Source organism: Podarcis filfolensis (assembly GCF_964270895.1).
Source record: "Podarcis filfolensis genome assembly, chromosome: 16".
Lineage (NCBI taxonomy): Eukaryota > Metazoa > Chordata > Lepidosauria > Squamata > Lacertidae > Podarcis > Podarcis filfolensis.
This window is the reverse complement of record NC_139620.1, coordinates 16,156,023-16,260,382: the sequence shown is the minus strand read 5'-3', so window position 1 is coordinate 16,260,382 and position 104,360 is coordinate 16,156,023. Positions and strand designations below refer to the sequence as shown.

General features: G+C 46.0%; 4 protein-coding genes and 2 long non-coding RNA genes across 7 annotated transcripts in view; 4 read left to right on the top strand and 2 right to left on the bottom strand.

Annotated features, from left to right (window-relative positions):
* Window positions 1–1,505: 1,505 nt before the first annotated feature.
* F11R (F11 receptor) lies at window positions 1,506–31,555 on the top strand. Of its 2 annotated transcripts, none has more exons than XR_014542358.1 (9): window positions 1,506–1,908; window positions 16,193–16,252; window positions 18,204–18,311; window positions 19,875–20,018; window positions 21,388–21,590; window positions 23,246–23,348; window positions 25,545–25,652; window positions 27,343–28,737; window positions 30,434–31,555. XR_014542358.1 is itself a non-coding variant. In XM_083589396.1 (9 exons), exons 1-9 carry the CDS (start codon window positions 1,521–1,523, stop codon window positions 30,467–30,469), a joined length of 1,206 nt encoding a protein of 401 aa, XP_083445522.1. In that variant the 5' UTR covers window positions 1,506–1,520; the 3' UTR covers window positions 30,470–31,555. The 2 variants fall into 2 exon arrangements, 1 of the variants encoding a protein (XP_083445522.1); XM_083589396.1 differs by having other exon boundaries at window positions 25,545–25,656; window positions 28,686–28,737.
* Window positions 31,556–34,265: 2,710 nt separating this feature from the next.
* LOC310751560 (interferon-inducible GTPase 5-like) lies at window positions 34,266–37,086 on the top strand. Its single transcript, XM_083590826.1, has 2 exons — window positions 34,266–34,443; window positions 35,720–37,086. The coding sequence occupies exons 1-2, from the start codon at window positions 34,437–34,439 to the stop codon at window positions 37,042–37,044; spliced, it is 1,332 nt and encodes a 443-aa protein (XP_083446952.1). The 5' UTR covers window positions 34,266–34,436; the 3' UTR covers window positions 37,045–37,086.
* Window positions 37,087–41,097: 4,011 nt separating this feature from the next.
* LOC310751595 (intelectin-like protein) lies at window positions 41,098–51,908 on the top strand. The gene is made up of 8 exons (XM_083590902.1): window positions 41,098–41,253; window positions 41,785–41,849; window positions 43,200–43,364; window positions 44,383–44,630; window positions 49,084–49,242; window positions 49,709–49,829; window positions 51,183–51,286; window positions 51,519–51,908. Exons 2-8 carry the CDS (start codon window positions 41,789–41,791, stop codon window positions 51,669–51,671), a joined length of 1,011 nt encoding a protein of 336 aa, XP_083447028.1. The 5' UTR covers window positions 41,098–41,253; window positions 41,785–41,788; the 3' UTR covers window positions 51,672–51,908.
* Window positions 51,909–55,688: 3,780 nt separating this feature from the next.
* Window positions 55,689–62,668, bottom strand: LOC310751596. The gene is made up of 3 exons (XR_014542625.1): window positions 62,646–62,668; window positions 60,354–60,394; window positions 55,689–60,175 (listed from the first exon to the last, which is right to left on the bottom strand). It is a non-coding gene; the product is annotated as an uncharacterized lncRNA (long non-coding RNA).
* A 271-nt stretch (window positions 62,669–62,939) lies between these two features.
* On the top strand, window positions 62,940–69,666 carry TXNIP (thioredoxin interacting protein). The gene is made up of 8 exons (XM_083590901.1): window positions 62,940–63,538; window positions 64,977–65,049; window positions 65,157–65,304; window positions 65,735–65,837; window positions 66,145–66,401; window positions 66,954–67,113; window positions 67,382–67,533; window positions 67,932–69,666. The coding sequence occupies exons 1-8, from the start codon at window positions 63,049–63,051 to the stop codon at window positions 67,965–67,967; spliced, it is 1,419 nt and encodes a 472-aa protein (XP_083447027.1). The 5' UTR covers window positions 62,940–63,048; the 3' UTR covers window positions 67,968–69,666.
* A 33,584-nt stretch (window positions 69,667–103,250) lies between these two features.
* Window positions 103,251–104,360, bottom strand: part of LOC310750987 — a 5,073-nt gene continuing 3,963 nt past the window's right edge. The window contains exon 2 of the long non-coding RNA XR_014542364.1: window positions 103,251–104,360. This exon is cut by the window's right edge and continues 837 nt beyond it. This is a non-coding gene — a long non-coding RNA (uncharacterized lncRNA).

The window sequence follows — 104,360 nt, the reverse complement described above, 5'->3', positions numbered from 1 at the left end:
TCAGTGGCCTGTGACTGACAGTAGCCACCAGAGGGCAGCAAATCCCGATTGATAGATTCCAAGAGCAAATTCAGAATTCTTCACCAAATTGGATTTTAAGCAAAACATGAATACAGTGGTACCTCAGGTTAAGTACTTAATTCGTTCCGGAGGTCCATACTTAACCTGAAACTGTTCTTAACCTGAAGCACCACTTTAGCTAATGGGGCCTCCTGCTGCTGCCGCGCCGCCGGAGCACGATTTCTGTTCTCATCCTGAAGCAAAGTTCTTAACCTGAAGCACTATTTCTGCATTAGCGGAGTATGTAACCTGAAGCATATGTAACCTGAGGTACCACTGTACCATGGTGGAGGAATTGTGTCCCTTTGGAGTGATCTTTCTGATGCAGGCACCTCACGCCCAATCCAGAGTCGGGCAGCAGTAGGGGTGAAGATTCCCACACCTGTGAGGCTCCAAACCTGAATACAGTGGTACCTCAGGTTACATACGCTTCAGGTTACATACACTTCAGGTTACAGACTCCGCTAACCCAGAAATAGTGCTTTAGGTTAAGAACTTTGCTTCAGGATGAGAACAGAAATCGGGCTCCGGCGGCGCGGCAGCAGCAGGAGGCCCCATTAGCTAAAGTGGTGCTTAAGGTTAAGAACAGTTTCAGGTTAAGTACGGACCTCCAGAACGAATTAAGTACTTAACCCGAGGTACCACTGTAGTCCTCCTGGCTGAATTTGCTATTACCGGTAACCTAAAATACTTACAATCTCAAAGATTTGGGAAAGAGACCTTTTAGAAAAGTCAGCATATAAATCATGGATTTCTGTAAACCAGTATTTTAAAAAAACAACACCTCCCTTTGGTTTGGTGGTTACTCATTTTATTTCATAAAACTTGATTGAAATACACTGCTTGATTGTAACAAACAAAACATCAAGCTGCTTTACAAAAAGAATAAAGCAATAAAAATTATTGGTAGAAACAGCTATAAACAACCATTTCAAACTTTCGAAAAATTAAATTCACCACTAAATTGAAAACTGATTAAAATACAAATCTACATTGTTGTTGACATACGTCGTTCGAAATCTGCTAGACAGAGCCAGACGTGGTGACAGGTGGGTTTCCAGCTCCCCCCAAATCCTGGCTACACCTATGAAAGCAAGCTTTTGGAATATACTGTACTTGAATATGAGTGCACACGCACACTTGGAGCAATATCCTAAACTCTGGGGCTAGGTGAAAAGATTTTCATAATTTATTTTTTGCTCCTGGTTGGGGAAGAATCGGGGCGCCTGGATTTTTTAAAACCCTCCTCCACATCAGTTTAAGAAGGAAACAGAAAAAGAGTTGTCTCACCTTTGCACATCTAATCCCCCCCCCCAGGTTTCCCAAATAATCCTGGGAACTGTAGCTTCCCCTTCGCTAAACTACAATTCCCAGCACCCAGGACAAATTACAGCTCGCAGGATTGCTTGAAGGAAGTCATGCGCTCCAAATGAGCGTTGGATGCCCTTTGCAGGCGTGGTATGGACCTGCCCCCAAGCTGGTGGGGTTGGGCGGGGGTTGAATCCTGCATTTCCTTTGCTACCTTGCAGGGCGGGAAAGCCCAAGTTGACGATGCTGGGGGTGGGCGTGGAAAGGATGTCTCTCTCTCCCCCTCCTCCAAACTCCAAGGAGGAGGCCAGGAGGGCGGGGCGAGTCTTTTCCACGCCCCCCTCCGCGCGCCTTTCCTTGCGGAGCGCTTCACCTGTGCGGGCGGGGCGGGGCGTCCCGCTCAGCCAATCCGGGAGGGGCTCCTGCTCACCTGGGCGCCGCTGCGCTCCGGCCTTGCTCAGTCGGTTTGTGCGGCGGAGGAGGCAATGGCGGTGGCGGCGACGGGCTGGCTTTGGTGGGGCTGCTTCTGCGCCGGGCTGTGTGAGTAGGCAAAGGAAGTGGGTGCAGGAGGGAGTGGGGGGCTGGAAGGAACTTCCCAGGTGAGTGGGGCTGCAAGGAGATTTGGGGCAGCCTCCCAGGTGGGGCTCCGGACCAGAGGAAGCGGCCTTATACTTGCAGCCAGACCAGCCAGACACTGACTGGCAGCGGCTCTCGGGAGTGTCAGGCAGACGCTGCGGAGATCGGACCCGGGAAACTGGCAAAACTCCTTATTTAAAAAAAATAGTTTTTCTAGTCCTTACACTGACCATTTTCCTCTTTCTCCACTCCTAGCCATTTCCTGCTGGTGACCTCTTTGGTTGTATGGATGAAATTTCTTAAATATTAATTCTCCCTCTCCCCTTCCTCCCCTGGCAAAAGAAACCTTGCCTGTGGGTTGTGTAACAGATCGAGTAGACCTTGGAAAGGGAAAGCAAGCAGAGTTCCTGCCAGGCTCTCTCTGGCTCAAGCCAACACCCCACATTTCCCAGAAGTGCTTATTTCCCCCACCATGGTTCATTGCAGGTTGTACCAGCCAGCCATCTTCTCTGATTGTTTACTCAGGAGTAAGAGCCATAGAGTTAAAACGAGTGGGGGAAGGATGCTCTCTCAACAAAGTATGCACACCTCAGTTTTCAGCCAGCGACAGGGAAATTGTATTTAAAGCATCTGTGTGAATCCCCTTTTGTAAGTTGGAAAGAAGCCTGTGTAGTTTTGTTAAATACACAGTGTGACGTTTCTTTCCGTTATCTTCTCCAGAGGGATAGGTGTGTGCGTTTGTAGCAGTGCAAGCAAAGGATCCTGGGAACTGCAGTTCGTTCAGGGTGCTGGAGACTGTGGTTCCAGGAGATGGAAACTACAGATCCCAGAATTGTTTGGGGGATACCACGTGCTTTAAATATATGATGTCGTGGGTCTGCCCCAAGAGATTTGTGGTACCTTAAAGAGTCACACCTTTTGTTATGGTGCTTAGATTTGGGGACCACAGTTCACCTCAGTGCATGGTGTGTGATCCTCAGATGTACGGATGTAAAGAGGAGAAAAATAAATGTTGGATTTAAATAGCTGTGGAATATAAAAATACAATTTTTGACAATTCAGTGAGCGCTTAAATGCAGGCAGAAGGACCCTTTAGGGCAGCTGATCATCCCAACATCATATTAGCAATCCTGAGTAAACATAAGGTGAACCTTTGACTGCTTTTTCCCTTCAACCTATGTCCTAATAACAGAGGGTCACGCTCTAGGTATCTGATAAAGTGCTCCCAAGTACACAAAAACTTCTACACTGTAATAAAACGGCCAAATTTTTTAAAATCACTAGACTCTTTGTTGTATATCTCCCTGGCCTTTCTGTGGTCCTTTATCTTTTGTTCTGAAAGTTATTTGCTTTTTTAGTCTATAGAAACTGTACCTTTTTGATATCAATTCAGCTAAATTTAATCACACAATCGCCCATTTCTTTTTTGGCTTCAGATAAATGGATGGATAGTTTACACAGAGCTGAGTTCATATTTAGATAGTGATGCCATGTGAGTTCGTAGAACTTCAATTGTAAACTTCCAAAGGTGTTTCGGTTTTTCTCTCTTGGTCGCTGAAGCCTTAAAATGGTGGTTGCCCTGCGTGCTTCCAATTGGAGAGAATTTATTTCCTTGTTGAATCATTGTTTGAAAGTTAGACTTGCTGTTCCTTTCGTTCTTCCCTGTGCTGGTATGTGTACAAATATATTTGATTTTCGAAGGGTTGGCCTTGGGAGAGGTTTGGAGGAGTAGATTGCTTTGCTATTCCTACTTCTTTAGGCCTAGGTCTCCTGGTGTGTGGTGTTGGGACCAAAATGTACTGTTTTCTTCCCAAGCTGTCTATTGCTAATTTCCTTCGCAAGCTGGAATTGCAGACGCAACAGGTCTGTCTTGGCTGTTGCTTAGTATGTACAGCCCTGAATTTTATACTCTGTTCCTTCTTGACAAAATGATTGTCAGGAGGAGGTGTAAAGGCAAGCAGAATCATGTTTCTGTGTTCTTTTAAACCACACCCCGGGATTTAATGAGTGGTGAGCTGGCAGGGTGCCCCATGCCCTGATCTATCCATTTCAAGCTACCCAAACAGGTCCATCTTGCACTGGGCTTTAAAAGCTTTTAATAAAGGCGTGATCTGTTCTGAGGACCTGATGCCTGTTATCTGTTGGCTCAGAGACTCCTGCTGAGTGCTTTTGCAGCGGGTGTGTGTATGTGTGGCATAGTTATTGACCAAAGAGAGAGAGCAAAAGCAAAGATCAGTTTTAGAAGCAACCAAGGTGGTGCTTGTAAAGTTTCTGTATATTCTGGTTGGGGAGATGCTGGAAAGGCGACTGCAGAGGGCTCTCTTAAATTTGGAAGAGATGAGATGTGGAAATTGAGAATTATTTCTTGAATGCTGCTTTTTGGATCTGGTTGCAAGGTGTTGCTATTGGTAGACAAAGTCCTTAACAGCTTGGGACTGATTTAGCTGTGAGATCCCCTTGCCCCATATATGTTCATGCAATTCCTACAGTCTGCAGGACTGGCGCTGTTACACGTGCTACATAATACCGCATTTGTAAGAAATCGATCTTTTACTGCCACCCACACTTTGGAATTCCCTGCCTATTAACATAGGCAGGGGCCTTTTTGCGCCTACTGCAAACATCTTTGTTTACACATGAATACCCAGATACATAGAATGCTAATGTGTTTTTAGTTCATCGCTGATTTTAACCTTTTGAGTGTTTTATTTGATTTTACAAATAGTTTTATTGATTGATTCTTTTTGTAACCTGCTTTGGGACTTATTTATTTTTTAAAAAAAACAATCAGGCAGTATACAAATTCTGTGAAGTAAAAATAAATAAGTAAAATAAACATATAATCCTCAATCTGGGTTTGCAGGCAGGGAATCAGTTAAAAACTTTTGGGGTAGTTTAAGATAAACAGAAATCCTACGATGATCTTTTATTAAAAAGGAACACACAAGCGGCATCATAGGGAAGGTAAAAATATAACAGCAATAAAATGGTTCTGCAACCATCAGTTGCTTGTGATAAAGTTTAAGGTATTGGGAAACTATAAAAGGATGGGGCAACTGAAGGAGTCTTTTGCTGGCCTCCAGAGTAGGCCACAAGCTGGGGAATATCGTTCCCTCAACAGGGTGATTGCCAGAAGAGAAAAGGTCTGTTCTCGGATGGCCAACCTCTTGAGCGCTGAAGGCCAGGAAAATGTGGAGCGAGGACTCCAGGAAACAACTTCAACACTTGCCCAGATCTAGAAGCCAGCGGAGTTGTTTTAGACTGGCAGAATGTGTCTTTTCCACCAGTCTGTGTCAACAGCTGCATTCTGGGCTCACTGGTGATTCTGAGTAGACCTTCAAGGCAGCCCCTCATGAAGTGCCTTCCAGAGAAAGAAACAAGTACCGTATTTTTTGCTCTATAAGACTCACTTTTTCCCTCCTAAAAAGTAAGGGGAAATGTGTGTGCGTCTTATGGAGCGAATGCAGGCTGCGCAGCTATCCCAGAAGCCAGAACAGCAAGAGGGATTGCTGCTTTCACTGCGCAGCGATCCCTCTTGCTGTTCTGGCTTCTGAGATTCATAATATTTTTTTATTGTTTTCCTCCTCCAAAAATAGGTGTGTCTTGTGGTCTGGTGCGTCTTATAGAGCGAAAAATACAGTAATTGATATTATTTTTACAGGAAGTTTTCTAAAGACTTTGGGGTACCATACTCTGCCTGGCAGTGGGGATGGGTCACTGGAGCCTGATGCCATTCTCAGCCTCCTCCCACAGCCTGACCCCAAACTCCAGAGCAGGCTTTGGCACCCCTTACTTCCAGGAAGCTCAAACAATGGCAAGGAAGCTCGTCCATCTCTTGTTTTGCTCCAAGCACCTGACTATTAGGTGTAATGTTAATCTGCGAGAGCCAGTGTGGTGTAGTGTTTAGTGTTTGGACCGGGATTTGGGAGACCAGGGTTCTAATCCCCACTCGACTATGAAGCTCACAGGGTGACTTGGGCCCATTCCCTGCTGCTCAGCCAAACCCTACCTCACAGGGTTGTTGTGACAGTAAAATGGGGAGGAGGAAAAAAGCTGTGTATGCCACCACCTTGAGCTCCTTTGGGATATAATTAAACAAGGAAATAATCACAGGATTGTAGAGTTTGAGAGTCACCTAGTCCAGCCCCCCTCAATGAATGTTAAAATATAAAACAAAGCAGTCTGATGATTCGTGCATTGAAAGAGAAACGCAATGTGCCTGTGGTAGGTAAAAATGGCCAGGTATACATGATCTCAGCAAGCCTTACAGCAACCTTATGAGGTCAGCCAGTTCACAAAGGCCGTCCCACCCCACTTTTCAGTCACAATTCCTCCTGCTGCTGCCTTCTCAATATCCCTTCCGGTCCTTGGAGGTGTGGCCCTCTCCGCTGGTGATGGGCAAAGGATTTTTCAGAAGGAGTGAAAACCTGTTTGGGAGACTAGGCTATTATTTCCAGAGGCTCATGTTGGGATAGATTCCTTCTGTCCTTTACAGAGGAAGTGAGTCTTCTTCTGTGTTTTAGGTGTTTCCGCAGTATGGCTCACTCATTCTTTAGTCAGGCAGCATGGCAGTTTTCTGGGGTTATGTAGGATGAATGCAAAACTACAGGGCCTCAACCTGCACTGGTGCCCCCTGATGTTTTGGGATACAGCCTCCAGGCAGCTTGGCCCTTTTGGACTACAATTCCCATCAGCCTCCCCCTCCCCTTAGGAGGTAGTCCAAAGCAGTTGTTGCTGGCTGGGTTTGGTGGGTGATGTAGTCTAATAAAGCATCTGGAGGGCCCCATTTGCTCTGTTTATAGTTGAATATCTGCCATATCTAGTGGTTTTCTGCATCTTGGAGAGTGGAGAAGAATTGGTGCCCAAGATTATGTTTGGGGACAGTGTGGAGTTGCATTTAGAACAGAATATAAGAGGCTGCTGGATGAGGCCAGTGGCCCATCTAGCCAGCGTCCTGTTCTCACAGCGGTCAACCAGACGTCTCAGTGGGACCTGTTTGTCCCACAAACAGGGCCCAAGCACAAGAGCAAATACCCTGTCATGCCGTTTCCAGCAACTGGGACTCAGAAGTATTGCTTGGCTCCAACCATGGAGGCAGAGCCTGGCCATTGTGTCTAGTAGCCATTGATAGCCCTTTCCTCTCCTCTCCATGAATTTGTGCAATCCTCTTCTAGATCCATCCAGGTTGGCGGCCATCACTGCCTCCTGCGGAAGTGAGTTTCATAGAATTACGTTATTCCGTCCTGAATCTTCCAACATTCAGCTTCGTTGGATGTTCACCGAGAGAAAAACACTTTCCTTCAATTTCTCAATGCTGTGATAATTTTATAAACTTCACTTCTAACTCGCCTTTTCTCTGAACTAAAAAGTCCCAAATACAGCAGCGTTTTCTCATAAAGGAGTTGCATTTCCCGGGTCGTGACTCTCCTCAGCCTTACTCCTCTTCTTCCTTGCTGGTCCAAGAGGTTGGATATATTTTAAATAAATAAATAGCCTGGGTTGGACTATTTACCGCTGTGGATTAATTATCTACCAAGCTCCGCTGTTGCAATTGAGTCTGGGGAGGGTTGTTTGGTTATTTTTTACACAGAGAAGGATCTCTTTCCCTCTCTCTCTCTCTATCATTGTGGGCTGTATCACTGATCAAATATTTGAGCTGGTCTTGCCAGTGTTGGACCATCATCCTAGACAGCCCGTCCGACCTATCCAATAAGGCAGGCACGTCCAACTCCCAAGAGACTGCGATCTACTCCCAGTATAAAATAACAGGCAGTGATCTACCCATTATCATTGGAGGGAGGAGGAGCGTGTGTTTCTTAGGGAGGATCGCCCAGAGTTGTTGAGCTGGGGGGTGGGGAGGAATGAGAAAATATGCTCACCACAAACAGCATCGATCCCTATTGCACACAGCACTACAGCAAGCATTACTTCTGCATTCCTACTACTTCGCAGGAGGCGGGGACATGTCCATGATCAACCACGAATAACGCGCCATCTACTAGGGACATACAGGAGATCTACCTGTCGATCGCGGTTGACTGTGGACATCGCTGCAATACAGCATCCTGCATTATAAATTTCTAGAACAGTATCAATGTCACTTTAAACACAAAGAACCCTAAGAAATGTAGTTTGTTAAGGGTGTTCCCCTCCCAGCGCTACAGTTCCCAGTGTTTCCTTGAAGGAGGGATTGATTGTTTACCCACTCTGTGAATTGTGCGGGCAAATCCACACCATATGTTTAAAGCACATGGCTTCTTAAGAATCCTAAGAGCTATAGCTTACCTCTCACAGAGCTGCGATTTGAAGCGTCTTTTAAAAACTACAGTTCCCAGGAATTCTTGCTGGGGGGGGCAGGGGCTATGTGCTTTAAATGTATGGTGTGGATGTCACTTAAGGAATAAAAATATCTCTCTACAAAAGGTCTTCTATTGTCTCCATTTCCCCCCTAACTAAATAGCCTCAGGTGTATCCCCACCCCCACCCCCCTCCGCTTCAAATTTGTTTAAGGGCTAGCTAGCTGACTGATCTTCCATTAGATCTGTCCTTAGTAGCCAAGGGACCTTCCAGCTGAGTTAACATTGTTTATGTTCCTCCCCTCCCTTTAGGGATCCTTCCTTCCCATTTGGATTCAGAGTTGTTTGTGCAGTTTCCTGGTGCTTTTTATGGGTGTTGAGTACCGTATGATCGCATCTGGGGGGGCGAGATTACATTCTGGGGGTGCCGCATATGCACATAAATGTGTATAATGATAATTGAACCCAGAACCATCTGCATCCAAAGCAGATCTGCCCTACCCCAGAGCTGTATACATTCCCCTTGCCTTTTATTGCCCAGGGCATCGAGCAAAGCAGTGAAGCTTACTGTGACTCAGCTTTAAAACCCAGGCTGGGAGTTTCATGCTATGACCCAAAATCAAAAGTACTTTAATTGACTATGAAAGGCAGAATAAACCCTTTTCCAAACCTCGGTGACTCTCAGTGCTTCTAATGCCATGAAAGCATGAGGGTGCGACTCTATAAAGTCGCTGTCGGAACGAGTTTTAAACTCTGGGGAAACTGGTTTTGAAGACTTAAATGAGTACTCCAAGAAGTCCTGTCAGGGCACCAGGATTGCCTCGTTTTTTCACTGTTTTGGTCGTGGCTAATTTAAAAATATTCAGCTCTGTAAAGGAAGGCTTTGTAGGGCAGCAAAGATGGTTAATGGGGAACTTACGGGGGTCTTGCTGGGGGTCTTCCAGCTCCTATCATTCCTGACCATGCTGGTCCTCATCCCTGAGGTAAATCCCTACCATAGGGATTACCATCCAGTTTCCAGGGGACCACCTGCTGACAGCTACAAATGTACGCTAAATGAAGTGATCTATATTTCCTATTAGCCAAGTACAAAGAGATCACCTTTTTTGTTTCAACGACATTTTTTTTCCATTCTAAAATAGTTATACTTTGCCTCTTTGGGGGAAATGCTGCTTCAAGATGGCTGACAAGGCCTTAGGTCAGCCTTTATCCACCTGACACCCTTCAGCAATGTTAGAAACTCAGATATACTGTATAAGCTAGGTGCCAAATGGCTCCTTAAACCAGGGTTATAGTCTCCAAAGCGGAATGTCTAGTTGCGATTTTGGGACCAAACGGCTCGAAAGTCGTATTTTTCAATAGGGCTTTCTGGTTCCTGAAATTCGTTATGATTGTGCAGATAAAATATCATGGATGGAATTCTACAGGATGTGTTGTGTTAGTATGTGAAAACAGACAAGATCCAAGGATCCACCTCCAGATGGTGGAGAGGTTAGGTACCATCTTGTAGTTGCCTGGGCATCTTCCCTACATCACAAGTGGCCGTTAACCAGGTGCAAAATGCGCCTGGCGAATTTCGAATGCTGCCCTTCATATGCTTTAAACCACAGCTCCCATCAGCCCCAGCCATCAAAGGAGCTGTAGGCCAAAAATGTACTCCCATCCCATGAGTTGATGTAATCCCCTTAAAGCCAGTTACTGACATAGTTTTCTATGTCTCATCCCTCTTTGGAAATATCTCAGTTCTTTCGCCACAGCTATTTCTTTGTGACAGGGAGTTCCGTAGTTCATTTTTTCCCTTCAGGATGAGTACAGGCATTGGCTCTGGAGGTACGGTGACTCGGCTGCCCCATTTTAAGCAGATCCAAAGGCTCTAAAATAGAGTAGCCTCAAATGTTGTCAACCCATGGGCTACTCTCCTACTCTGAGCTGAGGAGCAAAGCAGCTGCAAACCTTTTTCTGGGATCCCCCACGCTTACGTGTTCATGTTAAGCCATAATTTGGCTTGGCATTACCTGTGAACCAGGTCACTGTCTCTAATAACATGGCAGCTCTTCCAAGGTTGCTTTGCCGGACTTTTTACCAGAGACCTTTTTAGCTGGAGATGCTGATGACAGTATCTGGAACAAAGCAAGTTATCTTATACTACTGAACTTGTGCCTCGCCCCAAATTCCTCCCTTCCCCTTAACCCTAGATAGATGAAAGGAGCAAGCTGCAAACCATATTCAAATATTTGACTGTAGGATTTCAATTTAGGTGGTATAATCCTTGTGGTTGTCTCTCAATTTAATCCCTGCGCTAATATCTGATGTTGGTTCTCCAAGCTGGGCTTTTTACACCTGCCCCAGTGAATTTGCAAGTTTGCAACAGGCCTCTGTGGGTGCCTTCCCCTTGCAGAAAAGCAGCAGCAAACTGTAGATGTGGATTGTGATTTACTGAGTGACAGCCCTGGCTTCCAGAGGCTCCTGTTTCACAATCTTGTGAGTTAATAGGTAGCTCTTTTCTGCCTCTTCCTCCACAGTGGCCAGGTCCAAAGTTAACCAGCTGCGGGGAAATGGCTTCTGTATCATAAACAGTGGCGTAGCGTGGGGGGTGCAGGGGGGGCCGGCCGCACCGGGCGCAACATCTGGGGGTTAGGGTTAGGGGGCGCAAATCCACGGGTTAGGGGGCGCAAATTACTTGCCTTGCCCCGGGTGCTGACAACCCACGCTACGCCACTGATCATAAAATCCCCTTCTAGGGCTTAAGGTCCAGAACTAGTGCCACAGATCACTTGCAAAAGTTGTCTGAGTTTTGCAGCTCAGATGGACGCAGAGTTGTTTATGTGCTGCAACTGACTTGCCATGCATCCGCATGATTTTAAACTTACTTCCTATCACATCGGCATTCCACCTTTCCTCCAAGGACCAAAAGGGTCCTCCCACAAGCCATTTTTTCCTGGCAGGTTTGGCTGAGAGATAGCGACTGCTGAAAGGTCACCCAGTGAGCTTCATGGCTGAGTAGGGATTGAACCCTGGCCTCCCAGATCCCGGGCCAACTGCAACGCTGCAGTGACTTTTGAAGCAAGGGAAACCATTTCTGATAGGGATGGGTGGATTTAGAGCAACATGGCCCAGCTTCTTGTTTCTGGAATCGTGGTGGGACCACCAGTTTCAAAACTGAAATTGGCACCCTCTGAATCCCTGGGCAGTTCAGGTGTGGCTGTTTGTGGGGTGCTGAGTCACGAGAAAGTGCCGCACATCATTTTTTGCTGGAATCCCCAGTGACCAGCCTGTGGTTTCCTTAAAATGATGCAGTCTAGCTTCTCTCCACTTTGTTTGGGACCCTTCAATGGGCGAAGGGGTTACAGGCTCCTGCCTGCAGATTCTCCCCTCGAAATGCGTGTTTGCATTTGTGGCATTACAGAGATAATTTTATCTATGAAATAGATTGCTCTTTTTGGACCTTGTTTTGCCAGAAGCCCGCCCTCCCCCCCACCCTCTATCCCCCTCCCGCTTTTAGAACTAAAGCACCAGGCAGAGTTACAAGGCTGTGAACGTGTGTGCCCTTCAAATGGCAACAGAGATTCACTGGTTGTCCACTGACTTCTTTATTCTGTTAAGAATGTTTGCTTTTGGAGAACAGGGTCTCCATTGTGTGCCATTTGCTTGCCTTAGAACCAAAGGACCTTTTGCTCATGTTTCCTGAATGAGCAATGCATCCATTTCTAAAAGATGTGCAGCCCACCCCTATAAAACAAATGCAAGGCAGTTCTGCCAGCCAATTCCTGTTACATTTTTAAATTTACACACACCCACCTGCCAAAAAACCAAAACAAAAAAACCAACAGAAATCCTGAGCAGGATACTTGGGTACAACAGAGCAAAATATTTTAAAAACCAAGGGTGTTGTGTGTTTCTTAGGGTAAGGAAGACAAATAAAGTTTCTAATGCCGTTTACTGGGATTTAATTTATTAGGTGCATAAGAAACCCTGCAACATTCCTCTGATGAAAATAAGGATGTCCTATCCCATAATAATAGTAATAATTTAATTATTTATACACCACTGACTGGGTTGCCCCAGCCACTCTGGGCAGCTTTCTCTCTCTCTCTCTCTCTCTCTCTCTCTCTGACATATTAAAACATTAAACGTTGAAAAACTTCCCTATACAGGGCTGCCTTCAGATGTCTTCTAAAGATATAGTTACTGATATAGTTACTTCTCTCCCTTGGCTCAGGGGGTCGCATAACTCCATTTTGTTGTTGTTTAGTCATTTAGTCGTGTCCGACTCTTCGTGACCCCATGGACCAGAGCACGCCAGGCCCTCTTGTCTTTCACTGCCTCCCGCAGTTTGGTCAAACTCATGCTGGTAGCTTCGAGAACACTGTCCAACCATCTCGTCCTCTGTCGTCCCCTTCTCCTTGTGCCCTCCATCTTTCCCAACATCAGGGTCTTTTCCAGGGAGTCTTCTCTTCTCATGAGGTGGCCAAAGTACTGGAACCTCAGTTTCATAATCTGTCCTTCCAGTGAGCACTCAGGGCTGATTTCCTTAAGAATGGATAGTCTGATATTCTTGCAGTCCATGGGACTCTCAGGAGTCTCCTCCAGCACCATAATTCAAAAGCATCAATTCTTCGGCGATCAGCCTTCTTTATGGTCCAGCTCTCACTTCCATACATCACTACGGGGAAAACCATGGCTTTAACTATACGGACCTTTGTTGGCAAGGTGATGTCTCTGCTTTTTAAGATGCTGTCTAGGTTTGTCATCGCCTTTCTCCCAAGAAGCAGGCGTCTTTTAATTTCGTGACTGCTGTCACCATCTGCAGTGATCATGGAGCCCAAGAAAGTAACATTTTTCTGGTGAAGATAGGGATGTCCTAAGGAAAAGGAGGATTTCGGGATCAAATCAGAAACCAAGACTGCTTCTGTAAATCCTGTAAAACACTCGTTTCATTATGTGTTTTGCTGCTTTTATTTCCCCCCCTGTGCTATCTAATCTCTTATTTATTTGAAAAATGCAAACTCTGTTGCATTCCTCCCCCTACCCGGAAAACTGTTAAAACAACAATGTTTACCTAGAACTGAGCACTTTCATGGGCCAGGGGTGGGGCATGGGTGCATTTGGCTTGGGAATTACTGCCTGCCAGCTAAATTACCTGATAAAAGCAGCTGGGGATAGAAATGAGGTCATTCTGCAGAGCCAGTGGTTTGAGTCAGTTTCTTCTGACACGGAAGTGAAGTGAGTAATGAGTGCGTGGGTGCCCAGGGGCAGGAGGGGGGGGGTGAAGCTGAAACTAGCAAAGCCAGAAATTCCACCAGGTGGGTTGAAGACCAGTTAACCTCCTCCTGACTCCTCTTTCTGCTCCATCCATGGCCCTTTGTGTGGGAGCCTCTCCTTCCCATTGGCAAGTTATTGCTGTTTTTAAAGTCCCGTCCCACCCACTTTCTGGAAGTGAGCAGTGGCTGGCATATTCATGCTTGAGAGAAGGTCTAAACCACTGAGCCTCTTGGGCTTGCTGATTCAAAGGTCGGCGGTTCGAATCCTTGCAACGGGGTGAGCTCCCGTTGCTCCGTCCCAGCTCCTGCCAACCTAGCAGTTCGAAAGCACGCCAGGGCAAGTAGATAAATAGGTATCGCTGTAGCGGGAAGGTAAACGACGTTTCCGTGTGCTCTGGTTTCCGTCACAGTGTCCCGTTGCGCCAGAAGCAGTTTAGTCATGCTGGCCACGTGACCCGGAAAGCTGTCTGTGGACAAACACCGGCTCCCTCTGCATGAAAGCGAGATGAGTGCCGCAACCCCATAGTCGCCTTTGGCTGGACTTAACCGTCCAGGGGTCCTTTACCTTTTTACCTTACATGAACCAGTGCGAAGGCTCTGCAATGCTTTTGAACAGAGAGTGCAGAGGAGAGAACTGGTTTGTTGGAGCACCGTGTCAATTAGAGAGTGTTTGGAGGTTGAATCTAGATGACAATTGGCCTTTGACATCTACAATATATGGCTTTTAGGGACTACATAAGAACCCAAGCAGGGACGCAGGTGGCGCTGTGGGTTAAACCACAGAGCCTAGAACTTGCCGATCAGAAGGTCGGCGGTTTGAATCCCCGTGACGGGGTGAGCTCTCATTGCCAGGTCCCTGCTCCTGCCAACCTAGCAGTTCGAAAGCACGTCAAAGTGCAAGTAGATAAATAGGTACCGCTCCAGCAGGAAGGTAAACGGCGTTTCCGTGCGCTGCTCTGGTTTGCCAGAAGCGGCTTAGTCATGCTGGCCACATGACCCGGAAGCCGTACGCTGGCTCCCTCGGCCAATAAAGTGAGATGAGCGCTGCAACCCCAGAGTCGGTCACGACTGGACCTAATGGTCAGGGGTCCCTTTACCTTTAAGGACCCAAGCAGAGGCCAGTGGTCCATCTCCTCCAGCATCCTGTTCTCACAGTGGCCAACTAGATGCCCATTGTGTGAAAACCCCCGAGCAGGATCCAAGCACAAGAGCCCTCTCCCGCCCTGTGGATTCCAGTGACAGGCATTCAGAAACGTTTAATGCTCCCAACTGTGAAGGCAAAGCGTAGCCATCATAGCTAGTAGCCTTCTCCTCTGTGAATTTGCCCAGTCCTCTTTTAAACCCACCCAGGTTGGTGGCCATCACTGCCTCCTGTGGCAGGGAGTTCCATAGTTTAATGATGCACTGTGTGAAGGGGGGTTGTGGTCCAGAATGTCCCAAGAGCGCCAGCTTGGTGAAAGCTGCCCTAATAGAAGTAAATGTACCTGTAGCAGGGCAGGGGAAGGGGTGTCCCATTTCCCAGCAATCTTCCCAGCATCACACAGGATCGAGAGACCTGGTCATACGGGGGCTGTTTCTGTTTTCATTGAACACTCCTTCATCAAACATGCGTTTGCATCAGGTTTCGCCTTTTCTCTCTCCTTTCCTTCCCACTTCAGATTCCGCCCACCTGTGCCAAGCTCATGTTGCGGTACTAAACCCTGAGTCATAGTATTTACTGCTCTATTCTTCCTGTAGGCAAAAGTAATTTTTCTCTGCCCAAGTAAGCCTGGCGACTGTCTTGTGTGTATGCAAGGAAGTTGTAAAATCATAGTATCGGAAGGGACCTCTCCCCACCCCCCAGGGTCATCTAGTCCTGCTCCTTGCAATGCAGGAATCTCAGCTAAAGCATCCAAGACAGATGGCCATCCAACCTCTGCTTGGAAACCTCCAGCGAAGGAGAGTCCACCACCTTAGAAGCTTGTCTGTTCCACTAACAGACAGCTCTTACCCTCCGAAAGTTCTTCCTAAGCCTTCCCTCTTCCCTCCTCCCAACCTATTTTGTTTAGGAAATGTCTGCATGCTTTGGGGGGCAGTGGAAGGAAGTTTGTGCCATTTAGGTACGCCAGCTGACCACAAGGATCTGGGTAGATCAGACCGGGGAGGTTCAATCCAGCGTTCCCCATCAAAGGGCTTTCCACATCATGATGATGAACTCCAGCTCCCATCAGCCCCTGCCAGCATGACCACTGGTCATTGATGGTGGGAGTTGTAGTTCGAAAGCATATGGGAGGTGCCAAGTTGGGGGAAGGCTGACTTAGTCTTTAAGCTACTTGCTGTCTTCAAATACTGAAGGGAAATCCTCTCTTAGTACATTGAGAGCAATATCATGCCACTTTGATCAGCCATGGCTTCCCACCAAACAGTCCTGGGAACTGTAGTTTGTCCAGGGTGCTGAGAGTTGTTAGTTGCCCTCACAGAGCTACAATTACAGAGCGATTTAATAGTCAGTCCCTCTTTGCAGGCAACTCTGGGAGCCGTAGCTCTGAGAAGGGAAGAAGGGTATCTGAACACCTCCCAGCGCCCTTAACAAACTACAGCTCTGGGGAATAATTGGTGGAAGCCATGAAGGTTTAAAGTGGCACGATACTGCTTTAAATGGATAGTGCATAATAGGGCCTTGATAACTTTGAAATTTCCTCTTTGCTACAGGGTCCTTGATATCAGGCCAGTCGAGCCAGGAGACGCTCGTTCAAGTTCCCGAGAACAGCGGTAAGTCCCAAAAATGATGGCTTTTTGGTCAGACCCCGCAGCAGCTTTCCCCCTCCAGACGTGTTGAACTACAACGCCCATCAGCCCCGGCACCTTGCCGGTTGGGCTTATGGCTGCCAGCTAGGGCTGATGGGAGTTTGGTACAAAATGGCCGTGTAGACCGAGGGGTTGGAATCCGAAACATCTGGTAGTTGCTAGGCTTGGGAAGGCTGTCCTGTGTCGGGTGCCAGCCCAAGACATTTTGCTGCCCGAAGCGGAGACCAGATGCCGCCCTGGGCCTGTCTCACTTGCAAAAGTTCTGGTAGAAGGAGGTGGCTTCAGTCAGCTGTGTTGCAAGGCCAGGGTGGGGCAAGGTGCCCCCCTCTCCTCCACCTGTGTCCCCCAACATTCAAATATGGCAAGGAGCATCTTCACAGATGCTCAGCTCACCGCTTCCACAACAACACACCTGTTTGCTTCCATTCCTCTGGAACGACCCCACAGCAGGATTTCCTTGCCCACAATCCTTTTACCGCTCCCCACAGGAAACTACTTTATACTGAGTCAGGCAGGGGAAGCCCCCAGCCCATCCTTCCTTGTAGTGAGTCAGACCCTTGGTCCATCTAGCTCATGGGCAGCAGTGGCTCTCCACTGGTTTGGGGCAATGGGACATTCACAGCCTTGCATGGGGATTGAACCCCAGGACCTTCTGCATGCAAGGCAGATGTTCTGCCTCTGAGCTCCGGCCCCTTCTTCCCAATTGCTAATGCTTAAAAATGTTGTATTCCTCTTTTCCATCTCTCTCTCCCACACCTTCTCCAATTCATTTTGTCAGCTGGATAATTTTAGAGCCTGGACTTAATAGCACCCCCCACCCCTTTGCAAAACCATGTGTGCTCATTTATTCTCAAAGTGTTTAATTAACACTTATCTTCATTCATTGTCCCCTCCCCCTCACCATTCCATGCTTTACAAACTACTTCTAAAATCCTGAAGTGTTGCAGCAAAAAACAGGCAAAAGCAGTTTGACTTCCCCCTGATATGTGGGTTGTTTATTTTTATTTTTATTATTATTATTATTATTATTATTATTATTATTATTATTATTATTAAAGAAAGAGATACTGATATTTTGACAGGATGGTATATATGTGTTGGGGGGTGTGGTGTAGAAAAGGATAACATACCCTTAAGGTAAAGATAATAAAATGACTGATGCTCATTAGGTATGTGCCTAATTAGGGGAGCCAATCAACATTAGCGCTGCCTACCAGGCCAATTCCATGCCAACCGCTATCTTTCCACAATGGCTAATTGATGTCTATTTTTAGCCATGTTTTTACTGTATGATTTTACGTATGCAGATTTCACTTGGGGATCTATCTCCCTTGTGTTTCAAAAAGTACGGATAAAAAAAGGAAAAGTGTAAAACTAATTCAGATGAGTCTTCCAGTAAGTATTAATGCATGTGGTGATACAAAACACAGCCCATTCTGTTTTCTTTTACATGCTGGATTCAGATTTAACAAAATTTTCATCCCTCAAATGACAGCTTGTCCCCAACAGTTATCCTCATCTGCTTATCTGGAGCCACAGATATAAAGCCATTGATTTAGTGAATCTTCATCTCAAAAGTGCCCTGTAAATAGAATACTCCAAAGAATGAGGGACAGAGAGTGCATTTTTTGGAAAAAGCATTTTTCTAACCTTTGCAGTACATGAGAAAACCCTCTTTTGCCAAAATTATAGCCAGTTGTTTCCTGGGGCTTTGGTGCGGTGGCCCTGGGCCTGTTTAAAGGGCATTCTGTTTCGGCGCCCACAACCCAGGTCCCAGGCAACTTCCTGGAGCTTGGATGATGCTTCTTCTCTAGGAACTTGTGCCAGACTCTCCTGGTAATCCATGTGTCCCAATGTGACGCTTTTCTGCCTTCCCGCTTACCCGTATTCTTCTTCCCCTTTAACATTTCTTTAGAAGCACAACTGCCTTGCAAGGCATACCAGGGCTCCCCAAGGCGTGTGGAGTGGAAATTCCAGGGGGATGGCTCCACAACACTCTTCTATTTGGACGGTCACTTCACAGGTGGGTAGTTTAACTGTGTGTGCGTTCGTGTTTTGGAGGATGAGTTAATTCTAAAAGGGGGCTTTTGAGGTCCTAGAAGATAACTTCTGCTGAAGCTGGAACCCTTTATTCTTATTCTCTGCCATATGGGTCCTACCTGGATGAGTCTTAGGCCATAGGGAGAAACCAATTGGGTCAGGAGAAGTGTACATCCAGGTTCCTTGATTCAAGGCAGGGAGGAGGTTGCCCCTCTTCCCTGTTGAACATCCATCTGCCTTGCTAGGTTGTTTGTCCTGCTGTCTCCTCGTTTCCAGTGTTTGTAGCACCTGAAACTGAGCCTCTAAGGCAGAGTAGGGATGCTGTTGGAGTACCAGCTGCCTAACAGTCTCCCTTCTGGAGCTGGATTTGGCCTTCTTGGCTAGCTTTCCTAGGACCTTTCAAGATCTTCCTACACTGCTCAGATTTCAGCAGGGCTTGTATTTGATGCCAGATATTATTATTATTATTATTATTATTATTATTATTATTATTATTATTATTATTTAGCTAGCTAGCTAGCTAGCTTTACTCATGGAAATGACTCACAGTGACTTAGGCACAATAAAAATACTAGCCAGTTACAGTAAAGGCAATCAGTAAAATCAAAACTCATCCATGCACAAATAAAAGGCAGGCGAGCCATTCCACAAGCAGGGAGCCACCACGGAAAAGGCACATTCTTGTGCTGCCACCCTCCCTGTGCTGGTAGCACATGGAAAGGGGTCTTAATGACTTAAATGTCATCAGATAGACACCCCTCTTGCCAAGGAACAATCAGAAGCCAATTTTAAGCCTCCCAGTGGATCCTTCGCAGCAGTCTTTATCTGCCACACACCTAGCAGTGGGGGGCCTACATTTTGTGGCCCTGAAGCTTGATCTGTTATGGGGGGCCCTTTGTAACCAGCAATAAGGTCTGGGTAACAGCTGCTACCTACTTCAGTGGGGTTGTTCCACAACAGATCACCTACAATTTTTTCTTTAAAAAGTTAACTACCACATGTCAGATTTTGATTAAAATTGCTGTACTGGATTATCTCACATGTCAAAATCAATAAAGTGAATAAAAAATTCCTCTTCCTTCCTGTGGAATGCCTTCCCATCAGACGTCAAGGAGAGAAAGAACTAATCCAGTTTATATGTACTGTAAGCCACCTCAAGTGGCTAGGGAAACCCAGCCAGATGGGCGGGATATTGTTATTAATATTATTATTGAGTTATGGGGGATAAAAATTAGGGAAATGTTATATACACGCGTGACGCATCATAGAATGATGAGATTGGGTCTCCTAGACCCATTTTTAAAAATCAATATGGACTAAGTTCACTTCTGGGAGTCCTCCCGTGTTGTTAGGTGAATGGGGCCTGGTTTGGAGAAAACAGCCTTGTTCAGGGCTCCTACTAGGCAGAATTAGGCCCTGCAGTTTGATGATTCCACCAGTACTGAGGTAAAATTATCACCACTTGTGCTCAAGTATTCCCTGAAAGAGCTTATTTCTTGGTGTTTTTTCATGCTCTGAGGGCCTTCTCCCCCCCCCCCCCCCACAGACCCCTACAAGAATCGCGTCGTGTTCCATCCCAATGAACTCTTTTTCAATTCGGTGACTCGGAAAGACACGGGCCTGTACACCTGCGAGGTGGTTGTCACTCCAGAGGACTATCGGCATTCCTTTGTGCGGCTCATTGTTCAAGGTACGAAATGTCATTTTATGTCCAGAATCCTTCATGACCCTGACCACTGGCCTCCAGAAGCCCAACAGCCCAACAAGCTTGGTCCAAAGGTCTCTCAGCGCTCTTGTGTCAAGCAGCCCGTTAATGAGGAATTAATTATTTTTAATACCTCGACCACAGCAATTGGTAGCCTCACAGCTGGATTACTGCAATACTTTCAGTGCGGAGCTGCCCTTGGGGTTGATTCAGAGGCTGCAGCGGACACAGAATGTGGCAGCTTAGTTGCTTGTTGGGAGAGAAACAACCATCAGCATAGAACGCCTTGCTTGCAGGATTTGCACAGGCTGCCCATTTGCTACCAGGCCAAGCTATATGTACTAACATACAGTAAAAGGCCACATGCAGCTCACGACCAGCTTACCTGAGAAACCAGATCGCTGTGGTCTGAAGGAGAGTCTCTCTTGCAAGTTCCTAAGATCTCAGAATCCCCCTCCACGGAGCAGGGCTGCCCCTGTTCTGTGGAAGAACATTCCTGCCAAGATACGCCAATCAATTCCTCTTCCCTGGGAAGTCTGGGAAATTGGAGCTCTGTAAGCTTCCTAACAACTCTTGGCACCCTTAAGAAACTACACCTCCCAGAATTTTTTGGGGGAAGCCATGACTGTCCAAAGTGATATAACTGTGCTTTTAATTTATGGTGCGAAACGGACCTTAGTTAGAAGATGGCAACAATGATGACAATATTATTAGTGCAATATTGAGGAGGTTTCTCTGTGTGTATTCCTCACCCAGATCTAACTAGAGAACACGGAGAATAATAAGAAGGCTAGCTTTTGCCCTAACAAGATTTTGATGGGATGTTTCCTCAAAGGCAAAAGAAGAGTGGGGTGTTTTCCCCTTCAGAGTCAGGCTTCCCATACAGTGATTTCTGATTTTTCTGGTCATTTTTGCCATTTCGGCATAGTCCAGCAACTTGATCTGCCATTCTTCTCTGGTAGGGACTTGTGTCTTCTTTCTATCTCTGGGCTAGCAGCATCTGCGCAGCTGTCGTTGCATACATAAGCAGTCTTTTCTGTTCCTTTGGAATTTCGGCGCCCAGAATTCCTAATAGAAAAGCTTCTTGTTTTCTTTTTGTGTTATTTTAAACATTTTATTCAATTAATTATAAATCATTTCCCATTAAAAATCGTTTAAGTGATCCACTTAGATCCACCAGCAATTTTCAAGTAGTCTGGGAACCTCTGGTTTAGAGCAAATGAATTTAGAACCGGTGGAGTGCATGTTTTTCAAGTTGTCCTGCACAGCTGCTCGCCTTTCACAAACTAACTGAGCGTTCCTGCAACAACACCACCACCTTTGTTTCTCTAACGGACGTCTCTTGGCCTTGCAGTCCCGCCCTCGAAGCCCAAGGCCCAAGTGCCCTCTGTGGTCACCATTGGCACCAAAGCGGTTCTCACCTGCGTGGAGACAGACGGCTCCCCGCCTCCCACCTTCACCTGGTTCAAAGACAACATCCTGATGCCCCAAGACCCCAAAACCAACTCCCTGTTCAGGAATTCATCCTACACGATGGACCCCAAGACGGGGCTTCTGGTAGGGTCTTAAAAACAGGCTCTGAGCTTTGTGAATTCTGCCATATTTTTGTGGGTGGTGGTGGTGGTGCTACTCTGACTTTGGAATTGGGGGTAGGGAGAGAAGAAGAAGGGGGGAGGAACCGTTGCGTTCTGCAACTCATTTTTTATTTTTATTTATTCCGTAACATACACTGCTTGACTGTAGAAAATACCTCAAAGCGCTCACTGCATTATTGGCACTGAGATGGTTACACAGTGTAATTCTGCTCTGGCAAGCTTTTGAAGGCCTTTGGTTGAGAGTCGACAAGTGAGGACTATTGGAGAGTTTGGCAGCCTTGTGTGTTGAAAAATAAGGCGTCCTTGGGCATGAGGTTTGTTGAGAGGGGAGGCCCGTAGTGAGGAATAGTAAGTCTTCTGCTCTCACCACACACACACACTAGTCTTTATTTTATTTTGCCTTTATGTCCCACCTTTTTCTCCCAAGGTGGCTTTTGTGGTTCTCCCCCCCCCCACCTCATTTAACTCCCCACAACAACCCTTTGAGGTAGGTTAGGCCGAGAGGCACTGACTGGCCCTCAAGATCACCCAGGGAGCTTCATGGCCAAGTGAGGATTTGAACCCTGGTCTCCCAGGTCCTAGTCCGAAACTCTTAACCACTGCGCCTCACTGCCTTGCTTAAGGCACCATGATACCACTGTAGATAGTTATGGCTTCCCCCAAAGAACGTTATTTTCAAGGGTGCCGAGAGTTTTTGGGAGGTCCTCTTACTCCCATCACTGAACTACCGAGTTTCCAGAGTTGCCTAGGAAGAGCGGTCGGCTGTTGAGGCACGCTGGGAATTGTAGCTTGGCGAGGGGAATAGGGGATCTCCTAACAAGTCTCAGCATCCTTAACAAACTACAGTTCCTTTTTGGGAGGGGGAAGCCAAGGCGTTTTAAAGGGGCCTAGGTTTCTTTGGGAGAACATGAAAGTGGGGTTGAAGATAGTGCCCCATACTAAGTACAAAAAAGGCAAGAAGTACCGTATTTTTCGCTCTATAACACGCACCTGACCATAACACGCACATAGTTTTTAGAGGAGGAAAACAAGAAAAAAAAAAATCTGAATGAAACAGTGGATGTATCATTTTTGTGCTTCTTGCTGTGGCCACAGACATGTGATTTGACAGTGAGTTTGTGGTAGCCCAATACAAAAATCCTGAGAATCCATGTGGATCTGTGCTTTATAACCACGTTTTTGCACCATTGTGGCCCCAGGCAACTGTGGGTGCGCAATTTTTTTGGTGCAGGCTGTAGCCATGGACATGCTATGTGATCTGTTGGTGAATTTGGGGTGACCCAATGCAAAGATCCTGAGGATCCATGTGGATCGTTGCCAGTCTGGTTGCCAGTTGGCTCCAGGGACCACACATTCACTCAATAACACGCACAGACATTTCCCCTTACTTTTTAGGAGAAAAAATGTGAGTGTTATAGAGAGAAAAATACAGTAACTGTATTGTTCTGCTTGCGTGCTGTTTTAAATCAAACTATGGTTTGACTGGCATGGGCTGAAATTGTAGGTTCTTTGCACCTCCTTCCCCATTACTGCTGGCTTTCTAGTGGACAAGAGAGATCTCCTGACCCCTGGGAATTGCGTGCTGCTGAGACCCCTCTTTTTCTCCCTCTCTTTCAGTCTTTTGAGCCCGCGATGGCCTATGATGCTGGAGACTACTACTGCCAGGCGGACAACAAAGTCGGGGCCCCCCAGAAGTCCGACACGGTGCGCATGGAGACCAGTAAGTAGGCCCGACTGGTGGTGGGTTGCCTTGACGGCCGGCTCTACTGTTTGGCTATGGAGGGAATGAACACCTGAGAGCAGATTTTTGCAACCTGAACCCAAATGCCTTTACAGATATTTATGAAAAATGCATAAATACATAAATGCATAAATACATAATATTCCAGAGCTTCCCTTATGTATTACTTAGGTTTTAGGGGTTTTGGAGGATGAAGGCACTGGAAACAGTTTACTTAATAATGTTAGCTCTCTCTTTTGTGCCTAAATATATGTGTATCCCAGGAATGATGTGAAAGAGTTAATTGCAATTTTAGATTTGACTGGTGTGTTATCCGTTGCAGTTGCCCACTTTTCACTTACATTGTATTCATTCATTGTGTGTGTGTGTGTGTGTGTGTGTGTGTGTGTGTGTGTGTACACACACACAAACAACAACAACATGGCACTAGTAACAGCTGACAATTAAAATAAAAATAGAAGGTGAGATCTAGAAATAAACATAATGGGAGCACATTTCCAAAATCAAACAAAATAAATTAATATCACAAGGTTGCAAATTTGTACATTATCCTGTACCATATTCCTCCAGTACATTATAAAAAAAGTCTCATTTCTCAATACTGTAAAGGCATCTTCTTGTCTCCCCTCTGTGTTTCTTACCATCTCTGTAAGCTTAACCATGCATATATTGTGTCCCAGATTTTAGTTATGCATTCTCTTGAGGATGGTATTCTCATTTCTGCCCCGCCCCCAATTTTGACAAATGCTGTAACCATTCTGGCAGCAAGTTAAGAGATGTTTGCATTAATTCCCTGTCCCCTTAGTGCAGTTTCTTCAACATATTCAGTAAAATTAGAGGGTCCATGGGTTAGGTATAGCCAGTTATTACTTCATTATGTTCTAGTATTCTTTTTATGAATAATGAATTTCTGAATATGAAATTTTGATGCTCTTGGAGGGAGCTTAACATCCCTCCCTCATTGTATACAGCCTTGATCGATACTAGGATACGGTGATTTAGAAGGTGCTTTCCACTATTGGGAAAAAAAGGTCAGGAATTTCCCAAGATGAGTTGGCTGAAGTATGGGATTGGAAAAGTGGAAGTAAGATCACGAACAAAAGGATCTTGGTGACAGGGCAGGAATGACAAAAAGATACCTGAAGCTAATCCATTAATTGGCGTTCCAAGTACATTCTAGTATTTGTCTTTGGAAAAAACAGGATAAGGCTGCAGAAGCCCAGTAGGAATGGGGACTTACCAGATAAAGAGGAAAGTTATTACAAGTGTGGGGTGGCACCCCCAAGGCAGTTGGCCAAAGGTGACAACAGGCCTCAGGCGGGAAAAAACCATCATTAGACACCCCTGCTGTAAAGAAAGAAATGAGTAAGAAACAAAATCTCCCTGCGTGTTAGGTTTGCTGCCCCGCTTCAGCCAAAGCTGAAGGAGAAAACCTCCAATGAATTAGAGTCGGTCCAGGGTATACAGGTGTACAGGTGTCCCCAGACGGACTCGCCTTCATTGGAGGTTTTGAAGCAGAAGTTTGGATGGAGATCTGCATTGGCTCCCAGTACGTTTCCGAGCACAATTCAAAGTGTTGGTGCTGACCTTTAAAGCCCTAAACGGCCTCGGTCCTGTATACCTGAAGGAGCATCTCCACCTCCATCGTTCAGCCCGGACACTGAGATCCAGCGCCGAGGGCCTTCTGGCGGTTCCCTCATTGCGAGAAGTAAGGTTACAGGGAACCATGCAGAGGGCCTTCTCGGTAGTGGCGCCTGCCCTGTGGAACGCCCTCCCAGCAGATGTCAAAGCAATAAACAACTATTTTACTTTTAAAAGACAACTGAAGGCAGCCGTCTTTAGGGAAGTTTTTAATGTCTGATGCTGTACTGTTTTTAATATTCAGTTGGAAGCCGCCCAGAGTGGCTGGGGAAACCCAGCCAGATGGGCGGGGTATAAATAATAAATTATTATTATTATTATTATTATTATTATTATTATTATTATTATTATTGCCGCCTGCCAGGGATTCTTTACCAGCGATTCCTGCATCGCACTAGACTGACCTCGGGGTCCCTTCCAACTCGACAGTTCTGTGATTCCATGCTGTTTTGCCAGACTGTGTAGGGTCTTGCAGTGACAGGCTCCTTTTCAGAATTACTGAAGAGCTGAATACCATCTTCCTTTTGTGTGCAGGTGAAGTCAACGTGGGCGGCATCGTTGCTGCTGTGGTGGTGCTTCTCATCGTCCTAGGCCTGGTGATCTTTGGGGTCTGGTTCGCCTACAGCCGGGGCTTCTTCAGCAGTAAGTAGCAGGCTATGTGCTTGAACCGATCATGTCATGCAATGTTTAGTTTGAATATATATGCAGCTTCCTCCACTGAGGCGGCCTGGCAAGGTTTTCTGGGCTTGGCGTTTGGTTTAATATCCCATGCACTTCCCCAAGTAGGCGGGAGCCTGCAGTATGGGGGTGACATTGGACTACCTTACATGGTTGTCGAATTGTGGCCATAAATGACATGGGTGAGGTGCTTGTAAGGCTCTTAAACAATCGTGTGAGGCAGCTGTGCCAGCTGGTGGCTCAGGGGAGCTGTAGCCAATAACCTCTGGAAAGAACCAAGCTGGCAAAAGGCTGACCTAGGCTACAGACTAAACATTTAACGCACTGTGATGAACTTGAAACTGTCATGGCTTCCCTCAAAAAATTTTGGGAGCTATAGTTTATTAAGAGTGCTAAGAGTTGTTAGGAGGCCTCTGTCCCTCTCCCAGTGCTACAGTTCCCATTAAAATTGTTATTCCATTTTGGCAGTTGTAGCTCTTTGAGGGGAATTGTGGGTCTCCTAGCAACCCTGCACCCTTAACAAAAATAGCCAGGCCACATTCACACCATACATTTATAGCAGTATCCTATCACTTTACACTGTCATGGCTTCCCCCAAAGGATCCTGGGAAAGGAAGTTTCTTAAGGGTGCCCTGTTCCCCTCAGAGGGCTATGATTTCCAGAGCGGATTAATAGTTATTTCATCTTCCCAAATGTGGAGTCTAAGAAATAGTCTCCAGACAGAAGTTTTAGGATTAAAAACTGTTGAGAATCTTCTTTATTAAAAAGTGGTAGCTTTGAGAGCTGCACAGAGGACAAGGTCTCGGCCTAGCCCCACACAGGAAACGCTGCATACAAGCAGAGAGGATAGCTTTTTAGAGACATGTTACAAAGCATCAAAGCAAGTGTCACAAATACGACCGCAAGCAGTCAGTTTAGACTTTGAACAATACGAAAGGGAAGTCGATCAGCAAATCAGCTGAATGTGACTTTTTGCAGTCTAGACAGTAGAGCATCTGAGGTACTTTCAGAAGATACCACTGCATTCCTTCCTTCTCCTTTTCTGAAAAGCTCGAAACATCACATCTTCTCTCTCTCTCTCTCTCCTGTGTCTGACCCATTTCAAGAAATAGGATAGGAACAGAGTTTCCTGGGATTAGTCAAGTGCCCCCAAAAGAAGTCCAAGTAGATCCTAACCCAATTTTGTCTCCACACCGGGAGCTCTGCAAATTGTACGATTCCCAGGATTCTCTGAGGGAAGCCATGACTGTTCAAACGATACAATCCTGCTTTAAATGTAGAGTGTGAATGCGGCCTGGCTGTAGTTTGCTAAGGGTGTTGAGAGTTGCAAAGAGACGACCCCCCCCCCCATTCTCTTCCCAGAGCTACAATTCCCAGACTTCCCTGAGAAGAGGGGTTGACTGTAAAACCACTCTGGAAATTGTAGCTCGGAGTGGGAAATACGGGTGTTTCTTCAGAACTCTTCAGCATGTTAGTAAACTACAGCTCCCAGAACTCTTTTGGGGAAGGAGCCGTGACTGTTTAATGGGGTGTTACTGTGCTTTGAATGTATGGTGTAAATGTAATTGTCAGAAGAAGAAGATTTGCTCAAATGATTTGAGGAAACTGAAGTTTGCCTTGTTGGCTAAAGTTTTGTTTTCCCCCTCTTTTTCAGAAAGAAGAGAGTGAGTAGAAGCTTGGCCAGTTGGGTTGGCGGCGTCGGTGTCTCCTCCACCAGAACCCTTCTTCCCAGCCCACATTGCCCTGCCTCTCTCATCCCCTCCCCACATATTCCTCCTGCCCCCAAAACTCTTATATGTTGGCTGAGGCTTGGGGGGCCACTGGGCTCCCCTTGGCCTCATTCCTAGCCACCGAGAGGGTGGTGGGAGTGGGTGGCACTTGCGGAAGGAGCCACGGTGCGCCAGCCTCCCGATGGGAGCCTCTGGGTATCAGGTGCCCAGAGTTATTTATTAACAAACTTGTATACATTGCTTATATGCCAAAGGGGTTGCATCTGGTGTTAGCCCTACTCAGAGTAGACCTGCTGAAATTAACCAGCATGGCTAAGGTGGGTCTGCTCTAAATAAGGCCACATTCATGCCATGCATTTAAAGTGCTGTGGTGCCACTTTAAACAGTTATGGCTTCTTCACCCAAAGAATCCTGGGAACTGTAGTTTGTTAAGAATGCTGAGAGTTGATAGGACACCCATATTCCCCTCACAGAGCTACAGTTATCAGAGTGGTTTAGCACTCAATCTCACTTCACAGGGAACTCTTAAGAGCCAACAGTGTGATGCAGCAGCAAAAAAAAGCAAATGCGATTCCAGGCTGCATCAATAGAAGTAGAGTGTCCACCTCAAGGAAAGCCAAAGTGCCACTCTGTTCTGCCTTGGTTAGGCCCCCACCTGGATTCTTGTGTCCAGTTTTGGGCAGCACATTTTATGAAAGGTGTTGACAAGCTGGAAGGTGGGCGAGGAGGGCGACCAGGATGGTCAGAGGCCTGGAGACCAAGCCTTATGAGGAATGGTTGAGGGAGTTTGGGATGTTTAGAGAGAAGACTTAAGAGGTGATAGGATAGCCATCTTCAAATATTTTAAGGGCTGTCACACGGAAGATGGAGCAAGCTTGTTTCCTGTTGATTCAGAGGGTGGGACCCAAATTGATGGATTAAAATGACAAGGAAATTCCAACCAAACATTAGGAAGAACTTTCCGAAGGTACGGCCTTTTGACAATGGAACAGACTACCTGAGAAGGTGGACTCTCCTTCACTGGAGGTTTTTAAGCAGAGGTTGCCAGGGATTATTGAGCTGTGGTAGCTGCATTGCAGAGGGTGGGACTAGATGACCCTTGGTGGCCCCTTCCAACTCTGCAACCTGCGAATTGTATGGTGTGAATATGGCCTGGGATTTAGCCGAATGGCACCCTCAGCATTCCGCCTTCTGCCTACGCTTCTGGGATTTCTTCCTCTATTGCCAGGTCCCTGTCTCTAATTTCTCATTTCTCCACCTGTTTTAGCACCACCAGCAATAAGAAGGTCATTTACAGCCAACCTTCTACCCGAAGTGATGTAAGTAGAACAGGAACTTGCTCTGTTCTTTCCCCAGAAAAGCTGGTTTTGTTAGGCGTGGCAATGATGTGATGAGTGGTGTTTTGGGCAGCCTCCGACTGGGAGGAACGATGGGGCCACTCAATTCTCTGGTGGGTTTGCAAACATGCTCATGAATTTATTTCTTTATTTGGAAGAGCAAAAGGTGGGACATGATTTTGTTTAAAGCAGGGGTAGTCAACCTTTTTATACCTACCGCCCACTAATGCATCTTTCTTGGTGGTAAAATTTCCTTACTGCCCACCAGTGCTTGATGGAAGAAGGATTCAGCTTGTGCCATAGAACCCCCTGCCGCCCACCTAGAATCCTGGTTGACAACCCCTGGTATAAAGGGTACCTACGTAGGTTCTCTCGGACAGCACAGTGGTTCCTAGACCAGTGGTTTCCAAACTTTTGGGGAGCCACTGCCTCCTTGGTGCCATAAACCCATCCCCAGTGCCCCCTACCCAACCCGGTAAAATGAATTCTTCAGAACAGAAGTTCAAAATGGTAACAAACTGATTGCGTGCGTACATGAAAAAGAAATACATGCCAAAATAAATATATGATCTGATCTAAGCTTGTGGGTAGATAGATAGATCGGTTGCAGCAAAGAATATTGCATGAAAAATCTTTTGACACATTCTTACTAACAAAAACATAAGGGGTGAATGAAGTTTATAGCATAGAATATTTATTTATAACTACCAGACATGCACAAACCCTCACCTACCACAGATGCACAATAACTAATTTATAAGAAAATAAATAGCTATTATTGTGACAACTCAGCATCAAAGCTACAAACAAACGTGACCAAAGTAAATAGCTTTGAAAGTGATAAGAGCGGTAAAACTTTAAATATGAAGCAAGGGAGGTGGTTTGCTCTAGGCTCTAGCCTGGTCCTTTGTTAAATAAGTGATCTGTGTGCTTGGAGGGGCCCACCTGCAACGCCCCCTTGCCGGTTAGACACCCCCATGTAATCCCCTCTCAAGGAGTGGTCCTGCCCTCTTTGGGAAACACTGGTCTGGAGAGAAAGTATTGGCTGTGTCCAAGCTACAAGTTTGGATGTTGGGTGGCTGTTCTTGGCCTGTTACAAAAAAAATCCAAAGGTTAATAATAATAATAATAATAATAATAATAATAATAATAATAATTTATTTATACCCTGCCCATCTGGCAGGGTTTCCTCAGCCACTCTGGGTGGCTTGCAGCATATCTAAAAACATAATAGTAGTTCAGTGCCCCAGCTTCAACACACAGTCGCACACACCTGCGACAGCAAGCCCACCTTAACAGGATTAGAAGAAGCCAATGTGTGTGACAAGTTTTGAACGCATGGAAAGTGCAATATCAGGGCGAAGTGTTTATTATTAAACACTCTGCCATCCTTTTGTGGCCACGTGGCCATTGTTAGCAGTCGTGGCATGCTGGTGGTGCAAGATCGCTCTCGAAGACGGGAGGAGACGCAGGCGTACAGCTAAGAGCTCTGAGGATTATGCACCTTGAAACTTTGGGGTTCTGAATTTATGCGGTCTGGCTCTCTACAGCAGCCTCCCCCAAGCTGGCCGAGGACTGATCAGACTTGTAGTCCAAAGCCCCAGCTGGAGGGGAGGCTGCCCTGCTGGCTTTCTAATGCTGTGTAACTTAGAGGTTTCTTCTCTCTCTCTTTTTCCAGGGTGAATTTAAACAAACGTCTTCCTTCTTGGTCTGATCTCCACTCTCATGTTGCCTTCCACCATGTATTAAAGTCTAACCTCTGCCTCCTCTTGAGGCTGTTGTAAATGTTCCTTATGAATCTTTGTAATTAAGCGTGATTTTTTTAAAAAAACTGTTTTTAAGAAAAGATGAAGTGTGCCGTTATGGATTTTGTTTTTAATGCTTTAAACCCTTGGTCACTACTCAGCTGAAGAGCATCAATTTAAGGCGGTCTCATTAGGGCCATCGAAGTTTTTGGCCAGAGTTTTTACACAGAGGAGACCCACTGAAATTAAGAGACCAAATTTCAGTAGCTGCAGTCATAGCAAATGCAAACAGCCACCGCAGTGCCTCTCGTTTGGGTGGAATTAACTGTGAAGGGACTATTGCTGTCTTGTAAAACTTCATTGAATATCACTCACCAAATCCTATTGAATTCAGTGAGGTTAGGACTGCAGCCTGAAAAACTTAGTTTGGGGCTCCTAGGCTTACCTTTTGACCCTTGCAAGCTGCCCAGGTTTGACCTGTAGGACGTTGCCTTTTGGGATGTCAGTGGCATCCCACAATCTGAGATGGCTTAAGTCAGAATTGTACCTATGAAATCTCTTCCTGGCCTTGAACCCCTTCTACCTCAGATTGGCCTCCAAAAAGAAGAGAATTGGTTTTGAGAGCAGAATTAATAATTGTGCTTGGATGCTTCCTGAAAGAGTCAACGAGGGGCCAGAGGATATTGATAAATCTACCGCCACACAGTGCAAAATTGTATTGTCCTGTAGCTGCGATCCAGCACAGAATTAGAATAGGGTCTTACAGCCCAGTCCTAACCACATCTGCTTGGAAGTCAGTCTTGTTGCATTAAGTCACGGTTACTCCCAGGTACAGGATTGCAGCTGTGGCCCATTAATCTGAGAGTTCCTGCATGCGTAGCTGTGGGGTGGATTGGGCCCGGTGTTAGTGGTGGCTTTTATGCTGTGTTAGAGAGTTGGCCTTCAAACTTGAGAGTGCTATCGTATGTGCCTTTTATAAATACTGCTACAACGTTCTTGTATCATTTTGTATGCTGGAAACAGAATTGAAAATAAACATTGCCCTTCCGTTTGAACCCTGTCTTCTGTGTTTAAATATGTTTTGTGCTTCGAGTAATAGTCACATGCGGGCAGCGGATGTCTCAGGGACACGAGATTATGCAGATGTAACTCCAAACCAGTGCTGTTGCCACTGTGATCGGGTCTAAACCTTGGGCTGAGGCTGAAAAGTGGTGGTTTGATTTTGTGTCTTGCAGGGGGCTTCAAGGCAGCCTGGTTTGCACAACCCATTGTTTGGCCAAACGAATGCGTTCCCACAAGGCCATGATTGGAAACCTGTAACCCTTGTGCAAGGAGGAAGGGGAGAGGGATGGCAAGGTGTGGTTTGGTGCTACCTCTGAATAGCCTCAAAATTTACCCAATGAAGGAAAGTGGAGGGGGGAAAACACTGCCACAAACATACATCTCAACCAGTCCAATTAATGGGTTCCTGTTTGCTTATATCCCAAACAGGCCTGTGCAAGGTGGGAGTAATGGCAGTTATTGGGGCGCCAGGTTGAGAATGTCTGGTTCAGCGTAATGTAAAACTTTGGGCTTCTTGGCTCCTCTCTTGATGTGGCAGAGGTTGGAAAGCTTTGCTTTCAACTAACTCCACAGATTCCCTTTCCTTGAACCTGGCTAATAGTGACATGTTCTCTATCCCTGAATGAAAGCTTGCAGTTTAGGTTGTTCTAGATTTATGCATTTTGTTCACAGAAGGCAACCCCATAACTGAAGGCATCTGGGCAGCTCATAAGGATAAAAAGGAACAAGCTGCAATGAAACGGCAACACATGAGACACGATGCCACAATGAAGCCCACAAGTCACTTCAAGCTTGCAGTCCTCTGCTGATTTACCAGATCCCTTTTGAAGCTGATGGTGCTGGTTTCTGAATAAACATGTATAGACTTAACATTACCAAGCAGGGAAACAGGAACTCTGCAGCAACCACAGACAGGCCTGCTTTGTCTGTGGAACTAATATAGCAGTGGATATCATGCTGGATTCCTCTGGGTCAAAGTTTAAACTGTAATTGCCTTGGGGCAGAGAGCTACCCTTTCTGTTTGTTTGTTGCACTTAAATTGCAATATATCTGGTTGATATGCAAATAATAGCACCCACACCTTCCCATTAAGAGATTTGTGAACTTCCCTCCTTTTCGCAATTTCTCTATTGTTCCTCAAATGTTCCTTTAATTAAACAAGTACGCTGGGAATTGTAATAGGGAATTGTGTGTGCGTGTGTCTGTCACTGGCTCACAAATGAGCACTGAAAAGAGACACACTGCCCTCTGCTGGCCTAGCTATAAAACTAAAGACTCCCATCACTTTCCTGGGTGACTGCAGTCTTATTATTATTAATAATAATTTATTACTAGTATATATTATTATTGCAATATATGAAACACCTTCTAAACCACCATCTTAAGCAATTTACACATAAGACAATTACAAAGTTAAAAACACAAAAATAGCAAATACATTTAAAATGAGATTAAGGCCCTAACAAATGGACACTTGTGACAAAGACCCATTTATCTATCTAGGAAAGTCTGTTGGAATAAATATATCTTCAATTATTTCTGGAAAGTGCAGAGCATGGGCGTCTTGTTGTATTTTGATAGGGATGCTATTCTACAGGACAGGAGTAGCCACACTAAAAACCCTGATCCGAGTTACTGCGGAGTGGGCTTCGGAGATCTTTGGACTTCCAGGAGAGACTCTCCCGTAGACCACAGCAATCTGCTGGATGTATAAGGGATAAAGCAGTCTCTCAGGTAAGCTGGTCCTGAGATGGTGTCATGTGCAGGCCTTCTAGCAACTTAAGTCTCTATGGCACCAAGCCTCCACCACCTGCAGCCTCCAGAGCGACCCCTAGGGTAGCCCCACGTAGAGTGCATTGCAGTAGTCCAGCCATGAGGTTACAAACGCATGATTAAGCTATTCTGCTCCAGGTGGCCGAAGCTGTCTTACCAACCCAAGCTGGTAAAAGACCCTCCTGAATGTCAGAGGATTCTGGGCAGATAAAAGGCAGTCCTCCTCCATGCAGAGCATAGTTAAAAGAAGGAACTGGCTCCTACAGGAGGCAGTGAAGGCCACTAAGTAGACTGGCTTTAAAAGAGGATTGGACAAATTCATAAAAGGAGAAGGCTTTGGGCTATGGCTATGCTGTGCCCCAGGAGGCAGCAATGGGCTCTTGTGCTCAGGTCCTGCTTGAGGATTTCCCTGTGGACAGGGGTCGGCAAACTTTTTCAGCAGGGGGCCTGTCCGCTGTCCCTCAGACCTTGTGGGGGGCCGGACTATATTTTGAAGAAACAAAATGAATGAATTCCTATGCCCCACAAACACCCCAGAGATGCATTTTAAATAAAAGCACACATTCTACTCATGTAAAAACACACTGATTCCCAGACAATCTGTGGGCCAGATTTAGAAGGCGATTGGGCTGAATCTGCCCCCCCCCCCCGGGCCTTAGTTTGCCTACCCATGCCTTTGGAGCATCTGTTTTGCCACTGTGAGAACAGGATGCTGGACTAGGTGAGCCACTGACCTGCATTTTATATTCTTAGGTTTTAGTGCCTCCCAGTATGCAAACATCTCCATCCCTTCACAGGACTCTTTCCTTTCAGCACATCAAACTAGATAATCCCAGACCTGCCTCTGACATCACATTGGGGAAGCCAACTTGGCCAATTGGGAGGAGGCTCTGGGCCAAGGCTGGTTTCTATAGCACCATCCAGGCCAGGCCAGACTGCTTGAAAAACAAATGTGAGCTCCCCAAGCCCTTCGGGAGAATGCTTGCCATCTGCAGCGGCTGCTGCCCCAAACAGTGGCCCTAGAGTACAGGGAACTAGGACACCATCAAAACGTGGAACCATGGAAGGGCATCGTGGCAAGGCCTCCACATTTCTGAGGTGATGGGAGGTGAGAGACAGCAGCCCTAGTGGGGAGGTTCTGGGAAGGGAGCTTCCATGATTATGGATGGGGACAGGCTGGAGTGATTAAGGCCTGGCGTAGACTTGAAACTTTACAGTTGGAGTCATCTAGTCCAACCCCTACAAGGCAGGACTCGCTGCTAAAGAACATAGGACATTTTCACAAAGTTGACTCCCTCACAGTTGTCTTTCGGGTTAGAGGGTTAGAGTTAGAGAGTTGGGGTTAAGGGTCAACAAATTAGTGTTTGGGGCTTATGATTAGGTGCTAGATTTGGGCTTTCAGTTATTTCTAGGCTATTATTTCTAGGAAGCCGCCCAGACTGGCTGGGGCAACCCAGTCAGATGCATGGGGAATGAATAAATGAAGTTATTTATTTATACATACATACATACATACTTATGGTGGCATAGCTTTCCATCCACTGCTGCCATCTGGTGGCGCAATTGTGTGCCTGCAGCCTCTTTCTCCCCATTGCTGCCATCTGGTGGCATAAATGTATAGCTGCAGCCCCTCTCTACCCAACTGCTGCCCTCTGGTGGCATAGTAGTGTGCCTGCAAGCCTATTGCTAGTGTGGCTCCACCTGTCATTGGCTCTGGCTCCACCTATCATTGGCCTCTCTGTCTTTGCCTTATCAGTCTCAATGGGCACCAGCTGCTATTGAGCCCTGCTGAATCCACGGTTGCTAAGTTAGTCTCTTAGCCACTAAGCTGCACACAAACACTTTGATCCTGTGTGTGAAATACTCAGATTGACCTGATCAAACAAAATGAGCTGAAAGAACTATATAGAGCTCGCATTCTATTGCAATACAGATATGAAATTCCTTAAGTGAATTTCATTCCTCCAGTTGACTGTGATGAGGAAGGAATTGGGGTGTGTGGGTGAACTATATTTTGTTGTGTGTCCACAGAGGAGACGGAGAGTGTCCCTGTGTGGTCCAACTGAATAGTTCAAGTCATGTGAAGTTGTGTGCTTCATGCGAGCATCCCTCTATAACGTTGCTGCTCTCTGTAGTTGTGGCAAAATGGGCATGAATTGCACATAGGTCTCTGTAGGTGACTGATGCATGGAATCGGTGGTACTCTTTGTGTGGGCAACTTCCACCATAGTTCTCTCAGTGGCAAAGCTGACAGACCTGCTCTGCTGAACAAACAGTCTTTAGTAACTTTGCCATAATAAAGTTGAGTCCGTGCTATACCGATCAGTGTTTTATTACAAGGCTCCCATTAATTCAGTGTTGCTCGCCTTGTCTTTTCCCTCTAGGCCGACCACGGTCTTCTTGGCCAACAGTTGCCTCAAGGGCAGAGGAGGAGGACGACGACAACGACGACAACGACAACGACAACAACAAAACCATACTGTCCAAGGAGCAGATTGAGGACCTCAAAAGGGCCTTTGAGAAAGGGAGTTTTTCTGACCTATCCGAGAGGCTCCAAGATGCCCTTCACTTCCTGGAGAACATCTGCCTGGATGTGGGTGTTGCTGGTGAACCTGGAGCAGGCAAGTCCACCTTCATCAACACCTTCCGGGATCTGCATGAGGAGGATGAGGGTGCTGCTCCTACCGGTGGGGCGGGCGCCAGTAAGGACCCTGTGGCCTATTCACACCCCAAGTACGCCAACGTGGTTCTGTGGGACCTCCCAAGCATCAGTGCTCCTGGTTTCAGCGTGAGAACTTACCTGGAGGAGATCAAAGTCTCCCGCTATGACTGCTTCATCATCCTTGCCTCTCAGCGCTTCACCTCTGCCCACGCCAAACTGTCTCGTCACATCAAAAAAGCTGGCAAGGACGTTTACTTTGTCCTCTCCAAGGTGGATGCGGAGCTGGAAGCTGCCCGCCAGAGCCAACCGTCTGGCTTCAGCGAAGCGGTGGCCCTGCAGAAGATCCGAGAGGCCTGTGTGCAAGACCTCCAGGCCGAGCGAGTGAAAGCCCCCAAGGTATTCCTGATCTCCAGTGTTGTGGCCAGCAAGTACGACTTCCCCCTCCTTGGGGAGAGCCTCAGCGAGACCCAGGGTGTACAGAAGAGCCACTCCTTCATCTTAGCCACTCCCAACATCTCCCACCGCATCCTGGAGAAGAAGAAGGCCGCCATGGTTGAGCACATGTGGCTGGTCTCGGCAGTAGCCTGCGGCCAACAGGCTGTGCCCATCCCGGCACTTTCGATTGCATGCAACGTGGACCTCCTAGCCAAGACCCTGCAGGGCTACTGCGTCAGCTTCGGCTTGGATGATTCCTCCTTAAGGAAAGCAGCTGAGCACACGGGGCAGCCTTTGGAGCAGCTCAAAGCCCTGGTCAAGTCACCGCTGGCTGTGGCCATCACCGAGGAGCAAGTGGTGGAGCTGCTGATGGAGGCAGCCAGCAAAGCGCTGAAGTTGCCCAGAGACCTGGTGCCAGTGGCTGAGGTGGGCCCGTCGTTCACCGTGGTGTACAATATGCTGAAGTTTTTTGTGGACGAGGCGGCAGCAGATGCCCACCGGGTGCTGCTCAAAGTGTTTATGAGCCACAGGCCTAGAAGCGAGTCAGACCAACATGTTGTGAGCCCTGGAGGCAGCAGAGGGATCTTCTCACCCAGTGACACAGAAACATAATGTCTAGTGCAGAGAAAGAAAGCTCATGGCCCAAACATTCAAGTATTCCCTGTTTCTATGGCTTCTTCTTGCAGAAGGTTCCTCTCCCAGAAGGTTCCTGCTCTTGCTTGAGACAGTTAAAGCAGGAGTGACTCCCTCCCTCTCAGAAACAGACAGCAATATGTTATTACGTCTCAACCCGAAATGAATAAGGCAACCAGGGCCACATTCATGCCAGACATTTAGAGTACTCTGATACCACTTTAAACCATCATGGCTTCCCCAAAAGAATTCTGGGAGCTGTAGCTTGGTCAGGGTTCTGAGCTTTTTAGGAGGCCCCTAGTTCCACAGACTGGTGTTTGTTTTGATTCAGAGGTAAACAGTGGGTTTTCCTGTGGAAAGTGGTGGGACAAAAGAAATACCCCACTTCTGGCTTGAACCCGTGCCCACACATCACAAACCTGTGCCTAGAAATGGAGGCACAAAATGGAAGTGTGAATTAGCAGCCATGTTCCTCCAGCACCTTTAAAAAAGGTGCCACCCAGGAAATTGCAGTGCTTGTTTTCAGAAATTGGGTTTTCTGTTCAAATTACCTATACTGATCCCTTTTTACTCATCTGCCTCTGTTTTGGTGTCTATTTTCCTCTTAAGATGATGAAGTACACAGCCTTCACCATTATTAATTTTCCAATTTCAGAGCAAAGGGGTTGCTAGAAACCAGAGAAGTGTTGGAAGTGGTAAACATTGGAAATTGGCAGATAGCAAGGAAGAAATAGAATGAAGAACCCCAAAAATTAGAAAGCAGAGGAGAAAAGATATAAATGTAATTAAATTTACAAGGAGTAGAATACATCTCAGGAATTTTAAAAACCTTTTAGAGGACAGCATTGAGCAAATGATCAGCCCTCCTCCTTGACTGACTTCAAGAAAGAGGTTGACAGTATTTGTATAACCTCGGTATTTGAAGTTAACTCTCAGTGATGGTTAACTTTCCCACCGCTTCTTAAACATACAGTGAATGTCAGGTCTCAAACTGTGTACCTCATACTTTAGATACCCCAGAGTCCTTATTCCTCACTCTCTTGGGGCCCCCCAAAAAGGTTAAAGAAAAAACACACCTGGATGTACATTTCCAAAATATAAGATAAAAAACAAATAAAATAAAACCTACATACAGCAACAGTGTTTTGTGTTGTGTAGGCTCCTATGATGTAAGTAATGGGCCCCGCCTGCTAGTCTGCTCCCTAAAATATCACTGGTTTGCTCATTTCTGTACACAGATTGCTTACATTCTGCATGGACTGGTTACATGGCAACATGTGCAAATAGCTTTAGATACCTATTAAGTCCATAAATTACCATACAGCATGTATTCAACACAAAAAACAGTGACAATTGGTTGTTGACAAAGGACAGCTGGACATATAAAGGGCCCCATTACCTTCAGTAGCTTAGGGCTTAATCAAACCTAAATCCAGCCCTGAGGTGGACTGCACTGAAACTGGTACCCCTGATGCCACGGCTCTTAAAAATTCATATAGAATAATTCATAGCCCACACTTTTCTTGGTTATCTATAGAATCTGAAGGCGAGACGGGGTGTGTGTGTGTTAACCACTCCAGATGTTTCAACTGCTAAAATTACTAGCCTCCTTTTTAGCTAATGATCTCCAGGTATGGGAAAAACTGGTCAGAACAATAAGCACCCCCTGATCTCTCCTATGACCCTGATCTGCAGTCGTCCTCAATTACACAAGGTGGATAGATTTCTGTTATGTACTGAAGTTCTCACCCTGGGCCAGCAGGGGGATACTGTAGATAGTTATGCAAATGAAGGATCAAAAGTGACGTTCAGTGATTGGATAGTTTTATAAAGCTGCTACAGTAACGTTGTACTGGAGCTCTATATAAGCAGGCTGACTGAGCCCTTCAGCTCAGTTCTGTTCTGGCCTCTGAATAAACAAGAGCTGTTTGAAGAATCGCTGTGTCGTCTGATATGTTCACCCACAACTTAACAATTTCAACACTTCATAAATGGGGGACAAGCTAGTTCAGTGGTTCCCAAAGTGGGTAGGACTACTCCCAGGGAAGCTGTGAGATTACCAGGTGGGTGGGGGTGGTGCTAAGAGGCAAGAGGCTGGGTGGCCAGGGGGCACTGGAGGAGCAATTGACTCTCAGACTTTGAAAAGTTGGCATCACTGCTTCAAGTCCATCCATTTTGTTGAATTAAATAGCTTTTTGAATAAATGTGCAATAAATTGTTAGTTTTGAACTCTATTGTGTTGTTATCTTGTTGAGTGGGTACTACAAACCACTATTTTGAATGATGGTTTTTTATTCTGTAGGGTGGTTTGGGGGTGCCAGGAGTGAGTTTGTGGAACCAACAGGGCGGCGGTCCAAAAATGGTTTGGGAGCCATTTTGAGCTAATCTCTAGTAAATTAATAGAGAGGAAATTCAGTTGAAATTGAATCACACCTCTCAAATCCTTCATTTAATTACTGAACCCAGTGTTGAGTAGCTCTGGCGGCTCAAGCCTTGGGGGTGTCGTTGAGCTGAAAATAATCTAACCAATGTTTAGCTAGCCACTGTTCAATATCAGGGCCAAGTAGGTGTGGATTAAGTTGCCACATCCTAGAAGGATTAAACCAAGGACTCTCACTGTGGTTGTGGCAGGAGCCTAGTAAGAGACCGTAATGTTACGCATAGCAGAATCACTGTTATTTGGTCATGAGAACAAAGTAGACAGAGAAATAGGATTTGACTCAACTAGAGGAAATAGAGAAATCCTGTATTAGAGGGTGCTGATGAGGTCAGATGTCAGCGCAGCCTCCGTTCAAAGTCTCAGAACATTTATAGTTTGGGGTTGGTGCCCTTGCCATCTCCTGTCCCAGTGAGGAGAGAGCAGCTCCTTGCTTCATTCCCTGAGATGCTCTACTTACCGTATTTTTCCGTCTGTAAGACGCCTCCATGTATAAGATGCCCCCTATTTTGGGGGACTCCAATTTGGGGACTCCTCACTCTGCACTATCTGTGTATAAGAAGAGCCCAGATTTCGAACATTATTTTAGAGTAAAAAAACATACACGGGAAAGTACGGTAGTTTCACGTTTCTGTTTCTTTAGATATCAATTCTACAGCTTTCATAGGCCTACTGGTCAGAGAGCTAAAGTTCTACATGTCCATCTTGGCAGGCTGTCAAGCCTCCCATTATTTTTTTTAATTTCCCATAAATCCACTAGTTATAACTGAAGTTAGAGGGGATAACCCTGGAGCTAGTTTAGGGGAGCAATTACTCCAAACTTTTAAGTGCAGCCTTTGTTGATGCAAGGTGGAATCATATACATACATTTTTCTTTCATTTAAACCAAAACAATTCCCATAGTATTATGGCTACCATGGAGACAAGTGGACATGTGGGCGTAAGAAACTTACGAGGACAGAAAATGAATATGCCATTCTAAACCCTGATTTGCCTGTTGAGCATTCAGCAACTCACCCGATGGTTTGTGATTTTAAATGATGGTTAGTGCAATGGTGGCTTGGTGCGATGGCTAAACTGAACTCTGTGCTTAGCCGGTACAGTGGTACCTCAGGTTACATACGCTTCAGGTTACAGACTCCACTAACCCAGAAATAGTACCTCGGGTTAAGAACTTTGCTTCAGGATGAGAACAGAAATTGCGCTCCGGTGGTGCGGCGGGAGGCCCCATTAGCTAAAGTGGTGCTTCAGGTTAAGAACAGTTTCAGGTTAAGAACGCACCTCCGGAACGAATTAAGTACTTAACCAGAGGTACCACTGTACTTGTGAACTGAACACATGTAGCCCTCCCAGTACAAACTATTGTGTAAATTGAGACTTTTTATCTAGATTGGAAGTGTGTGTGTGTATCCCTTGAAGAATAAAGGTGCGATCCTATACTTCCTTGCCTGGGAATAAATTCCATTGAGCTCAGTGGACATAGCCTTGCCCTGTAAGTGAATTAATCTCTCTGCAATCTTTTCAGTGCCCTCCTGGTCACTGTGTGTCCTTATGTCAACAAACCTCTGGCCACTGGCCACTGTGAGCTGTTTGCCCTGGCTTGCTCACTAAGGTCCATTTCATTGTTAATGAAGACGAGAAGAGGACTGAACCCATCTGGTCAGAGGGCTGGGCCTTTCTTCCTGTCTGAGTTGCTGCCTCTGCAGTGTCCTGTGGTAAACAACCAGAGGAAGCTGTGATCTTGAAGTCAGGTGAGCTGAAAAGTCCCCCTTCCCCTACCATTTATGCCGCGTAAAATAAGGCAGAAGTTTTTTTGGCTTCAGGTCCCAAAATGGATGCCCACCTTTCAAGCAGAGAATGAGGAGCCTAGAGTGTGAGGGGTCGCTCAATTCTTTATGGAGGGTCAGACGAAACAACCACAGCCTACTACCCACAATGAATATGTGTGTGTGTGGGTGGCTGGGTGAGCGAGAGCGAGCGAGCAAGATAGCGCATCTTTATTTAGTCTTGCAGCCCCCTGCCAATCCATGTGGGGAACTCCAGGTACTTGTGGGTCTGGTTTAGTGCAAACAGCCTGAGGGTGGCTTCCTTGACCCTCCTCAATGGTCTGAATTTCCACCAGTTGGTTTCCCTCCGATTTGCCAAAGATCCAGCCGTCACTCAATTGCATTTTAGCTCTGCTTCCTTCCAAATTTTTCTCTCTCTCGCTTTCTGTTTGAGTGCATGATGAGTTCTGGAGCGGAGTGATTCTGAAATAATGAACCTTTGGTCTTTCACTTTAGGAAGATGAAGCAACTTGTGATTATTCTGCTGTGTGCGTTTGTGTTTCCAGAAGGCCAACGGTGCGGTAAGCGTGTGGGTCCCTTGGTGAAATAATAGCCAGTAATAGGCGAATGAACTTCAAAAAATCAGGCCAAGTTCAAATTGTTACTATTAGTATTAGTGTGGCAGCCCCTACACGTCGGAACTTCCTGCCTATTGAAATCAGGAAAGTGCCTTCACTATATTCCTTTTGGTACCTGCTAAAAACATTTTTGTTTAGAGAAGGCTACCCAGATGTTTAGAAAGTTGATGGGAGTTTTAATCTGTTTTGGGCCTATTGTTATTTTAACTTTTTGAAAGTCTTGAATTGTTAATTTTTCTTATTGATAATTTTATTGGGTTGGATTTTTTTGTAAACCACCCAGGTTTTGTTTTTTTTTTACAATCAAGCAATGTATAAATTTGTATAAATGCAGTGCTTTTTTCCCCTTTTCAATTAATGTCTGTGTTTGTGTTGTTGTTTTAAAAAAACCACTTTGGTGTTTGCCACCCTTTGGGAGCAAAAGCAGAATAGGCATTTAGGAGTTACCATATTTTTCGCTCTATAAGATGCACCAGACCATAAGACGCACCTAGTTTTTGGAGGAGGAAAACTAGAAAAAAAATATTCTGAATCCCAGAAGCCAGAACAGCAAGAGGGATCGCTACGCAGCGAAAGCAGCAATCCCTCTTGCTGTTCTGGCTTCTGGGATAGCTGCGCAGCCGGCATTTGCTCCATAAGATGCACACACATTTCCCCTTACTTTTTAGGAGGGAAAAAGTGAGCCTTATAGAGCAAAAAATACGGTAAATAAAATCATGTGTTCTGATCACCTGGCTCCAACCAGCAGCTGGGAAATCACATTTTTGCCCCAGTTCAAGTTTCTGAACCATCTTCAAAGGCAGCCCCATGCTAAGTGCATTACAGCAGTCTATCCTGGATATCCTAGTGCATGGAGAACTGTGTCAAGATCCTTCTTCTCCAGAAAGGAGAACTGTGTAGAATCTGCATAAAAGCGTAGATGTAACCATACTCTCCCTCTCTCTTTCTCCTCCCACCCTTTCTGCTTTGTTTAAAAAGCAAGTGTTCTGGTTGCACTTTGTGTGACCCTTCTTATTTTATTGCATCTGCACCCCACCTTCTTGTCCAATGAGTTTTAAGGAGGCAAGCATGGTTCTCCCCTCCCTCATTTAATCCCCACAACCACCCTGCAAGGCAGAGAGACAGTCACGCCCAGCAAGCATTATGATGGCCGAGTGGGGATTTGAACCCTGGTCTCTCCCAGGTCCTAGCAGTCCAAAGCTCTAACCGCTAAACCACCACTGGCCTCCCTCGCTTGCGGGTTTCTGACCCACTAGTTGAAGACCAGGGCCCTGACGAATCTATTCTGTACAGAGAGCAATGGCTGTGTCACTTCCTTGAAGCGAGACATCCTCAAGCTGATGGTCAAGTGGGAAGATGCGACCTGTCTCCAGAACCATCAAGGTCTGCCCCCGAACCTCCTTCAGTCTCTGCCCCGAAGCTGCATGGAAATCAAAACAGCACTGGAAGGAGCCACAGGTGGGTGAGTCAGGAAAGGGGCATGTTCGGTCCAGAACTTTCAGGGGGCGCGATGGGCTGAATGCAACGGCCACAAGGTCAGTTCTGCATGTCTCTTGCCCATGTGACCATTATGGCGGGGCCTTGAGCTGGCTGTTGTGGACAGGAATCAAAATGATTCCAAACTATGCGGGGATGGTTCTTGCCGGTGAAATTCTACTCAGTATTGATCCAGAGTAGATTCCAATGCATAGTTAGCAGAGCAAACACGTTGCAGGATTCCCCAAAAATAGACCAGAGGCAATTAATATTTTATCCATCAGAGCTTTACTGAAGACAAATGAAATCTAGTTGCAGCAGACTTAAACTTAAGAAGTCTAAACCTTAACACTAAGCACACTATGTGCAGAACACCAAACCAGAAGGAAGAGAGATAGAAAGAGAAACCCAGGCTCCTTTTGTCCTTACTATTATAGTCAGCAGGACCTTGACAGAAGAGATAAGAGAACTAGTTTAAACCAGCTGTACTCAGCTTCTCTGAAGGAATCACCCAAACAACATGAACCTTCTACTTGTTTCTTTCACACAAAGAAGCTTCCAGAACCCTCTTCAATTAATTAGATACACATCAGATCAATACTTTCTGCACTAAGAAATGCAAACTAACAGGTTTGTGCCCCACATATGGTGAAACTGAGAACAGCAAATACAGGCACCCCTCCTCTTTAGCGGCTGAAATTGTGTGCAGTCAAATGTGTGCAGAATGGGGGGTTATTGTGTAAGAAATATCCATCTCTAACCACTGCTGCCGCTGCCTATGATATTATTATAATATTGTATATTTTATTTGTGAATGAGAGGGCTATTGATGGCTCTGCTCATGTCTCCACAGTTGGAGACTACAGGAGAGGGCTCTTGCACTCGGATCCTGCTTGCTGGCTTCCCACAGGCATCTGTTTGTCCGCTGTGAGAACAGGATGCTGGACTGGATGAGCCTGATCAGGCAGGGCTCTCCTGATATCCTGGTTTCCTCTTGCAGATGGGTTGTATGACTTGGCCACAGAAGATGGCGAGGTTTACCAAACCTTCTGCGACATGACCACAAATGGAGGCGGTTGGACACTAGTGGCCAGTATCCACGAGAACAACATTTATGGGAAATGCACCCAGGGAGACCGCTGGTCTAGCCAGCAGGGCAATGACGTCAAATGGCCTAATGGAGAAGGCAACTGGTCCAACAACGCCACCTTCGGGTCAGCAAAGGGCTGCACAAGCGATGATTACAAGGTCAGCTTTGCTTTCCGTACTGCACATGGTGGGTTTTCTTGATTAGGAAGCGTAGGCAACATAGGTTGTGTTTGAATATAAATCCTAAACCAGGGTTTAGCACCAAACGAGTGTAAGTCTTGGGCTTTTGCACTCTTCCTTGATTTCACCTTTCCCACAATGCGGTTGGAACCATTTGCTTCCGTTTTCCAGCTAACCAGTTTGTCATTTCGCCCCCCAAGGTGGGACAAACTGCGGTTAGTTTAAACTGGGAACGGAGTAGAAATATGGGTCTGCATTTTGAAGTGAACTGACCTCATCAGCTGGGCTTGGACTTACATGTGGATTAGAAGACAGCTAACAAAAATGCAGACACAATGTGTATTTTGCGTGGCCAGGTGGAGACCTCCCCCTCGACCCCCGGCAGGAATAATGACTCATGACAACGTGTTATGGGATTAAAATTGGCCACAACTTTATTAAATTTTCAGATGTAGGGAGACCTTGGCTTAGGCATTGGGCGTTTATCCCTCCCCATCCAGGGATCTGGGGAACACCAGGGTTATCCAAACTGTGTGGGGATTGTTCAAGCAGAGAGGCCGCCCCCCCAATTTGCTGCAACGCAGGGGAGAGCACTGACAACAAAATGGTGTATGGCCAGCGACTCCCTTCCACACGACCCCTTTAACAGGGAACCCTGGGATCGCTGCCGCGGGGGTTGGGGGGATTGGGTCACTGCTTCACGCCCCCTGCCCATTTAGTGAAGAGAGACTAAAGGATTCCGCCCAAGGCCTGAAACTGCCAAAGTTGTGACGTTTTTGCTACGGGGAAGGCAAAACCTGCCAATGCAGGGAAATTCCTTCCCGGTCCTTCAACAGCAACCATCAATGACCGCAGCAGCGCCCGCATACCTGTAAAGAAGAGGTTAGCCTGCAAAAGGAAGGCGTAAACTGAGGGAGGGCAGGGTGGGAGAAGCTCTGGAGCAGATGGAGGACTTCCAGGTAAGTTCCACCCTCTATTGTGTGTGCAGGGTGGTCCTAACCCTACCTGGTCAACTCCCCCGGCAACACCTCCCCAGCTGGGATTGGCTAACCGCCCGAGGTTAGGTGGGAACCTCCAGGTATCCAGCTTGGGGAGGCGAAGTCAGGCTGAACTGCTGGGGATCATGTAGGATGAAGTGGCTGATCATATAGAACTCACCCGGCACCTTTTTTGGGACGATACCTAGGGGTGATACTATGAGATTAGGAAAAGGAGGCTCTGGGAAGAAACAGCAGCATGGCTGAAAGAGAGATGGGTGAGGGGGCTAGGGAAAGAAGAGGGCCACCTGCGGGCATTGCTTCTATTTGGCTATGATCCAGAATTGCCTGAGGGTGCTCCGGCCTCTCTTTTTTCCTGGTGCATACCTGTACCTGAGCCACGAGAGCCTCGAAAAGGCTTCTTCCCTCGAAAACATTGGGTGGTGGGGTGCGATCCGCTGCAGCGTTCACACTCATGAGCAAATCGACATTTCTCTCTATAACAGGCACCGTCATTATACTCCCAGCACAATTTTCTGGGGACCTTGGGCTGGGGTTTCGACTGCTTTGTGTTGTCAGGCCTTTTCTCAATATATGGGGCGACCAATTCTGACCACAAATCATTATCCTGTACGTCCCACCTGGCTGTGTGGTACACGGTTGCCTTCTCTCTAAAGGCCTCGTCATACTCAAGTGCCGCTGCCTCCCCAGCTATAGCCTTGGCTTTTAGTATAATAAGCTGGTATTTGGCAAGGTGCCAACCTCTGTCTGGGTAGGCGGCACTTACTATCCCCATGTAGGTGGAAAACGCAGTAAGCCAGTTGTGGAAGTTGCGCTCAACCAACACTTCCTTGTCTTTTTTCTGCTGCTTAGCAGGTTTGGCCTTTAGGCTAATTGATGAGGCAGGGGATAACAAGGAGAATAGGTCCACAAACTTACCATTAAGGATGCGTTCCCTTATCTTTTTACACAGGCGAATGCCTGGGGGCTGGTCGGCCAATTTAAAGTTTGATTTCCTTATGTGGCCTCTGGAGTCAATGCCCTCCTCTCCACATGGCGCAGTAGCGCCATTGGCGCGCCTATGCTTCCTATTGCGGCGACGCCATACCCAATGTGGCAGCCCTGGGGCATGTGGGCCCGTGACCCAATACCCCTTGATGTTTCCTTCCCGCTCACTGTCAGATGAACTAGACCTACCTGTCGAGCTTGAAGATGTGGAAGACTCCCTTCTGTACTTGTGCCCCCTTTTCCTGGATCTGCGATGCTTCCTTCCACGATGACGCGAGCTGCGGGGCTCAGGGCTCTTGTACCTATCGGAGGAGCTGGAGTGGGGGGACCTACCTCTGCGCCCCGAGGATGCGGTTGATGAGCGGGACCTGTGTTCTCGGGTACAGTGGTCTGGAGAACTGTCACTGTGCCTTCTATTGCGGCGGTGAGGTGACCCAGGGCTCCTTCCACGCAATTCCAGCCTCTCCAGGCGTCGCTTCAGCCGGGCAGTGGTCCTGTCCCTCCTGTCCCCATGCTCCGAGCTTGAAGAACTATCACTATCGAATGAGCGGGCTGGGGAAGAGCTCACCTGACGTTTGCATTTTGCAGCTGACCTCCTGTCTGCATGGCTTGTGGAGGCTAGCGGGCTTTCGGACCTTGATGACCCCCTCACTGCAGCTGCCCTCTTCCTGGGTGCGGCTCGCCCAGGTGTGGGATGCTTGTCCCCAGATGGGTGTGCCCTCCTCCGGCCCACTACCTGCACCTGTGCTGACTTACTGGGCGCATCCCTTATAGTGCCCCTTCTTGTGCAGGGAGGAGAAACTACTTGACACTTAGGTGGCATGGTGGAAAGCTAACAGGGTAGTATCTAAAGGTAGAAATCTATAGACTGAATGAGGACTGAAGGTGTTAGTGATTCAGAACTAATATACTGAAATGCTGACGCTTGATATTGTGGGAAAGCTAAGGGTGAAAGGGTGAGTCAAGAGCTGAGCCACAGCAGGTGTCGCTAGAGTAAGCTGTAAGATAAACCCAGCAAAAACAGTTAAGGTTCGCTGTATAATATCGCCCGAAGTCAACGGGTTATATCCTCTAGCTGGTGGATAACCAGGCCCAACACTGGCTGCAAATCTCAGCAGCGATAACGATAATAGTAATAATAATAATAATTAAGGGCATGCACCATTCATTCATTCATTTACTATTTTACTTTATTTTAATATTTATTTATTTAATTTATTAATTTATTTTTATCAGCCTCCTAAAAACGGCTGCCGCCACTCTCAAGATGGCCGCCGCCATGTGACCACCCCTAGCATGGCCGCCGCCATGTGACCACCCCTAACATGGCCGCTGCCATGTGTACCGCGGACACCTGCCGCGGGGGCCGCCGAGTAAGCGCGGGGAACGGGCAGGGCTGCGCTAATGCGGGAATCGGCAAAAAGCCCTCCCCCCCCCCGGGAGAAAGGGGAAGGCAGCAGGAAGCGGCATAGTCCCCCCCCCACGAGAAGAGGCGCAAGACCACCCCATCGCCCCCCTGCAGTGGCCGCGAGCCGGCAGGGGAAAGGGAAGGCCACAGGAAGCAGCCCCTCAAAGATGGCCTAAAGGCGAGCACGGGGGGAAGAGAGTCGAGCGGAGCGCCAGTGAAAGCGGGAATGGCCTCTGAGCCCGCTACACCTCCAGGGGAGCAGGCAGCGGCCGCAGGGCCTCCCGCCGCCGCAGCTACCCCGCCCCCCGGGGCTGCAAAGCTGCCCTGTCAGAAAGGGGGAGACCAGAAGAGTCTCTCTCCGCAGCCGCCACCCTCCCCATGCCGAAAAAACGCGCACAGGAAAAGGAGGAGGGCCCGAGATCATGCAACCTGCCTGCGGGAAAATAGCGCCCACTGTAACTTCAGCAAAGAAGCCAAGGCTCCAAAACGCTGCTGGAGAAGTGAGGCCATGAGTGGAGAATAAGGATGGGGTGGTGGAAGGTATAGGGTCCCTGGTCTTACCTCCGGCAAGGATGCGGTCCAGCGATGTCCGCTATCCAGAAGCTCTGCAGCCGACTGAGGAATCCCAGGTAAGTTCCACCCTCTATTGTGTGTGCAGGGTGGTCCTAACCCTACCTGGTCAACTCCCCTGGCAACACCTCCCCAGCCGGGATTGGCTAACTGTCCGAGGTTAGGCGGGAATCTCCAGGTATCCAGCTTGGGGAGGTGAAGCCAGGCTGAACTGCCAGGTCGTGTAGGATCAGGTGGCTGCGTGCAACTTGCAAAAGGCGCCCCCCATCTGAGGTGGGCAGCGGTCATTATGGGGAAAGTAATACAAAAATGAAAGCAAAAGTTGTCAAGGATGCTGCAAAGCAAGTCCCATGAAGAGTGGGACTGAGGACCAGATAAAGCTATCTGGAGGGCCACATTTGGCCGCGGGGCCCAAAGGTTCTTACCCCCAGCATAAAAGATTTTCCTCTCAGACTTTTTTGTTTTTCAGAACCCTGGCTACTATGATCTTGAAGCTCGGGATTTGGCAATCTGGCATGTCCCAAACAACACCCCCATGAAGGAATGGATGGATGCCGCCATCTTGAGGTACCACACTGAAAATGGATTCTTGGCTGAAGAAGGAGGCAACCTTCTCAGGCTCTACCAGGTAAGCATGGCTGCCTAGTGACTCAATATTTGGGCGTTGATAGCTGTGACTAGTTTGGAGTACCTGGTGCCCTCTCGTTGTTTTGGGCTCCCACCACCTATCAGCTCAACCCAGGCATCACGGCCATTTTGGTGACCCCCTGCAATTGCATTGACATATTGTTTTTAATTGGGATATCTAATCACATGTTATATCTGTTTTGGACCAAGTTAAAGGCCAGCATGAGACAAGTGTGATCCTTTTGTTTTTATCTTCTCACATTTGTTATTATTTATTGCATTTATATCCCACCTTTTTCTCCAAGGTGTTCATGGTTCTTCCCCATCTAATTTAATCCCCCAAACAACCCTGTGAGGTAGATAAGGCTGAGAGGCAGCAACTGGTCCAGCACCACTTTTTTAGAGGCCAGCATATATGTTCTCAGACAGGCCTTTCTCAGCTCTTTTGGCATTTCTTCTCCTTCCAGAAATACCCAGTGACCTTTGGGATTGGCACCTGCCCAGATAACAACGGCCCAGCAGTTCCTGTCATCTATGATACTGGCAATGTGCAGCAGACGTCTTTCTTCTACTCCCCAAATGCTCGATGTAAGTTTTAGTTCTGTGAAGCTAGTGCTCAGTGTCAGTGCAAAAAAACTCTCATGGAGTTTGCTTGGATGGCTTTGGTGAGGAAGCTGAAGCCTACCAAAGTATCCAGCCCAAGACCTGAAACTTGATTTTGAAGTAGGGTTGCAAGGTCAGGAGCATCCCAGACCCTGAGATTTCAGGGCCCAATCCCGAGAATTAAGAATAGGCTCTAGTGATGTCATGGGGTGGACTTTAGAGATTCTTTCTCTGTGCTCCCTCCCAACACTGAGTCCTGGAGATGGAGGTTAATTGGGAGAGAAGAGGAGGGAGCAGAGGAGGGCAGATTCCCACTCCACTGAGAGTCTATGCAATAATTTGCATCTGGCTCCTGCTAGGCTGAAGCTTGCAAGCTGCATTCTTTATTATTATTACAGTGGTACCTCAGGTTACATACGCTTCAGGTTACAGACTCCGCTAACCCAGAAATAGTACTTTGAATAGAACTTTGCTTCAGGATGAGAACAGAAATCGCGCAGCGGCAGCAGGAGGCCCCATTAGCTAAAGTGGTGCTTCAGGTTAAGAACAGTTTCAGGTTAAGAACGGGCCTCCAGAACGAATTAAGTACTTAACCCGAGGTATCACTGTATTATTATTATTATTATTATTATTATTATTATTATTATTTATTGGCATTCATGCCCACCTGGAGCTTCAATACCCCCTGCCCCACCTGGAGGCAGCCAGACAAACCTGGAGACTTCAGGCCAGCCCAGGAGGTCTGGCAACCCTGTTCTGAATAAAAGAAAGAATGAGTGAACCCACCCATCCTCATTCTGAACTTGAATTTTAGCTGTTCAGCATATAAAACGATGGGACTCTCCCAATTATTTTCACCACTTTCGGGAGATGTTTCTTGATTCATTAGCCAAAATAAGGCAACTGCCTGAGTGGCAGGTGTGGTGGTATCCCCCTGAGCTTCCCTCCTGAGTGCCCTGTTGCTTCCCCTATGTTGGGGACAGACCATTGTGTCTTCTTCACCCTCCACAACTGCCTAAAAGTTAGCTGCCCTCAGGTCCACTGTTGCGAGTGCTAAAATAAGACGCAGCTCCCAGTCCAGAAGGTATCTGTATAGGCTGATACTCTTTCTTTTTTAAAAACTGGAGATGCCAAGCACTGAACCTGGGGCCTTTTGCACCCCAAGCAGCTGCTCTGCACCTTGGTATGCGGCCTCAGCTGAGCCGTGAGTACTGTGCTCAAATTAACAGCTAGCAGCTGCCAAGCTCTTGGGATAGAGGACAGTCTATATGCTGCATACTCCATAATATCCCTCTCTCCCCCCCCCCCCCGCAATCACCTCTGATTTTGTTTTTTCAGCAAAGATTGAACCTGGCTTCATTCAGTTCCGGGTGTTTAATAACGAGAAAGCTGCCATGGCTCTGTGTGCTGGGGTTAAAGTCACAGGATGCGATACAGAATACGTGAGTGGCTTCTTCAATTGCCAGTGTTGCATATCCTGGTCCCAACGCCCAGGCCGGCCCAACCATTAGCCGTGCTGAGGCAGCCACCTCAAGCAGCAGGCTGGGGGTGGCTGGGCGGAGGGCAGCAGATCCAATAAGCCAGGCAGCAGAATATATTGGGCCGGGCCGGCCCCTCATTTTTTTTAGATTGTGCAATCAAAATTCTGGCTTATGCTTCTTTCTTTTCTTCCAGACCTGTGTTGGTGGTGGAGGGTATTTTCCTGAAGGAGCCCCAAGGCAGTGTGGCGACTATACTGCCTTTGATTGGAATGGCTATGGCGCACACAGTGGCTTTAGTGTCTCCAAAGAGTTACTGGAATCTGCCATGCTCCTTTTCTATCACTAAGGCGAGGAAGGAGGTCAAAGTAAACATGACGATCTGTATGCAATTTGGCATGATTTTATTTTTTTTCAAGTAACAAGGCATGTAATAGAGAAGTCCCACTACCCCCTGGTTCACATAGTTTGGCTTTCACAACCCTTTATTTTTTGATGGGCACTATCTGAACCCTGTAATAAATAAAAAAGAATGGAATTATATTTTTTGATGTGACAATAATATTAAAAAATGAGTGAATCTTAACTTGCCTGTTTTCTCCCCTAATTAGCTGTATGTTTTATTTTCTGTATGTTCAAAATTTAATTAAAAGAACTATTTTTATTTTTATAAGAAAAATAAGGCGAGGAAGGCTGTTAGGTGAGGAAGGCTGTAGAAGCCCATAATGTGTTTGAAAGAATATTGATTTTGACCTCATTCACAGAGGTCAAAGTTATTCCCAGTGGGATAATCTGTTACTCCTCCTAAAATTTGGGATGAATGTTTTAACCGCTCTCAAGCAGTTTCAGCATTTGGTTTGATTGGAAGTTAGTTGGATAAGATAAAAAGTCATTTATAAGTCTTATTATTTCATTATATGTACTATCCATGACTGCTAACCACAATGGCTATGTTCTGCCTCCGCTGTCGGAGGCAGTAATGTTTCTGAATACTATACCAGTTCCTGGGAATCACAAGTGGGGAGAGTTGCTGTTGCACTCAGGTGCTGCACCCAGTGAGCTTCATGGCTGAGTGGGGATTTGAACCCTGGTCTCTCAGGTCATGGCTCAACATTACACCACACTGGCTCTCATGGCAGATATGGCTCTGAGATCATGTTTACCCTCAGAACCACAGATCCAAGAGTGCCCAGCCATGTTTCCTCTGTTCGCAGCTCCATGGCAGTTACAAACACCAACTATTATATGAAGCATCGAATCAGCAAATTAGCATTTAGGTTGTGACAAAACATGACTAAGTACTTGAAAGACAAATAAGCCCTTCTTCCCCACACTGAGTAGGAGGAAGATGTTCTGTAATGCAAAAAGAAAACAGATGGGAAATACGAAGGAGATGGGTAGGAATCAGTGCCTGTGTCCTATCAATGCATTAAGAGGGGGAGAGTTTGGCTGCTGTGCTCAGCCACTGTCCTTACATGTAAGCAATTAAGCCACAGTGGTTGATTCCAGACATGAACGACCTTGGATATTACACTCTGCCCTGTGAAAGCCTGTGCCCTTGTTTAACACTGCTGTGATTTGATTATTCATTGGGGAGGGAAAGGCACTCAGCACATGCTCAAGAGCACTCTTTACATTTGTATTATTAACACCCTTTTTCATTCATGAATCTTGAACTAGTTCACAATGTACACAAAAAGGCATAACAGTTTAAAGCATTTGGACAGCCATGTAATTTCAATGGCTACAGCAGGCAGAACACCCACCCCGTTCATATCAACAGGAAATGCCTGGGTAAAGAGAAAGGTCCTTAAGGGAACTTCCAGTCATTCAATATTCTGTGGAAGGAATTAAAGTGCATACCAAAACTTTATATTTGTGCATATAAGGTAGATGAATGCACTCTGCCGCCCAGCACAACAAATCCTTTAAAAAAAAAAAAAGGGACTTTTTGCTGTTTGGAAGTGATGGCAAAATGCATGGGGAAAGTATAGGGTGAACAAATGATTAATGGGAAGGTGTATAAACACCCTGCAAGCAAACCAGTGACCTCTAGAGGGCAGGATCCATCAATAAAAGCAATATTTCTCAGGCTTTTGCCAAATTTTTGTGGGATATCCAGCCTCACATAACCAACATGCTTTATTTAAAGTATGAAGCGGTTAAGACCATAGAATATGATGTCCTGCCAGGTTTAGCTAGCTCACTGCTCCTCACGTACCAAACTCTTTGTTTTCTCACACTTCCACCATGTGAACCCTACCAGTTATGGAGCCATCTTCCTTTTAACCAAAATGCAAGCAGAATACCAACAATTTTGAGGTATTGCACAACAAACCATCTTCATGAAGATATTTTTTGTTGTTATTTTGCAATAAGTGATGGAAAAATGCACTGGGAAGTGTGGGATAAAGTTTGCTTTAATAATAATAATAATAATAATAATAATAATATTTTATTTATACCCCGCCCTCCCCAGCCAAGGCCAGGCTCAGAGCGGCTTACAAACAATAATAAAAACAAGTTAAATGATTATGACTTAAAAACAAAATTAAAAAATACAACATTAAAATATTGAAACATTAAAATATTAAAATGTAGCCTCATCGCAGAAGGAGAAGGAAAAGAAAAAAGAAAGAGAGGGAGGGAATCAAATTGGCTCCAAGCCAAAGGCCAGGCGGAACAACTCTGTCTTACAGGCCCTGCGGAAAGAAATCAGATCCTGCAGGGCCCTGGTCTCGTGAGGCAGAGCATTCCACCAGACCAGAGCCAGAGTTGAAAAGGCCCTGGCTCTGGTTGAAGCCAATCTAACTTCCTTAGGGCCCGGGACCACAAGGGTGTTGCTATTTATGGACCTTGAGGCTCTCCGTGGGGCATACCAGGAGAGGCGGTCCCTTAGGTACGAGGGTCCTAGGCCGTGAAGGGCTTTAAAGGGCAAAAGCAGCACCTTAAATCTGATCCTGTACTCCACCGGGAGCCAGTGCAGCTTGAAAAGCACTGAGTGAATATGCTCCCATGGCAGAGACCCCGTGAGGAGTCTTGCTGCAGCATTCTGCACCCGCTGGAGTTTCTGGGACAGCTTCAAGGGCAGCCCCGCGTAGAGCGAATTACAGTAGTCAAGCCTGGAGATGACCGTCACATGGATCACTGTGGCCAGGTCGGGGCGGGAAAGGTAAGGGACCAACTGCTTGATGCGGTGAAGGTGGAAAAATGTCGCCTTGGCTGTTGCTGTAACTTGTGCCTCCATGGAAAGGGAGGCATCAAGGATTACACCCAAACGGAAGGCAATGGCACTAATTGGGCCCCCGCAAGAGAAGGGAGTTGGTCCCTCATCCCCATGCCATCCTGACCCAGCCATAGGACCTCTGTCTTCGAAGGATTTAGTTTCAATCGGCTCCCACGAAACCATCCAGCCACAGCTTCCAAGCATCTGGTCAGTGTGTTTGGGGCCGAGTAGGTGTGGCCATCCATCAGCAGATAGAGCTGAGTGTCATCAGCATATTGGTGACAGCCCAGCCCAAAGCTCCGGATAATCTGGGCAAGGGGGCGCATAAAGATGTTAAAAAGCATTGGGGAGAGGATTGCGCCCTGCGGCACTCCACACACCAAGGAGTGGCGTGACGACATTTCCCTCCCTAGTGCCACCCTCTGTCCCCGACCAGAGATAAAAGAGCACAGCCAGTTAAGGGCTATGCCCTGTATCCCCACGTCTGCGAGGCGGTGGTCCAGAAGATCATGATCAACCACGTCAAAGGCTGCTGACAAATCTAAAAGGATCACCAGTCCTGACCCGCCTCGATCCAGCTGTCTACGGAGATTGTCTGTTAGGGCAACCAGAGCCGTCTCGGTCCCAAAGCCAGGACGGAAACCGGACTGAAATGGATCTAAAGCCGATGTTTCCTCCAGAAACCTACCAAGCTGTTCAGCAACCGCTCTCTCAATTACCTTAACCAGATATGAAAGATTTGAAACTGGGCGGTAATTGGATAGGTCTAAGGGATCTAATGAAGTTTTCTTTAAGAGTGGACATACCACTGCTTCCTTCAGTTCCCCTGGGAATGTCCCCGTGTCAAGGGACAAATTGATAATTTCAACCAGGGGGGTCCACGCAACATCTGGACACTCCCTAATCAGCCAAGACGGGTACGGATCAAGGAGGCAGGTGGTGGGCCTACTAACTTGGAGGAATCTATCCACATCAGCAGGGAGTATTCGATCAAAATGGTCCAACACTGGACCTAAAGTCAGTTGAGGGGCCTCCAGTTCAGTCACTGTATCTAAATTGGCAGGGAGGTCACGGTGGAGCAACAGGACTTTCTCCGCAAAAAAGCTCACGAATGCCTCACAGCAACATTGCTACAACCTCTTTGCAAACAAATGAGAATGAATGCTCAAAAGAACAGGTCTTCTGAGGCCTCTGTCTCACAGAAGTCTATCTGGGGTATTGTAATTTTGGGACATAAAAATATATTAGGCTGCACATGATAAATTTACCACCTTTTGTTTGGGATACAGAGTTGAAAGTTTAAATCGTAGAATTATTTCCAGGGGGGACAGAAGATGCACATCAAGTACATTCTTCACTCCTAAGATCTGGGATAAAAGAAAGAAAAATCACCAGACAAATCAACCAAATGGATATCTGAGGGTTTGCTTGTTTCCTTGTGAAAACAATTGAATAGCAACTGGTAGGCTACCCATGAGGTTATTTGCATTTTTCTGTGAATCTCAAGTTTGAATTTTTTTTTTTTTAAAGCCTAAGTTTCTAGTGTTTGTAATAGCAAAGAAAGTCTTGAAATGCAGGCAGAAATGGATGGTAAGCAATACAAATTAATGCCAAATTTATGGAATTTAGCTGCTGGAGCTTCTACTCAAGAAGACCTTGGGGTTCAACATTTACTTCTGTCATGAACACATTACGTAGCCCTAGGCAAACTGCAATCTCCACTACAGCCCTTCCTTCTGCAACATGGAGATAATAAAGAGTGACCTAACTTAAAGGGTTGTTGTAAAGATTTCAAGATAATTACGTGCCTGTGTACATGTTCCCATTGACTCTGCATGCAGTGCACTCCCATCACAGGTCTGGGAAGCAGTGTACACACCAGCCGCAATCCGTATATATCTGTATCCATCATGCCCTTTCTTATGAAATACTGCATTTTGAGGAAGTTTCCTCATACCATATTTGATCCGAATCGAGAAAAAGAAACATTTAGATGCGTTTTGAAATTATTTTTCATATGCCCAGCCTGTGAAGCACTCATACTCTGAACACTGCACATAATGCTAAACGTAATTATGCTAAACGTAATTACTGGCTGCATCACTGAAGGTGTAATCCTGTACTTGAGACCTACCAGAAGAGAGGCAGTAGGATTTGGTGGAGTCCTGCTATTTCAGCAGACTGCAAGCATGCCTCCACTCCAGCTGCCCAGTCCACTGGGGAGGGGGCGCAACACTTGCCCTGCCCTGGGCACCGGCAAACCATGCTACACCACTGCAGGAGAGTACATAACATTGGGCTAGAGGGGTCAGAAATGACACATGGTTCTTCTGAAAGATAGCTGGTTTGATTCTGATAGAAAGGAGCTTGATAGAATTACCCTCCTGCCTCTCCAATGCCTATGATAGTTCTGGATGCGATGCTGCATTTATTTATTTAACAAAAATTACATGCTGCTTGATCGCAATTAAAAATATAACAGAATTACTGATAAAAACGGTAAAAAGCAGATACTTTAAAACATTCAAAATACAATTAAAATCAAGAATAGGCTAAAAAGTCATGTGTTTAATCTCAGATTTTGTGTGTCTGGATAGGTTTGCCTGAACAAAAATGTCTTTAGCAAGCATCAAAAAGAGTACAATGGAAGCCTGATGTTAATGGGCAGGGAACTATAAAGTGTAGGTGCTTCCATACTAAAAGACTGATTTCTTACAAGTGCAGAACAAGTATTATGTGGCACCTCTAACAGTGCTAGCTCTGCAGGCTGAAGCAGTCATTTGGGCATGTACGGCGATCCTGGAAGTAAACTGGTCCCAAATTGTTCAGGTCTTTATATACTGATAGTAACACCTTGACTTTGGCCTTGAGAAGCAAATGAGCAACCAGTGCAGATCTCTGAGCAGAGGTGTTATATGTTGACAGAGTCTCACTCCTGTTAGCAATCATGCTGCAGCATTCTGGACTAACCGCAGGTGAAAGGGAAGCTCCACACAGAGTGTGTTGCAGTAATCTAATCCTGAAGTCACCATGGCATTCCTTATGTTTGCTATTAATTTGTACTGAATTGTTTCAAAGATTTTGAGCAATAGTATTTTGTTATCTTCCTCCAGCATGCTACTGGAAAAGAGGGATACAAATACATATCATGAACTCCCAAAACTGGCTCCAGGGGAATGGGAATGCTGAATGAGACCAGCAGAGGGCTCTCCACCCTAGCAGTGCTACCATTTAACAGTGCTACCTAACAGAGAATATCCAAGATGCGATGTGGCCTTAGCGAATTTTCAGTTTGCATGTCCCCACCTCTTCCAGGCTAGAGACGCCAACTATGGCTGTCATGCCCAAAGCAACCCCAAACCGCTGGAGTAAGCGCTGTTAGTAGTGCTCCTCCTACAGGCATCAAATAAGGACTAGCATTGGAGAATGTTCCCTCTCCTCCACTCTGTGAAAGTTTTTCTTCTTTGAACCCAGAAGGGATCTGGTTCACATGAAGGGGATGATCTGCCTTTCTCCCTCTCACGTGGTGCACCATGACAGCCTTAATTGCCTTGTGATTTTTTTATCCTTTTGGCTTGACAATATCTGAGTAAGCAGTCTTGCCATGTCCAAAACATTAAGCTAGCAATATCAGTAAATGTCCACAAGCATCAGTTTGGAACAGACTTGGAAATGGTAGAGGCAATGCACAATTTAAAATATAGCTTTCACCCTTATTCAAACCATTTGGTCATGCTGGCTAGTTATAAATAACCGCTAAAGGGCAAATTCCATCAACAAAATAATTTATGCAAACAGCAGTTTAATTGCATTGATAAGAAGAAAATCTGATTTCCTACCCTAACTGAAAATATAGGCTCCTAACTTCCTCCAGCCTATCTCAATTTTTAAAAAATGTTTAAGTTTTCCTAACGTATCTTACCATCTAAGTTCCCTGGCATTCTGTAATAAATTCCACAGTTATCCAGCCAGTGCTATAGGCAAAGATCCTGTTGTCTTCAAATAGGTGAGAGTGTGTGAGGAAGAGTTAGATAGTAAGAAGGAAGGGTGGAGTGGGAAATAAGTCTCTGAACATCTTTTATAATGTAATAGGAACTGGACCAAAACGTTCCATCTTGCATATAAATCTAATTACTTGTGTAGACAACTTTAAGGAAGATGTTGAATAGGCATTGCATATTATGAGTATCCACAATCTAACAAGGAGAAACCCGTGCTTTCAGTTCTTTATTCAGGTCAGTTTGGCACATTCCAGTATTTTCATCCAAACCATTGCAGGGGGTGAAAGCTACATTTCCCTGCCTGCTGCAATCTCAATAATTACCCTGCAGCTGCTATTTGGATTCTGAAAAAGCATGTGGAGTAAATGGAAAGATGTATATAATATTATGTCCAGTTTGACCTTTTGGTTGCAAATCCATTAAAGATGAACTTTTCCTCATTGCACCCAGTCCTGAAATAGAAAAACCATATTCTCAGTCCTTTGAATTGCCTACCCTCTCCTATCCACAATGAGTGGAAGATTTTTGAGAACAATTTGACTTCAAGCAGAGCAGATCCCTTTAGCAGGCTTTAGGAGCAGTTTACTGTGTGAAGGAAACCTTATATGGCTATATATTTATATTTTGTGTAAACAGACCAGAAGGGTATTTGTTAACAGAGGAAAAACACAAGGAAGAACAGTTGCCAGAAGAATGCACTTCAGCAGCTGGGATCTCTCTCTCTGGCATTCCAGATTGGGTGGAAGGGGGGAAATAACAGAAAGTACCAGAAGCTCTAGAAAGGAGTGAATATTCACCTTCTGCATTGTGACAAGTATAAAATTTGCCTTTCCAGCCCCGTACATCTGTCAAATACAAACGGCAAATAACAGCTGTCTTCCTACAGCCACATGTAATTTTTTCATAACTGCATTTAATAATAACTGGATTACTGCAATGTACTCTGTGGGGTTGCCCTTGAGGTTGGTGTGGAACCTGCAGCTGGTGCAAAATGTGGCAGCTCGATGATTCATTGGGGCAGAATATCGCCAACATGTTACCCTGCAGTTGAAGGCTAAGTTCAAGGTGCTGGTTTTGGCGAATAAAGCCCTATGCAGCTTGGGACCAGGATACTTTAGAGATCATCTGATCCCTTAAATACCCAGTTGATCACTGCACTCCTCTGCAAATACTGTCTTATCAGGAGGTCTGGATTCCATACAATGTAGAAAGTGGGGCTTTAGTGTTGTGGCACCCACCCTGTGGAATTTCCTCTCCCTGGATAATAGACAGGTGCTGTCTTCTGTTGTCTGTTTGGTACCTACTGAAAATTTTCCACTTTCAACAAGAAAGTTGAGAAATGTCCCCGTCTGCGGCTGTATTCGAATTGTTCTTACTTTTTTCTCACTTGTCGTTTGCTGCCTTGGACTCATTTGGCAGGAACGGTAGGCTATAAATCCAAGAAATCAATAAATAAAAATAAATAAAAGACCAGTCAGTTGAAACCCAAGCCTGTATTGTCAATTTCTTCCTAATATGGAATAAAAATGAAGTTCCTTTTCCAATCTGACCTGAAACCTGTTTTGGGTATGGTTGCTTACATTTCAGTCAATGATTCTGCTGCATAAGGAGGCACTGAGTTTGTTTCTAAGCAAGACAATGGAAACACAGAAGTAAGAACTGCAGAGCTGGCAATGCAATAGAAGAACATAACCGCAGAGTTGGAGAGTCCTCAAGAGATCATCCACTCCAACTCCCTATAAATCCAACAATTCCTAACCACTTGGATGTTTGCTTTTAAATTATATCTCAAGGGAACCCTTACCACAGTGACTTGCCTGCTAGCTGTCATGAGACAGCTTTGCTCTGGAGAAGATGGAAGCATATCAGTCAATTCAAATGGAACCGAGGGCTTCTAGGGCCCGGGACAGGAGTCTTGTTAGAATTAAGTTATAAATGCAAACAAAAAAGCAGCCGGTCCCTGGCAGGCCCCCACCACACAACTAGCTGAGTCCTCCAAGTCTTGGGGCAAGTGTACCCAGCTGCCCCCACCCTGCACAAGCCTGGGGGCCTCACCATTGTGAACTGAGAGTGCAGCTGAATTTAGCACATGCTCAACAGTCCTGTGTGATGATGATGCCTTGCAACACAAGTATGGTAGTAGGATGACCAAGCAGCGTATTTCAGGGAAGCTTGTCAGCCATGATCAATCTTCACATTCAGTAGCCCCTGATATGTTTCTAAGAAACCCCAGGACTTCCCACAATATAGTTTAAAGAAAACAGTGTTCTAGATCAGGCTTCAGCAACCCGATGCCATCCTGACATTTTGGACTACATGCTGGCTGAGGCTGATGGAAGTTATAGTCCAAAACATCCGGAGGGCCCCAGTTGGGTGATGGCAGATCTAGAATAATTAAGACAGAATTCGAAGATGTGATCTTGGGTGTGTGTGGCTCAAAACACGCAAACCCTATTGTTATTTCCTTCAGCGTACCTTCAGGAACACTGTGCTATGCTTATGGCCGAATTGAGGTCAGGGAGCCAAAGGTTAAAAGCAGTCTGGCAGAGAAGAGAGTACTTGAGAAGGATACTATTTCTGGAACGTGCCTTGGATCGCAAGCACCACTGGCCGTAAGCCCGTAGCAGGGCAAAAACTTCTTTGACATTTGCAGAATGCATTTGACGCCTGAGAGAAAACTAACAAAGCAGCAATTGAGATGCAGACTGACCCAGCCGAGACCAGCTAAGGTTGACTCTTCTGCGTATGCACCAAAAGTTTTAAGCACACTCTCCCCTCCACACCCCCCCCACGAATCCTGGGAACTGTAGTATATACCTCAGAGCTGCAATTCCCAGTAATCTTAACAAACAACAGTCCCCATGATTTTTTTTGGGGGGGTGCTTTAAATGTATGGTGTGCACGCAGTTGGAAAAATAAGACTAAACATCATATTTCATTTCAAAGCATCATGTTTAGGGAAGCTTTTAATGTTTGATGTATCATAGTATTTTAATATTCTTTTGGAAGCCGCCCAGAGTGGCTGGGGAGGCCCAGCCAGATGGGCGGGGTATAAATAAATTATTATTATTATTATTATTATTATTATTATATTATTATTATTATTCGTGGACAAGGTTGGAAGTATTTTCAATATAAAGGATGTCATTGAGCAGCATTTCTCTTAGGAAAAGGGCTATTCCCAAAGTAAAGCAGTTGTAATGGAGTGTGAATGTAGTGAATTAAAGTACGTGTGTGCCACACAAATTGGTATTTCTGTTTATTTGCAAACACTGAGTTTATACATAAATGTATGCTTCAAAGGAAATCAGAACTTCTAAGCATGACTAAATGCTACATTTTAGGAATTAAAGATTAATTGGATCTGCTACACTTTTGTGTAATAAACACCAGTTTTACTAGCCTGTAACTTTTTTAAGAACTTCAGCTTTTTTTGATGCCTGGGGCATTCGATCTGCCGTTTAAATCTGATTTTAACTGGTCGTGTTCCTTTTAACCTTTGTTAGCATTTGATTATATTCTTTCTATTTCTCTTTCATATTCCGAGAAATGTTTCTGGATTTCCAAGACCATCTTGAGAGGACAGTCAGATCCAATTTGGGCTTCTCCTTTTTAGAACTGTCCCTTCAATTTTTCCTTTGCCAATTTAACCTCTTATTATTGCGGGGGGGGGGGGCTGGATTAGTGACATGCTGCTTGAGCCACAAGCTTTGTAAACTAAAACTCTAAGGAAACACTTTTTGGCAGAATGTTCAATTGTCACCCCCATGCTCTTTCAAGAATTTTAAAATATTTGTTCACAAGCCTCTTTTAATATCTTTTAGCACTGGTTGTGCTTTGTAAAAGAAAAAGGTTTAAAAAACGAAACATGTAAATATTGAAAGGAAACATAAATATTTTCTCCTCAAGCTAATTAAAAAGTTTATGAAGCGATTAGTTCCTTCCTCCCTTTATCCAAAGTAATGGGGCATATTGAGGTCTGAGGGGTGCAGGTTTGGAGTTCCCCTTGCACAACTTGGCAGAGAAGGTAATAAATATATATAGAGAGATGTGCAATATATCCCTGAATAACTTAAGCAAAATTTCCCTCACACACCCCGCTTAAGCGAAACTTCTCACAGCTACTACAACTCCGCTAAATCCCGCCCTCCGCGCCTCGTTGGCTAGCGGCGCTTTTTTTCTCCACCATTCTCGCCTCTTGATTGGCTACCCTCCTGCCACTCCGCTCTCCCATTTCCCCACCCCACCCCACCCCTCCCAACCGCCTGTTTCTCATTTTTTCTTACAGCCGGCATTTCTTCTACACACACTGTCCACGCGCCGCGGGCCGGCCTCCGATTGGTTGCCGGGACTGTAAACACGGCGAACCTGCCAATCGGAGCGCTGTGCACGAGGACAGCACGAGGGTACACGAGCCGGCCGCATGGAGCTGCCTGAGATCAACAGCGTAAAGGAGGGGGAAGGTGGGTGTGGGCCGCATATAAAACGGCCGCATCCGGATGACGGTACCAATAGCCGAGGCAGGCTTGGGACAGAGAGGAGGCAGGAGTTCCTTAGCACTCCATTTGGCTATTACTCCTTTTATTTCGAGAAGACAAAGGGGGGAAACTTGCGTTAAAAAAAAATTGCCTTTTCAATTTTGTCCCCTTAAAATATTTCTGAGCACAAAAGCTAAGCTTTTCGGAACTCAGCCCACTTTGACCCTTTTGCCTGAGAATACTAATAACAGTTGGGTCACCATGGTGATGTTCAAGAAGATCAAGACCTTCGAAGTGGCCTTCAGCGAGCCTGACAAAGTCTACAGCAGCGGGGACAAGGTGGCTGGCCGTGTCGTGGTGGAGGTGGCCGAAGTCACCCGGGTCACCCGGGTCAGAGTTCTGGCTTGCGGGGTGGCCAAGGTCCTGTGGATCAAAGGGCCCCAGCAGTGCAAGCAGGAGATGGAATACCTTCGCTATGAAGATGTCCTCACCCTGGACGACCATCCAGCTGGTGAGCATCATGGTCTTTGGGTTGGGGGTCCTCTGTGTGTTTTGCGTCTCCGCTTTTGCAAAAGAATTGAAAGCCCTTCCTGGAATTTTGAGGAGCCCAACGAGTGGGTAGCTTTTGCAGCCTGGTCCTATGCATGGGGACTTGACTGTAGAGTAAGGAGACTTAGGATGGCACCTTTGGCTTTACATAGGAACATCGGAGGCTGCCTTATACAGAGTCATACCAATGATTCCTCTAGCTCAGTTTGTCTGCATGGACGGGCAGCGGTGGCTTTCCAAGTTCTCAGGCAGGGGACTCTTCCAGCCTTTCTTTGAGATGCTGATGGGGCTTGAACTTGGGACACTTTTGTTTGCAAAGCTAATGAGTTGGTTGGAATGGTGTCCTCTTCAGTGGCGTATATATACTTGGCTCTAAATACTTGGTCCAGTTCTGCTTTTTCTTGTTTAAACTGGCTTTTGGGGGCAGTTGATTGTTTTTTTTTTGTACTGGGTACAGCATTTTCCTGTGTTTTCTGGGCTCTCTGTCTAGGTTTGAAACTTAGCACAGGCTCAGAATGGGATGGGAATGGAACTCTACCCCATTTAAAGACTGGCTTTCAAAACTTGCATCCCAGTCCTATGTGTGTTTACTTGGAATTAAGTCCCCATGAGCTTGATGGGCCTTGATTACCAAGTAAGCCCTTCTAAGATTGCAGCCTTGCAGGTCTGAGATGCAAGCAAGAGATTAGCATCAAATAGGCGCCAACAGAGAAGAGAGAGATAATTTTCAGGCTTGGGAATAACCTAAAGCAGAGATCTACTAGGGAGTTGAACAAAGGGTCCAGGGTGATGGGTCACCTCTGAATAAAGGGCCAGCGGCGACTTCAAATCATTGTAGTTCCCTTGCTAAGCAAACTTCCGAGAGTACGGTATGTCCCAGTAACAGTTGGCGCAGCAGGGAACTGGCCAGCTGGGACTTCTGGCAGTGGATGTATTAATAGGTAGTGATTGCCTAGCAGTACGGGGAGTCCCTCATCCTGGGAGAGGGGTATAGTCGTCACCTTGGCTGAAGATCAGAGCAAGTGAGGAGAGCCAGGAAGATGTGAAATTCTTTAGACTGTTGGCTTCTGTAACTTGGACGTTTTGGTTTGTAATTGGACAGACACACAGATAGGAAAGGAGACTGAATTTTTTTTAATGGTTGAGACCTTAATTGCATGTGTGAGCAGCTAGTATTAAGGATGAGAAAAGTAGCAGTTCTTGAAATGCTGGCTTGTTGGTAAAACAGAACATGGGGGTTCCTTAAGCACCACTCAAGCTTAAATCTCTTACCTGCTTAATTTTTTGAAAGTGCACAGACATTGATAAAAAACACCTTGCATTGTTAGTCATCTTAAAATACTTAAAATATTTTCTCTGTAAGCCTAACACCTTTTTCTCTTTCTGTGGTGTCTTCCTAGATGCAGATGGTTCTGTGATTCTGAGACCAGGAAACACCTACGAGTACAAGTTTGGATTTGAGCTACCTCAGGGGTAGGTATTGGCCAGACATGGCCACTGATACGTTAGTATTAAAATACAGGATTTATCACCGCTTGCCTGCCTTTCCTGTGTCTAATGAGACATTTGTATTCTTTCAGGCCGCTTGGTACTACTTTCAAGGGCAAATATGGCTGCGTTGACTATTGGGTGAAGGCTTTCTTGGATCGTCCATCCTTCCCGACTCAAGATATAAAGAAGCGCTTTGAGGTCATGGATCAAATTGACGTCAACACTCCAGACCTGATGGTAATTACCACTTGAGGTTGTCCTTTGATAGCCTTGGTCAGTTGTCAGTCATCAGCTTAGGTAGATTTAGCGCCACAGCTAATCTGAAACAGGCCATCTTTCAGCATTTTTCAGTGAACTTTACTTCAGAATTTGGAATTCTCTCTCCCAATTGCTGTTCAGTTGGTTCAAAGTCTTCACAGAGACATGCATCTCTGTTCATCTTTAGCTTGAAATTAATAGTCTGTGTCCAATTGTCTCATTTACTATCTGTTGAAGCAAGATACTTGTGAATAATTAGTTATAACTCAAGGGGTGATTGAAGGTCTGACAAGGTACCAAAGGCTGAACTCCTCTGGCTACAGATAGTGCATATGAACAGGAGCAACACTTTGGAAATTAGTCAATGTTGTATGTATGTAACAATATCTTCTTGTGCATTTCTTTTCAGTCACCTGTAGCTGCCAAGAAGGAAAAGAAAGTGTCCTGTATGTTTATCCCTGATGGGCATGTGTCTGTTAGTGCCAGGATTGACCGCAAAGGATTCTGTGAAGGTGAGACCTGGCTCCTTTCCTCTTCAGGAAACGGGAGTTGATGAGGAAGGGTGGAAAATTGGAATAAATGATGTAAATGGCTAATAGTCAGACCTGTAACTGCTAGCTGTTCCTGGCAAGCCAAGCATAGTTCAAGGGCTGGAGATATAGGTGTGGTTTGGGGATTTAATGAGGAGCTTGGATGCAAGCAGGGAAAGTCATCATTGAAAAATGTGGCACCTAACTGATCTCAATGAAGATCTGCTCCAGTGGGCAAATTCTGTAGGTCTTCCACAACTAAGCTTCTTCTCCTTGTTGTTCTTACCAGGTGATGACATATGTATCAATGCCGACTTTGAGAACACCTGTTCCCGGATTGTGATGCCCAAGGCAGCCATTGTTGCCAAGCACACCTACCTGGCCAATGGGCAGACCAAGGTCTTCTCCCAGAAGCTCTCATGCGTCCGAGGCAACCACATTGTCTCTGGCATGTCTGAATCATGGCGTGGCAAGACCCTCCGGGTCAAGAAGATCAAACCGTCCATTCTAGGCTGCAACATCCTGCGTGTGGAGTACTTCTTGCAGGTGAGGGGCTTAGAAAGGCAACCCTCCCCTACCCCTACCCCAAATCTTCCTTGTTCTTTGCTTCTGTTGAGGGCTTACAGAATCCCTACTGAATTCAAGCACTGAGGTAATATTCAGGAGTGAATTCTGGGAACTGCATAGCCCCAGAATCTATTTTGAATTCTAGGCTGTCACCTGAAATGTTTTAAAAAGGCATTTCCTACATCATTATCAAAATTGGCTAAGATACCTCTGGGGTTAAGACTTCCAAGGGAGATACATTCCAGTAGACTTAAGCCCTGACAACTTTAAGGACAGGACATTTGATCTGGATTAAAGAGCTTCACTGCAAGGTGGCTGACCTCTTAATTCCCAGCAAGCCAACACCATACTTCTGAAATATTCTGTCTGAGAGATCTTGCATTTAATGACAGCTGCTTTCAAGCCCTGAAACACATCCCTGTAGGCATTGAGTAGCCCTCCTTTCCCACATCCCCCACAGACTATATTATCTCTCTCAAGAAGGCACCACATTACATCTCACCACATATTTTTCCTGTGGTTTTTTTGCAGATCTATGTCAGTGTCCCAGGCTCCAAGAAGATCATCCTGGAGTTGCCACTCGTCATTGGCAGCAAGTCTTCTGGCATTGGCAGCCGCAGCTCTAGCATGGCCAGCCAGACCAGTTCCGAGATGAGCTGGGTGGACCTCAACATCCCAGATGCCCCAGAAGGTGAGCAGAGCTTCCCTGCTGCCTTTTTGTTACTGAAAACGTAGCCTTCAGAGTTAAGGTTGGCCTCTGCGAGGACACAATTGCAGGGGTTGGAGGTCTTTAGAAAGTGGGTGGTAAGAAGCAGCCTTGTCACTCAGCTTGAACCTGGGAAGAGCTAGGATTTCTAAATTTCATCAAGTATCTGTTGCTGCAAACACATTACACCAGAAGTATTTGATAGGTTTAGGAAAGAGTGAGCTGACGTGTATCTGTTTCTTTTCCAATATAGCACCTCCATGCTACCTGGACATTGTCCCTGAAGACCACCGCCTGGAGAGCCCCACCACCCCTCTTTTAGATGAGCTTGACAACTCCTTTGACAGCCCCATCTTCATGTATGCTCCAGAGTTCAAGTTCATGCCACCGCCTACCTACACAGAGGTGAGACATCTGATCTTGTCACACAATAAAATGTGACTGCAGCACAAACCAATAAACACTGCTTGCAAGTGGTAGGAATAAAACCAGGGCGAAGAGATGGGGGTATGGGGTTCATTAAAGAGGAGCCATTCAAAGCAAGCTTTGTGAATATCATTGTGGCTTCAGTAGGTTCTATTCTAAACTTCAGCTTTTGCACTCTTACCTGAAGGGGAATGGATCCAGTTGCAAAGCCTTAACATTTATTTCATTTCTATGGGATCATTCTGCCAAGTCCCCCAAGGTGGTCTTGCAATAAAAAATAGTAATGCAAATAAATAGTACAGAATATTTGCAAGCTGACGTCTGGAGCTGATAGACCTTCATCTTACACACACCCTCTGTTCTTCCCTCTTTTCCAGGTGGATCCTTGCACTATCAACAACAATGTCCAGTGAGCACCAATCAAAGGACATTTATGCAGTTGTCTTTTATCCAGCTTTTTCTGGACTTTTAACAATTGCACTCACAGAGATTATGCACCAGGCAGAAATTCCCTGATGAAAAGGGAAGGAAGACCTCATGGTGTCAGCACATCTCGTGGAAGACTTGTCGGCAAGGAGCCGAATTGAATGGCTATCTTTATGCCTTTGTGTACTTGTCACAGGCCAAGAGAAGCCATGTGGGTCAGTGGTGGACCCCGGCCTCAGCTCTCCCCTATAGCCAGGTGCTGAAGTGAAACTTTCAAGATGGGACTGTAGGGTAGGGCAGGCATTTCTGAATGAGGGGAGGTGAAAGGCCAACAACAGATCAACCGTTTGGAAGAAATACTACTGATTGACAACCAGCGACCATTTGTATCTGTTCAAAATTTTGAATGTGGTGATTTAGATACATGAGGTTGTATGTCTGAAGATAGGACAAGCAAGCTTTTGGTAGTTTGTTTCTTACATTTTTTTTGAGTAAAAGTGCTTTTCTCAGGTTTTAAAACCTAACACCCTGATCTTTGGGACACTTGGAAAAAAGTGTGGGGAGAGTTGCTAGATGGACAGTGGTAGGTTGGTAGGTGTTGCTGCAGATGCTGGATGGGATTGGGGTTTTCTCTCAATAGCATTAAGTGAAGGAATGAGGTGAGAATAGAAAAGTATAGCAGGTGGTGTTAAGTGTTAGGTTGTAATAAACACTCCATCCAGAGGGGCCAAAAAAAAAAGCCCCAGGGAGAATAACTCCCAACTTCTTATGAAGCAATAATTTTGTGTTCTTTTGTGTTTGCCTCTCGAGCAAATCAAACACTGTTTAGAAGTCTAGCTTTCTAAAACAGTCTCAAGTGTTGTTGTAATGGACTTTTGTGGCACTTAATTTCTGTGGTTTTTGTTCTGTTTTTGTCTAATTCTACGTTCTCCTTAGTATGTAAACAAGCAAACATTGTATAAGGGAGAAAAATCACTATATGCCTATTTTTTTCTTATCTTGAATCTTTAGTGTTGTGTGACAATAAACCAATGTTGATAATTTGGGGTATGGGGCAAGTTGTTGGCAGCCTTGAATGATGCAAGGGCAGGATCTGAGGCTCTGGTGGGGGGGGCAGCACTTTCCCCCACCATCTTCTTGAGAGGTTTCTCATGCATTCCCTTGCTTCCTTGGTTATCAAAAGCCCAGCAATATCTAAAGACCAATCTCTATACATTTTGTTGAATGGTGCCAAACAGCTTTGTACTTTCCCACAAAGCTGACACAAGCAGAATAAAATCGGGCATGGCTTTAGGCTTGCGTGAAATCAAATAAGGAAGCATATCTATTTCTGGGCTGCTCTTCTTCACCCCCCACCCCTATATTTTTCAGCAAATAACTTGGTTTATTCCCCACTGATGGAAAAATGCACTTTCTTTAAACAGTTTTTGAAAAACAGCACTGCATATCTAAAGTGTTAATTGATCCCAGATTTTGTCACTCCAAATATCTTGTCACAAGATACTATATAAGTGACAGTTGGACATAAATTTGGGTGTACTGATTTGTTTTCCTATTGTGTATTTTGTTGCTCCGTTTTGCTTTATTTTGTACTGGTTTGAAAATTTAATTATATTTTGTACTACTGCAGTTCTGCAGAATCCCCCTTTTGGGGTCATGTTTCTAATAAATGTTCAAAAATTGAAATGCCAGTGTCTTTGCTTTGCCTGCTTAGGCATTCTGGAGGGAGGGTAGGTGGCGGGGTGGTGGTGGTCAGTTTCTCACCACATCCTCAAATTCTGCATGTGACCATGCAATTGTAAGTGGTTTTGCATTAACTTAATTTGCACAATACATATGGTGAACTGGATATAACAGGATCGTAAGAAAGGAAATCTCTAAATTCATGTGAATGAAACCAAAAACCCATCTTCATAGAACTGGAAGGGACACAAAAGCATCATCTAGTCCAACCCCATCAGCAGGAATCGCAGCTGATGGCATATAAAGAAATGGGTTTTCTAATGCTAATGGGAGCCAGTGTTGCACAGATTCAAATTCCCACCTTGCCATGATGCTCAAGGGGTGGTGATGTTGGGATACTTGGTTTAACTTGCCTAAAGGTGCTTGTGGCAATAAGAGATATTCATATGTTCTGCCCTCAGCTCCCTGGACATTAGTGGTAGACTAATGTAACAAAAGTACCAAACAATAATATAAAATACTGGACTCTGGGCCCTGTTAAATCCAAATTACGGGAAAGGCACTTCACTCACTGGAGCTTGTAATTCTCTTCTTCCTGCTGGATGTTTTTGTGTGAGACCCACTGAACTTGCCTAATGGGAAGGTTTAAAAAATACATATCGAGCAGCTAATTTGGAGACTCTTGTTGGGGTAATGCCTACCTACCTATTAGCTGCATTAAGTCTCAAATACTTGCAAAAATGTAGCCAGTTCCATTTGTGCCTCTTGCTTCTTGGGTGTGTAGGTTGCAAATCGGCACTATGTTTCCCTTTGGCCAATCAGTATAGCAGCAAGTAATGGGGCTGAGAGGACCTCTGAGAGAACTTGAACCCTAACGCTGCTAACTTAACCATTGCTGGGAGCACCTGAGGTCTTATTGATACCCTAGAGGAGGTGATTGGCATAGATGTGTTTAGGACACTGGCAGAGATGTGAAAGCCAATGGCCAATGCACTTGCTTTGTGGGGGATCCTTTAGGAAGCAGAACAGAAATCACCACAACTTTGATAAAACCTGCTGTTGAGCTGAGCGATGGAAGTTGTCAAGACAACTGAGCCATTTAACCCAGCTATGCCTCTTCTGACTTTGCATCAATGAGCTTTCTGCCTGGGTACCTTTTTCAAAACTCAGAACCTTCTGCACAGAACCTGTGCCCCCTGCCCCCGCTCCCATACATACTCAGATCTTGAGTGCCCTCTCTGAGAGAGTTTCAGAGGGTGGCAACAAGGGACAGGGCCTTTTCAGTGGTGGCCTCTCCATAGAATGCTCTCCCAAGCCAGGCCTGCCAGGTGCCAACATTAACACTCTTTTGGTGCCAGGTTTAGATGTACCTCTTCTCCCAGGCTTTTGAATGACTGTGACGATCTTTCTTATTGCTGTTTCCATGTTGTGCATTTTAGGGACGGGGTATTATTTGAATCGTTAAACTTGGTGGCGGGTTTGTTTTAATTACATGTGTTGCCTAGAGACATTATAATGAACATCCCGGCAAGGCTGCCTGGCGCCAGCACTGAACATCCTCGTGACTCCAGGTAAAACCCTTTTATCTTCTCCCAGGGTAGCATGTGACTAGTTCTCATGAATGTTCTGCTATTTACCATAGAAAATGTTTCCTACTGCTAATGTTTTTTCTGGGTCTTTTTCTGGATCATTTGGTTCTAATTTTTTTTGTGTGTGTGTGAGTTGCTTAAAGAGATTTTTTTGTTTTTTTGGCAGTAAGTAACAACAACAAGCTTTTTAATTTTATTTTTATTTCCACAGTGGGAACAGGATGTTGAATTAGATGGGCCATTGGCCTGAATCTGCAGGCTCTTCTTATGTTCTTAAGGCTGGTCAGCACACTGTATGACAGTGGTTTTCCCCAAGATCTCAGACAGGAGACTTTGCTAGACTTTGCTTCGAGATACAAGGAGTACTAGGAAAAGAACCTGGGACCTTTTGTGAGCTTAGCAACTGTTTTGCCACTGAGCTACAGCCCTTTCCCCCTGGAAACCCACCAATGTTGGCAGACACGCTCCTTTTCGCCTAATAACATCTCTGTGTTCATTCCATTTTTATACCTACGCCCCCATTTATACACATTTATTTATACCGTTAGCATGTTTACACAGGAATGCAGGAATGCATAAAGATCAAATAAATGAGAACTACAATAAATTAAAATCAGCATATGCCTATACACCATCATTCTACTTATCGTTTCAAAATTGAAAAAAGGCTAATGTATCCACAAATATTTATTTGTAATTTCTTATGATATGTTAATTTGATCTTTATCATAATTGACCACATTCCCCGCCCCCTAATCCATTAAAAAATGGATTGGTTTGAATGTGTACTATTTGCACAGGCAGACATACACTATTTTCATGAACAGCAAACAATCACACAGATTTAGCCATTTTGGAACCTAGCAAGGACATTTTCAAGTTTAACTGAACTCTTCTTCATGCAAGGAGTTTTTGAAGAGTTCTGTGAAAGCTGAAAGCTCACGTCCTTCAATGCGAACCTTAACCAGCCCAGCGAAAGATGCTGTTTCTTCAATTAATATATTTTATCTCTTCTCCTTTGGAAGCAATGTCAGCGACTGCCATTAACAGCTTCACTCAGAGGAGTCAATAAAGTTAAAAGGGTACATAAAAATGGAGAAAAAACTTATCTCTGCTTGGCTCAGCCTGGCAACCGTGTTAAATGGGCAAGCCGCCAGCCATGGTGGTAAGGGAAACACAAACAAGCATAATCGCAAAGGTGCCCCAGATAAGGTAGATGAAATCTTGCAATCAGATCAGAGGGCAGTGGCCTGCAATTAAATTGCCCTAAGAGAGGTCTGGCAGTTGTTTGTTCTAATGGCTCCTGAGAGATGGGGCTGGGTAGGAGGAGGCTGCAGCATGTATACGTGAGATAAAGATGATGCATGTCATGTAGAGTCTTATCTGTCTCTCATTGCCCCGTCTGTGCACGGAGCAGCGGAGCAGCTGAGGTTTCATAAAGCCTTCTGCTTCCAAACAGTCCAGACTCTGAAAATTCCACGAAATGGGCTCCTTTGTCGCTCAGCACATTACAACAGGACAGCAGCGCTCCTTTGCAGACACTGCATCCGACACACTAATGTGTCACGACACCACACAGTTTGGAAAGCTCTAAGTTAGACAATCAAAACACAAACACTGGTCAGTAGGCAAGCAAAGATGGAGTGAGGAATCCCAGCCCACTTGTAAAAAAATTGATCCCAAGCAAAACCCGTCTCACGTTGCTAGGGTGGAAAGTGCCTCTGAGTTTGTGCAAAGGGTCCTTTCCCTCACTGCTTGAGGCATCTTTCATAGCTCAGCTGCAGGATCTGCTGAGAGCCACCCAGGGTCCTGACCTCACCTGTATTGCTCTAACCTGAGTGGAAGAGGCGACAGCTATTGCTCCTGCTTCTCCCGAGACCCCAAACCCCAGCAGGATGGGGCAACAACTGCTGTGCAGTTACAGAGCTGCTCTGTGAATTGTGGGCTCCACTTCTGCCTTCTCCCACTCCTCTGCCCCTGGCATGAAAGGTCCTGGCCAGGTATCCGAAAAGACCACCCAGAGAACTCATTGATCTAACCTCCTTCCACCTCATCTTGATGCTTCATAAAAAGAATTGAGATTTAGGTGTGCAATAATCTTCTTTTTAGGGGGGGGACTTTATTGAAGTGAATCAAACAAATAGACACAGCAAAAATAACAGAAACAACAACAAAAAGAGGAAAGTATATACGGAAGAGACAAATGATTTTTTTTAGGAAAGCCAAGTTTCACCTTGCACTGTGGAGAGGGAGCCTGATCCACCTTGCCTGCTCCATCTTGCTTTCAACATATTTCCGTGATATTTCCTTTTCAAATATGTAGAAATAATTTTTAATCCTCAACAATATTCTGCTGTGCTCATGTTCCATGTCTGCCCTGAGGATGCTGTGCAATGCTTTTCTTTCAATACCTTCTCTCTCTTTTGTTCTTATTTCCCTTCTGTAATTTTGTCCTGGTCTTTATAATTTTAAAACTTCAGTAAAAATTATATGAAAAGCAAACAAACCCAAAATTGCAACCAGCTTGCGAAAGCGCAGCTGGTGGGTGCTCTCGCCAGCATCTCAAAGAGCAGGAGAAGAGACTTTGGGCCAAGAGAAGATGGTAACCTTTGTACAACATGTTTTGGAGAGAGGACTCTGCCAACGGGCTTATCCGACACCATTGCTGAAATAAGCCAACACTGTTGATCCCCCTTCAGCCTAGCGGGACAGGTGGGAAAGGGCCCACAGGCCAACCAGGGTAAAGTTGAGAGGGAGGGAGGAGGTGGGAGGTAGGCTGGGGAGGGAGGGAGAATATAAGGTTGATCTAAGGGTCACCCTCAACTTGCCACGCAGACAGCTGCCAGTCAGTGGTTGCCTCTGCAAAGATTGCTTGGGCAGAGCAATCTGAGTCCAGCAGGGCTGGATGAAGTTACAGACCTGGCAGCAAATCCTGATACGCTCCTCATAAGTGTTTTTTTAAAAAATGAAATAGGCTTGGGGGCTCAAGTCTGCTCAACAGCCATTCTTGGGAGCACCCCGATTCCAGATTTTTGTGTTCATGGGTGAAGAGTCTGCAGACAAATGTTTAGAGATCAGAAGGACATAATCCAGTTGTTCCCAAAGTGGGTGGTATTGCCCTCCTGGGGGGGATTACCTGGGGGTAGCAGAGGGGCACTGGAGACGTCAGTGACTCTCAAGCTTTGAAAAGCGAGTGTCAATAAAGTTCCTCAGCTATGTTGAATTAAACTACATTGTTTTCATTGCATTTTGAATAAACATGCAACTAATTGTTACTCTTTTGAATTTCGTCGTGCTTTCATGTTCCTTAGCGGGTTGTGCAAACTGATGTTCTGAATGATGCTTTTCGTAGGGCAAGGGGCACTGAGGATGAGTTCATGGAACCAAGGGGACGGTGGCCAGAAAAATTGGGAACCACTGATAATAATCTGTAATTGGAGAGCTGGGAAATGTGTGGAAAAGAGGATCAGGATGGTCGGGGTGGGGGGGGTGAGAGCACCTTTCCTAGGAGGAAAGCTAAAATCAGGGATAAAACAGATGTTCTTGGACTCCATCTCCCCCCTGACCTCTGGCCTTGCTGGCGAAGTCCATTTTGAAGGCCGCAGGTTCCCCATCCCTATCACATGGAGACAACAGAAGAGCATTGGGCGTGTTATGTAAAGGAGCCTACAGGTAATGACATCTGTTAGAAGTGATACAGCCTCTGTTAAAACTCCCAGATTGCTTTGCCCACCAGACCATGCAAGGCAATTCCTCTGAACTCCATGCCCAGCAACCAGAGCTAGCCATATTGTATATCAGTCTAAATAGCAGGGTTCTCTGCCAACGCTAAGTAAGTCTTAAATAAGCAGCCCTGATAAAATTACATAAGATCCAGGTCTGTGGCCAGTATCTCTAGAGCAGTGTGCCCCTTGTGCCCCCTTCAGATGTTTTGGACTACAACTCCTATCAGCTCCAGCCAGCACTCGCTGAGAACGATTGGAGTTGTAGCCCAATACATCTGGAGGCAACCAGGTTGGGGAGTAGGGCTGCTGTAAAGTACTAGCTGCAGATATTAAGTGTCTTTGCACATGTGGTGAATGCACAGAATTCGCTTTGCTGAGGATCTCAGAATATCTTTTTCTTTAAGAACGCCGAATCTTAATTTTATAATTGCTGGGATTGTTTCGTTTTGGGCAGTTGAAAGTTAGTTAACGATGAACAGCACATACTTACTTCAGAAATATATTTTGTTAAGTTTCTCACATTGGGACCTGTTCTTTCCCCCCCTTTTCATTTACAAAACTCTGTAATATGACGGTAGGCTTAAAAGCAGCCCCAGCCAGCAGAGTATTGTTGTTGTTGAAATCAGTTCTTATATTTACCGGTATATCCAGGGCTTTTGTTCAGCCAGAACTCTCCGGAACTCAGCCACGGCACCTCTCAGGTGAGCACCATTATAAGAGAACAAGGGAGGTGTTCATGGTGAGTTGCAGCACCTCTTTGTCTGGAAAAATATCACTGTTTATATCTCACTGTTTTCTCTGAAATGCTTGCAGAGAGGGAATGCTCATAATAGATTGTCAGTGAATTGGCTATTCACTGTCTCGCACTGGAGCTACCTGCAAATCACAGCCTCTGGAAATCCTTATTTTTCTTTGCATTTATTTATATACCAGAGAGCAAAGTTTAACAGCTGGCCTCCCTTTCCTGCAGCCAGTGATCAGCACCTGTAAAAATCTCAAGTTCAGGAAATCTCAAGGTCAGAAGCCCTGAGGCATTTATGGTCCAGGAGAACGGTTACGACTTTCATGTGACTCTCTCTTACCCTTGATGACCAAAATAAAAGTATTGCAAACAAAGGGTGGTTGGGAAATTAACAGGATTTCCTAGTAAAAGATTGTTCTCAAAATGCATTAATTAATGTTAACCTTCTCCTCCTTGCTGCCCGCTCCAGTCTACTTGTCACACCAAGGCAAAAGCATTATGGCAAGTGAGGGCTCCTTTGCGCATGTGCAGAGTGTCTTTCCTACAAGGAGATGAATAGGGCACAACAGTCCTGCTTTGGGATACTGGGAATGTAAATCAACTTCTGCTCTGGCTTCGAAGCCCATATACTCCCAAACGTATTTTCTGAGCCATGAGGCATGAGGGCTAGAAACTTGGAGACCTTGTACTGCCTCATCATAATCCTGGATTTGCAGGGAATGTGGGAGAAGAAGGCAGAAGATAGAGTGACACAGAGGGAAACGGTGATTTTAAACAACAGTGGATATTTTAATAAAGCTGGGGTGGAAGGACACAGAGGAAAACGTTAGTTTTAAACAACAGCGGATCTCTGAGTAAAGCTGGGAAGGAAAGACACAGAAGTGGGGAAGAAGCATCGACATGGAGGGTGAAAGCAGGAGTGCTGCAGATGAGAACAGAGAAGTAGAATCAGAAATGGGGTTGGGACGGAAAAAAAGCCAGCTTAGGAGTTGTATGGGGTGGGAAGGGGAAGCTTCAAGGGGGTTAATGCAGGGGTTGGCAAATAGAGTGGAGAGGGTCAGAGCCCTAGGGTGTGTGTGTGTGTGTGTGTGTCTGTGAGTGTACTAGATTATCAGGAAGCTGTTTTCTATGCCCAACACCATAATATTCTTGCTCTCTTGCAGAATCACATCATCTATATAGTTTCAGGAAAAGCCAACCACCTTATAACTCAGCTGAGAATAGACCACGGGTCCAGCTTCCAGGTGAACTAAGTGGGGCCCCCTCTTTTTTTAAGAGCTTACCTGGTGATTTCATAGGTAAAGGTAAAGGGAACCCTGACCGTTAGGTCCAGTCGTGACCGACTCTGGGGTTGTGGTGCTCATCTCGCTTTATTGGCTGAGGGAGCCGATGACAAGCTTCTGGGTCATGTGGCCAGCATGACTAAGCCTCTTCTGGCGAACCAGAGCAGCGCACGGAAACGACATTTACCTTCCCGCCGGAGCGGTACCTATTTATCTATTTGCACTTTGACGTGCTTTCGAACTGCTAGGTTGGCAGGAGCAGGGACCGAACAACGGGAGCTCACCCTGTCGCGGGAATTTGAACCGCCGACCTTCTGATCGGCAAATCCTAGGCTCTGTGGTTTAACCCACAGCGCCACCCACGTCCCTTGGTGATTTCATACCTCCCTCCCAAAAAAGGTTCACGAGGCAAGCCAGGAGGAGTATGTTGGTTCTCCCCTCCCCAGCCAGACTCAGAGTGGATATTTTTGAAGCTTGATCACTCAGCACACAGAAGCCTCTCACAATCCAGTGGCGGCTGTTTACACATACCAGCTGTCTGGGAGGGGGGGGATTTTAATTTATACACAGCCACGGATATGTATCCAGATATCTTTCCTGGAAGTTGTTTACCACCCTGGAGGCATCAGGGAGATCTGGGGAGGACATGAACCCACCGCCCTACAAGGAGATGGAGTTGAGAGCTCCCTGCCTAACTGGGGACTGAAAGCAAGGAAGAAATAGCCTTGGTGGTGAAGGGGCATGGCAAGATCCTGGCTTGTTGCTGTAGCAATGGAAGGGCAGTGAAGGGCTTGGCTTGACTTTGGGCCTGTCATGGCAGATTCCACCTCAGCAGTCATAGCAAAGAGTATTTATGCGAGCCCAAAGGAGGCAAAACTAAGAGTGGAGAGTGTAAAATTATTATTTATTATGGAAATTTTATTTATAAAATTATTTGTTTCTTATTTGCTTTTTGCATTTATATCCCTCCATTTTTTGCGTATCCCCTCTTCCTCAATGACTCCCCACAATGACCCTGTGAGGTAGGCTAGGCTGTGCGAGTCAGTGATTGGCTCAAGGCCTCCCAGTGAGCGACATGGTCAAGTAGGGCCTTGTTTTGGTTTTGTTGTTTGGTAAATATTTCTTATTCTATTTTATAATGCATATAAAACAGAGAGGACAGTTATAAAAATAGGTGAAAATGAAAAATGAAAACCAAACTATAGAATAGGCACATAGAATAAGTGCAGTTGCACATGTGTTAGAATAACCAAATAAAGAATATTAGCCTTATCTAATCATCAAGTATAATTCCAGATTTTCCAAGCGAAGTGGGGATTTGAACCCCGGTTTCTCCCAGGTCCTACTTTGAACCCTCTAACCCCTTGGTTCCCAACATGGGGCACATGCCCCACAGGAGGGCTATTTGATTTTTAAGGGGGGGCGAGAATGAGTTATTAACAGTGAATGGCCTTTTAGGCTTCCTCCATGTGAATAGGAGTTCACTTTTTGAATAATAAGAATTATATGTCATGGGGGGGCATCAGGATTTTAGAGATGCTTAGGTGGGGCATGGCCAAAAAAAGGTTGGGAAACACTGCTCTAACCACTACACCAGATGGTTTTACTTCATGGCAGTTGGTTTAATGATTAAGGGCCAAGGAGATGCCTGGAAGATTCCTCATCACTGATGGGATAAGAGCAACTTCATGCCTTCAAAATGTCTCTTATCTACTAGGCCCAGTCTGTATTTTCTGGCTCCTGTCATTACTAGCAGAACAATGTTCCTATTTCGAGGAGAAAAACTTCCACAGAGTCCAGTGGGGTTTACTCAAGACCGGAGCTGGCTTGCGTAAAATTCCAGAAAGAATTACATACCCAGGAACAAAAAGAGTGGCAAGAGGCATAAATTTGATGGACGTCTTCCAGATACCATCTCACTTCTGATGTCAGTTCAAGACAAGCAATTGCAGAGGAAAATGTTGTATTCAAAAGGAAGCAGAGAACAGCCAGAGAGAGACAGTGGTGGTGCAATGGTTAGAGTGTCAAATCTCCACTTGGCCATGGGTCTCACTGGGTCACCTGGGGAGCCAGTCACAGTCTCTCAGCCTAACCTACCTCACAAGGTGGTTGTGGGGGTTTTAAAAAGAGGGGAGATTTATATATTTATATATATGTGTGTCTGTCCGTTTGTTCTCTATACTTTTGAACACTTCTCAAGATAATATCACCAAATTCAGCACAAAGATTCCCAAGGTGGGCGGGGTGGTGTTGGGCACCATTTTGAAACAAGATGGCAGACTGAAACATGACTTTGGCATGACTTCACCTGGTTCTTGGTGTGATGGGTCCCAACTCACAAATTACACTATCCACTTAAAAACACAATTTTTTGGTTTCTAAAAATTTGCCAGGCAGTACCAGGCACTCCTTGTTCATAAATAAACAGTTGGCAGCAGCATTCACAAACCTCTTCAGATGTTTAGGACTACCACTCCCATCAGCCCCAAGCAGGATGGCCAATCCGGAGAGATCTTGGGGGTTGTAGTCCAGCAACAACTGGAGGACCACAGTCTCCCCACCTGCTGTGCCAGTGAAACCAGATGGGAGTGTTCTACAAAAAAAAATTCACTGATTTTCTGTCCCATGAGAAATATTAACAGCAAACAGGCAAAATTTTACTTTTAAAATAAAGAAGAATGTGGTTATGGGCAAAGTTTAGCAAGGAATAACATGAAGGCTAAATTTAAAATTTATTTTTAAATTTATTTTATTTTAAAATAAATTTAAATTTATTTTTTATTGCCCCAATAAAAACTTGTACCTTGATACTGAATAAGCCTTCTCTCTATCTTTTGGAAAAACAAATCTCATGAAACTCCCTCTTTAAAAAAATGAGTAGCCCCAGGTGGCTATAATGCCATCTTATTTTTCCCCCTACCTTTGTTTATTATTATTATTATTCAACATGCCCCTATTTTAACATCTTTTTATTAATTGATTTCATTTACCGGTATATCCCACCCTTTTGTCCAAGGAGCTCAAGGTGGCACAATGCATCCCCCACCCTCATTTAATCCTCACACCCCTGTGAGGTAGGTTAGGCTGAGAGGCAGTGACTGGCCTCCGAGGTCACCCAGTGAACTTCATGGCCAAGTGGGGATTTGAACCCAGATCTCTGAAGTCTTGGTCCGACACTCCAACCACAACACCACACTGACACTCCAGATGAAGTTTTGGAGAACTCAGGAGCTCGCCAGATTGGTCTTAATCAAGGTTTTGCTCAATTGAGGACCTGAAGTCCCACCACCACCACCACCTTATAGACCAACATTTTCATATAAAAGCTTATGAAAAACAACCAAGAATTTTGCAGCACGCTTAAGATAGACAGAATTACTGCAACGAAAGTTTGCTCAGGATAGATGCTTACCTCATCAGGTGAACTCTAGTCCAAAAAGTTTATGCTATAACAAATCTGTTTGTCTTCAAAACGCCACAAGACACTTGTGTTGTGTACACACAGAGACATTTTATTTTAGAATAAATGGAGACTGAACACTTGTTTTCTTCTATAGAGTCTGCACACAATGTAATAAATACAATAATAATAAATTTTTATTTATACCCTGCCCTTCCTGGTTCAAAAAACCGTGCTCAGGGCGGCTAACAACAAATTTAAAACACTTAATTATAAAAGCAGCATAAAATACAGTATAAAAACATGAATAACAATAAAATTCAATTTAGGGGAAATAAGCATTAGATAATCCCCAGGGCTAGCTGGCTGAATTGGTCCTACTTGGGCCAGCGAGGAGGCCAGGGGAGAATTAGCTGTGGGATCTCAGAGCAGGTGATCTGTTACATATTTTTTGTCCCTAGCTGCCTAAAAACACTAACCTATTTGTAGCACAAAAAATACAGTTTTCCTCAATCTAGAACAGTTCATGCCTGTCCTCAACCATCCTCCTTCATTAGAGGTTTTAAAATGGATATTGGATGGTCGCCTGTCAGCTGCGATTCCTGCATTGCAGGGGGTTGGACTAGATGGCCTCTGGGAGCCCTGCCAACTCGACAGTTCTATGATTCAACCAGCTGCGTTCGCCCTAGATTGAGTTGAGAGCCTGCAGTGGGTGTGGTTACTCAATAGGCAGTTGATAACGCTCCCCTTTATTAGTTCGCCCACGTCTTTCTCTCCCTGGACATGCACCAGGTGAATGAAGGACGAGGTGATTGTGATCTTGGTATCTGCCCACCCACAAGGTCATTGGGTGGGTGTGGAGAGACGCTCATCTGCTGCCTTGCTTGTTTTTGCGGTCACAGGCTAATACGATTATTGGCTACCAATCTGGGAGCTTATGAAAGATCACCTAGTAATTAGCTGATGGATCAAGGCAATGCTTAATTGTCCACCCATCAGTAAAAATTTGGACACTAGAAAGAAATCCTGGCAGTACCAAGTACAGTGGCACCTCAGGTTACAGACTCTGCTAACCCAGAAATAGTGCTTCAGGTTAAGAACTTTGCTTCAGGATGAGAACAAAAATCGTGCTCCGGTGGCGCAGTGACAGTGGGAGGCCCCATTAGCTAAAGTGGTGCTTCAGGTTAAGAACAGTTTCAGGTTAAGTACGGACCTCCAGAACGAATTAAGTACTTAACCCGAGGTACCACTGTATGCAAGCTTTGGGGCTATCACAGAGCTCTTTATCAAGACAGAGCAAGGGCACTCGAAAGGTTTCCCATTGCTCTATCATAACAGCTGGTCCAACCTTAAAAAGAGATGTTGTCATCTTTATCTCTTCTGGAAATCAAAGCACTGGCCACTGTATACTAAACTTATCAGCCCAGAAATTCCCACTTGTTTTATTTTGGACTTTTCTTTAAAAACAAATGACTCAAAAGGCATATAACTTTCCTGCCTGTTTTGTTTTTCAGGAAATGTAGGGCAAATGACGCCCTTGGTTATTGACATTAAACAGTGCCCTACTTAAGCCCAGAAGAGTCAGCAACAATGGCAGCCAAGGATTGAAGGAAGCCTCATTGGACAGAGAGGGATTTACTTCTGAGTAAACATGTGCAGGGTTGTCTCCAGGGAAAGGCTAAAATCTCAGGGCGGTGCCAGATTAAACCCTGTGGAGGCTCCTAGGCAGTCAAAATCAGGGGGTGGGGCCCTCGCAAATTAACTCCTAATGTGTTTTTGCAATATTCTTCCAAGATCAAATCAATATTATTTTGATCCCTTGTTGTGGGGCTCCTTCTTCTTTGGCGATCACTCGTAGCCGAGTAAGATTGTCTTCCGTGAATATGGTCTTAATGGTGTGTCCATAAGTGATTGTGGAGGCCAATTCTGAACCCACACATCCTTCAGCAGTGGGGACATAGGTTTCCGGGCAGGAACTGTGGGGTCCATAGGCTGGTACCTACTCTGCCTATTTGGTAATTCGGCACTGGTGAAGAGTAAAAAAATAGGTAAAAGTTAAAGGGACCCCTGACCCCGGTCCAGTCGCAGACAACTCTGGGGTTGTGGCGCTCATTTCGCTTTACTGGCTGAGGGAGCTGGCGTACAGCTTCCAGATCATGTGGCCAGCATGACTAAGCCGCTTCTGGCAAACCAGAGCAGCACACAGAAACGCTGTTTACCTTCCTGCTGGAGCGGTACCTATTTATCTACTTGCACTTCGTGCTTTTGAACTGCTAGGTTGGCAGGAGCAGGGACCGAGCAACAGGAGCTCATCCCGTCGCGGGGATACGAACCGCCAACCTTTTGATCGGCAAGCCCAGGCTCTGTGGTTTAACCCACAGCGCCACTGTGGAGGAAGCTATTGATCAGCTTTTACTTTTTGCTCTGCCCCCAGTGCTATCATCTCTCTCTCTCTCTCTCTCTCTCTCTCTCTCTCTCTCTCTCTCTCTCTCATCATTTATTTCATTCATATGCCACATTTTCTTCTAAGGAGCTGGGCATACATGGCTAAGGTGGGCATACATGGCTCTCTCTACATCATTGGGTGATGCTTTTCAACCTAACCTACCCTGCAAGTTCCCCCCACCCCCATAGTAGCTGATTGCAATTCGAAAGAGGAACCGCCGCTAAAGGTCCATACATAAATTCCACTTTTATTTCTTGTAAGCAAATCCTTCAGACTTACTTGACTCAGAGAATTCTGACGGAAATGGGCATGGAAAAAATAGCTAGTGTTTGCTTATTTGTTCAAATGTCCAGAACAGAAATCAGTCCAGCGAATATTGACTGTTATCTGCTGTTGCTGCTTTCTGACTGAAAACAAAACATGTTTATGTATCCACCCCCTGCCCCCATTTGCATTGTGTTTCCTTTGCACGAAATGAATGTGGTGGAATAACATAATGACAACATAGTGTGCATAACACGCACACACACAGCAACACCAACCCAGGGCTCTGACCTGACCCAGAGAGTACCTCACTTGGCCTTGAATCATGTTTTTTGGGAGGAGCGATTGTTTAATTAGGGCTAATTTGGTCCATCATCTTGATTCAAAATGGCAGCTGATGGTTCAACTTAGACATAAAAAACCTCAGGAACCCTCTTGCCAGTTTTGAAATCTGTGCAAATTTGACCCCTTGTGCTGAAAATCATGTGAAGTCACACCAAAGTCATGTTTCAGTCCACCATCTTGATTCAAGATGGTGCTTGGAGTGAAGATGTTCATGAAAATTGCTGCTGCCTCCATCTCAGGTAGCCTTGTGCTGAATTTGGTGGTGATATCTCGAGAGGCATCCAAAGCTATGGAGAACAAACAGACATACGGACAGACAAACCACTTTCTCAAATATATGGTAGAGTCCAGCAACTTTTTGCTCTGCAAGTTTCCCCATTCATTAGGATGGTCCATTTTGACTAAATTGTGGAACTGCATGATTTCCAGCACCTGCGGACTTTGGTGAGATTCATGAGGAAAACCTTAAGGCATCAACAAACTCTTTCTGCTTACCAAACTGTACATCTTTTGCACGTTCAGGACTGTCTAAGGCAAAGATTATATCAATGAAGTGGACAAAATCCTGAAGGTTGCCTTTCCCTGTTAAGAGAACCTAGCCTCTGGTCCTATCTTCTCTTTTTTGATACACTCAGTGCTTTTTTTGTTGGGGGACACACACCCCTAAACATTGTGTGAATCTTTGTACTTTTGTCCATTTACTGTATTTATTTCCCCCGATTTGAATTATAAAATGATGACTTTCTTGAGTCAAAACGAGAGTACTCCTAAACATTTTTTACACTACACTACACAGTTTGTTGCAACACTCAGACCAAACCCCACAGGCAAAAGAAGGAAAGTTTTCCCCCCACATGGTGACAGGTCTCCAAAATCAAGGTCTTCTCACTGTTCAGGACTGTCTTTAGCATATGCGCCACCAGGGTGCAAAGATCTGCCCAGCGCCCCCAAATTAACTTTTATGATGCTTATGTCACTATTATCATTTGATAAATAGCGCTCACACCTGCATGGCTCCAAAAGGAGTTATTTTTGTGTGTGTGTATTTTTGTTTAAAACCAGCTTTTCTAAAGAAGACAAAGAACACATTGGGAGTCAGTGTAATGACTCAACGCATGCGCTTACGGTCGTAGAGAAGTGTCTGAAAGATGAGATGGGTGGGCATTGTGCGCATGCGTGGGAGAGCCATCTCGGGCAGCCTTGCATTGTGGGAGTGACCTTATTTCTAGAGCAGCTGGGAGGGCCCTTGTGAGCGTGCATGTATGAGTTCTTCTTGGGAAGTTTCTGGAACCTGTGCACACTCCCGTCACTAGATAGGTGCATTCTCTTTCTGACTGTTGCTCCCTCTTTCCTGTCACTCCCCTTCCTCCTGGGTTTGGTGAGCGAGACTTTCCAGAGAGGTGCTGCTGAACCTGTTGCCGCATAGCAGCTCAATACAATACGCTTAGGCAGCTTCAGTGGCGGGTGTTTGGTTCCCCCCCAGAACTCGGCGCCTGGGTGCTCCGCACCCCTTGACCCCCCCGGTAAATATGGCCCTGTCACTGTTCCTGTTCACAGAGCATCAAAGCAGCAAGCCGGGGAATAAATAGTCTGTGGCGCTGTGGGTTAAATCACAGAGCCTAGGACTTGCCGATCAGAAGGTCGGCAGTTCGAATCCCCGTGACGGGGTGAGCTCCCGTTCCTCGGTCCCTGCTCCTGCCCACCTAGCAGTTCAAAAGCACGTCAAAGTGCAAGTAGATAAATAGGTACCGCTCCGGTGGGAAGGTAAACAGCATTTCCGTGCGCTGCTCTAGTTCACCAGAAGCGGCTTAGTCATGCTGGCCACATGACCCGGAAGCTGTACGCTGGCTCCCTCGGCCAATAAAGCGAGATGAGCGCTGCAACCCCAGAGTCGGCCACGACTGGACCTAATGGTCAGGGGTCCCTTTACCTTTAAACAGCTAATGCATTCCTAGAGTTGTTGTTTTAAAAAATTGTTTTAATGGAAAAGTTTTTTTAGAAACTCATGAATCAGGATGCAAACAAGAGTCAGTGGTGGTGCAATGGTTAGCATGTTGGACTAGGGCCTGGGAGAGGCCAGGATTCAAATCCTCACCCGGCCATGAAGCTCCCTGGGTGACCTTGGGCCAGTCACTATTCCTCTCAGCCTAACCTACTTCACAGGGTTGTTGCGGGAATCAAATGAGATGGAGGAGACCCACATGCGCCCTCTAGAGAGAAAAAAAGGTGGGATAAAAATGCAACAAATAAGTAAATAAATTGGGATGAATGCTCACAAGGACAAGGTTGTCTGGGGCAAACAACCCCAGCCTCTGCCGCTTTTACCGTTTTGCATCGTAAAAGGCTGCACAGGGTGCACCAGAGTGAGGTGGCAATAAAATAAAATGCAGAATAAAGTAGGCAGGTGATAGCTAGAAAAAAAATTGGAGAGCACATGTGCCGTGGCGCAGAGTCAGAGTTAATATTAGTTGTTTTCCTGCAGGCTTTTTTCCTGTCACCAGGCCAACTAGGATAAAGGTTGCACATTGTCTTTCCTCATGAGCACTCAATGCTGAAGACTTTCCAACTGTGTGACCATGCCCTTCCTCAGTCCCCAGACCCCTTGCTTGAAAGGCAAAGGTCCTTTCCCCTTCCCTGTCTCATGGCACAATTCATAATAAATTCCCTTGTGGGGAGGGAGCTTTTGTGTGCAAAAGTTTTTTTCTGGAAGTTGCTGCTCCATCTTTCATCTCATATTATTCCCATAATTAAAAGACCCCTGTAATGTCCAGCTGTCCCAACTGACCAGGGAACCAAGTGACAGCTGCCCGTCTATGCCCTCTGTCCATGGTAAACTACTTTGAAATTTTGTCTGCGTGAGTTTTCTAGTGGTGCCAGCCTAGTTCCCACCCTAATGTAGCCAGTAATTACTTTTCTGATGCCAAGGCAGATATGGCACAGAACCAGCCTTTCCCAACCTGGTGCCCTCCAAATATTTGGTTACAGATTCCATAGCCACAGCTTGGCCATTTTAGACCACAACTCCCATCAGCCCCAACTAGCATGGCTATTTGGTGCTCCATCTGCTGTCAGTGGCAGATGCAGTTCAAAATATCTGGTGGGCCCTTGGTTGGGGAAGGTGTCAGCATAGAATAATTGCTTTGGAAGATGATAATCAGGCATCCAAACAACAGGACCAGTCCAATGAAGTTGATGTTGAAGAATCATTGCTTCGACACTGGTGATCTTTGCTTCTTCCAATACACTGGCATTAGTTCACCTGTCTTCCCAAGTGATGTATAAAACTTTTCGGAGACACTATTGATGGAATCGTTTGAGGAGTTGGAGATGGTGTTTATAAGTGGTTCATGTTTCACAAGCATACTGTAAGGTTTGTAAACAAGCATTTTGGTTTCCCTGCAAATGTCCCGGTCCTCAAACACTCTGCACTTCAATCGGGAGAAAGCTGAACTCACAGAGCTCAGGTGATGGTAGATTTCGGCAACAATGTCTGCCCTTGTAGAAAGATAACTGCCCAGGTAGGAGAAGTGATCAATGCTATTATTATTATTATTATTATTATTATTATTATTATTATTTCTACCCCGCCCATCTGGCTGGGTTTCCCCAGCCATGCTTTCCAATGTTACACAATTGAGTTGGATTTGTGGCGCTGCAGAGGGGTTGTTTTGTGCTTGTTGGTGCAGCACTTTGGTTTTTTGGATGTTGAGTGATAGGCCAAGCTTTTTGTAAGCTTCTGCAAAGACATTTGGAATGGTTTGGAGGTCATCCTCTGTGTGTACACACACTGCGTTGTCATCAACATATTGAAGCTCTATAATGGAAGTTATGGTAACCTTACTCTTTGCTTTCAGCATACTCAGATTAAAGAGCTTTCCATCTGTTTGATATATGATTTCTACTCTGGTGGCGAGTTTCCCTTCGACAAAGTGTAGGATCATGGCAATGAAAATAATGAATTGAGTTGGGGCAATAACACAACCTGTTTAGCACCTGATCCCACTATGAATGGTTCACTTTGAGAGCCATTGTTATCTGCGATTGTTGCTGTCATATTATCATGGATGAGCCAAAAGATGTTCACAAATTTATCTGGGCAGCCAGTTTTCAGAAGGACAGTCCACAGGGCATTACAATTTACAGTGTCAAAGGCCTTAGTCAGGTCAATAAATGCCATATACAGGGGTTGGTTTTGCTCTCTGCATTTTTCTTGAAGCTGTCGAGTAGTGAAAATTATATCCACTGTCCAGTGGCGGAGGAACCCTCTCCAGCGGACTGCGCATGTGTGCGAGTGGTGCCCATACGGACTGCGGGTGCCCTCGGCCGCTCTGCAGCTGGGGGGAGGCAAGAGCCATCTTGTCACCCCTCCCAGAGTGGCATCCGGGGTGGCCCGCCCCCTCTGCCCCCCTTCCTACACCACTGCCACTGTCCCCCTAGAGAAGGTCAAAAACCATTTTGGAATTCAGGAAGGATAGCCTCAGATATTGTTAGGAGACAGTTTGCTAAGATCTTTACAAGAATTTTGCCGACTACTGCTAATAAAAAGATGCCTTGATAGTTTCCACAATCCGTTCTATCACTGCTTTTAAAAGAGATTGATAATTTTGGCATCCTTAAAGTCTGTGGGGTCTCCTCTCTCTCCCAGATTTGGAGATACTGCAAGCTCATCTCTAACTTGTTTTTACAGAATTTCTGAGAAGCTACAGGGGAGTTGTTGTTAAGAAGACGCTGGTAATGTTCTTTCCAGCTCAGTGCAATAGCTTCTTTTCTTTTAGAAGTGTGGCGCCATTTGTTGAGCACAGGGGGCATATGCCATGATGTATTGGCCCATAGATGGTCTTTGTGGCTTTAAAGAAACTGTACGTCGGCTAAGTGCTGGATCTCTTGAGCTTTTTTTAATCCACCACATGTTCTTTAGTTCTCTGGTTCTTCTTTGAAAATCAGCCTTAGCGTTGGCATATGTTTTTTTTTCTTAGTGGCACAGTTTCTATCTCTTTGCCAGATTTGAAATGCTGGTGGTCAACAAAAGACGTTTAAAGACTCCCTTCTGTGAATCCATGACCAAGGCAGCTTCAGTACCTCAAGCAGGCCTGAAGAGCTAGATCGAAATGGATCCAAGTCATCAGCTTCCCCCAACCAGAGAGGTTCTGGAGCTGAGACTGGCTGGCAGCCAGGTCAAATTGAGCCCTGCACCAGAACTGGCGGGTGGGGTGTGAAGAGATGCCGAGGTGGGATTGAAAATAAGGAACTAGAGATTGTGGGGGCGAGGGTTCGGTTGCAAGAGGAAGGCAGGGTAGCAAAACAGCCGGCCGTTTTCTTTTCCTTGAAAACTGACACTCCTGCTTATTGCTCCTAACATGAGGCTATGATGAAGCGCAATTTCACACACGCTCTCAACAGTAAAGGGAAGTCACCCTGATTGGCTGGAAGAGATAACAGCCAGCAGGCGATTGGAGGAGGCCCGTTTTCATGTGCACATCCATGCGCCAGCAGCATGCTCCTCTGACTAAGGAGGGTGAGGAGGAAATCCAGCATTGCTTGAGGGTATCCTTTGGCCCCTTTTTTCATCAGCATCAGCATCATCACTGCCACCCTCACCCTTCCTATGGGGGTGGGGAACTGCCCCTCCAGGGAAAAAATTCTATTTTTAAAATTCTGAATAGGGCGGTGACTAACAGTCTCAGTCCCAGAGTCAGCAACTCCCTCACTTGAAGCTCAATCATGGATCCCACAAGGAGAAGTCGAGCTGTGGGTATTCAGCAGAGATCCCCCCCCCCCCAAGGCACTTGGTGCATGCTCAGAGACCCTCTTCAGCTGTTACTCCACATCAGAGCTGCATACCCTCCAACATTTCTCCGATGAAGATAGGGACATCGCTGGCTGGGAAGAAGCTGTGGTTAAGCACTGGCCAGACCATGAGATCCTTCTGGTACATTATTTCTGCCCTCATCTGGTTACTCCTGGGAAACTCACAAGCAGGGCAGGAAAGCGACAACTCTCCCGGATTGGTATTTGAAGGTAGACTGCCACTGAGCCTGAAGGTTCTATTGAGCTATCAAGGCTCATAGCCCTTGACAGGCTTATTCTCCTCCATAAATGTGTGAAACAGAGCCGGCCCATGAGAGGCAGGACCCCACCTTCCCCACCACTTCCATTGCCACCAGAATGCTCCCCTCTCACCAGCAAAAGGGAGGTGTTCTAGTGTGTGGCGTTGCTACTCTTCTGGGGCAGAAAATACGATCTGTCTATCTATCATCTATCATCTATCTATCTCAGGCATAAGCAAACTCGGCCCTCCAGATGTTTTTGGGACTACAACTCCCATCATCCCTAGCTAGCAGGAGCAGTGGTCAGGGATGATGGGAATTGTAGTCCCAAAACATCTGGAGGGCTGAGTTTGCCTATGCCTGATCTATCTATCATCTGTCTACCGTGTGTGTGTGTGTGTGTGTGTGTGTGTACACCTCTATAATTTCACAGTGACACCTCTATAATTTCACAGTGTTTAAAGCACATCCAACACACATTTAAAGCACATGACTCCCACAAAGACTGCTGGGACCTGTAGTTTTCCACTCACAGAGGTACAACCTGAGCACCCAGTTAACAAACTATGGCTCCCAGGATTCTTTGGGAGAAGTCATGTGCTTGATATGTGTGCACTGTGTGTGCTTTAATGCATCTTCTCTCAGTTAACACACACTTTCATCTAACCCCCCGCCACACACCAATTGCCTTCCTTGTGCAAAGTCTTAGATTGTAAGGTTTTCAGGACAAGGACCTATCTTTTTCTTGCTCCTAAAGCTACATGACCGTTGAAAGCAAGGTATTTGTAAAGTTGAGGTGCAGTGTGGTGTAGTGGTTAGAGTGTCAGACTCAGACATGGGAAACCAAATCCACACTCAGCCATGAAGGTCGCTGGGTGACCTGGGGTCTGTCAGTCAGTCAGTCTGAGCCTAACCTACCTCACAGGGTTGTTGTGGAGATTAAATGAGGAGGGGAGAGAGCCATGTACACCACCTTGAGCTCCTTGGAGAAAAAGGCAGAATATAAATGTAATAAAGACATAACTGAATACATAGCCAAGTAGAAAAATAACCTGCTCCCTTGACTTTGGCTGTGATTTTATTATTCTTCCCCCCCCCCCAACAAAAACCCCTGAGAAAGAGGATAAAATCCTGAAAATTCAGACCAGACCATGAGATTCAGGCAACCCTCAGATATTCAGAAAATATTCAGGAATATGAAATTCCAGCATTTGCCCATCAGAAAAATTAATGTTAAGGAAGGTTCCTTCAGATGTAAATCATTTGCCTAATTTATCTGAATGAAAACAATAAGGTTGTTTGTTGGGGACTGTGTAGTTTCTTTGAAAAGCAAGTAAATTTTGCAACTGCCTTATTTAGTCATGCCTCAAACCCATTTCCCAAGGCGTGCCTTGCCTGGATAAAGAAAGTGGGCCACCGTCTACACTCCTGTGGTGTGTCATATTCTGAAAACAGAGAGTTGAGTGTGAAAAGAAGCCAGCAGAATTCAGCAAAAGCTCTGTTGACTCTTGATAAAGTAAGTATAAATACACTTTAAACATCAAGGCCTGAAGAAGAGTCCTGTGTGACTCAAAAGCTGACTTTAGATGTGAGACGAATTGGGGTGGAGGGGAGCTTGCTCACCGCATTTGCTAAACTTCAGTCAGGTCTAAAACTGGTTCTTCTAGCTGCCCTGGAGTTTCCCAAAGTTTTTCTTCTGGAGCTAGCAGTAAGATAGCAATAATTCATCTGGTTATGACTCAGATGAGGCAAGGCACTGTGTGTTCTAGGGACCGGGGCTCGCTCATGAAACATCTTGAGTAAGTGGGAGGCACAGGCAGGAGGGATCAGGCGCAGGGAGCGTGGCTGCTGTGTGCAAAAGGCCTCTGGCCAATCAGGTGCTGCGTGATCCCTGCAGCCAGCCAATCAGCCCCCTTGCCTCTCCCCAGCATCCTCTGCTGAGCTGGCTTCAGTGTTAGCAAAGCGCTGAGGCCAGGAAATCCAGCCTGCCTGTGGGAAAGGCTGAGTCTCGCCCTGTGCTCCTTTTGTCTTCCCCATGAGAAATGCCACATTCTCAAGATAATCAACCTCAAAGTGTTCTGAAAAAGAGACCGGAGCTTATTGCTTTCCCTACAAATCCTAGCGGCACAGATATAGTTCTTGGAACAGGGCAACCAATACGTTTCCAACTGTTCTCAAAATCTGATTGAAACCCGGTTCATTGGAAGCAGCTTCAACATCCCATCACAATTCAAATCACCCAAAAGCCACACACTTGATTTTAAGACTGTGTATACACTATACTTTTAAAGCACATTTCCACATACACACACGCACACATCAAATTCTGGGAACTGTAGTTTGCCCCTCACAGAATTAACAGTTCCCAGCAACCCTTATCAAATGACAGTGCTTGGAATTCTTTGAGGGGGAAAATCAATACACTTTGAACATGTTTTAAAGGTGCGCAGGGTGTATGCAGTCTTATTTTTTATTTTTATTTTAATCTTCCACCCTTTGGGCACTGTGCCTCAGCTTCAAAAATAAAAAATAAACCTAGAGCCAGGCCCGTAGGCAGAAATCTTATAAGTTCGGGGAGGCACGAGGGTGCAAGGAATCCAGGTGGACCTCAGATAGTCTAAAGTCAAAGTTATTTAACCATATCAAATATTAATAAAATAGGGTACAGCCGCCGCCCTTCATATGTTTTGGACTTCAGTCTATGTAGAAATACAATACTTCTCGCCATACAGGGAAAGACTATGACCCTGCTGAGGGGCAACTTTGACAAATGTGCTTTCCATTCTGATGGTTCTTTCTCTTTATGCCAGACATCAGATAGAGGACACCTCCAAACAGAGGACAGTCCTCTGCAAAATGAGACATGAGGCTAACTAACTGGTGGCAGCCAGCCTCTGTGGCATAGTGCCTAAAGCAGAGGTCAGCAACCTAAGGCCCATGGGCCAGAAGCGGCCCATGAGACACCCTCGAACCGAGCCGCCCGCTCAGCAAATCTCCCTGTGCTGTGCTAAACCGGTGCAGTGCGGCATGGGGACTCTCTTCCATGGCTCTAGAAATCGTGTCTGCGTATGTTTGCGGCGCCGGAAATCACTTCCTCACATGCCCAGATGCCGAAAATCACTTCTCCGCAGGCACGATTTCTGGCGTCTGGACATGCGCAGAAACAATTTCCAGCACCACAGACATGCGCAGACGCGATTTCCGGCGTCGCGCTGTGGCAGTCCAGTCCACGGAGGATCTCTGCAGGAGTTATCTGGCCCATGCCCGGTAAGCCTTGCCGACCCCTGGCCTAAGGTGTCAGACTAGGACCTGTGTTCAAATCCAGCACTCAGCCATGAAGTTCACTTGGGCCAGTCACTTACTCTCAGCCTAACCTACCTCACAGGGTTGTTGTGGGGATAGCATGAAGAGGCAGAGAACCATGTGCACTGCCTTGAGCTTCTTGGAGGAAAACGCGAAGAAGAAGAAGAAGGAGGAGGAGGAGGAGGAGGAGGAGGAGGAGGAGGAGGAGGAGGAGGAGGAGAGGAAGATAAACCCAACTTCCCGTCCTGAAACATGGTTGTATAGTTACAATTCCCCCAGTTCCAAGAGTATTCTGCTAGGTCATATTGCAGGACAGGGAACAGGGGCCTCCCAACCCTCTTGGACACAGAAAACTAGGCTGCCCACTTCTTTTGAATTTCAGCTGGCTCTGCTGACGTCAGTGAGCCATAGTATAAGGTATCTGTCTTTCTCAAATAGCCAAAGGCTCAAGAAGTCCTGGGAGAGAGGGAGGAGGCAGAGGTTAGGGAATACGTCAAATGCACCGGATATGTTGACATGTCTGAGCAACTGGCATGGCTCTGCAATATCGCCCATCTCATTCCCTTTCACTACCTGGAACCGTATTCAAATTCTCCGGTGACTCAGCCAACTGTGCATTTTGTAGAGGTAAAAAGCCTTTTAGTTCAGTCTTCCCAAACATGGTGCCCTCCAGCTGTTTTGGATTACAACTCCCATCGGCCCCAGTCTGCTGCAACAGGTTACAGAGCAGCAGGAAGAAGCACCTCAAAGGATCTCTGGCTTCACTGAGGTGATCATAAAGGCCAGAGAGCCATAGAAGCATAGAATTCTAGAGTCGGAAGGTAGCCCTGAGAGTAACCTAGTCCAACCCTCTGCAGGGCAGGAATGCAAGGCATCTACCATATTTTTCGCTCTATAGGACGCACCGGACTATAGGATGCACCGGACCATAGGAGGGGGAGAACAGGGGGGGGGGAATTATCCCCCTCCCTGTGCAGCGCCCCTTCAGCGAAGTGGCAGGAGAAACGGAGCCCCTTCCATTTCTCCTCCCGCTTCGCTGAAGGGGCGCTGCACAGAGAGGGAAAACTGTGCAGCGCCTCTCCAGCGAAGCGAAGCCTGGAGAGCAAGAGGGATTGGTGTGCACCGATGCCTCTTGCTCTCCAGGCTTCAGGCGGCTATCTGCAAGCCTTCGGAGTGCAGCGGGAACTCCTGCTGCGCTCGGAAGGCTTGCGGATAGCTGCCTGAAGCCCCCGGAGCGCAGCGGGAGTCCCCGCTGCGCTCCGGGGGCTTCAGGCGGCTTCAGCGAAAGCAACGCGAAGCCTCCGGAGCGTGGGGGGAGCTCTCCCTCTGCGCTTAGGAGGCTTCACGTTGCTATCGCTGAAGCCAAGGTGCCTGCATTCGCTCCATGACACGCACACATTTCCCCTTAATTTTTGAAGGGGGGAAAATGCGTCTTATAGAGCGAAAAATACGGTAGTTTTCACCGAGGCAATAAGCTGCATCCATGCTGTCAGGCATCTGATTGTAGCTGAAGGTTATCAAGCTGAATGCTCCTCTGTGCAAAAAAAGCAACTGCAGGTAGAAATCTAGCATGTCAAGGAGAGGGCTGGGGCAGTTTTGTCTTACTTGTGTGCTAGAGTTCTAGCTGCAGGGAATATAGCTAGGGGAGCTGTTTGTGGAGGGGCATTCAATCCTGTGAGCTATAGGAGTGCTTTCACCGCACAGGTGGCAGGTGTCTTGCATCAGTGATAACTAGACCTTTGTTTAAGGGCCAGCTCATTCTCAGTCACTCCCAAGTCGTTCCTTCTTCCTATAGCAAAGGGTGAGCAATCCTCCCACTAGGATCAAAGAGCTGGTTTCATTCTTGCTTCCTCTTCTGGGCGAGAATCAGCACCTCTTTGAGTAAGCCTTATTATGTAAGAGCCACGCACCTCGGCAGATTGATTCTTATTTTCTGAAGGGAAAATGGACGGCTCTAAAAAAAATGATGGGACACGAATGGGGAGAGGTTGCAACAAAGGAACATTGGCTTTAGAAAATGATGGAGGACGCGGAACTGGCAAGAACTGATTAACAGCAAAGATTACAGACCAAAATGACAAATAAAAGAATCCATTGAGGACTGGAGACTTTTTTTACTGAGGATTGAAGGAACTATTATAGCGAAAGAAAATGCGCGCAAGACTAGAAACAGAGTGATTTATTAAGACAAATAGGTTAAAATGGATGCACAGTGGTACCTCGGGTTAAGAACTTAATTTGTTCTGGAGGTCTGTTCTTAACCTGAAACTGTTCTTAACCTGAAGCACCACTTTAGCTAATGGGGAAGTAGATAAGTGCAAGTAGATAAATAGGTACCGCTCCTGCGGGAAGGTAAACGCATTTTCGTGCGCTGCTCTGGTTCACCAGAAGTGGCTTAGTCATGCTGGCCACATGACCTGGAAGCTGTACGCCAGCTCCCTCAGCCAGTAAAGTGAGATGGGTGCCACAACCCCAGAATCGGTCACAACTGGACCGAATGGTCAGGGGTCCCTTTACCTTTATGCAGCATTTAAGGGCAAATATGGAAACCGTGGAAGAGGAGGACGGGAAGTCAATGGATAAAATAACTTATGGTCTATGTAAAAATTTATCAAGTTTTTAATTGTGAAAAATTAATAAATAAGACTTGAAATAAAAAATAAAAAGAACTGGACAAATTCATGGCGGAGAGGGCTATCAATGGCTACTAGCCACAATGGCTATGGTCTGCCTCCCCTGTCAGAGGCAATCTCAGGAGGTTGCCACCCTGAGGCAACCACCTCACCATGCTTCATGGGTAGGCAGGCCCCAGCCAGGTGTATCCCATGTAATCCCATCACACTCTCACCCTTTATCTGAATCACTGTGTGCTCTAGAAACTTCCCTTCTGAAGAAAGTCTTGTTTACCAGGTCACAGGAGTCCAGGAGTGCCGTGAGATAAGATTACAGGTATGAGATAAGGCACTTGATAAGATTCAGAGGCGAGAGAGGGCAGCTGTCAGAGCCGCCCGAGGTCCCAGCTCACAAAGGACCAACGCTGCTTCGTTGTTAAGTACAAAAGTCTTTATTGAAGTTCAGTTTCACTTCCAGAGCCGGAGCGCACAGCTCTACGTCTCAACTGTCAGACCGCTGATGCTCCGTCTGAGTCTCCTCCCCCCAGACACCAATTTAAGACTCTCGCCTTACTCCACCTCTTCCTCTGTTCCTTCCGCCTCTGGTTCCGCCTGTCCGTTGGGGTCTCGCCCTTTCTAGACTCTTCTGACGCTGAATCCCCTGAGCCTTCCCCCTCCCTCCGGCGGGCTTTAGGAGCTGGTTCCCCATCCGGGTCTCCTGCTGTTCCCCGCGCCTGTACATTTGAACTTGGCGCGCGCGCCCAGCCGGTAACTTTTCTCCTGACCGTTTCACTGCTGCTGTCACTGCTTTCCCCTCTGGGGGGGCTAGCTGCAACTGACCTCCCCTCCGTTGGAGGAGACGCTGGCCCTGACACATGTGACTCTTCCCCCCCACTACGCTCTGGTGGGGAAACTGGTCCTGATCCCCTACTGCTGCTTTGGGGTTCCCCTCTGGCTCCTTGTTTCTGGTGCGTCCCCCCTGGGACCCCCCTTGCCCTGACCATCGGCGCCCCCTTCTGGGAATCTTCTGATTCGCTGAAGAAGCTCATGGAATCTCTCGGGCCACTGTCATACTCTCCTACGCTGCCCTCGGATTCTTCCCCTTCACTCTCCATTTCCTCTCTCCCCAGTGCTCCTGCTCCTGAGCCCCTGACAGCAGCAATTAAAGGCCTGTTGTCAGGAAGCTGCTCCACACACTGGTGAATTCTGTGTCTCAGAGTTGCCAGGTCAGGAGCATCCCGGACCAGGAGCATCCCGGGCCCAGGTACAGATGTTTGGGATTGGAGGCGGGACCTTCTACATGCAAAGGAGATGTTCTGTCACTGAGCCACGGCCCTTCAAAAGCTGCCATATATGGAGTCGGACCCTAAGTCCATCTACTTCAGTAGTGTCAACACTGACCAGCAGCAGCTCTCCGAACTTTCAAATGTCCTACCTGCAAGTGCTGAGGAATGAACCTGAAGACCTTTCGCATGCAAGGCAACCGCTCTTCCGCTGAGCTATATAACAATATGGGGTGTGTGGCAATCCCAGAGGGGCAGCTACGTTAGTCTGCTGCAGAAGGCAGTGAGTTCAGAGAGAAGCAGAAAGGTGGTTCTGCTTTTTTTAAAAAAAGCAAAGTGAGAATAGAGGGAAATCAACACTGCTACAGGCAAGGCGCTCTTTGTGCTTGAGCTGAAAGCTGCATTTAGTGCAGAATGCTGCAGCAAGGTTGCTGACAGGAGAGAAGCCTTGAGAGCATATCTGAAGGCAACCCTGTTAGGGAAGTTTTTAATGTTTGATGTTTTATCAGTTTTTAAATATTCTGTTGGGAGCCGCCCAGAGTAGCTGGGGAAACCCAGCCAGATGGGCGAGGTATAAACAACAACAACAACAACAACAACAACAACAACAACAACAATTTAACACCCCTGCTCAGAGATCTGCACTGGTTGCTGATTTGCAAGTGGGAGACAAAGAAGATAAATAAGGCCAGGGAAACAGTTCAAAGTGTTACTATTAGTAGCTGCTTTTAGTCTATTATTATTTTAACTTTTGGGAAATCTTAAAATATTTCTAGTTCTCCTTATTCATAATTTTATAGTTTTATTCTTTTTGTAAACCACTTTGAATGGTGTGTGTGTGTGTGTGTGTGTGCATATTCAAGAATATCTAGGTACAGAATAATAAAAATGTCTTCAACAGTACAGATATGTGTCATCTTTGAATCAGTAACAGGTATTGCAAAGGTTGATGAATGCAATACATCAAGTTAACTATACCTCGGGTTAAGAACTTTGCTTCAGGATGAGAACAGAAATTGCGTGGTGGTGGCAAGGCGGCAACGGGAGGCCCCATTAGCTAAAGTGGTACCTCAGGTTAAGTACAGTTTCAGGTTAAGAATGGACCTCCAGAATGAATTAAGTTCTTAACCCGAGGTACCACTGTGCATCCATTTTAACCTATTTGTCTTAATAAATCACTCTGTTTCTAGTCTTGCGCGCATTTTCTTTCGCTATAATAGTTCCTTCAATCTTCAGTAAAAAAAGTCTCCAGTCCTCAATGGATTCTTTTATTTGTCATTTTGGTACCACTATAATCATATCCCCCGGGAGACCCCCAACCCAAACAAAATTATTATTTTTGGTTAGCAGTCCCCACACAGTGCATCCTCCAAAACAACACTTCAGCAAAACTGGATTACAAGTGGGAGACAAAGAAGATAAATAAGGCCAGGGAAACTGTTTACATGACAAGGTATAAAAGGGAAAGATCATCGCCAGTAAGCGCAATGAACAAGATGGGAATACAGTACTAAAACATAAAATTCAGGTGTTCAGCGTCCCAAATTATTACATTGCATGAGGGAGGATGCTGTGAATTGTCTTCCTTATCAGCATAACTAATAACAGACCTCCAAGTTGAGGTAAATGCGTCTGTCTTCGAAATGCCACGTAAAACTCTAAATTTTGGGGTTAGTTTCTCCATAAAAGTGTTGTTTGTTTTTTTAAACAATCGAGCGATGCATAAATTTCACGAAACAAACAATAAATAACATGCATCGATTTTAATACTGATAATTAACGTGCGCCTCGATGTTTTTCCGATGCGTACAAAGCAAAAGCGGTGTTGTTTGGTGCGCTCCGGTCTGCAGCTGCGACGCGCCAAGAACCCTAAACACTTTTTCATTCTTGGAAACCGATGGCTCCCGTCCAGCTGCCGGCGACTTCCTTCCTTCCACCCACCTGCCTCCCAAATAGTCACGTTCTGTCCCAGGCCTGCCATTGGCCGGAGAGCACCCCCGGGCGCCCCTGGTTGGCTGGTAGGGCCACTTCACGTGATCAGCCACTCGCAGGGTGCGTGATACCTCTGGGCTGCCGACAGGCGTGTGGGTTCCTGGGCTTTGGTCGGGCTGGGCGCCTTTCCACCCTTGCACTACTCAGGCTTTGAAAGGAAACCCCCTCCCCATCAAAGGCAGGAACTGGAAACGAAGAAGCAATTTAAAAAAAAAAAATTGCAAATCTAAAAAGATCCAGCCTAAAGAGATGGGCAACGGAGAGGTTGTCTAATTATAAAAGAAAAGAGGAAAGCTAGGAGCAGCTGTCGCTGACAGTCATCATTCCCCAGAGAAAGGCTTAAAATGAGCACCACCGAGCTCATCAAAATGTGACACGCTGTCCAATATTTCACAGGTGGGCAAAGGAGATGCTAACACCTGTGAAGCGCAATTTGCACTCGCCTCTGCCCCATGAATGCTCTGCTCAGGGAGAATATTAGTACAGTATATATATGAAGAGGGATGCGAGTGGCTCTGTGGGTTAAACCACAGAGCCTAGGACTTGCCGATCAGAAGGTCGGCGGTTCGAATCCCCATGACGGGGTGAGCTCCCATTGCTCGGTCCCTGCTCCTGCCCACCTAGCAGTTCGAAAGCACGTCAAAGTGCAAGTAGATAAATAGGTACCGCTCTGGTGGGAAGGTAAACGGCGTTTCCGTACGCTGCTCTGGTTCGCCAGAAGCGGCTTAGTCATGCTGGCCACATGACCCGGAAGCTGTATTTCAAAACGAGATGAGCGCCGCAACCGCAGAGTCGGTCACGATTGGACCTAATGGTCAGGGGTCCTTTTACCCTTTACCTTATATATGAAGAGCCTGCTGGATGAAACCAGACCTGAGGATAGAATAGATCTGAATTGTGTCCAGATCCTGGATCAGGCCAGTGGCATAGCAGATGACTGGGGGAACCTCACAAGCAGGATCTGAGCCCAAGAGCAAGTCTCACCTCCTTTGGTTTCCAGCAACTGGTATTCTGAAGAATAGCTCACACAGCCATTGTGGCTAGTAGCCATTGATAACCACCTCCATGCATTTGTCTAATCCTCCTTTAAAGCTGCCCAAGGTTGTGGCTATCGCTGCCTCCTGTGGGAGAGAGTTCCACAGGTTAACTATGCATTGCACAAAGAAGTCTTTTCAATTGCTGGGAATCACAAGGGGGCAGAGCTGCTGTCATGCTCAGGCGTCTACTTGAGAGTTTCCCATTGGGGCATCTGGTTGGCCACTGTGAGAACATGATGTCTGACTACACAGGTCGCTGGTCCCATCCAGCAGCTGAATGAATTCAGATCTATTTTATCCTCAGGTCTGGCTTGCCTGACAGTTGGGCTGCCAACTTTCCCCCTTAGCCTCTGTTGCTTTGCCTTTGTCATGCAGGTGGAGCTTTTTTTTATAGCTCAGAGATAATCATTATTTACTCACACAAACGGCTGGTTGGCACAGCCAAGCTGGAACAGTCGTTGGCTCAATGGCAAGCGCCGTGGAGCCAAGAGGGCGGGCACCAAATCCAATTAAAATCCAGCTATACTTAGAGCCCAGAGCTGTTGCCTTGGGAACCTGATATAGGGAAAGCAGAGAATATCCCTCTTGCCCTCTGCCTTTCTCTCTCTTGTCTCCCTTTGCAATGTGCTGTGGCATAAACTTTCCCGTTGATAAAGGTGAGGAGTACAAAGACTACAGAACAGCTGGATAACGAATCCAAATTGTTGCAGTCCCTGAAGCTTCGAGGTGTTGGGAGGGGACCCCCAATCTAAGCCCCACTGCTGTAAAGTTTCCACTTTCTTCCCAATAGACAGAATATCTGGGTTTTATTGTTAATAGAATCCCCAGAGATACCTTGCTGTTATGACCCTACTAGGGGCTGCCAACCCGACTCACGTCGCTCGACAACTGTGCCTAGTGACTTTGCATCTCCAGCCTTGAATCTCCAGCACCAGCCCTGTGAGGTAGCTCACGAGCAATTGCCTCTTCTCCACCATCCAGGCCAAGGGGTGCAGGATTCCCACTGCCTCATGGCAGGCTATTCAAGAGTAGGGGGCTTTGCCAGCCAAATTCCAAGTGTCCTTCAGCCCTCCTGGACTTGCAGGCATTTTAAACAGGTAGCATAGCACAGGTTTGGGAGGGCCGGGCTGGGGGAGTAACACTTGAGTGTGTCCAAAAATTTAAGTGGGGTAGTGAAGAAAAGGTGGGGGGAGTGGGAGAGTTTGGGGGGCCAGATAGGGATGCCTGGAGGGCCACATTTGTATTAGCGGAGGTGGAAATTAGGGCTGTGTACGCACTCGCAGCAGTGGTTTGGGAAGCAGGGTGTACACATTACATTAGTCACAGTCCAGGCCTATTCTGAATTTATCCTGTTAGGATACACTGCATTTTGATAGGTTTCCCCAAAACCAACTTCAATCCGAATTCAGATCTAACGCATTTTGAACTGGCCATGTGTACACACCCACAGTTAAAGTGGTGTGCTAGGAATGATGATGATAATAGGATCTAAGGGCTGTCCAGGGCATAGACTCATAGAAGCAGCACTCATTTAAGCTGCAACTAGGAGGGAGAAGAATGTTATGTTGCCCAGGGCAACAACAACAGCAAAAAAACCTATGGGGTGGCCATGCAGAGGAAGCCACAGTTGACCAGAATGCAGAATTTCCTTCTTGGGAACCCCTATCGCCCCTACAAACTGGCTAGGAAAAAGGCACAGCCAGAAACAACTAGTTTCTACATAAGGAAACAGTAGTTAAACAGGGGCATAATTCAGCCCTAGAGGGTTCCACACAGAGAACACTGAAAATGCAAAGCACTTCAGTTTCAAGAGAAGGGTGTGCAAGTTCTGCCACAGACTGGAAGGAAAACACAACTTAAGTCACTCCAAAGGAAGATAATTGGAGCACTCCAAATCATTTGCTTGCAAGAAAACAGTAGATCTAGCTGAAAGGCAACACGTGGAGATTTGCATTGATAATGATCAGGGCACGTCTAATTATTATAATCAGCGCATCCTTATTATTATTATTGTATAATCTTTGAAGGTTGTATAATCTTAGAAGGGAGCATGGCTACCAGGGCAGTGACTGTCATGAAGGGACCCTGCACTACTGCCTTGAAATGGTTCTCTGTCCAGATTTATAGCCTGATTCAAACTGGAGCCATGCTTTATTTTCTCTGCTCTTAAGTGCTCATCGTGTAACAAGTTTCTTAAACAGGGTTTGCACACAGATTCCAGGCGAGGCTCTCAGCATGGGCCTGCAGCAAGGTTTCTTCGAAGGCATTCCAAGGATAGGAAAAAACTGGCCCCTGTGACATATGTATTGGTTAACCTCAAGTCTGGACTACTGCAATGTACTTTGTGTGGGCTGCCCTTGAGGGAAGTTCAGAAGCTTCAGCTGGTGCAGGATGCTGCGGCTACACTGGCGATGGGAACAGACCATTACCAACATAGGACCTGCACTGGCTTCCCAACTGCTACCAGGCCAGGTTCATGGATCTTGTGTGAGCGTAGAAAGTCCTAAATAATTTAGGCCTGGCATACTTTCAGGACCCCCAGTACCCTGTATGTCCCAAGTTGATCCAGCCATCTGGGGGCTGAAATGGGAGCACTATTAGTGGTTTCTCATGGACCATTAAATGCATGACTTGTGTCAAAAAAGAGTCTTCAGTGCGGTGGGCCCAGCTCTGAGGAACAGGCCCCATCGCTGTGGAGTTTAAACTGCCTGGTTAAAACCATTTTATTTCCTGAGGCCTTTGCATCATGAATTTGCTCTGTTTCTGAGGTTTTACATCTCAAATGTTTTATATTTTTATTGTGAAGTAAATTTGAGACCCAGATGGTAAAAAGGGGGTATATTTATAAATAAATGAATATTGATAGAGGGAGAAGGTGGACAATGAGTTGTGCTTAAGGAAACAGTGTATGGCTGAATCCCTCCATCCTTGGTGCAAAAATCATGAGGAAAGTTCCAGAGCTGGAGCCACTATGTCACCGATTGCTTTGGAGCTTTCTCCAACTTGGTGTCTTCAGATTTTTTGGACTCCAACTCCCATCAGCCCTGGCCAACATGGCCATTTTGGACTACAGCTCCCATCAGCCTCAGCCAGCACAGGTGTTTTGGACCACAACTCCCATCAGCCTTAGCCAAAGCAGTCATTCTGGATTCCAAGCTCCCATCAGCCCCAGCTACTACTGGCTGGGCCAGCAGGGTTGTGCTAATGGGAGCTCATGAGAGTGGAAGTTCAAAACATCTGGAAGGCTCCAGGTTGGGGATGCTCCTCCAGCTCAAAACCTGCTGCACTACAGCTGAGTTGTCACTTCCAGATGTGACTGGAATGCCTCTTTGGGCTGAATCCTGCCATGACTCACCTTGCACCACCACCCAAAGCGATAGCTAAGCTGCAATTTTAAAATAACGTGCCTGTTAGCCTTGCAGCCTCTATGTAGATAAACATCCGGTGAGATCATCAAGGTTGGCCGTTTTATTTTGTTTGCAAATAAAGGAGAACTAAATTGCAAGAAAGGCAAACAGGTTTTGGGTGAATAAAAGGTATGTTTTATTCAGCAGGGCAGCCATAGCGCTTAAGAAAAACATTTTACGATACCCAGATCAAAATGAAATATGATCAGTTAGAAAGTGTTTAGTCAATTACATGCAATCAATTACAATAATACATTTTTTAAGATGAGATACATTGTTACTCTCGACCCCAATCTGCGAGTGATGAGAGACTCCAGGGATGTCCGCACTTATCTGGGGTTCTGTTTCCTTGGAATGAAGGACAATGGAGTCTGTGATATCTTTAGGATATGTCGCTTAATTACACATATCTGCAACCTGAGCATAGCGTAGGAGGGCTCGCAGCATTAGCACCCCAACAGATCCTTGCTTCTCTGTTAGGTTTCCAGAGGAGTCCAAAATCCAGCACAGAGCAGACATGTCTCTGTGTCTCCAGCTTCCAGCACCACTAAAAAAAAATTATAGCACACAATTCCCACACACACAGCCCTCCTTGCCATGACATCCAGCCAGGTAAGATGGGAAAAGGCCCACCCATTTGTCTCTATCGCTACCTGTTTGGACATGTAAATTTCTTATGAAATGAGGAAAGTAAGGAATAGATATGGCTTCTTCTGTACGCATAATCTACAGGCTTATAGATAGATAATTTATTACGGTCAAAGACCAGCTCACATAACATAACACAATAAAAACAGTGTTCATAAAGATAAAATATACAATCGGAGCAGATTGCAGCAATAGCTCATGAGTTAAAATTGAGATATATACATACACCCGTACAACTGAGATTTGGGCTACCATAAAAAATTGACCCTGAGGCGCCCCAAAGGGCAACTTCAGCATTTCCCTAGTCAGCTATTTTATTCTAGAGGATGATCTGTGCCTACAAATCTGGGCTCAGAATCTGGCTTATCCTTCACCCTTGGAACTCACTGCCTCATTATTTTTATTTTTATTCCACTGCCTCAGGCATGAAATTAACCTGTCAGTGCTCCTATAAGTGAGCTATAAGTCCCGTGACTTGCGTCCTGAGGTTATAGCAAAATCATTGCCACAGGGATGTTCTGTAGCGATGGAATGCATCTCATTCCCATGAAACATCCTTGCAAATTCCAGTGGG

What these genes read in the sequence shown, in the direction of transcription:
- F11R (XM_083589396.1), top strand. Translation starts at nt 1,521, where the DNA reads ATGGACCTGCCCCCAAGCTGGTGGGGTTGGGCGGGGGTTGAATCCTGC. An exon ending in TCAAGTTCCCGAGAACAGCG is followed by an intron (nt 16,253 to 18,203) that starts GTAAGTCCCAAA and finishes ACATTTCTTTAG; the next exon opens with AAGCACAACTGCCTTGCAAG. An exon ending in CGGGGCTTCTTCAGCAGTAA is followed by an intron (nt 25,657 to 28,685) that starts GTAGCAGGCTAT and finishes CACCTGTTTTAG; the next exon opens with CACCACCAGCAATAAGAAGG.
- LOC310751595 (XM_083590902.1), top strand. Translation starts at nt 41,789, where the DNA reads ATGAAGCAACTTGTGATTATTCTGCTGTGTGCGTTTGTGTTTCCAGAA. An exon ending in CTACTCCCCAAATGCTCGAT is followed by an intron (nt 49,830 to 51,182) that starts GTAAGTTTTAGT and finishes TTGTTTTTTCAG; the next exon opens with CAAAGATTGAACCTGGCTTC. An exon ending in CAGGATGCGATACAGAATAC is followed by an intron (nt 51,287 to 51,518) that starts GTGAGTGGCTTC and finishes CTTTTCTTCCAG; the next exon opens with ACCTGTGTTGGTGGTGGAGG.
- TXNIP (XM_083590901.1), top strand. Translation starts at nt 63,049, where the DNA reads ATGACGGTACCAATAGCCGAGGCAGGCTTGGGACAGAGAGGAGGCAGG. An exon ending in TCAACACTCCAGACCTGATG is followed by an intron (nt 65,305 to 65,734) that starts GTAATTACCACT and finishes ATTTCTTTTCAG; the next exon opens with TCACCTGTAGCTGCCAAGAA. An exon ending in GTGTGGAGTACTTCTTGCAG is followed by an intron (nt 66,402 to 66,953) that starts GTGAGGGGCTTA and finishes GTTTTTTTGCAG; the next exon opens with ATCTATGTCAGTGTCCCAGG.